Consider the following 130,464-nt stretch of genomic DNA (forward strand, 5'->3'; position numbering starts at 1 on the left):
TCTGTGACTGAGAAAAGCCTCTGTCATTACATTCACGAGAATAAACGCAACCAGGCAGATCGATCCTCATGCTTCAGGGCATAAGCTGGTGTCAGGAAGAAATTTCACCTATGCTCCCCTATTGCTCAGTTGAGATGTGGAATTCCAATGCAACACGGTCAGACGTAGGTTATCAGACTGAGTGGCTCCTTGTGATGTCTCAGTGCGTAATTATACTGATTCTGCAAACAGTTCTCCTTTTAGGGTTCATCATGTTCTCTGCCCAGCTAACAGGGCACAGGGCATGAACCCAGGGGCTGGGCTAGACTCTCCCCAGGCTCAGAAGGCCAAGAGCAGGGCAAAGAGCTGGAGTGGATTTTGATCATTGCTGTGTGAATTAATGGAGAGCTGTGGAGGGATTTCTGCAGCAGCCTGCACTAAGCCCAGGGCAGGCTCAACGCAAGCTTCCCACTGGGGTGCCCTGTTGAATTCTGCCACACAGGATGTTCCAGGCTTTAAAGGTGCAGTAGTGCCCTGCAGTTTTTACTGCGCCATCTGTCGCCCTTACCTATCTGAATTCCTCCTGCAGGGCGAAGCTGTCACGGCGTGGGGAGACGTGACACTGAGTTATGCCACTGGTGTCTTCAGGGCAAGCGCGGTGTGTAATTGCAGCAGCTCTATGATGCTGGCCTGGGCACGTTTACATATGTGCTACAGCACCTCCTACTGGCTAGAATAAGTCAAGGGTTACAATTGCCTTCCACCCACTGAGCTATGAGGATTTGCAGTCCCTGGAGAGAGCCCTGTGTTTTCACTGCTAAAGGTTTGTGGTTTTTTACAGAGCTTGAGGTGTTTTGCTCTTGACTTGGTAAAGCCTATCTGAGCTCAAAAGTTCCCCATTGAGCAGGTAACCCCAGGCTCTTATGTCAGCAAGGGTACAATCCAACCCATCCGGATGGTAATGAATGCTACCTTTCACCCCCAAGGATCCCAAACTGCTTTACAAAACACCCATGTAAGAATCATTAGGCCCATCATGGGAATGCAGCCACCTCTGGGGTGGAAAGTGGCAGCTGTGAACAGCTACCCGTAATGCTGCGCAACAGTTAAGGACTGGACGTGAAGGGTGCGCATTCCAGCTGAGGCCACAGGGGAACCCAGGGAGACAGAATGTAATGACTTGCACGGAAATGCAGCTCCACGAACACCCCCACTCTGACCCAACGGCCTCAGGTGCTGTGACCCTCAGATTTACATTGCCCCAGCAAGAGACAAGTCCAGCACCACCACATCCCTAGCCCCATGCCGGGGCATAGTTCACCAGCCCCACCGTTTTCCCTACGGCTCTCCCATCCACACACCGACCAGCCTCATCTCTGCTCAGCCTGGGAAATCCGACCAGAGCCCAGACCAAGGCGGGGTGACACTGGTGAGGTTTGGCCCTGAGAATGTTTTCACAGTCCGATTAGAAAGCACATGAAATGGGGGCACCCGGAGCAGCCCTGAGCCGGGACGGGTCAGGGTGAGAGGCTCGCTTTCCTGGTGCGTAGGGAGGTGAGGACACCCTGGCTCTGCTAAAGAGAGATTAAAGTGCCATCTAGTGGGCAAAAGAAGCCCCTGCCCCTCCACAAAAAGCTCACTGCCTCATGTCAAGCGCCCGCTGTTCTTGTTCCTGGTATTTTTAAAAGCAGCGCGGGCCTAGCACCCACCACAGTGACAAAGACAAGTTACAAACAGAGAGAAAACAGGTGACGTCCCTGGCCCCTCGTCTGCAGACAGTCAGAAGAGATGGCAGCAAACACGAGAGCTTGCTTTTCCTACCTGAACAGCCCGGTGAAAGGGGCTGGCTAGACAGCGCTGGGGGCTTGAATCCCAGCGTGACAGGGGCTGTATAAAGAGAGACTCGTGCCGAGAAGGTAGTTCGGGTGCCTCTGCCTACCACACTACTCTGGCCCCCTTTCCCAGGGTACCCGAGCACCTCGCAGTCAGTGCCTCATACCCGCCTGCGAGGTCGGGGGCTCTCCCCACGCTACGGCGAGACGCCGGCCTTGTCTGTGCTGCTGGAAAAGGTGCCGTTTTACCCCAGGGAAACGCATGCCTGAGGTAAACACTCACAGGCGGCGGGCCCCGTTCGTTCGGCCGCGAGGTGAATGGGGCAAGGGCCGCGCTATTCGCCCACCAACGCTGCATTTGTCTTCCCCGTGGTTTTGCGCGCTCGCGTACGAAAGACGCAGCTGTTAGCCGTGAAGACAAGGCCTTTGTGACCTGCCCCAGCTCAGCCAGGAAGCCTGGGACAGAGCAAGGACTTGAACCCAATTCCTACTCTGGCGCTCTGATCACTAGGCCACCCTTCCTCGCTCTCATAATACAAGAAAAGGAGGCTAGAGCTGGAATCCTGCCCCCGTGACACTCACCCAGGCTACTTGTGCTCTCCGGGGTCACAACACGGAGGCTGTGTTGGTCATCCTGACGGAGGGCTGTGGATGGCGGTCGAATGGTCATGCGAGTATTGTTAGATCTGCCGGCCACCTTTGACGCTGTTCACGACGAGGCCCGTTCGGAATCCTGACCAGGACTTTGGACCCACCAGCGAAGCGACAGCACCCGAGGCGGTTTTGCAGTGAGCCCAGGATGTGCCGGGCCAGGGCTTTGGGAGTTTGATCAGTGCCGCGTGCAGGCAGGATCGGTGCTAGGGGGTCCCAGTGCCTCGGGAGTCACATTGGCTGGCTTCACTCCCTCCTCCAAGGGCTGTGACATGCAGAGGCCCCTCCCGAGCGCCGTCTTGCAGGGAGCTCCGGGCCGCGGCTGGGAGAGATCAAGAGCTCCGCTGGGCAATGCGCCGATGACCCTGCCCTGTGGCTCCGGGAGCACGGGTGGTGCTGTGTGAGTGCCAGGGGAAAGGGGCACCAGGGTGGAAAACATCAAGGTCAGGCTTAGTCCAGGAGGAGAAATGATGAGGTCAGCAGGCAGAGGGGAACTCACCCCACGCAGCCCAGGGCAGGCCATGCCCAAGGGTCCCGTTGAACTCTTCACTGCTCATAGACAAGCAGAGGGCATCCCTGGTCAGCAAGGCTTTCCCTCATCTCCAAGGCTGGGCAGCTGCACCCTCCCCTCTCCAATGCCACCTACCCATGGAGATCCACATGCTGGCCACCACCCGGATGGACAGCGGCAATCTGCTCCGCCTTGGTCTGACCCATGGGCCACCTGCTGGGTGAGAGCACATCACGCTAATATTCTGCATCAGCTGCCAAGCCCAGACAGGGCCAGCCCCTTCCTGGGGCCCAGGGGCATCCTGATTGGACTAGGGGTGCAAAGCAGGATCTCCTGGGTGTGGAGCCAGGCCCCGGAACAGCAGCGGGGCAGAGAGTGGCTCAGCTGGAACCCCCCACCCCTACTCCAGAACTTGGCAGCCCCCTCAGTGATATCAGCCCCCTGGTGACATGAAGCCACGCCCATATTCGCTGGACATACAGACCTCGACGAGTCTATTACGGAGCCCGCACCAATGCAGGGAAATGAGCAGCACTTGGGATTCGTGCGGGGGCTGGATAAGGAAAGTTTCGCACACTTCGGTTCCGTGGCCTCGTTAGGCCACAGCTCTCTACCTGCGCCACCAGGGGCCTCCTTGGCCAGGCCATTCCTTAGGAGAGCATCTGGGGCTGCCTGGCTACACCTTGCCCAGAACTCACCCAAAGTCAGGCTGCACCCTCATGGCATCTGCAGAGGGCCAGCCTCTCGGTTAGGAGCCTCCTCATGACCATAGGTGCTGCGCGTGGAGCAGCTGTGGTTGGTGGGTCAGGACGCAGGGGTGGCTGCAGAAGTCTGGAGGTCACCTTCCATCCTGGAGGGCAGGTGCAGCCATCGCTGAGCTGCGTCATGTTCAAATAAAAGCATGTCTCTGGTACAATACTCGTGCTCTTCTCTTCGTGCCGAGAACAGTGGTGCCTAACATTACCCTCTCCCCACCGGGTCTAAACAATCCGGGCATGTGACTCATTTTTCCCCTCTACACAATCAGAAGAACACTCACACTCTCCTTCCTGCCAGGGTGCAGCAGGGAACAGGCAGAGGGAAAGGGGCAGGGCCACAACTGGTGTCGGTTGAAGTCAGCTGAGGATCTGTCCTAAGGCTCTTCTTATTAGGAGGACCTTGTTCTCCTCTCGCAGCAGGTTTGCCCAGTGCCCACAGTGATGTTGCACCTAATTTACACCATTGTCAGGGAGGGAGAAATCAGGCCCCAGAAGTTAAAGAAACGCCTGTGAAGAACAGCTGGATTTACTCAACAGTTTGCACTCGGAGCTGCAAACTGCGGTGCCCTTTTAATGAATCGAGTACCACAGGCCGGAGTCATGGGGTAATGAGCTTTTAACTACACACAGGAGTGAGGCGTCATCCGGGCTTTTCTACAGTGGAACAGCTGAGTCAATTCAAAAGCTTGCATCCAGCTTGGAACTTTTTGCAGGCATGTGAGCTGCCGAAGGAATCTCAAGAGCAGCTTCTGCTCTCAGACATGTTGCTTAAACAGCAATTGGAAAAGGAGACCTGCAAAGGGATGGGGTGGTGGGAATTGGCCCTGTGCATTTTTGTTTTTCTTTACAGTGGGTGATGAAGGCCTGGGTGATTTAAAAACTATGTGTGGAGGCATCTACATGGTTCTTTACACGAGAAATGCACCTATCTTGTTTATTTGAGCAGACCCAAAGGAGGATTGGGAAACTAGTAGGATTATGATACGCCAGGAGCCCAGGAAGTGAAATAGGGTCTGATTGAGACAGGGAGTGATTTATATTCAGGCTGTTCCGAGTGCTCCTTTTCTATTACTGTCACTTAACTCAAATGTCCAATCAACACTTAGGAAAAAACTCTAGTAAAGAGTCATCCAGGCCATTAAGGGCTGAGACAGCTGCTAAAATACATCTGTGTCCTCCAGCAAGACAAGGCCAATAAGACTCCATATTTCTGGTATTTCTAAGATATTTAAGAAAAAATGGCCAAATTAGAAACAAGAATTGTCTGACTGGACCAGACCTGAGGTCCATCTATCTTAATATCCTGTTTCTGACAGGGCCCAGCACCAGATAATTCATAGGAATCATAGAAATGTAGGACTGGAAGGGGCAGGACTAAGTATTATTTAAACCATCCCTACCAGGCATTTGTCTAACCTGGTCTTAAAAACTTCCATTGACAGAGATTCCACAACCTCCTTAGGTCGTTTGTTCCAGTGCTTAACTACCCTTATAGTTAGAAAGTTTTTCTTAATGTCCAACCTAAATCTCCCTTGCTGCAATTTAAGCCCATTGCTTCTTTTCCTGTCCTCAGTGGCTAAGGAAAACAGTTTATCACCCTGCTCCTTGTAACAACCTTTTACATACATGAAGACTGTTACCCTGTCCCCCCTCAGTCTTGTGTTTGGCAGACTAAACAAACCCATTTTTTTCAATCTTTCCTCGTAAATCATGTTTTCTAGACCCCGTTAATCTTTTTTTTTTCTTGCTCTCCTCTGGACTTTCTCCAGTTTCTCCACATCTTTCCCATACTGGTCACAATACTCCAGCTGAGGCCTTATCCATGCTGAAGGTGCAAGAAAGCTCGCAGTAGGCAGACGTAGGATAATTTGCCCCTGACATTTGGTCTCATCCTAACCCCTAGCAGTTACAGATTGGCTTAAACCCTGAAACAGGGTTAATATCCCTGCCAAAATTTTTTTTTGGGTGCAGTGTTGTTGTAGCCATGTTGATCCCAGGAGATCAGAGACAAGGTGGGTGGAGTGTGGATCACACGCCTGTAAAAATCCTTGTACAAAATATGCCTGGGGAGGTGTCATTTGAAAACTACCAACACACTGCTCATAATATTGTCATGTAATGTATGTTCAAAAGGTGTATTAAGAGTTATGAACATAAGCTGAAATCATGACTGAAGTGTGTTTACCAGACAAGTCTGGGGAAAGAGGTAAACATACTTCTCAAAGACAAAGGACAAGTTGACACCTCTAGCCAGGTGTCATCAAAGTTGATTGGCAATCACCTGTCAATGGCCATTCTTTGGCAAGGAAGGGGGGCAGGAACAGATCGAGTTGCGTTTTAGCAAACAATATGGAACCTCTTTCACTATGAGACTCCGTGTCTCCTTCCTCACAGCTGGAATGAGCTTTATTTGAGGGAACCCTCAGGAAAATGCATTTCAAAGGATGACTGGACTATAAAAGTGAGGGGCAAAACACCCCAGTTCATCTCTCTTTCACCTAAGAAGACAAAGGTACTAGCCCTTTGACTTTGGGGGGAGATTCTGGCCTGAGAATGGGGCCAGCCATGTTGCTGGGAACTGGTGATAAGGATTTTACCTTGAACCAAGTATATAGCTTGTTAAGTTTTAGCTACTAAGAAGTGTTTCATCTTGATTTTTCTTGTAACCATTGCTGACATTAATATCTTGTACTTGTACTCACTTAAAACCTACCTCTTTGCAGTTCAATAAACTTGTTTTATTTTTAACCTAAACCAATCCAGTGCTGTGTTTAAGGAGAACTGTTTGGGAACTCCAGTTAGAGTAGCACCCGTTACAGAGGCAGCAGATCATGAATATCTGAATTGTCTAGGAAAGCAAAAAACACATGCTTTGGGGGAAATTCAGGAGTGGGAGTGTGTTGAGGTCACTCTGCAGGCAGTAACCAAGGCTGGTGGAAGGGAGAATGTGGCTGGCATGTTGCTGACAGGCTGCTGGGGTCAGAGTTGCTGGCTCCAGGCTGCAGCTATACACGGATACTCAGGGGGTGACCTGCCTGTTGGCAGGCTGTTGTGAGTGGCCCAGGTGGAAGCTACAGCAGCAAAGCATCATGAGGCACCCCAGGTTGAAGGGCAGGTGGTGACACAACCCCCACACTGGTCTGTATTGCAGCTCATAGTGAGGTCATATCTTTTATTGGACCAACTTCTGTTGGTGAGAGAGACAAGCTGGCAGGCTTCCACAGAGCTCCTTTTCAGGTCTGGGAAACGTACTCAGGGATAGGTCCACACTGCAGTTAGACACCGCTGACTTGGGCTCACGGGGCTCGGGCTAAGGGGCCCTGGCTCTAGGATCCGGCAAGATGGGAGGGTTTGGGTGGGTTTCTAAGTAAAGACAGAATCCTGGTGCTTGTGTCATGATGACCTGTTAAAACTTCCTAAATAAACAGGCATTAGGAGGTAAATAGCAGCAACAGCTCCTCCCTCAGAGCCCCCAGCCGGGTTTTTGTGGTTTTACAATAACATTTTCCTATTTTAAAAGAAACACACGTTATTTCTTCCCCTGTGGCTGAAGAGGAGTCCCACACAAACAACAGAGGGCAGCAGTGAAACTGACAGCATACCAACTGCTGACAGGAAACATGGACAAAAGCAGAGCGAAATAGTTTCCTTCTTTCATTTATAATGATCTTGGAGGTCTCAAGGAGTTATAGAAGATGAAGGCCTTTCCTCCAGAAGTACAGGTCTTAAATCAACAGGTCCCCTCTGATTGCAGAGCCTCAGCCCTGCATCAGAGAGTTGGTGAAGTCCTGGAAGGTTTTAGAAACATGCTGTTTAGAATAAGTTGTGCCAACATATCTTCATTTCCCTGCCTGGTTGCTTTCCTTGCCTGGGTGTGTGTTTAACATGCTGCGTATGTACCCAGGCCTGCCTCTGGGTGTCTGCAGGATTTACATTAACCGGATTAAGCAGACATCGGCAAATAGCTATTAAAATTTTACTCTGAAACTCTCAAAGAGCATCTTATCTGGCAGAGGAGTGGGTGCTCCCTTTGATTCCTGGCTGACGGTCCCCTTGTTTGCACCCCATATAGATTTTGTTCCCTGTATGTGTTACAGGCAAGTCACTCCTTTTGTTCAGAGAAAGGGGGAAATGAATCTATTTAGGGTAGGAAAGCATTCATGGTTTTAGCTGTTCCTTTTAGAGATGTGCCTGAATCAAAGGCCTGCATCCCTGAGCTTTAAGGGGCTCTAAATCCAGAACCAAACCCAGATCTGAATGTTGCTGTTAACCCCAGAATGACAATCCTGAACCCAACCCCTTCTGAGCTTTGCGGGGGTTGGAAACCTGGATCTGAGCCTAGATCTGACTGTCGTGATTAGAATCTTTCTCTGAAACCAGAGTGGAACCCCAAACTCTGAACTTTGGAGCTGTGGTGGGGAGAGGCTGAAATCTGGTCCCAAAAACCCATATCTGAATTCCAGCGCCCCGGCCCAAGTCTAATTTCAGTTATTTATGTTGGACAATTTTGTGTTTCATACATTCCCAGCTCATCTTGTGCTGGTGTCTTTGCAGCGCGCCCTGTTGAGAAGCAAATTTTAGCCATCTGGCACAGCAGCCTGGAAAAAAAACTTACAACACAAACACACACACACATACCCTTGCAGATTTAGAGACAAAAACCTAGCTGAGCCCTATGGCTTTTGTTGAAGTCCAGGAGACATCCCTGTGGAGTGAGAGGAGGGACTGTGAGAACAGCCTGGCTGAGTGGAGGACAGTTTCAGCACAGTCAGGTTTGTGTGTGTAGAACTGTAGCAGGCAGAGGAAGGCGTGACCTGCATGGAGAATGCCAGACAACTCCAGACACACACACACACACACACACAAATCTGTATTGAACAAAGATAAGGCAGACAGAGGAGCGTTTGGGACAAGACAGCCTATACCAAAAACACCCTCAGTGCAAGCAGATCAGAAAACACAAACAGCAGCAAAATGAGGTAAGTACCCATCTGGGAAACTGACAAGGGGATTCCCGTGCTATTTGGGCAGGGTTGGGGAGGGGATTTGCCTCTGGAAAATACTTTACTTTGACGATTGCTTTTTTTTTATTGCTTAGTCTGTGAGGCAAGCAACAAATAAAACATTGCCCGCATCTCGACTCCATGCCAGGGCTGGGATTGCGTGCCAGAGTCCCCAGGAATTCTAGCTTATGACTCGCCATGCAGGCTGGCTTTTTTGGGTTGCAAAGAAATCGCGTGATATCATTGCCGCTGAGTGCTGTATTTACACAGGGTTCGCTGGGATTCTGAAATGTGTGAGTTTCAGCAGAGGTGTTACATACTGTACGTGTTTCTGTTTCTCTGTTCACACCAAAGTCACTTTTCTCCCTTTCCTGAGGATAAGACTTTCCTGGCATGGCAGAGAAGTTTGATCTTATTTTTCCTCCTCTGTTACTGAGCAAGCAAAGCAAAGACATAACAGGCCAAATCTTGAGCTGGTGCAAAGTCGCATAGCTCCATCAAAGTCAAGGAGGCTTATACGGTTTACACCAGCTACAGATCTGCCCCCCCCCCAAATGTATTTCAACGAGAAGAGAAACAGATTTTTCCCTTCACACATTTTTGTGGTTTCGAAGAAGCCATCAAAAAGTTGTATGCTAAAACTCACTTGCGTTGAGAGAAAAATCAATCCAAAGGTCTCAGTTCTCGTTACCTTTCTCTGCGTCTCAGCAAAACCTGAGGAAAGTGCCTGTGGTACACAGAACCACGGCCCCGCTTTTAAAAGGGCTCCATCAGGCTAAAAAGAATTCGTAGATACCCTTTTAATTTCTTCACTGGCATAACTAACTCCGACGCTGATCTTGCAAACATTTGTCCAGGCTTTGTGGATAAATAGTTCTGCTGCCTTTAATGGCTTCCGAACGTCAAAACCTGAGTGTCTAGTTTTTAAAACTTATTTTTAATGGATTTGACTTTTGACACGGTCCCTTTACTGTTGCACTTTATCCACTTGGATAATGGAACTAAACTGCTTCGGTTCTGGTCAGCTTCAAGCCGAATGTCTCACGCCAAGCAGACCTCCTGTTTTCACGGGTTTTGTTAAAAAAAAATACTTAATTATATTAGATTTTTGTGCTGGAAAAACGCACAAGACTGGACATCAGGATGGCTGGATTATCAGCATTAATTTCCTGGGACCTGAGACAGGCGAAGAATCCAAACTCTGTTGTGACTTCGGGCAAGTCACCTAGGCCCAGAACCGGACAGAAAGCCTGAGACATGGGTGCTCACTTCCAGTGATTTCAGTAGAAATTAGGAGCCTACCTGCCTTTGAGGATCTGAGCCTTAACCTCTCTGGGCCTCAGTTTCCCCATCTGTAAAATGGGGATAATACCTACTCCCAAGAGAAAGAAAGAAAGAAGACTCACAAACAGAAAAGAGGGAAATGGATAAAAATTTAACTTTAGCCTCTCCCTACATAACATACACAATACGTCTATTGTAGTGCAGTTATGGAGATATAGACACTTGGAGAGTCAGCACTGGTCTACACTGGGAACTTACATTGGCCTAGCTACGTCTCTCAGGGGCATGAGAAATCCACACCTCTGAGCGACGTAGTTATGTCGATCTAACTCCTGGTGTAGACAGCACTAGGTCAATGGCAGAATCCTTTCATTGACCTAGTTAGTGTCTGCCTTTGGATTACCTACGCTGATGAGACAACCCATCCCGGCAGTGTAGATAGTGTCTACAAACCCTCAGTGATCCAAGTTTAGTGAGATGAGGGTAAGTAGCAATAATAAGACTTAGCTGTTATACCCCTGATTCTTTCATTAAGCCTATTTTAAAAGCTCCATTATTTTATTAAACTTTTGCATGTTTATTCTTCCATTAAATTAACATTTCCTGAACAACGCAGCATTAGTTAGCAGGATACTTTGCTGCCCCCTGTCTGTTCCTCAGAAAGTGTTAGATACCCTAGGTTTGTGAGGAGGCCGTGTGCAGAGATAGGAAATATTAAGCTGTAGATTGCACCTGTGTGCTATATCGTTCAAAGAGACTTGATTCCCTATTATATCCTTTGAGTCAGCACTAACATCCGCCCCCCAGCATGGGGACAGAGGACACTGTGATGCTTGGGCGCCCACCGGCTGAGTGAGATGAGGTCTCGACCACTTGTGTTCATTAACGATCCTAAACATTTCTCATCAGAGTCAGATTATTTGCCCCAGTATCTCACCAAATTCCCATTTGGAGTCATTACAATCTGCTTAAGGAAATCCCCCCATGGGGGAGCCATTCCTGGTTTCATAGAGTTCAAGGCCAGAAGGTACCACCAGGTCATCTTGTCTCACCTCCTGCCAAGCATAGACTGTTAAATCCCACCCGGCTACCCCTATCTTAAGCTCAAAGGGCGAGTCAACCTTTCCAGTGCCATGGGCTGGATGCTACTTGAGCAGGGCAGCGTCGTGGGCCACATGCAGAAATATGTGCTCTACAAAATGGCGGCCACCACTCCGGGATGCCATTTTCGTAGAGCAGGTCTGCTGAGGGGGCAGACACGTTCAGGGACTGGATGGAATCATTCCCTGGGCCAGATCTGGCCCACAGGCTGCCAGTTGGACTATCACAGGAGACTAAACTGCATGCCACCAGGAGGGAACATGAGAGACCGAGGTGTCACTAAGGCCCCTGACCTGGCAGGAAATTGTTAAGTGAGACATGCCCCGGTGATTTTGGCAAGTGGACCACATCCCATGCTGCAGAGGAAGGTGAAAAGAACCTCCTCACTTGCCATCCTGAAGCCATAGTGTACTGGTCCCAGGCACTTTTCAAAGTAGAACCACCCTGGAACGTGGGACAAACCAAGTAGATTGTGTCCTCGGTGGGTTTCAGCCTGGGGAAACATTAATTTGATCTTCATGTGTGTTTTGCAGGTACCTTTTGGCCTGGTCCCTTTGTGCCTTCCTATTTGGTAGTGCAGCTGCCATTGAGTTAACAGACATGTTTGGGGAGATCCAGTCCCCTAACTTCCCAGATTCCTACCCCAGTGACTCAGAAGTGACTTGGAATATTTCTGTGCCAGATGGATTTAGAATCAAGCTCTACTTCATGCATTTTGACCTGGAATCGTCCTACCTCTGTGAATATGACTACGTGAAGGTGAGATGCCCAAACGGCTCTGTGCCGTTGCTGTAGTGTGTCAGCCCAAGAGCCAGGAGGGCATGCAGCTTGGCCGTGTTGGAGAGCTTAGTGTAGCAGCAGCGTGGGCGAGGAGCTTTTTTCATTCACAGGGCACAAGCGTTGCCTTGCCAAGTAGGAAACTAAGAGGGAGCTGAGTTGGCGCTTATCAGCCAATGGCAAAAGGGACAAAGGCAGATCAGGTGATGTTCTTTATTGGATTAACGAATATGTTGTGAAGAGGGACAGGCAGGATGTTCAGATACAGGGCTTAGACCCAGAGTGTGAACCTGAACCCAAATGCCAGCACACCGTGATGCTCCCTAAGGAGAACGTGTGGTGGCAAATGTGCCAGGATCATGGCAGGTGACAAAGATAATAAAGGCATGATGCCAAGGCCAGGAGCATGCATAGAAGATGCCTTTAATTTGGAAAGGTTTTTTCATGTGCCATGCCTCACATCTTGAAAGCTAAATGATCCTTGCAGGCTCCGCCTTACCCTCTAGTGAAGAAGAGTCCTGTATCCGATTCAAACTGTATCCAGTTCAAGTCACTAGCTATGGGCTTGAGCCACTACATTTGGATCTGGTCCCAGACTCTCCCAAAGGTCGTCAGACCTAAAGGTTTGGTCTGGTCCATTACAGGAGCAGGGATTGGCTGTTAAAGTTTGGGTCCAGACTTCCAGGCTGTCTTTTACAGTCATCCACATGGTAGGTAGGACTTTCTGGTTGACATCCCTCTGTGGGAGCTGTAACAACCCTGAGCAATCCAAGATTTTGGGCTGACACCTCCTCTGAAAGATAGCATCTCCAGCCACACCGCATTTCCTTACTACCGTCCCGGGGCAAAGAGATCAGTGCTGCCACGGAGCGCCACCTACTGGAGCAGCCAGTACAGACAAGCAAAACATTGGTAGTTAGCTCCCACTTTCTGTGCTGACCCTGGCCTATAGGACTGGACATACGTTACCATTACCGAAGGTTGTCAGTAGAGACGAGTCCAGTTCCAAACCCCGCCGATCATTGAGATGGGAGGAGCATGGATCTGGAGCTGAATTTCACGCCTTAGCCCCCATCTCTTGTTTCCAGCTCATTTAGATTTCTGCTTTGAGAAAACAAAACAAAAACATTTGTATTTTATTTTTCCTGCTTTAGTTGTTTTTTGAACTGTGCAGGCCTGTTTCCCTTACTAACAGCGCTCGCTGCTATTTGATTAGTCCTTTCTGCTTTTCCTGGCTTTCCTCCAAGAACAAAGGTCACAGACACATACATATATATATAACTTTACAAAAAAGCAATGAGCTTGAAGATAGAATTCATTGGAACCTCCCCAGTTCCAAGCATTACCCTTCACTCCCTCCCCCAACCCTCATGTTCTCATCATAACAATCCCTTTTATTTGCACCTGGTGCCATTTGGCAGCAGAACTCCTCTTGCTCCTGGGTTTCCATAAGAGGCTGGTATTTTTTACAGGGCTTTAGATCTCAGCTGTATAAATTTGCTCCAGGCTGAAATTTATCCTGCAAAGCCTCAGCCAGGGAATTACATTCTTGCTGTGAAACGCTCAGAAACATCCATCTGGCTGTTTTGATGGTGACCTGAAAACTATCCGTATGTATTTAGATGAAATAATTACAAAGTTCTGAGCCAAAATTCTGAGGAGAGTGTCCAAGCGGCTGTGCGAATCTATGGAGATTTCCAGCCTTGGTTCATCTCCCCAGCTTTTGTTAATATCGGTGGATTTTATGAAGGGGGCATATGCTCTAAAGGCCCATCGAACTGAGCGGGAGACTCTCCATTGATTTTGATGGATTTTGGACCAGTCAATAAGGCACTCTTCAAGGCACTCTACAACATCACCACTGCACAAACACCTGGGCTAATCCATTGTGACCATCATTGTAACACAGAACAAAATCCTGGCTTGGGACAGGAAGAGGAAAGGTCAAGTGGTGCGTCAGCCATGTGCCTCTGTTTCCCAGAGGTCAACACAACTGAGGCCGAGAGTCATATTAGCCGACATGGGTCCTGATTGACAGCTGCTGAATTCAGGGCAAAGGATGAATCACCTCTGAGCCAATCAGAGAACATGTCCAAATCTCGGCTTCCTGACTGGCTCTTCAGAGGTGAATAATAATTTTTCCGGAGCTCTAAATCCATTCCGCATTTTAAAACAATAGTTGTAAAAACAATAAAGGAAGAACTTGCTCCCTCGCAAGGAATTGGCAAATTAGACTTGGGGACTGTGATGAGTCTAGTCAAGGGCACAAAGAATTCCTCCTACAAAGAGAGATTGAATAGATTGGGCTTGTTCACCTTAGAAAGGAGCCGTATCAGAGGGGCCAGGAGAAAAGTACAAGAAATTACACACATGCACAACAACATGACAGGAATGTTAAGGGAGCAATCTCGAGCCCTCAGAAGCTAGGAGATACCAGAATTAAAGTCTCCTATGCAATCTTCATTCAGCCCCCCCCCTTGTACATATGCATTATGAAACCATCTTTAATTGTATGAGCACGTACTATTCTTTCCAGAGGATCCCTGCCTTAATCAGTGCCCGGGATGGATGGTGCTCACTCTCTCTTTTCTTTTATCCTCATTGTTCAGTGGGTGGCCCCAGCCCTCACTTACTGCCCCCATCCAACTCTGCTCTGAAGACAGAATAATTCATTTCCTTGTGGGTTTTTCCATGGTGCTTATATCAAAGTGCTTCACAGACATTAATGGGTTTATTCTCCCAGCCTGCCTATGAGATAGGGCAGTGCTATTATCCTCATTTTACAAATGGGGAGCTGTGGTGCACAGGGACATTAAGGTCACAGGTCTTCACTAATTTGGGGTGGCCGATTTGAGCCCCCTAGGACCTGAGCTTTCAGAGTACTTAGCATTATACCACACTTTATATGGTCAGAGCATTGACTTCAGTTGTAGCTGTGAGTGCCCAGCGTTTCTATAAATCAGGCCCCAGCCTCTCAAGTCAGGCACCAAGAAAATGAGGAACCCACAGCTATGGCCACCTGTGAAAAGGCTGGTTTAAGTGACTTGCCCAGTATCACACAGGGACTCTATGGCAGAGGCAGGGACAGACTCTAATTCTCCAGCACAGCGTTCAGCATGAATCTGTCCCTTCTCTTCCAACTGGCCCCAGCCTCGTTCGCTGCACACCTTCCAGCTTCTGCAACGGCCGACAACAGCCTCTTGCCCTACAAAATCCTGATTCACCCCAGGTCTGTCCTGTCCCAAGCTCTCCCACCCCAGGTCTGCCTCTTTCCCCCCCTGCATTCGAGTCAGACAGCTTCCTCCACCACACTGGGACTATTCACAGAGTAAGGCCTAGTTTCAGAGTAGCAGCCGTGTTAGTCTGCGTCCACAAAAAGAACAGGAGTACTTTGTGGCACCTTACAGACTAAATCAATTTGTTAGTCTCTAAGGTGCCACAAGTACTCCTGTTCTTTTCTTTAGAGTAAGGCCTAGGTACTACTTAGTGGGAATGCGGTTATTGGATTGTGGTCCTCCTGGGAAAATCTGGCTCAGTTCCAGGCGAACCGGTGCCGATCAGGGGTGGTTTTGTGCACAGTTCCACCTGAGACTTAGGCCTTGTCTACACTACGGGGGGGGGGGGTCCATCTAAGTTACACAACTTCAGCTATGTGAATAATGTAGCTGAAGTCAATATACTTAGATCTACTTACCGCGGGGTCCACACTAGGCAACACTGACGGGAGACGCTGTCCCGTCCACTCCCCTTCCGCCTCTCCTTCAGGTGGAGTAAGTAAAGGAGTCGACGGGAGAGTGACCTGCGGTCGATTTAGCAGGTCAAGACCTGCTAAATCGACCTCCGATGCATCAATCACCGCACATTGATCCCTCAGTAAGTGTAGACAAGCCCTAAGCGAAATGCCTCAACTTCGGTGGAATTTCTCACCTCACTCAGACCCAGAAAATCAAAGTGGAGCTCCCAGGGATGTGACTCCGAAATAACAATAGGTTGGCATGATCTCCTGCAAATCAGACCAAGCAGCTTCACTCAGCTCAGGATAATAGACCTGGAGGCAGGGCAGCTTGAGATTCACTGGAACAAGAGTCAATGATATTCATTGTTTATGTCACCTCGAGGCTCTTTACAGGCAAATTGGGAAGAAACAGCCTCATCCCCAAGGAGCTTACTGTGCTGGGCTGAGGTTTTCAAATCTAACTCGGGGATCTAGACCCACAACTTCCATTCCTTTCGAGGGAGGGATTCTGCCAAAAGCCCGTACCTGGATTTGAAAATTTCAGCCTAAGGCCCCGTGTTCCTGCAGTTTTATGCCCTCAGCAGGGATCTCTGTCATAGGAGTCAGCCCAGCGGATTTAATAGCAGGATCAGGGCTGAGGTTAGACATTCCTGACATTGATTTTAATCTGGTAATTTCTTTATTATAATTAAAAGTGAACCCCTTGAATGAGTCGATTGCATCACACTCTGCACATCACGAGCCTCTGTAACCCACGTCCTCCTTCCCCAGTCTTTGCATCAGCACTGATTCAGGAAATCACTTAAGCTAGGACTTAAGGCCCATTGATATCAGTGAGATTTTAGCATGTGCTTAAATGCTTTCTGGAATTAGGGGCTCAGTTTGCAACCCCCACATGTTGCATCGTGTATAAATGTAGACAGGACAAGGAGAGTCTCGGAGGGCTTGTCTAGCTATTCTGGAATTGCTCCACATGTGAACACTCTATTCCAGAATAAAAATCACTCTGGATTGGGAATAATTTGTGCACTCACCAAATTTATTCTGCGAGAGCTATTCTGATCAATTTCCCCGTGTAGACAAACCCATACTGTGTGTTCATGCAGCACCCAACACAATGGAGCTCTGAACTTCTGGGTGGTGCTGTCACACTGACCGACAGAGGGGAGGGCGTGACTGTAAGGTAAAGTCAGGAGATTTTTCATTGTTGAGATCAGCCGTGTCTCGAGTGGCTGCAGATTTTGCATTCACAACTAGTTGCAGAGGCAGGAGAGGCTGATTAGCCAGGAAAGGCCAAGCCAAAGAAGGGAGCTTTTAGGAGCAGCTGAAGGAGAAAACAGAGGTGGTTAGTCACACTGGATCAGGGAAGCTGCTCAATAGGGGGCATCGTGAAAGAAGCCAGTATTTACATTGTGAAGAGAGTGGTCACTTTGGATGGGCTATTACCAGCAAGAGAGTGAGTTTGTGTGTGGGGGGGAGGGTGAGAAAACCTGGATTTGTGCTGGAAATGGCCCAACTTGATGATCACTTTAGATAAGCTATTACCAGCAGGAGAGTGAGTTTGTGTGTGTATGGGGGTGGCGGGGGGGGGTGAGAAAACCTGGATTTGTGCTGGAAATGGCCCACCTTGATTATCATGCACATTGTAGGGAGAGTGGTCACTTTGGATAAGCTATTACCAGCAGGAGAGTGAGTTTGTGTGTGTGGTTTTTGGAGGGGGGTGAGGGAGTGAGAGAACCTGGATTTGTGCTGGAAATGGCCCACCTTGATTATCATACACATTGTGAAGAGAGTGGTCACTTTGGATGGGCTATTACCAGCAGAAGAGTGAGTTTGTGTGTGGGGGGGCGGAGGGTGAGAAAACCTGGATTTGTGCTGGAAATGGCCCAACTTGATGATCACTTTAGATAAGCTATTACCAGCAGGACAGTGGGGTGGGAGGGGGTATTTTTTCATGGTCTCTGTGTGTGTATAATGTCTACTGCAGTTTCCACGGTATGCATCCGATGAAGTGAGCTGTAGCTCACGAAAGCTCATGCTCAAATAAATTGGTTAGTCTCTAAGGTGCCACAAGTCCTCCTTTTCTTTTTGCGAAGACAGACTAACACGGCTGTTACTCTGAAACCTGTCATTGTGTTGTGATACTGACGTGATCCCCCTGAGGACTGCAGCTGCATTCAGGGCGTGGGCTGCAAAGGGTCAGCCTCATGTTGTTTGAGGCGCTGTGCTCGTTTGCCATCCCTAGCCCATAAGAAGAGGAAGGAACTGGTGAAGACCCTGCTCTTGAGAGATATCTGCAGTGAAGTATATTGCAAGACCACAGGCCAGGCTGGACTGTGGAAAGGCCAAATGGTGCCCCAGTTGCATGGTTTTAGAAGTGTGTATAACACTGCAGAGTGGATACATCTTGTGCTACGCTCAAGCCACACGATGCCATCTTGAGAGCATCAGTGAGTGCCCCTGTCCTGTACACATTTCCATGGAACTGCAACTTGCTGCCATAAAAGGGTCCCTGCAGATTTGTCTTTATCAGTGGTTGTTTCCCCGGCCCTGCACTGTGCATGGCATTTGGAGAGTCCCATGTACGGATTCCTCCGCTCAGTGCTTGGACCACTGCAAAGGAACGTCTGGATATACTGGATATTGATGTAATCGACAACATTCCTAGAGAAGCTTCATCGCAATGTGTGGTCAGATTCATGACATTCAAAAAGGCCGTATTCCTGGTGTCACGGAGTCCCTGGGCGATGCTCTGGAACTGCTCCCCGTGAAGCCAGTCAGGACTCTGGGGTAGTCGCCTTTCTGTGAGCAGCCTGTCTTCAGGACACACAGCTCACACAGCTTCCACCTTCCTGGGTCTGACCTCGGAGCATTCAGCATCCTCTGCCCCTCCGTGCGCTTCCCCCCAGCGAGTCCACTCAGGTGGGGCTCCTGGGGAAGCCAGAGGGTCCTGCCCCCCAACTTCGCAGTCAGACGGGACTCTCAGCCAGCCAGTAAAACAGAAGGTTTATTAGACAACAGGAACATGGTCTAAAACAGAGCTTGCAGGTGCAGAGAACGGGACCCCTCAGCTGGGTCCATTTTGGGGGGCAGTGAGCCAGACAACCACGTCTGCACTTCACTCCATGTCCCAGCCAGCCCCAAACTGAAACTCCCTCCAGCCCTCCTCCTCTGGGCTTTGTTCCTTTCCCCGGGCCAGGTGGTCACCTGATTCCTTTGTTCTCCAACCCTTTAGCTCTCACCTCGCAGGGGGGAAGGGCCCAGGCCATCAGTTGCCAGGAAACAGGGTGTCGGCCATTCTCTGTGTCCAGACTCCTGCACACACCGGCCCTCTAGGGCTCTGCAATGATCATACACCCTTACCCCACCACCTAGATACTTAAGAACTGCCTAGAGGAAACTGAGGCACCCCCATACTATTCAGAGGAAACATTAAGAAGAGTCCCACTTCGTCACACCTGGCCAATCCAGATAGTGGAAATTCCCACAGCCTGGGAATATCCTCCAGTGACATACAGTCACTGTCCTGTGTCACTCACCCCTATTCACGTAGGTCACCAGCTTAAGTGTACAGTCAAGAGGATGGCCAGGACACCACTGCATCGGATTAATCCCTCCCTGCCAGAATGACCCCTTGAGACCCTTAGCAGCCAAGGTAAGACAGAGTTGCTCTGTCTTTATTACTGGCTCCAGCTTTGGAAATCTTTGCCCTCATCCCATTCTCCATTCCTGCCAGCCTGGGCTTGCAACGAGCGCAGATCAGCCAGTCCAGAGAACCTGGGTCTGTATATAGGGGGAGACCCAGAGTACTTTTTAACATTTCCTAAACTGGGCTAAATGACCTGCTGGTGACATGGAATTGTGTCCTTCCACATTAATGGTGGATTTGTCCCTAACTGCCTAATTTGTATGTGCACATTTGCAAGCTAAAGTGCCTCTAAGTACCGGCTTTGCACAATCCCACGCATATTTTCAAGGACAATTTAGAAAACGTGGCCCAGAAGATGTACATGAACCTAGAATCTTCATTCAACCCGCCTGCTGGGCTAGCAGAACAGCTGTGATCCCTGGCCAGCTCTCCAGGAAACTCCAGATTTCACAGCATGAGTGTCAAGAAAGAGACCTCGGAGTCATCAGGGAGAGTTCTCTGAACACCTCTACTCAACGTGCAGTGGCCGGTAAAAAAACAAACAGAATGTTTAGGAACCAACAGGAAAGGGACAGATAATAAGACAGAAAATATCATAATGCCTCTGTATAAATCCATGGTATGCCCACACCTTGAATACTGCATGCGGTTCTGGTCACCCCCTTTCAGAAAAGATATATTAGAATTGCACAACATACAGAGAAGGGCAACGACAATGTTTGGGGGTGTGGAACAGCTTCCATATGAGAGAGATTAATAAGACTGGGACTGGTCAGCTTGGAAAAGAGACGACTAAGGGGGTATATGACAGAGGTCTATAAAATAATGACTGGTGTGGAGAAAAGTGAACAGGGAAGTGTTATTTACCCCTTCACATAACACAGGAACTAGGAGTCACCCAATGAAATTAACAGGCAGCAGGTTTAAAATAAACATAAGGAAGTATTTCTTCACACAACCCACAGTTAATCTGTGGAACTCATTGCCAGGGGATGCTGTGAAGACCAAAAGCATAAGCGGGTTCAAAAAAGAATAGATGAGTTCATGGAAGATAGGTCCATCAATGGCCCTTAGCCAAGATGGCCAGGCACACAGCCCCAAGCTCTGGGTGTCCCTAAACCTCCAACTGCCAGAGTGGGAGTGGATGACAGGGGATGGATCACTTGATAGTTGCCCTGTTCTGTTCATTCCCTCTGAAACACCTGGCACCAGCCACTGTCAGAAGACAGGATACTGGGCTAGATGGACTATTGGTCTGATCCAATATGGCCGTTCTTATGTCAGTGATTGGGATGTGGGTGGGCATGCCCAGTGGCTAGAGCAGGAGTCAGAAGTCAGAGCCCAGGCTCAGAGCTGGAGTGAGAGGCCAGATGCGAGAGCCCAGGGTCAGGGCCAAAGTCAGGAATTGGAACTGAGGGTCAGCGTGGAGTCAGGCAAAGCAGGAGCAGGAGATATCACAACTGTGAGCAAGCGCTTTAAGCAGCAGCTAAACGCTTCCTAACTCTTAGGGTAGGTAAGTCCTGAAACAGGTGACCCAGGAAGGCTGTAGAATCCCCATCATTGGAGGTTTTCAGGAATGGGCTGGACAAACACCTGTCAGGGGTGGTCTAGGTATGCTTGGTCCTGCCTCAGTGCCCAGGACCAAACCAGATGACCTCTCGAGCTCCCTTCCAGCCCGACATTTCTAGGTTTTTATGGACAGAGACACAAACATCGAGCAAGAATCTGGAACCCTTCCGGGCGATGGCATTTTCCCACAGGACGAGTCCCACCTACTTAACGTGAGTAAGAGCTGCAGAGCCGGGCTCGCAGAAAAGACCAGCGTCCTTGCTGAAGGTATCTGCGACGCTTTATCTGCGATGGACTCCATCCCCTCCAGCACATGGCGCGGTGACAGGCCTCTGGCAGTAAAATAAACAGAAAGGTCACACTCCCTGGCTCATATTTGCTGCTGCTGCTGAGGACTGTATACTTTTTCGTAGATCATTTACATCCAGAGAGCTGGCTGGTAATTAAATCTCGGCTGTTTGTTTGGAGTCTCCCTGTCCGGGGTCATTATGTCAACATTTTCACTAGAGAAGATATGTCCCTTTGGGAAACATCAATTGCAGTGGAGAAATTCACTGCAAGAATACGCTGAACTTAATCCTGGTTTAAAAAACAGTAACATTCTCTCTACTGCATGTTAAATCCTCTTAAAAGTTGGACAACAAATGCCATTGGCCCCTTTACTATCTTTTCCAATTCAGTCAATCTCGCGTTCTTAGTTCAAAGCCATTTGCACCCAGATCAATCAGTAGGGTAATGATTTATGAGTCTACTCTGGCCTTTCTTCTTGGACAATTGCTGCGGGGTCCAAAAGAAATGAGGTCTCCTTGGGCACACACTGAATCAGGAGATGCAGCCCCTGCTCCCTCAGATTTCATATTCAAGGCCAGATCGTCCGCTGGTTTCAATCACCGTAGCTCCTTTGACTTAGCCAGAGCAACAACGGTTTTGTTGAGCACAGAGCCTGCCCTTCGTACGGCACCAGCGGAAGGATAACCAGGGCAATGACACCTTGCAGATCTGTTTTGAAATCCCCAAGTTAATGGAATTTTGTAAGCGCCAAATGGAATTTGTCTTTCCGCTCAGCACTGGAAATATCTGCAGCAGGAAAACAGCACAAAGCAGGCCGTCAAGAAATGCAGCCATCACTGCTTCCTTTGCCCTCCCAAGAATGCACTAATTGGACAGAGGAGAGCAAAACATACCACTTGTAATGTATCTAAACGGCTCATTAGGCAGAGCAATCCTAGGGCAGGGCTGAAGGCCCTCTGGGAACATGACAGCAGGAGGGGAGATCCCGACAGATTGGAAAGGGACACTCAGTAGTGTCTGCAGAGCTTCTTTGCTTTTACCGTATACAGCCTTCTGGAATGAAATAAGCCACACGTTCCGTGGGGTCCTCACAACATTACCAAAGATGATTCTTGTTATTAGAGATGAGGCCAAGCGGGGACATGAGACCCAAGCCCCCTCGGTCTCAGCAGAAAGTCAGATCTGAAGGATGTAGGACAGGTTCTCCACTGCATCAGGACCAGAACAGTGGATCTACACCTCTCAAAGCTTTGAAGATAGTTGGGGCTCAGAACCAATGGTGGAGACCTACCTTCAGTCACAGTTTAAATCTGGCAGTTGGGAGGGGAGGTGTTGAATTGACATTTCAGCTGGTGTTCTCATCTCCTTGTGGGAGGGAGTTCCCCAGTCTACGTCCAACTCCTGGGAAGGTTCCTGTCTCTGACGCTTGTGACCCTCCCACTACTGGCGGACGGATTCGTTGTTCCAGTCCAATGGAGCTGTGGTGGAAGATCACAGTTGCAGAGGGCGTGGTGTCTCTCCGATAGCTACGGTCAATCCCACAGAGGGCTCTGAGTACTGGGGCAGAGGCCTGGTGAGGCAGAGCAGAGAGCAAAGTGCCCAGCTGATGCCTTCGCAGTGACTTGTGTCCACAAGCAGATGGGCTGCTGCGTTTTGTACCAGCCGGAGCTTTTTCCAGGAGCTAGCATTCTCCATATGCTGCCTCTGCCTTGTAGGCACCATACAGGGAGCATACAGATGGCTTTCTGCTTTGTGCGGCCGGCCCTGTCTGCAGCTGGCGTTTGCACTGGATCCGTCGGACCCCAACGCCAGCGGAGAACTGCTCACCCGTAATGTGATATGATATGTGCCCTGGTGCTGTGAGCAGGGGGGTCTGTGCCTGGAGTCTGGGTTAAATCAAGCCAGGGTTGTAGATCGGCTCCGCCTTTACATATTTGTCCTTCATTTAATCCAAATTCTAAAACTGTTGTGGTCCAAATGCTGCCCCCTTTCTCTGGGGGCTCTGGCCCAACTGAACCCGTGCCACTGCATGGCAGAAAGGGTGGGCTGTACGTGGGGCCTACGTCCCCAGTGAGCCAAGAGACAGGCTGCCACAGGGGCTCCCTGCACCCCAGGATTTGGAGGGGAGGAGCTAGACATGGGCTCCAAGAAGTGAGGCTGGAGCCCAGGGAGCACCACAGTGAAATCCTCCAGCCCAGGAAGGGGGATCGCACATGTCCCCAGGGCTGCTGCTGCCTTGAGGCAACAGAAATGGCCAGGCAGAGCTGTCAGGGGAACGGATTCCAGGCCAAGCTCGCCACCCAGCCGCCACTGTGAGCCTGGCACCTCCCCCAGGTGCTGGGTTGCAGGCCTGGCACTAGGTGAGGAGGAAAGATTTTGCAGCTCTGCATGCTAGCGAGAGCTTTAGGAACACCTTGAAAGCTCCTGCCTGTCATGCTCACAGTTTCCACATGCACCCTCCTCACTCGTACAAACACAGCCCTGTCCAACTCACAACCCCCCACGTGCCCATTCCCCTGATGTCTGCAAATACACACACACACAATTGCCGCACACACTAATTCCCCTCCCTCGCACACACACACTCCTCACACACTCACTTGCCTTTCTCTCACACCTGTCACACTCCCAGACCCCTTCATTTTGTTGGTGCAGGCCCCTGTGTCACACCCACCCCATCCGTATCCCAACAGAAACAGGAGCTCAGTCACTTGGCCGCCCATCCTCACATTCCCAGGACAGTCCAGATCGTCCAAACCCACCAGCATGCAGAGCCCTCTCCTCTGTGGGACATGGGGAGCCAGCCGTTCCAAACCCCAAGACCAGAGAACCCTCCAGAGGGAGGGAGATGGGAAGATCAGGGCAGCCGCAGTGCTGATCCATCCTCTGGCAATGGGGGACGGCTTCTTTAGTCCTCCCCTTAATAGAATTCACTTGGCATGAAAAGGAGCAGGGCTGGCACAAGCTGGGAAAGCAACATTCCTCCACCACCCCCTCCCCCAGTGGGGGAAAGCAGGGGGGCTCTTCCTATTCAAATCTCCTCATAGGAACGCAGGCAAGGTGCTGCGAAAAGCAGCTGGAGGTTACAATGCCCAGGCCAGCATGGAGCTAGGAGCCGAGGGAGGGGACAAGCTGACAACACAACACCACAGCAACGGACCAAGATGGGCTGACTGCAGCGGCATTTATGTGGGGTCTCTCTCTGCTCTGTACAGCAGGCAATCTGTACCCACGCTGGTTTTCACTGAGGCAGCGTCATTCCCAGCATGGGTACGCGTACTCCCACCGGCCTGATGGAGCTAGCATGCTAAAAATAGCAGTGTCACTCTGATCTGCACGGGCAGCCACCCCAGCCAAGATCCCAGGGACGTACTCTGGGTGGCTAGCCCCTTCCCGCAGAGCTCACACGCGGATGTCTGCCCAAGATGGAAATTGTACCTCCAGTGCCAGTGAACTCCAGCAAAGGCGTATGAGACCTTATTCACATGCGGATCCCCGGGGTATTAAACAATACCAGCCTACTGACATCCTGAACTGACAATCATTTAAAATGACTCATTTGTCCCCCTTCCGTGGAGAGATCACAAAGGAAACATTTTCAAAAGCATCCAAAGTTCCATTTTCAAAAGTCACCTGCAGGACTTTCAGTGGGACTTGGGCATCTAAGCCTTTTGAAATTGGGAACCCAGGCTCCGAAGTCATTTCAGGTGCATTAGAAAACTTGACCCCAGTGCCTTTAGCAAACATAAATGAATTTAGCCTCCCCGTCCCACTGGGAGTCAGGAATTAGCTCCATTTTATGAGCAGGACGAAGAGGCACAGAGCGATTTACCCGAGATCAGAGGCAGAGCTAGAGCAGAACACAAGAGTCATCTCTCCTTTGCCACGACACCGACAACAAACCTCTCGGCGGTTAGGCAGCTGGTGGACTGAGATCACTCCCTCTGACATTGACCAGTATTGTTGCACTGTGGCCTTGGTCACCTCTCTCTGCCTGTATCCATCAGTATACTTAGGCTGTCAGCTCTGCGAGGCAGGGCGGGTCATTTCTGTTCTGTGTTTGTACCGCACCTTGCAGAGTGGGGTCCTGGTCAAGGACTGGGGTGCCTATGTGCTACCACACTATGAATAAATAATAACGGTAATAATCACTTATATATGAAATAGAGCTGGCTGAACATATTCAGCTAAATGAAATTTCACTGAAATAGGCTGTTTCATCAAAGCTGAAATGTTTTGGAGAGACATATGGGTTCCAATGATCTTTTCATTAGAATGGTTTTGAGGTCCAATGCTCTTGGTTTATTTCTGAGCAGAGAGGGAGGGGGCAAGTGCCATTCTGACCCAATTCCATTTCGCGAAAAATGTTCAAAGGATTTTGGTTTTGTTCTGATGCCTAATGAAAACAAATTTCGAAACCCCGGGAGTCGTTGTGAAATGGCATTGTCCTATTGCTGTCGGTTCTAATCATCTCTGTGCATACCACATAGGTCCCAGGAGTTTAGCATGCAAGAACACAGGCATGCTAATTCAGAGGAGAAAGACTGGAGACTGGGCTGGGGTGGTGGTGGGGTACTTGGTCCCATCTGATTATTTTAAAAATCTCCCTGCCCCTGTTCCTAATCTCTCTTTCAGATGTTCAAAGTGAATGCAATTCCACAGGCTCCTGATGCAGTTCAGTTACTTATCACACTTTGCTCAGCTGAGACATAAAACTAGGCTGGTCAGTTTCACTTCAGTTCCTAGTCAGTTTCACTTTCTGGATCTCCTTCATAGGACAAAACCAGTTGTGATTGGGTCTCCAGCACTGCCAGGGAAGGGACATCCCAACAATCCCCCAAACGCTTCTCAATTCCATTTTTAAAAATAAGCCTGTAGAAATGTTTGGGGTGGTTTGTTTTTTTTAACACAATCTAAATGCTGGGCCTCCCTCTCCTTGATGGCCTCCTCGAATTTGCTGATTGGAGTTCCCTTGTCGCCCTGTTACTCGGCCTGTTTACACGGTCACTGGCCATCTCCTGGGGTTCTGAAGAGGCTCCCAGAACTAAGTGCAGAGAAAGGTGAGGCTGGGGCTGTGGAGCTGGTCAGCATGGAGGCAGGAGATGGGCGGGGGGAACCTTCCAGAGGCAAACAGCTGTGAATAGAAATTGCACACCTGGGCTCTAAGTTAACCTTCACATTCTCTCCTCCACAGTCTGTCCTGATTCCCCACTCTCCCAAAGCAGACTCACCTCCCCTTTTCTCTGTTATGTGTAGCTGATATTACCAGGTCTTTTGGATGTCTCCTTCTGCCTGACCAGCTGGGTGAGGTAATATCTTTAGCGGGCCAACTGCTGTGGGTGAGAGAGACAAGCTTTCGCTCGGAAGACACGGAAATAACCCCCTTGATTTCTGTCCAGGAATAGAACACACAGCAGTGTCCCTGACCCTGCATGTGTATGTCAAGCTGATGTCGCGTTATGTCGCTTCGATGTTGCGTCTTAGGGACAGAGGAATTACCACATTGCATCAGATCAATGGCCCAGCTAATGCTGTCCGTGAGAGTGGCCAGTACCAGCTGAGGTTTCAAACATCCGTAAGGGACACTTATAGAACAACCTCGCATAGAGGAATCTTCTTCTTAACCCCAAGCAGCTGGCTTTTGCTGCAACGATATCATGAAAGATGCATGGCCATGATCTCTATGGGTGGGACAGCGAATGGGGGAAGTCTGCAGCATCCTTGCCAGCACAGGGCCTGGTAGGTGGTTAAGCAGAAGACTTCAGTCTTTAGGGATGTAAATCTGGCACCTTTCAATCTGGTGGCTCTTTGGCAACCATCGAGAAGGGAGTGTTGGTTTTTCTGTCTGCTTCTAAGTGAGTAGGTGCCTCCAGCATAAATGTGTAAGTGGCATCCGGATGTCAGGCTCCGCAGAGAGGTTAGAATCAAATGGCTCGTGGGGAGTGGGCTCTCTCTCCGTTCTCTGGTACACTAGCAGGGTTGGGGGTGAATGGAAGTTCATCCAAACGCTGTGCAGCTAAAGAGGAAGCTTCAGTCTTCAGCAGCGTCGATCTGACATTTCTCGCTAGCTCTTTATCAGCTAAAATGCAGATATATCTTTTTAAATAAAAATCATAACCCTCTGGAAACTATTTTTTTCATAACTCATGAGAGAGTCATTCCTCAGCTGTTCCTAAGCACTGGTAATTAAGACAACCTGCTGAACCATTTCAAGTGGTCACATGATAGATGGCCCTTGACTCGCAGCCTAAGCTGCAGCAAACAGAATGTAAGTAAGTTAAATAGTTATGTAGCTGCAAGATGGGCCTGGGCAGTGGGGAAGCTACCAAGAGCTGTTGCAAAGATGCCAGCGTTGAAGTGCTTCCAAGCTCATCTGGTCTTCATCACTTGGAGATGCCTTACTCAATGTTCAACTGCACGTTACTGGGTTCAGCGGTGTTTACTTACCCAGCCGGGGAGAAAAATTGTCTTCACTACAGAAATTACTGGGTGAAGTCCTGTGGCTTGTGCTGTGTAGGGGGCATCTCACTGGCTGATCATGGTGGGACCTTTGGGTCTTAGTGTCTATTAAATGAGTGGTTTAGGAAGAAATCTAACTTGACATGATACAGGATTGGCTAGAGACCTCACTGGAAGCTCTTCCACACCAAGTCAGTCTCCTCGTTGATGCCTTTGGTGCCCTGAGCCCTTTCCTATGAGCAGAGTGCCAATTGTGAATACCGTGCACCACGCTGGCTGAGCAGCTGAGCAGACTGGTGCGTCTCCAGCCATGCCTTGTGTTAACGGAGTCTTTCTTTGGCTTTTAATAGGTTGAGGCTGAAGACCAAGTCTTGGCAACTTTCTGTGGCAGGGAGACGACAGACACAGAGCAGGCCCCCGGGCAGCAGGTGGTCTTGTCTCCAAGTTCTTACATGGGCCTCACGTTCAGATCCGACTTCTCCAATGAGGAGCGCTTCACTGGCTTTGACGCCCATTACACAGCAGTGGGTAAGTAGCTCCTTTGCAGTGAAGTAGCAGGTACACTATGATACTGCTACAAACCTATAGCCCCTTAGGACTCCAAGGCTCTGAGGATGATGCAGAACTTCATGGCTCGAGAGGGGTAGAGTTCAGATCCTTCCGCTCCAAACGCACAGGCCCCTGCTTCTTGAACAAAGAGAATTTCCATCAGCTGTTAGCAGTGCGGGGCCTATGGTCACTGTGGAAAGTGCTGAGTATTAGCAGAGCCGGGGGTGACTTCCACTGAAGCTCAAGCAATCCCAAAGGAGTGCTTGGCAAATTGAGACATTTTCAGGGGGGTGCAGAAGGATGTGTGATGCCCACTGCCATGACATGTTGGCACACAGCAGAGGCTGCCCAAACTGCAGTCTGCAGGGCACTTGCTGGTGGCATGTGGAGAGTTGGCTGGGCACATGGTGCTGGTTTCTCTTCCCTGTTCCCAGCCACTGAATTGCATCAAAGACCATTAAAGACACTCACATTTTTCCTAGTGTTGCTTTCAATGAGAACACTTTCTGTAGAGATGTTACGGCATTGTGAATGGCAGGTGAAGTGGTCTGGGAGTTTGCCAATGAGAGGAGAGGTGTCCAGGAGACAATCTCTGTATTAAGATGTGGTGCGCACTATGAACAAGCTTGAGATCCCCTGCTGGACAGCATGCCAGTCCTCTCTCCTCCCACCCTGGCTTTCCATCATTCTCTTTTATTTATCCTCTTCTGATTTAGTCTTGACCCCTGCAGTGGCAAAGTCTGTTGCGTGCACCATGGGCTGGGTAATAACATGAGAGGACTTCATGTTTCTAAACCTAAACTGGCTCTTTATTAGGAGAACTATTTACAGAGATGCTCCAACTGCAGCTAGCATTCCAGCCATGTGCACACAGACTGACTTGCTGGTGTCTCTTTCTAACTCTTCCCCCACTGCAACCTCTACTCCTCCCTCCAAGTTCCAGGCAGGTTGCCACAGAGTAACTGCAGATTGTCAGGTCAGTGTCTGTCACTCCCCAAAGTGCCCCCAGATTCTGGGAATCGGGGCTTCAGGCTGATATACCAGCCCAGCTCCTACACTCCAAGACTGGCCCAGCATCACCTTTCACTCTCATACTCAAAGGAATCCCCAGTGAGATTATCCTGCCCTCAGCCCTCAATTTTGGGGACCAGGCTTCAGACCCCTTAATCTACCCTTGCATCTCAGCTGCCATTTTGGTGAGGTGGAGAGGACTTTTAAGGGAAACCGTTCCATCTACCATTTATTGCTGCTTTGAGGGATTCTTACACCAGGGTGACATCATGCAGTTACTCCAGAATGATGCCAGTGTAGCTGAGAGCAGAATCTGGCCCTAAGTGTTTAGAAGGCAACACAAAGTGATCTGAGCACTGGGAGACGGAGGGAACAGACTAAGCATGACCCTTGTAACGCACAGAAAACACAGCCCTAGGGCCCCGGTCCCAGCAGTAGAATTCCTGCCCTGCGGGGGCACTCCATTGATAGACAGTGAGTTGCTATTGCAAACAAAACCCTCGCTTGCTGCTGGACAGTTGGGTGTGTCAGGCTGTAGGATCATAACTCTACGCCCCCCACCCCCTACAAGGTGGGGCAGGTGTACCGATTGCCATGGCAGGCCAGCTCCTCCTTTTCTCACACCAGTCAGCCCCGTGTTAACCCATCATGGGATGGTCAGATGTGAGCTTTTGCTTCAGCCCATTACGGATGAGCCATGAAATATGGACCAAAACTTCGTCGCCATTTGGTCCGAGTGCATCCTAGCTCCTCCTTGTTGCCTGTGTCTAAACGCCCCCTCGGGAGCAGTGCCGGGAGGAGTGGGGGGTGCTCCTGTCTTGATGCCTGTCTTTCTAAGGCTCTGCTCAACTCTTGCTCCCCTGCAGATGTGGACGAGTGCCTGGAAAAGAGCGATGAGGAGCTGGCCTGCGACCACAACTGCCACAATTACATCGGGGGGTACTACTGCTCCTGCCGATTTGGCTACATCCTGCACTCTGACAACAGGACCTGCAAAGGTACGGCCCAGCTCCGGGCTCTGCCAGAGACATCAGGCAGCTGGGACAGATCATGCCGCGCTCTCTGCCACACTTGGATCCTTAGGGCAAATCTGCCCTCCCTGGCCTGTGTCTGCTTTCCCTGCCCACCCCCCAGCTGGGGCTTGGGGAGCACGCTGGCCATGCACTCTCTGCTCAGAGTGCCCAAGTGGGTGCGGTCAGCCAGTGTGGCCGGTTCACCTCTGCTCTTGGCTTGTGCGACACCAAAATAAAGACTGACCTTGGCCCAAAGAATGCATTAGGACTGGCCGGTGCAGATTCCTGCACTGGAAGGTCTCAGCATGCTTGTTCTGAGCACATCTGTAAGGGGGCTCCCTGCACCCGAGCAGCCTGTGGGGGGCTATGGCAGGGAAGGGCCAGTGGATCCACAATGACACAGATCCACCAGCCAATCCCCCCGGGCATGGGTGAGGGTCGGAGCAGCGATGGGGGCTGTAACAGCTGAGCAGCCTGGGGATGGAGATGTCCTTCCCCGGATCCCAGTGGATCTCCCCTGCGGCCAGCACTTGTCCTCTCAGCAGCGTTGGGCCCGATTCCCCTCTGGCTCATACCAGCATAACTTCACTGGCATCGGTGGCCCCACTCCTGGTGGGTGCGGGTGTGCGTGAGATCAGGATCCGGTCCAGAGGTTCCCTGTCAGCTCAGTCAGGTGGAGGTGTTCTGAGGGGAGATTGCCCAGGGCTAGGAATAGAAGACAACGCTGGGACAGCAGGCCAGATTTTAACCCTGGGCTCCTTCCGGGACCCAGGGTCTAGCCCGGAGAGGCCGGTTGCTCAGGGTTCCCGTGTGCCTTTCAGTGGAGTGCAGCAGCAACCTCTTCACCCAGAGAAGTGGGGTGATCACCAGCGCCGACTTCCCCAGCCCCTATCCCAAGAGCTCCGACTGCCTGTACCGCATCGAGTTGGAGGAAGGCTTCCTCATCAGCCTGCAGTTCGAAGACAGCTTCGACATTGAGGACCACCCGGAGGTGTCCTGCCCCTACGATTACATCAAGGTGAGCTGGCTGGGCTGGCCCCAGCTCTGGGAGATCTCTGGGCATGACTCCCCCCACGTTACCTCAACTCCTAGCTCATCAGACCACCCGCGACCCAGGCCCAAGTGAGTACAGCCAGTGGGAGCAGAGCCTGCTTACAGCAGGGCTGAATATTTACCGCAGCTCCGCTCCGGACAGCTCCAGCTGAATTTAAGCCCTGCCTGCAAAACTAAAAGCCCACCACTGAAGATTTGCTCAGGTTTTACTCAGGCAAACTTCCTCATGCCATTCCGAGTACGAACAGAGCCCCAGCTCACCCCCGATTTGCAGCACCCCCTGCTAGTCCAGCACTGGTGCCCTCCTCGCACCCCTTGCTTTGCCAGTGCACCCCATTCCTGAGCTATCACGTAGCACCATGGCTGGGTCAGTCCTGAGCATCTCATGGCGATCCCAGCTTGTGTGTGACCTTGAGAAGCCTTTGAGATTTGGGCAAACATTCATTGGAGACCAGTGAGAGGTGCCCCTCCTTGTCCCACTCCCCCAAAGCCTTTCACAGAGGGTCTAAGACATATTTATATTGGCAAGGCCTCAGGGCATAGAGAGACCCACGCGCCAGCCTCAGGGTGTAGTGATACCCACGCACCAGCCTCAGTGCGTAGTGAGCCCCCAGTGGATCCTAACTCTCTGCACCATCTCCTCTTGTTGCTCTGGCAGATTAAAGCTGGTCGGAAGGAGTTTGGCCCTTTCTGTGGGGAAAAATCCCCAGGACGTCTTGAAACCCAAAGCAATAGCGTTCAGATCCTGTTCCACAGCGACAGCTCAGGAGAGAACCAAGGGTGGAAGTTATCCTACACAGCAATCGGTAACTGCTCTGGCTTCTTCCCTTCACCGTGCACAGGGGGCTGGACCCTGCACATAGACACCAAGGCTCCACCTGGTCTAGAATCCTGTCTCTGACGATGGCCAAGGCCAGAGACTTCAGGCAAGAGATGGGATAGATCTTGCATAAGTAATTTAACTGAGCAATCCTGTTCTTTGGACGGGGACTTCTTCCTGAGCATGGCTGTGCCCTCAAACATGGGGACAGGGATCTCCCATGATCCTCACTAGTCAAGGTCACTGCACATGCTACTGCTATTCAGACAAGCATCACCCCCTCTTTTTTGGACCTTACCAAGCTCTTTATTTACCTCACTAACATCCTGCGGCAGCGAGTTCCACAGGTTAACGCTGCAGGCTAAATGGGCTGCCTTTTTAGTTTCACAGCGTGCCCTCCCTTAATAATGCTGCTCTGTGCCATTGCCACAGCGGTCCTGAGCCAGGCCTGGGTAACAGTTTGAAGCCTGTGTGCAGCCTGCCCGGCAGCGCAGCCCGGACTGGCACGCAGGAGCCTGCTGGCCTGTAGGTGTAACCCGTCCACATTCCGCGCAGCACTCTGTCCCCCAGGCCCGCAGAAACAGGTGGCGGCAGCCTGGGCTAATACAGCTAGGTAGTGGTCTGAGCTTAGGAGAGGCTTATGCTTTTGGATCCAGAGGTTCCCAGGGTCAGTTTCTGCTACTGGCACCCCACCCAGGGGCGCAGCCTTGCACGGGGTGGCCCCCTGGGGGACCTGACCTTGGGTGTGTCTCTGAGGGGTTGTAAAGGCAGCAGCTCTGCTAGGCTAGTGGCGGGGAAGTGTTTGCTGGGCAGCGCCAAAGCCTGTCTTGCTGCACAGCTCCCGCTGGGGAATTCCCTGCTCCCTCCACTCCGGGACTCAGGCTTTCTCCAACACCAGCTCTTCCCCAGCCTTCACCCCCAACCCTAACCCTCCTCTTCTGCACGGTGCTGCCCAGGAGAGGTCACTGAGACCATCCTAATCAGTGCTTGTGTCACGCCACCCCACAGCTGGGTTCCTTGCTTCCCCCATTGGCTTGCCCTGACCTCCCAGCTGGATGGATCAGTCACAGCCTGGTGCCCGGTGGGCCAGTCACATTGCCGGCACAGCACAGCACGCCAGCTCACCCCGGGCATCAGCTTAGCTACAGGGGCGACCTCACTGACCGACCGACCTCGCTATCAAATATTTTTGCCACTTGGAAACCACCTTGATGTACCTGCCACTCACAGCAGCAGTGCCAGGCCTGGGGCCACTGGGAGGAACAGGATGTCTATGCTAAGTGTGCAGTCATCAGTCCTCATTTCATCCAAAATACACAGCTATGTTCGAAAATAGCCAGGCCAGTAAGCAGGCAAGACACCTCGGGGGGGATTCCAAAGGCAACCCCATAGGAAGCAACAGTCTCTGTGCCCCCCGTGACATGCCCCTCTGCCTGCATGTCTGGCCCAGTGAGAATTGGTGGGAACTATTGCCCTAATAAACAGCTGTGGGCCCTGGAATTCGGAGCAGCCTCCATTGGTTGGGGCGCCACCCTCACACACCCTCGCCAGTCGGTCAGCATGGTCTTTCTTTGTTCCCCTCTCCCCCCTCAAAGGGAACCCGTGCCCACTGGTGCAGCCGCCAATCAACGGGAAAATCGAGCCCTCGCAGGCCAAGTACACTTTTAAGGACCAGGTGGTCATCAGCTGCAACACCGGCTACAACGTGCTAAAGGTACCAGAGCCACTGGCTTTGATGTGAGCGTTCGGGGCGCTGGGCCAGATTCTCTCCTCTCCTCCACCAGAGGAAACCTGGGGCCACTGGGGGGCACTCCACCTGTCTGGCATTCGAGCCAGAGGCATGTCCGTATTTAAGGACGCCTACAATGTTCTATGGTAATGAGCCGAAGCACAGGAGGTCAGGCTAGATGATCGGATGGTCCCTTCAGCCCTAAACGCTCTGAAACTATCCCGGGATGGGCGTCGCTGCCAAAGGAGGCTGCAGCCGTGCTCTGGAGAAATTAATCAAACAAAAGCCCATCCAACTCTCCCGGAGCAAGAACTATCCACAAGGGCCCGATACACTTAGAGCCACAAACTAGCCACTAAAGAAGTGGGAGGAGAGAGAATACAGCATGTCCCCCAACCACCAGCTAAACCTCTCGCCCACGCCAGCAAACTAACTACTTGCAAATAAGCCAGACGCGAGGCTTGGCGTCTCCCCAAGAGACGGAGGCACCTGGGGTGCTGCTCTGTCTGTGATTTCCTGCTACGCTCTCCCAAGCCAAGCAGGGCTGGTCCTTTGGTAGGTGACCTTCACGGAGTAGCTGGTAACTGAAGAAAATGCTGATGAATCAGTAGGTGGAACTCTTACCTCTGAATCAGTACTGAGCCATCCTCGGCTCTACCTACCCCATCCCTGAGGCTTCATAAAATGACCTCTCTCTTTATATAATCCATCTCTAGCATCACTCCTATGTCCCAGTACACTAATACCCTATGATAGGCTGCTCCATCCTCCTGGCTAGGTTCTAATACTGCGCCCACTGCCGTCATATTTGGAAAGAAACACATTTGTTTTCTAATTTTCTTTCAAACTCAATAAACGGAGGGGTTCTCTCCGAAACTCTCTTTGTTACTGGCTTGCCCAGTGAGCAACGTCTCTTTACGGTGGATAGCTGGCCCGGTCAGGCCATTGGGAAGATGAGTCTTTGCAGTGGGAGGGGGAGGTCCTTTGGCTGCATGGATAATGGTTTTCGCTTGTCCCTTCTGCCCAGGATAACGTGGAGAGTGACTCCTTCCAGATCGAGTGTCTGAAGGACGGAACATGGAGCAACAAGATCCCCATCTGCAAAAGTAAGAAACCCTCCCCCCGACCACTGAACGCTATATAGAACTACTATGCCAGGCTCACAGAGTGCAATCCGCTGCTCAGAGGCACCTCACCAGCCAGGGTGGCTATTAATTATACCTCTGCAAAACCAGGTTGGCTCTTTCTCCTAAACGGAACAGGGTTTGTGCCCAATGCCACAGGTTGGCTGTTTATTTTTTTCCTTGAGTGACTTACTAATGTAATTGGATTTCCAAGCTGTTTGACCTTCTCACGTCTCAGACAGCCAAGCAAGCCCTAGCCTGGCTCATCTGAGAAAATCTTCAGCCAGTCATTAAGGGCCTGATCCAATGCCCGTTGACATCTGTGGGAAGGCTCCAGTTAACTTTGCTGGGAGCTGGATCAAGCCCAAAAGCTATTAGCAATGGGTGGGGGGGATATGGAAAGGTTCAGGTACCGATTAAGACCTTCTCAGAACTTCTTTCATCCACAAAATCTGGGTCAAGCTCTCAGCAGACAGTCTTTATTGTGATCATTCCGCTCCTTCACTTCTACTCACAGCTGCAGGGAGCCAGCTGCCGAGTTCTGGTGTGAATCTGGACTTGTCCAAGTTTGGGGGATGTCTGGAGCTGGGCGGATGGATGTGGTTACTCTGCCCATTATAGACATAAGGACCGTTTGTAAAATCTGAATACAGATCTGAATTTCTTGCCAGTTTTGGGGGTGTCCAAAACCAGGGCTTTGGGGTGGTCCTGTCTCTACCCAGAACGAGACAATGCAGAGACAAATCAAACAAATTAGAAAAGTTGGCCAAATATTTTTTGCAAACCTCAAAAAGAAAAAGTTCCCTTTGAAAGAATGCGTGAAGACTCAGACCACGTCTATGCTACAGACTTTGGTCGACACAAGTTGCGTCGGTGTACAGTGCCGAAGTTAGTACATCGCCTGTGCACATGCATCCTGGCTGCTTGCACACAAGGGAGAGCTGGTAAGGTGCTCACCAAGCTGGGGTCAGCGCCGTTCAAGGAAGTAGTTTTACTTCATCACCATCGTGAGGCGCTTATGTCAGCCAGAGACAAATTTGAGTGGAGACTCTTGCACAAATAGGTCTGCGCAAGGCGACTTATGTCAACCTAACTTTGCAGTGTAGACCAGGCCTCAGATCACTTCTGTGTCTTCTGACCCAGTTCCCCTGTCTCTGAAATCAAGCTAATGAAATGCACTATTTACACCTTCATCACAATCCATTTTTTCCTGCAAACCACTGACTTCTTTTCTCCAGCATGCACGGCTATGGCTCTCATCACTAATGTCTGCCTTTTGAATTAGCTTCCTGGTGTCCATGTCAGGAACGTATAGATTGCTTAAACCCAAATGTCCCTGCTCTCATGTCATCCACAGTTGGATCTTACAGAACAGGAATAGCTGCATCCCAGGGTTTGAGAATGCTGGGTGGTACCAGGCTGGCAGTCCAGGCTCACTCTTGTGCTGCAGTTGAAGCTAGAAAGGAACGGTAACGTTCCTCCGAATGATCAGCTGTGTGAAATGTTCAAGATTAAAATATTAATGCCAGGGTAAGGAGCCTTTGACCTCAAGGTCATCGGTTCTGATCCAGCCCAGGTCAGAAGTAACCGAAAGGCATTATCATCTGACAGTGGCCAGTGTTAAATGAACTGGCAGAGTCCACCCCAGTGGCATACAGTGACACATTTAGGCAGGCGCGCAGTTCTACACTTGTATGCAAAATGGTGTCCTCCATGCAGCACGACCTTGCACCTACGGCGCACGCGAGGTTATGCTGTGCGGAGAACGCCATTTTCTTCTAGCATCCTCTGTGCACACTTGGGGAGCAGACAGGAGTGCACAGCCAGTCCTGGGGCATGCGTTGCACAGGCAGAGGGCACACCACTGGTCCACCCAGTTCCTAGCAGAGAAGTGTGTGCATTAAGAAAAACACCACCCCAATAGGCAGTAGCTAGCACCCTAATGTTGGCAGTGTCAGCGTGGAGAGTGAACTCCCCTCTGTCCCCTCTAGGTGGTCTGTCAGGGGCCTGGTCCCCCTGCAGCTCCCCTTTGGGGTGCACCAGGGTCACGTCCTCTCTTGGGCTCTCATCGTCCAGGTCGTGGATGTTAACATCACCGGCCCAAAGACGGAAACCCAGCCCTCCGGCTGAGCTCCTCTGGAGTTCACCCCCACCGAGGTTACAGGCAGAGAGAAAAAATGAAACAAACAAGTCCCAGACGAGCCCCCAGCCTCTCTTCCTTCAGGCAGTCTTGGGCTAGCCATAGTCTATCTCAATGTCCTCTGCGCGGCCACCAGAAAGGGTCTTGAGGTGATTGTTTATAGCCTGGCTCTCCTCTCATGGGGCCTGGATAGTCTGTGGTTATGGGAGCAGCCCCTGCCTTCCATCAGGCCTCTCCTTGGGAGCTGGAGACTTGAGGTCTGTCCTCGCCCCAGAGTAGCCTCCTGCTGAGCTCTCACACCACTCCTGACAGGCCATGCAGGTATGGCCGGGCAGGGCGGGGTGAGCCCATAACCACTTCACCATCCCTTCCAGTCTGATACAGGGTTTGCACACCCCATCACACCGGCCTGGTCAGCGTGGAGGCACATGGGGCAGTGTGAGGGAAGCATGCACCAAGCTGGAGTTGATCTGTGACAAAGGGAGGACTTCAGCCTCCAGGGCAGTACATTCAGAACCGTCCAGTTTAACGCCTCTACGAAAACGAAGTACCGGTCCTCAAACACTGACAGTTTCCTGTATGCTCCAATGCATTGAACTTGCTGCCACCTATCCCAGAGCAGAGCAGAGGGAAGGGTGGGGGAAGTCAGCCGGTCTCCCTCACTTGGCAACGACCACCCAGGACGTCTCGAAGAGTTCTGTAAAAGGAGATAAGGGGTTACTTTTCCTGCCATTGCACAATGTTCTACTCACACTGAGAGCAATGGCAGCCTGGCCTGAAAACCTTGTGGGACTCTTTGAACCTTGACCCTTAGCCCCTATCACCATCTATCGACCAAGCACACACTTGAGGAGAGAACATAAGAATGGCCACACTGGGTCAGACCAAAGGTCCATCTAGCCCAGTATCCTGTCTGCCGACATTGGCCAGTGCCAGGTGCCCCAGAGGCAATGAACTGAACAGGGAATCATCAAGTGATCCATCCCCTGTCGTCCATTTCCAGCTTCTGGCGAACAGAGGCTAGGGACACCATCCCTGCCCATCCTGGCTAATAGCCATTGATGGACGTATCATCCATGAATTTATCTAGTTCTTTTTTGAACCCTGTTATAGTCTTGGCCTTCAAAACATCCTCTGGCAAAGAGTTCCACAGGTTGACTGTGCATTGTGTGAAGAAACACTCTGGTGGCTGACCAGAGGACCGAGGTAGGTTTTGTTGGTTATGGATGGAGGAGCTTCAGAAGGCTCTGGGAAGTTGTGCAGCTCAAAGAAGGCCCCTGCATTTTGAAGGTTGACCTGAGCTTTTTTGCTTCAAAATCACAGTTGCAATCTCGTGGGTGTGGACTCTGTCCTAAGCTTTCCAGTACATCCAGCCTGTGACTAGGCTGGGCGTGCTGGGATGATTTAGTTGGGGATTGGTCCTGCTTTGAGCAGGGGGTTGGACTAGATGACCTCCTGAGGTCCCTTCCAACCCTGATATTCTATGATTCTATGATTTCCACTTCTGATCCCATACAAGCCCAGGAAGCTCATTCCCAGCCTTTGAACTTTGGTGGACCTCGGACCTGGATCCCGATTCAATCTTTGGAGTCTTGGGACCCATTCAGCTGATAAATCCAAACACCCATGTGAAATAATGGATCCAAATCCTGTGGCTTGGACCCTTCTGTAGCCGTGAGGAAACATTGCCTGTCCCCCATCTACTCTCTCTCCACACACCCTAGACTATCAGGGCTGGAAGGGACCTCAGGAGGTCATCTAGTCCAACCTCCTGCTCAAAGCAGGACCAATCCCCAATTTTTGCCCCAGATCCCTAAATGGCCCCCTCAAGGACTGGACTCACAACCCTGAGTTTAGCAGGCCAAAGCTCAAACCACTGAGCTACCCCTCCCCCTAATACTTCAGGCACCTACAGAACCCGCTGCACAGTGGTGTTTGTAAGGGTACATTATGGTTTGCAAATCTCGCTGAGGATGGAAAGCGTGACGCTGCTAGAATTGCTAAATAGTATCATATCTCACTACATTGCCTTTGAAGCACGTGGCACAATTATTACAATTATTACTGGAAAATACAGAGGAATCCTCCTAATTCAATCAAACCTTGAGGTTCCAATTGCCCCGTTCTTAGACCTGTCTCCCACAGATTTCACTGGAGTTCTGCTTGCACGGAGACTGAATAAAAACTAGAACTGGTTGGGGGGTTTTCCTCACAGACTGTTTTCCCCACCAGCTTTTGGACCAAAGAGAAATTGTCATCCAAATCTCGTTGAGGTTTCGTTGAAAAATTGAACCCCCCCCCCGCCCCCAACTGACAGTTTTGGCTGTCAAAAAATGGGGGGAGGGGCTGTTGTCAATTAAAATCCCTCCAAAGAAATAATCGATGAAAAAGTTGCACAAAAATGAAACTCCCCCCCCCCAGAACATTTGGCGGTAAATACATATATTTTGGAACGAGCGCTAATAAACATTGATGGGGGAGCTGACTTGGGCCTGGTGAGGCAAGTTTCATTGGACCAGGAGCCAGCCACGCTGGTGCGGGCTGCATCCCACTGGGGAATTGAGCACAGTGAGGCCAAGGAGGACGCGTGAAATGAGAAAGCCCACTGAAGCAACAGAGGACAGTTACTCCGCTAAGGCAGGTTTCCCTTTAAGCGGGTTCCATTGCACTGCAGTGCCTATCGACCTTTAATAGAGATGGATCCCTGTGCAGCGCCCAGTCAGTGTGTATAACCCAAGCTGCCTTTCACGCTTGCTGAATTGCTACCGTGTAGCATTAACTATTTCTGGTGTTATTGGGCTGTGTTTCCTGCATGAACTTTCTCTGCTCGGCCACTGATTCTGCTTTCTCTCTCTCTGCTTTCCTCTTCCCCCCTTTCTCCTCTGCTTTCGGTGCAGCTGCAGAAACAACCGACCACAGGCCAGAGAGAGGAGCTGAGCTGGACCAAGCGACAGCATGAGCCTGGGTGCCATCAAGCCGCACCCCTTAGAGTGGCCAGTGTCTCTGAGACGTGTCAGGGAGTCATTAGGGCTCCAGCGGGGCATCCCCACCCCCGTCACCCTTCCTGATCTGTATGGGACACAATGGAATCCATCGCCGCTGTAGGTATGGTGCCGTGCTCTGTTAACCCTTCCTGCCCGGCACATGCTTAACTCCCACTGGGTCTCCGGACAGGGAAAGAAAAACAAAACTGAAACGAATTCAAACGCTCAGGCCCCCGCCGGAAAAACAAATAACCCTCTAGGCTGCTGAGAGACATAACACAGGCCAGGGAGCTTGCATCCTGGCAGTCTTCATGGACAGGGCCTCTCCTTCCACTCCATCCCAGCCCTGCGCCCCACCACAATGAAAGTCGTTCTGCACAGGTTGGCAGCCTCGTCTGTGCTTGTTTTGTTCAGTTGGTTTAATTTAACTCTGCTGCCTGGTCTCTCTGGGTAAATCTGGGGATCTGTTCCAGTGTGATGAATAAGAAACATTCTTCCCTCTAGCTAAATAGCATGGGGCAAAAAAAGCCAGGCTAGGCTAGCATGTTCCAGTGCACTTCAACCCCCCACCCCCAGCTCTTTGGGACTAAAAGGTGCTTTCAAGATAAATCCACAAGGAAGCAATCTGTGATCACAAGTCTCTTTAAGCTGCTTTTGCCTGCCCAAAGCCCTGACACGACTGGATGCCTCATGGCCCCATGTTGAGGGCTCCATCTCCTTGCCACCCATCCCAGATCTAGCAGAGACCTCCAGGGCCAGAGAGCACCGGCTGGAAGGAATTGTGGCAAGGGCTGCTATCATGCTCTTGGGGACAGAAAGGGGAAAAAAAACAGAGCAAGCCAGGGAAAGGAGCAGAGTGGGGGAAGGGCTAGGTGGTCGTGACAGTGCATGGGCAGGGGAAGTGATGGGCTGCGGTGGGAATGAGTGGAGAGAGTGGATGAAGATGGGCTCTTGAGAGCTATGGGACCACATACACAGAGCCAGCCAAAGTCCATTGAAGTTGCTGGAAATCTTGGCTCAGGCCCATAGAGAGCAGGGCTTAGGGAGGAGGAACGCCGGGCTCGGGCAGGAGCCAGACCTTGCATAAGGAGAGAGATCAGAGTGGGGGCTCCCAGGGCTGGACGCTGAAACAGTCTGAGAGTCAGCAGCACCCAAAAAGCAGCAGAGGGGAGGAGCTCGCAGCTGACGCAGAGAGGGGGAAAGAAAGAGAGGGGCCGGCGAGGAGAAGGCCAGGCCTGGCAGGGGGTGGGCAGCTGCAAATGGGGACTGGAGGCGTCGAGCACAGTGCAGCAGGGCCCTGAAATAAAACGTGGGCGAAGAGAAGGGCCGGCCTGAGGCAGAGAGGGGCCGGGCAGTGGAGAGAGGAGTGGGGCTAGCAGCCACGAGGGAGATACTGAGCGTGAGGCTGTGGAGGCAGAGAGGGAGGAGCTGACCCAGAACAGGAAGAGAGGATCTAGCAGTGTGGAGATGCTGGTACCCAGGACGAGCGAACGCTGGGGACCCAAGAGCAGGGAGTGGCTGCAGCACCAGGCCCAGCTGAGAGCGGGGGCCAGGGGCCAGTGTCAGAAAATGGGGCCTGAGGAGGGACCTCCGTCACCAGGGGACACAGTCCTGTGTCCCATCCAGACCCAGGCAAGGCACCGGAGAGTGGGGCTCCTCCCTCCAGTCCCAGCAGGGTGAATCACGTGGTAGCTTAAATGCAAACGGACACGGGTTTGTGGTTCATTCTCTGAGCAGCTTGGACTGAATCCGTTCATAAAGCCCTGGAGGGCAGGGGACACGTGCCGGACGGCCCTGAGGTCTCCCAGAGCATGACATCATCTGCTCCTCAGCGTAGGCCTGCACTGCAGCTGGGAGGGCGCGCCCCAGCGCACGGAGACGGGCCACGCTAGCTCTGCTCCAGCTTGTGCGCTTAAAAAGAGGCGTGTAGCCGGGGGTAGCGCTGGCCATGCCTACGACTAGCTGCCTCAGTACAAACCCGCCCAGTGCATGAGCTCCAGCAGCCGGGGGTGCAGCCTGGGCTGGATGGAAGGAATTACAGGCAGAGATCAGCTACAGGTGGGCTGTTTGCAGTCAGTGGCTAACCCACATCCCCAAGCACTGTGTGTCTTCTCCCCAGCTCGGAGCATGGCCGGGAGAAAACAAGGATCTGGAGTGGGGGCGGGAGAAGTGAAAGGAGGGCAAACGGACGGAAGGACTCGCAGTCCGGGTCTGGGTGGGACAAGGTACCCACACAATGCAGGGCCACTGTGGCAGGCACTGACTGGCCCCCGTGCCTTCAATCTCAGCAAAGAGGCCAAAGTTTGGATGGGCCGTGGGGGTATAAACTTAAGGTGGTCCCTTCGGGGCAGGGTCCAAGGACACTGGTGGGGTAACAGGGGGAAGCCAGCCCTCTCGTTGCCCATGCTGGACCTGTCCAGTCTCCAGGGCTGTCTCTCTGGTGCCTGCCAGTACTAGACTTGATTTTTTCATCACCAACACCAGCTGCTGCTGTAAAGACTGTGTCCCACCCCGAAAGCACGGAGCAGGGGAAGGTATTGCTCAAACTATTTGTACGTTCCCTGGAAGGAGCTGGGTGACCATTAGAAAGATGCCGTTTGGCAGGATAAAGCATAACATTTTAACAGTGAGAGTAACTAACCCCTGGAACCATTTGCCAAGAGTCGTGGGGGGATTCTCCATCACTGGCCATTTTTAAATCACATCTGGGTGTTTTTTCTAAAAGCTCTGCTCTAGGAATTACGCTGGGGCAGTTCTCTGGCCTGTGTCAGACAGGAGGTTGGACTAGAGGGAAGATCACAACTGTCCCTTCTGCTTTGGAATCTGTGAATCTATGATAGGACAAGCGTCTGGTGCATCAGCGATGCTGGCGTGAGCGCAGTCCCTGGGAAGCAGTAGGAGCATGTTCACCCCAGTCTTCCCAGTGCACACTTTTCCTGACGGCACATCAATCCTTGCTGGTCCTCCTGTCCTCTCAAGAACATGCAGCTGGCAGAAGACACTCAAACATAAATTAGCACCGATGAACGCTGGCAAATTTTGGCTTGATCAGCAATTTTATCAGGCGACTCCTCCTGAAGTTTTGCAAATGTTTCCATCTCTCTGGTGTCATGGGCCATGCCATGGCCTTCCTGCCCTCTACTGTAGCTTCCCTTCATCTGCCCCACATGGGAGGACCAGCAGATCCATCTTCTCTTCCCTGCTGTGGGGACCAGCAGCAGTAGACCCCCATGGAAAGAAAGCTACAGAATTCATAACTACCTTTGCCCCAGGCCACATTCACTGTCCTGGTCAAATCTATCTGTGAGAGCCCCACATACCTGGACATACCTGCTGTGGCCCCATCCCCTTTGCTCTGTTCCCAGGACTCTGCATCTGCTAGGTTGCTGAAAGAATGTTGGGAACCATTAGGAAAGAGATCGATAATAGGACAGAAAATATCATAATGCTACTGTATAAACCCATGGAACATCCACACCTTAAATACTGCGTGCAGTTCTGGTCAACCCAATCTCAAAAGAGATATAGTAGAATTAGAAAAAGTACAGTGAAGGGAAACACAAATGATTAAGGGTATGGAACAGCTTCTGTATGAGGAGAGATTAAAGAGACTGGGACTGTTTAGCTAAGAAAAGAGACGACTAAGGGGATATGATAGAGGTCTATAAAAGCATGACTGGTGTGGAGAAATTGAATAAGGAAGTGTTACTTACCCCTTCACATAACTTAAGAACCAAGGGTCACCTAATGAAATTAACAAGCAGCAGGTTTAAAACAAGCATAAGGAAGTATCCTTCACACAATGTCCAGTCAGCCTGTGGAACTCATTGCCAGGGGATGTTGTGGCCAAAAGTATTAGTGGGTTCAAAAAAGAATTGATAAGCTCATGGAGGATAGGTCCATTAATGGCTATTAGTCAAGACAGTCAGGGATGGAACCTTATGCTCCGAGTGTCCCTAAAGCTCTGACTGCCAGAAGGTGGGATTGGACAGCCGGGGATGGCTCACTCAATAAATTGTTCTGTTCTGCTCATTTCCTCTGAAGCACCTGGCACTGGACACTGTCAGAAGACAGGATACTGGGCTAGATGGACCTTTGGTCTGACCAGCATGGTTGTTCTTAGGTTCCTGGGGGCTACACTGTGACATAAACCTCAGTAATATTTAAGGCCTGGAATCAGCATTACTGTGAAGCCTCAGAGAGCTCCCCAAAGGGGTAGTGCCAGGCGAGTAAAAAGGGGTCTTTGCATGACTGAGAATCAGGACCCTGGAGTTTAACTTCACTCCATATCGCCCCAACACCACCTCCCTGCAAAGACAGGCCTGAGGCAAACCCTCTCTGTACAAGTCACAAGGCGCGACATTTTCCATCCATAATCCAGTGCAAATTCTCTTCATAACACAGGCACCTTGGAAGGCCAGGAATCAGGTCAGGTCATCCTTATGAAGAGTAGAAACGGCCACTGGGTCACAGGTTGTACCGACGCTCTCAACCAGTGGCAGCAGGGGGTGGGAGCGGGCATTGTGAGGGGTGAGCAGAGGAGAAGTAGATCCTGCCTGTAGAGACTGCAGGTTTCAACGCCCTGAGAAGGCCACATCCTCAGCCCATTGCTGCCAGCACCACTACGCACCGCCCATCATTCACGAGGAAGGCCTGTGACCCGGCCCGTCTCTGGCAGCTTAAAGACCTTGCTAACTGGAGGCCTTTTCCCCACAGCGGGCAGCATGAGACTGAAAGGCGGAGGAAGATCATGATGATGGAGCAGAAGAAGCTGCCGCCACCTCTGGAAGACCATTGTCTCTCCATTCCTGACCCTCCCCTTTTGCTGTCCATCTCAAGAGACCACAGTCTCTCTCCAACTGCAAACCCACCCTCAACGATTCATAACCAAGTCTGCTTGGGTGCCACTCAACTCTTGTGCAGTGTTTTGAAGCAAAGGCTCAGAGATTGGTGCATCTGAGTGTGCACAGGCCTGGAAGTACCGGCAGTCGAAGGCAGAGGCCCTGGAAATGGCATGACAGCATTACCGTCATGCCCAGTGCTAATAACTTGTGGAGGGCATTGATTGATACACGCTGGTAACTCCATAATGTTGTGCATACAGACACCTGCATGGCCAGGGCTGTCTGGGTTAGGGCTTTAGGGCTTTCCAGTCACAAAGAGCATAATCTGTAGTCTCAGCCCAGATGGCTTTGACATCCAGCAGTGCCCCAAGCAAAGGCAGAGCGGAGGAAGAAGGCAGAGTGTGTGTCTGTCTGGAGAGGGATGTTCGGACAATACCATCCTACCCCTCTTTGTCTGGTAATTCTTTTCCAAGAGGCTCATTGCTCACCTGTAACTCAGAGCCTCTACCGAAAATCAATCGTGTGGAAGACTGAGCCAGTGCTCATTTCTGCCTGGGCCCTCAGCTCCCCCAGACAGGTACCCGAGGCTCACCAGATAAAAGAGCTCTGATCTTAGTGACCTCACCACGGTTCTCGTAGCCAGTTTGGCAGTAGCCTGTGAAAGTTCTGATCTGTGCAGCTTAGTAACTACAGGCTGTTCTCTGCGTGTACAGGGCCTAGTGCAATAAGAACATAAGAACGGCCAGACTGGGTCAGACCAAAAGGTCCACCCAGCCCAGTATCCTGTCTACCGACAGTGGCCAGTGCCAGGTGCCCCAGAGGGAGTGAACCTAACAGGTAATGATCAAGTGATCTCTCTCCTGCCATCCATCTCCACCCTCTGACAAACAGAGGCTAGGGACACCATTCCTTACTTATCCTGGCTAATAGCCATTAATGGACTTAACCTCCATGAATTTATCCAGTTCTCTTTTAAACCCTGTTATAGTCCTAGCCTTCACAACCTCCTCAGGCAAGGAGTTCCACAGGTTGACTGTGCGCTGAGTGAAAAAGAACTTCCTTTTATTTGTTTTAAACCTGCTGCCCATTAATTTCATTTGGTGGCCCCAAGTTCTTATGAGAACAAGTAAATAACTTTTCCTTATTCACTTTCTCCACAGCACTCATGATTTTATATACCTCTATCCTATCCCCCCTTAGGCTCCTCTTTTCCAAGCTGAAAAGTCCTAGCCTCTTTAATCTCTCCTCATATGGGACCCGTTCCAAACCCCTAATCATTTTAGTTGCCCTTTTCTGAACCTTTTCTAATGCCAGTATATCTTTTTTGAGATGATGCGGCCCTGGTTCGTTCCCAGGTGATACCGTAATACACATAATAATAATTAACAACAACAGCATACGTTTCCCATGGGCTTTCTTATAACACCCCGGAGTTACTGCTTCTGGTCAGCAGGTCACCACAGACGTTGATTAGCCCCAGAGTCATGACAGCAACCTCCATTTCCAATCCAAATGTGTTGCCACTTTAAAACATGACAAAGCCCCAGCCAGGAAGCTGCAAGAAAATAAAACGGCAGGGGAGGAAGTTTTGAAGTGATGCAGGGTTTGTCCAGTTTTACCATGAAGATCCATTTTTCCCCATGACGTCAGTTGCGTGACTCAGCACTCCCGACGTCAAAAATGTAGCCCGTCGGCTGATTATTATTTATACAGTGCCAACAATGCGCTATGCAGCTCAGAGACAAATATGATGTCCTTGTCCGGAAGAACAGGCAGTCTTCTCAATTTGTAGAAGAATTTGCAGGGCTTGTCTTAACCTGCGTGTTAGCTCAAGGTATAACTTGAGTGTTGCCGCTACCCTGACTCCATCCACACACACAAATCTCTAGCTTAAGTTAAGTGGGGCTTTAAACCAGAGCTAGCTGACACATTTCAGGGGTGGTGGGAGCTCAAATCTTACTGCTGCTCCATCTAATGATGCAGTAGGCATGGGACTACAGCCGGTGTTAACACAACTCCTCAGCGGCTGACCCAATAGCGCTGTGTCGCTCCAGTGTTCTTTTGCAGCGTGGCCGCTCTCACTCACCCTAAGCTAGCTCATAACTTCAGTGTGGTAACCGGCGCTAATGGTTGCAATGGAGACAAAACCTAAGTCTCTGATCCTTCAAACACTTCCTAGCTGGTGTGGTGCTTGCTAGGGGAGTAGCTCTGTTGGTTTCCGGTAGCGTTTGCAGGGCTGAGCTCTAGACAAAGTGAGGGATGGGGAACAACAAAAGCCCACGTTTAAGCAAAAGCATCAATCCAAGCAGCCATGTGAGTCAATGGACAGAGCACTGGGCTGGGATCCAGGACACGTGGGTTCTCTTCCTGTCTCTGACCCGACTTACTGAATGGCTTTGTACCAGGTGTTTCCTGCCTCTCTTCACCTCCCCCCGAGTCTGTCCGTCTTCTATTCAGATTGTAAGCTCATCGGGGCAGGCAGCGTCTCTCACCCTGTGCTTGTACAGTGCCAAGCACAATGCAGGCTAAGGTGGCAGTAGGTGCTGCTGAAATAATAAATAGCCCATTGAGAGGATCTGAATTCACAGCACACCCTGCTTACTGCACCAAGTTGCCAGAGAATCTTTAAAGATCAAGTGGCCTTTTTCACAGGCTGTCTGTCCTATGAAAAAGGCAGTTGTAGGGGTTAGTATGAGCAGGGCCTGCCCTTTGAATGCCTCACCCTTGTGTTTATATCATTAGTTTGCTCTTGTGCTGGCTGTTACGTTCCTGGGGCTGCATTGCGCCTTCTAGTGATTAATTTGCTGCCTGACAATTCTAGGTATTTGTCTATCAGCAACTGTGTAGCCGGATAAAGCTACGGACATGTTTATCATGGGATCCCCCCTTGTCTGGGCCCGGCTGGTCATGATTACACCAATGCCTGCCTTTCCCAGGCTCTGATGGGAATGAACACTCACCAGGAAGCAAGGCAAAGTGTAACAACTGAGTGTCTAAAAGCTGGTCAAATCTTTTGAGAACCCAACCCCAGCCCAGGTTCCAGGTTCCCCATACAGTACTCAGTCCAGCAATGGCATGAACCCTTCGCACTCCATTCCCAGAGTTCCCGTGAAGCCATCAGAACCACTTTGACATGCGTATCTGACAGGATAGCTCCTACTCACCTGTGCAGTATTCATTCCCTAATCAATAATATCGAGGGATTTTATGGTAACAAATCCATAGCTGCCTAGTGATTTTGGTTACAATGCACACCACAATGGCTCAGACTTTCACAGCAACAGCAGGGCTAGAACTCACATTCTCCTCAACCCAAAGGCCAGGCCCTACCACTGGAGCCAAAAGAGAATCTCCCTTAGCTATTAGCAGTATAATGCCTATGACACACAGCTGAGCAATCCTGGTTCCGTTCAGTGCAACACAAGGCTGAACATACACACTGGCTGGTTCATTGCATCAGTGACCTGGACTGGATTTGGTAAGACAGAGTCATCTCTGCTCACAGACTGACTGGAGTTAGGGTTTATCACAGGAAACCATTGTCCTGCATAGGGATGGAGTAGGCAGACTCACAAAGGGAAGGGTTGGTTTGGGGCATAGTGCAAGGCATTGCGTGGTGAGGCTAAAGCGTGAAATCACGGCCTGTTGAAATCAATGCCAAAACTCCCGTTGACTTCGACAGGGCCAGGACTTCAATGGGGAAGGAAGGAGCGAGTCCAATGGGAAAGGGCTGAGAGGGCCCGCTGGAAGGAAAGAGAAAGACGAGGAACTAAAGACAGATATACTTCTCCTCAGTGCCTGAAGGGTTAAAACCATCTCACGCGCTAGCTCTGGGGGAGCTGGCAGGCCAGCTGATATACAAACCCCTTTCAAACTCCCCCAGCCCTAGAGCCATACCCGACAGAGGCAGCGGACAGAGCCTGCTACGGCGGGAGATGTACATATGCTACTAAAAATCTCCTTTCCTCGTGGACTTCTAGTTGCGGACTGCAAAGTGCCGGTGGAGCTGGAACACGGGTCCGTCACCTTCGCCACAAGGAACAATCTCACCACGTACCGGTCAGGGGTCCGGTACTCCTGCCAGCGACCCTACTATCAGCTGGCCCCAAATATCACCGGTGAGGCCATCCGCCGCTGGGGAAGGGGCTGTGGCCACGCAAGTCGGGGTGGGGCTCTGAACAGGGAGAGCGTGCGGCATGCCCATTGCTGGGCTAGTCGATGTGCAGTAGGCTAGTGTTAATAATAAGCATATATCTGCAAAGATTGTGCAAATAATAATCTAAGTATCTATTACATATATTGGGCATAAGCTTTCGTGAGTAAAAAACCCCACTTCATCAGATGCATGGAGTGAAAATTACAGATACAGGCATAAATATACTGACACGTGGAGAAGGGAGTTACCTCACAAGTGGGGAACCAGTGCTGACAAGGCCAATTCAGTCAGGGTGGATGTGGTCCCCTCCCAATAATTGATGAGGCGGTGTCAAGACCAAGAGAGGGAAAATTGCAGGGAAAACCTCCCTGGACATTCAACAACAGATTTAAAAGTAGCCATCCTCAACAAAAAAAACCTTCCAAAACAGACTTCAAAGAGAAACTGCAGAGCTACAATTCATTTGCAAACTTGACACCATTAATCTGGGCTTGAATAGGGACTGGGAGAGGCTGGCTCACTACAGAAGCAATTTTCCCTCTTTTGGTCTTGACACCTCCTCATCAATTATTCAGAGGGGACCACATCCACCCGGACGGAATTGGCCTTGTCAGCACTGGTTCTCCACTTGTGAGGCGACTCCCCTCTCTTCATGTGCCAGTATGTAGTTATGCCTGTATCTGTAATGTTCATTCCATGCATCTGAAGAAGTGGATTTTTTTTACCCACAAAAGCTTATGCCCAAATAAATCTGTTAGTCTTTAAGGTGCCAACGGACTCCTCGTTGTTTTTGTGGATACAGACTAACACGGCTGCCCCTCTGATATATTACGCAGATTGACTCTCTGCCATGGCAGGGTCGAACTGACCATGGTGCGCTGCGGAATCAGGGGCAGAAAGAGCAATTGAGATTTGATCTTGTTGCTAAAGGCAGAACAGGCAGTTAAAGTGCAGTTGTTCTCTGCAAAGTGCCCCCTTGTTATTCGGCAGCCCTGTCCCCTGGGTGTGGCTCCGTCAGAAATACAGCTTTACGCCTGTTCGCTCGTTAGCCCTGCAGGACTAGTGCAGTTCCAGGAGCTGGATTTTACGCGACACAAGTGTTCACTAAATTGCGATTGCACAGCCCAGTGGTGCCCTCAGTGGAAAACGGAGTCACACATCTGTATCCCAGAGCGGAGCGAGAAGGCAGCAGGGCTGCCAGGGTGTAGCAGAGGGAACATGAGGCTTGTCTGTGTGCAAAAGTTGCCCCAATTTCACTAAACCGGTGCAGAACCCTGGTGTATTTCAAATGCAGAGAGACTCCTACTGATTTAATGTCCGTCCATTGAGGCCAATCAGTATAAAGCACTGTGCTGCCAAACCCAGAGTGTGCATGTGAGAGGATCGCACCGATTGAACTAAACGGATTTCCAAACTGACGCAGTTAAATCAGGGCTGAAGCAGTGTGTGAACCAGCCCTCACTGGTGACTCAGGCCAGGCTGACCCCAGCCTGGCGCACGCATCTGCGGGGATGCTTGCCGGGGTAGCAGTTTGAAGAACTATGCTTTTCCTCACAACAGTGGATTGAAATGCTTTAGCCTAACTAAAGTTAGTGGGCTCAGTGTCAGGAGATCTGGGGGAAACGTAACGGCCTGTGATATGCAGGAGGGCCAGACTAGCTGCTCTCCTGGTCCTATGGATTTGATACAGGGCCTGATCTACAGAAGATCTGAGGAGCCAGTGCTCCAGATGAAGTCAATGGGAGCTGGGGGAGCCTAGCACCCCTCCAGGTCAGGCCCCTGGAATCACCTAGAGACAATAAAATTGTCACAGGGTCGGCTGCTTCCTGAGCTCCCCCTCATGGCCAGAGGTGGACCTGCGGCGTTCTGCCTCGGTTTCCTTTCTTCAGGGCCCTTTAAGAACTCCGCACACAAACGCATCTCTAGCTCAGCCAAACCCTTCCTTGAGCCTGGATTTCTTACATTAACAAAATAATTCCCCAAACAGAGTTCTCAAATCCCTGTGAAGGCTGTGCTCCCAGTCATCCCAGTGGGAGCTCCCAGGCCTTCCCTGCCTGGAGTCTGCTCACTCCCAGCAGCCACTCCCTGCCCTGGCAGGCCCCGGTCTCCCTCCAGCTTCACTCTGGCACCTCTTCCTACACAGCCCTACTCCTCAGCAGCTTCCAGCTCAGTGGTTTGAGCATTGGCCTGCTAAACCCAGGGCTGTGAGTTCAATCCTTGAGGGGGCCATTTAGGGATCTGGGGCAAAAATTGGGGATTGGTCCTGCTTTGAGCAGGGGGTTGGACTAGATGATCTCCTGAGGTCCCTTCCAACCCTGATATTCTATGATTCTATGATCCCTGCTTACATGTGCCTCCTGGGCTCCGAGGCCCCACAAGGGAGGGACCCAGAGCCCAGACTCCAGCCGGAGCCTGAACCTCTACACTGCAATCTGATAGCCCCACCGCCCCAGCCGGAGTCAGCTGCCGCGGGCTGGCCGCAGCTTCAGCCTTGGGTCTTTGATTGCAGTTTAGAAATAGCCTTACTGTACAGCGGACAGAGCTCTGCTTCCATCGACAGCCAGGTATCATCTCAGCTACTCTCCCCTCTCACGGGGAGCGGTCTGCAGTGACAACAGGTTTGTAGCAGATCGAGCACCCCCCCCGCATGTCCCTCCCAGACCCCGGTGCCCCTTACCATGGGGTTCTGCCCGCAGCAGCTGGGTCTCCCTTTCCAAGGGAACCCCTTCCCCCTAGGCCCACCTTGCCTGAGTGGCTACTGCCAGTCATCATCTAGCCCCCTTTCTCTGGGACAGACTGCAGTCTGTACTGGCCACTCAGCATTGGTGAGGGGGTTGGACCAGCTGCCTCTGCCTCTCCCCAGGCTGCACCTCTGCAGCCCCAGTACCTCCTGAGGCCTTCAACAAGGCCTCAGCCTGGGGAGTTGCCAGGCTGGAGCTCCCCAGCTCCTCTTGCCTTTCCCTAGCTCTGCTCTGCTCCAGGTATCCTGCTCCAAGGCAGCCAAATTCCACCTTCAGGGCACCTCCGAAAGCCCAGCATAGACTATGGCCCCTAGAATATATTTGTGGCAACACCCCATAGGCTGTCTGTCAACATGCGTGGCTAACCCACAGCCAACGGTACACGCACCGGCTGCATGTGCAAACCCTGCATTCGGATAAGCAACAGGCGCGTCTATGCTCCCAGCTAACGTTGTGCTTTCTTCCAGGCACGTACGTCTGTGATGCTAAGGGGGTGTGGAAGAGCGAGGAGCTGGGGACCAAGCTGCCGTCTTGTCGACCAGGTACCTAGAGAGCTCTGGCATGGTGCACCACCAAACGAGCTGCCGTCTCGTAGCAGAGTTGCTTATGCCACGAGTCAGCCAATCCGGCATTCGCTCTCCAAGGGGTAACAGAGCATGATGCGATGGGTACACGTTGGGGAAGGTGGGGGTCTGTTCAGCACAGATCCGCTGACGTCACTCCATGGCTGGGGCAGCCCAATGCCTTCACTATGCAGTGGTGCCCCAGGCTGTGATCCACAGGTACGTCACCTTAGGAACACCTCAGCAGCGGGCAGGGACAGGGCGTATCCGCAGCGCTATACACAGGGGATGAGGGGTCTTGTGGCTATAAAGGGCAGAGCAATGAGCAACAGCCGTGTGTCACCGAGATGGGGCTGGATTCTGAACGCTCCAAAGTCCACAGGAGTTGAGCTCCAGCGGGCTGGTTCAGGGCCACCTCTAATGCCAGGTGGCCAAATCCTGCCCTGGAGGCCACTAGAGATGTCAGCGCAATTGCACTGGTGGAATTTGGCCCAGGATGTGCGGCACCTTAGAACCTGCCTCCAGCAGCCACCCAAGAGCCCAGCAAAAATCAGAAACCCAGCAGGGGCGGATCTTTAAATAACGGCCCAACAGCGTCCCCTCTGGGGGGTGCTATACTGTGCCCACTGAGATCTACTCCGACAGCACGCAGTGCTCCACAGACATTTACTGATTGGTCCCCACTAGGCCCCGGGTGAGAACTAGCCCCACTTTAGAGCTGGGGACACTGAGGCTGAGCGGGTAAGGGACCGGCCCCAGGGGGCAGGGAGAGGCATTGTCAGAGGAGGGAATTAGGCTCAGCGGCTCCTAGGTACCGTGCCTGTAGTCAGACCGCCTCAGACAGTGGCTTAGGTGGCTGATTGCCTCGTGCCAGTGGCTGTTAATGCAGGTTCTCTCTGTGTATGCGCATCCAGGCTGCAGTATTTTAGGAACAATTAGAGCCTAGAGTCTGAGCCAGAGAGAGAGGAAGCAAAACCTCCGCTGGCTCATGGGTGAGGAAAGGCCCGTATCTGTTCCTCTCCCACCTTCACTCTTTCTCCAGCTCACTGGCCGGCTTTGTCTTTGAAAAAGAGAGAACCCCGACTCCTGCCCTCCCTCTGATCTGCACACACTGCTCGCTCGTCTCTGGCAAGCATACCGCTTGCTGCAGTTACACTCCAGCCAAACGTGCCCTGCCTTACATGCCCCCACTATGGTGCATGCTGCTATCTCCTGGGACCCCACAGGCCAGCAATGATACCTCTCAGTGGACATGAAAAAGGGAAACGTTCCCCTCTGCTCACAGCAGATGCAGCACTGGGCAGAGCGGTCTGCCCTTTAGAAACACCCTCCCCGCCTTTCCCTCTCCTCACAATGCACCTAGATCTGACCTGGAGCTGGGCAAATCCCAGCACATGGTTTCTGGGAATATTTGCTGGGACTCGTTCAAGAATCCCACACACCTTCAGCAGTCTTATCCCAAGAGCCTTTGTGGGGTCGGGATGCGCTGGCAGGAGTGTTTGTGGACAGCGAATTTCAAGGCCAAGTTATTCACAGTTATTCACTGAAACTGACCATTGCAGCCACATACCCCTGTTCAAAGTGTTTGCAACCTCCCCTTGTCGGGGAGGGCTCGACATAATACCATGGGACTTTGCTGGCAAACCACACCTAACCAAGAGAGTCCAGGTGTAGTACGTTTCAACGACACACCATACCCGGTCAATCCAGAGAGAGCGCCCAAGCTGCAAAGCGAGGTTTGGCATCTGGATTTGGAACCCACCATTGCCTGGGATGTTTGGATCCCTCAGATCCTGGAACGCAGCCAGATGGTGGTGACTTCACTTTGCCCACTACCAGCTGAGCCAGGGTCCGACCTGTGACCTAGAGGTGAAAATGGAGCCTGGTGTCCTATTGCCATTCCTCTCCCTGAGCTATGCTCCACAGTCTCCTGGCGAAACAAACACAACCGTGTTAATTTCAGCCCCATTCATAAAACTTATTTTCTTTTTACATTGTTAAATGGAAAAGGATAAAATTAGCCAGAACGTGTGCACCCCCCTACCCCCCCGAATGTTCAAGGGTTTCAGGGCCAATGGAGAGTGAAGAGGATTGATTACTCTGTGTGTGTGTGTGTGTGTGTGTGTGTTTTAAGTACAATTATGGACCCCAATCCTGCACTTGGATCTGCATGAACAGATCTCTGGAGGGGTGCATGGATTTGATTGCAGGGTTGGGGCCAAGCCAGAGAATAAATGATATTGTGGCTCCATATTTATTCTCTCTTAACCACGCCCGAGGACACGGGAATTGCCAGCCCTGTGGCCCATCTAGTCCAGTAAACTGTTTCTACCAGTGGCCATACCAGATGCTCCAAAGGATGGTGTGAGAACCCCCTAAGCTGTGACTATGGCAACCTCCTCTTTTCTGGCTGCTCCTTGCCCCCCTCCATTGTGCTCCGGCTCCAGATAACACGACTGGGAGCCTATGGTAACAAACATTTGGACTGGAGTCCTTGGTGCTTCTGTTGGGCTAGGGAATCAATACAGGCAGCCTTTGTGCGCCGCTTCCAGTGTTCCAGCTTCTGATCCCCGAGGGCAGCCAGCAGCGCACAGAGACTCGGGGGTAATGAAGCATGACAGCGGGGAGAAAGCTGTCCAAATATCTGCGGCAGTTCAGCTGTGGTTAGATTCCTCTCCCCCTTTGGCTCAAGCCAGTTGCCCACCACAACTAAACCCCATTCTCAGCCCCTGCTCTGCACCCCCTAACTGCCGATAGCAAGAGCACGTCCAGGGCTTTCCGTGTCTCTTACGTATTTTTATTAGAATCAATATTTGGCTAGAAGAGCTTCCTCTAAACGCATCCCATCGCCTTAGGAGGAAAGGCAGCTTCCCGGCAGCCTGACAGCTGGGATACAGGAAACGTTTGGCTAGGTGCGTTTTATATTCCTGACAGTATTTGACGTGGCAGGGAACCTAAACACACACAAGTAAATGTACACACGCGTGCACATGCTCGTACCATGCATACACACACACGTGCGTATACACGTACCCACACAAACACATGCATGTACACTTACACACACACATACATGTACACGCGTGCATATACATGTACCCGCACAAACACATGCATGGACAGATGTAGCTGTAGATACATACCTACACGTACATATTTCCGGGAGGTTTCATCTTTTCAAGTCAAGCTTTCCCCAGTGCTAGATTTCAGACACAACCGTGTCACGCTGGTGTAACAAAATCGGCAGCACAGAGGAATGAAGCTGTTCCCGTCCCTGCTCCGTATTATGGGGCTCAGCGTTATTGTGCTTCCTTAATTGCTGGGGCCCTCTCCCAAAGAGGCAGAGCAGTCTACTGGATTGAGCATGTGGCTGTGAGCCGTGAATCAACCTAATCATCTACTTATGTGGCCCCCCTCACTGAAGTCTGTGAGTGTCTGAATCTGTCACTGGCTTGCTCTGTGACCCACTTTCCCAGGCACCAGACAGAACCGCAGCGATCTGTCCTGTTGCTTTCCTTTATCTTCTCCACTCAGCCCCACTCCACGCCAGCCTCCCTCGGAATGCCTGGCTAGAAATCGAATTGCCAACTGTCTTCCTCTAGCGGGCATCTTTCCTTCCCAAACTGCGTGAAATAAACAGTTAAGGAGATAATTCACAGGCCTGTGAGTAGCCTATTAGGGCTCTTGGCAGACTGATTTGGGGCCTATTGACTACAGTGGGCTATGGATCAAGCTCTTAAAGCCAAGACTGTGCCGCTTGGCAGCCAAACCGATTTGCTTGCATGAGCCTGGCAAAGGGGAAGGTTGTTTGGTAGCCAAAAAAGTGGTGGGGGCTGGAGAGGAATAACTGCCAGGGGAGTCATTAAGGGAAGACAGCTGTGCTAGATGCATCAGAACACTGTGTACCTTCCAGACACCGTGCTCTGGAGAGAGCCGACCTAGCAGCCGGGTTTTCTTAAAGGACCCTTGTATCGAACAGACCTCGGGACAAGGAGCTGAGCCAGCGGTGAGAACATTTCCACCCGAAGTGGGTGCACTAAGAGAGAGCTAGAGTTCAGCTACGCTCCTGCAAGTCTACGGCTCCACCGGCTTCCCGGAGAGCAGGAAGTGGCTGGATGGGGGTGGCACATGAGCGAGGATGGAGTCGAAATTGCACAAGAACGTCAGGCTTCCGCAGAATCAGACATGTGATGCTGGAAGGGACCTCGAGAGGTCGGCTAGTCCAGAGACAGGACCGTGTAAACCTTCACCAACCCCAGCAGGTGTTGGTCCCACCTGTTCTTAAAATCCTCCACTGACGGGGATTCCACAACCTCCCTTAGAAGCCTGTTCCAGAGCTTCACTGCCCTTAGAGTTAGAAAGCTTTTCCTAATATCTCACCTACATCTCCCTTGCTGCAGATTAAGCCCAGTACTTCTGGTCTTGCCTTCAGTGGCCAGGGAGAACCATTGATCCCGTCCTCTTCAGACCAGCCCTTCGCTTATTTGGAGACTGTGATCAGGTCCCGCCTCAGTCTTTTCTCAACACTAAACATGCCCCATTTTTTTAACCTTCCCTCACAGGTCAGGGTTTCTAAACCCTTTCTCATATTTGTTGCTCTCCTCTGGACTCTCTCCAATTTGTCCACATCTTTTCTAAAGGGTGGCGCCCAGAACTGGACGCAGTCCTGCAATGGAGGCCTCACCAGTGCCGCATAGAGCGGGACAAATTACACTCCTGTTAATACCCCCCAGAATGACCTTAGCCCTTTTCGCGATTGCATCCCATTGGAGACTCCGTCCGTGTGTGATCCACTATAGTACCCCATATCCTTTTCCATAGTGCTACCACCTAGCCAGTTATTCCCTGTTTTGTAGTTGCGCCTTTGAGTTTTCCTTTCTAAGTGTAGCACTCTGCTTTACTGGATTTCATTTGGCTGGTTTTGGACCAATTCTCCAATTTGTCACGGTCATTTTAAAGTCTGATCCTGGCCTCCAAAGTGCTTGCAACCCCTCCCAAGCTTGGTGTCATCTGCAGATTTTAAAGTCACACTCTCCATTCCACTATCCAAGTCACTAATGAAAATATTGACCAACGCCAATTGACCAGACCCAGGACTGACCCCTGCAGGACTCCACTAGGTATGTCCTCCCAGTCTGAGGGTGAACCATTGGGCATGGTCTTTCAGCCACTTGGACATCCATCTAGACCACATCGCCCTAGTTTGCCTATGAGAATGTCATCTGGGACTGTGTCAAAAGCCTTACTATAGTTTCACTTAAGTCAAGATATATCATATCTATTATTTCCCCCCATCCATCCACTAGATCAGCAAACCTTGGGCCTCTTGTTGTTAATATTTATTATTTCTCTCTTTTATTTTGCTGGATCAGGTCTTTATTTAGCATCAGTTTGCACCTGTCTTGTTAATAGCATTGATTAAAGCATTGGTTTTGAATGGCCATTTAAATTGCGACCCAGTTTGTCACTGAAACACAAGGGTCAGCCCTGCAGATCTAGAACACGTAAGACATGTAACCCGGGCCTGGTATTTTGGGGCCTTAGCGTAAGTGGGATGACACCCACCTACATGGACCACTGATAAAGACTTGAGGCCTGATGCTGTTCTCAGTGACACAGGAGCAAGGCCTGATTCAAGTCAACGGACTCCTTGCACACTTAAGGTTACACACAGGCTTAGCTGGATCAGAGCCTAACTTCTTCAAAATCAGCTGAGTTACATCAGTGCAGAACTGGTGCCAGAGAGATAGGGCTCAGCTCCCGGTTTCTGAGGTGCTTCCAGCATCAGCCCAGTAATATACAAAGTGCATTAGGAAACCTAATGCTTTTCTTTTGAGAGCTGCAAGAAAAGCAGTGATGTCTCTTGCGGGGAGAGAAGATGGCCACAAGTCTATGATGGGGGCAGAAGAAAGGATACTGGGTATAAGGGAGTCCATCCCATTAACTGAACCATGGGTCTTGGGATCAATTCAACTTCATCTACACAGGCATTGAATTCCAGCTCGACTTGCACAGCACGCTGATGGAAAAATCAGGGGTGGGGTCAAGTTCCATGGATCCCTCCATCCCAGCTCCTGGGTGGGGTGTGGATGGTGCAACTTGTTTTTGTTCTGTTTCGTTGCCAGCCTAGGCTAGAACTGAAGATCTTCCAATTCTGGGCGAGGTGCACTGGCAGTGGGACCCTTGCAGCCTTGTTTCAGTGTGTGTGTTGGGGGGGGGGGGGACGGAGAGAGTTCAAACTCTCCCCCCCCCCCTTCCCCTTCCCCATGAAGGTATTCTGGGCTTCAAAAGATGCAATGATGGATGGTGCTAGGCAGCATGCATCATTGCTGGTAGATTATGCCATGGGCCTATCTTTTCTGCCTAAGTAATGCTGATAATATGGCACATTGTAGGAAGGATGTGCTGTAGAAAGGCAATGTGTGATCAGAAATCCAAGAGGAAACACATGCATTGGTAATTCATTTAATTAAATACATCAATGACACAGGACCGAGGTCACCAAGGGAAAGCAGGATGACCTAGAGGAAGGACATAGGCAGAAGACCTGGTTCTAATTCTGGCTCTGCCACCAATTCACTGTCTAAATAGTGAAGACAGAAAAATAGGGGGAGGTGAAACTGAGGCACAAAGCGACTTGCCCAGGAGATCAATGGTAGAGGTAGGACTAGAACCCAGGTCTCCTGAGGCACATTCCAGTGCCCTGTCTACTGGACTGCTCAGACCTAGTGATGGAAGTAATCTGGCCCTAACTCCAAAGCCCATTGAAATCAATGGGCAGACCCAGCGTCTTCAGCAGACTCTGGGGCAGCCCATATAGGCCCTGACTGACATTAACAGGAGCATAATAAGGCTAAGCAATTATGGTTATCACCACCACCCCTGCCACAACACTAGAGTAATGGATCATGGTACTCCATTAGGGGGTCCCTCCCAGCCCAAGCAATTCCACCAAGCTATGGAGCGAGTGACTATCTTTAGGGACTCAAAGAAGGTAGAAAAATGTATGTACCCATTTTCCAGACATAACAGAGAAGGCCCATTCAGGACATGGAATTGGGGTGCCCACGTCATTTAAAGATCAGCCTGCTCCATGCCCTGGTGTATATATTGTAGGAACCAAACCTGCAGAGGCAGACGGGGTTGGGTCTTTTCCAGCACAGATGTCCACGAGAACAAGGATTGGCCCCTGGGGACAGAAATAAGAGTATTTGGTTCTTAAGAGACCAATCCAAACTGGCATAATCTACTGGAGAATCGCCTTTCTGCTGTTTCCTGTGGAAGTGCTTGCCCCGTTAGATTAACTGTCCTGTCCTTTCTCTCACCAGTGTGTGGCCAGCCAGTTCGCCCTCTCCCTGGGATAATCAAGCGCATCATTGGAGGGCGGAACGCAGAGCCCGGCTTCTTCCCTTGGCAGGCCCTGATCGTAGTGGAGGACACGTCCAGGGTCCCCAACGACAAGTGGTTTGGCAGCGGGGCCCTCCTCTCTGACTCCTGGGTGCTAACGGCGGCTCACGTCCTCCGCTCCCAGCGCCGGGACAACACCATCATCCCAGTGTCCAAGGAACACGTCACAGTCTACCTGGGCCTACATGACGTGAGGAACAAGAAGGATGCCATCAACCGGACGGTGGAGGAGATCATCCTGCACGGGGGATTTGACATCCAGAACTACAACCATGACATCGCCCTGGTCAAGCTGAAGGAGAAGGTGACCATGGATGCCTATGTAATGCCAGTCTGCCTGCCCCAGTTTGAGCACGAGCTGGAAGGGCCTCACCCCAACACCTTGGGCCTGGTGGCTGGCTGGGGCATCTCCAACCCCAACATCACCGTGGACGAGATCATCAGCTCGGGGATGAGGACGCTGTCCGACATCCTGCAGTACGTCAAGCTGCCGGTGGTACTGCATGCCGAGTGCAAGACCAGCTACGAGTCCCGCTCGGGCAACTACAGCGTGACCGAGAATATGTTCTGTGCTGGCTATTATGAAGGGGGGAAGGACACCTGCCTGGGAGACAGCGGAGGAGCCTTCGTCATTCAGGACCCCAGGACCCAGAGGTGGGTGGCCCAAGGCCTGGTCTCGTGGGGTGGGCCAGAAGAGTGCGGAAGCAAGCAAGTGTACGGGGTGTACACCAAAGTGTCTAACTACGTGGACTGGGTGGGGGAGAAGATGGGATCCTCACACAGGTGGACATTCCTGGATCCTGAGCTGAAGAGATGAGCTCGCCCCAGCCAGCAGGCACGACTCTGGTCTTCTGCAACACTCAGTCCCCTACAGCCTTATTTCACGAGGTTTGCTTGGCATCACGTTCCTTCATGTGCGGTCGTAGGAAACGTCCGCTCAGCGGCTCATGGGATGTGAGCTGGTGGACCTCAGCCAGGTTCCTTAGCAGGACAGGCATCCACGTCACCCAGAAGATACCTCCGCGGCTACCTGGCCCCTGTGCCGGCATCTGCGCAGAGGGGCCAAGGATTGGGTGGGGCTGTGGAGACTGACCTGCACCCTCACGCTTGCTGAGGGATGGTTCCTTCAGGTCAGGGTTGACGTACCCTCACGGGGGAAGCCGTGCCCTGCCGCTGCCTGACCCGCACCCCGCACTGTGCAGAGAGGCCATCAGCACCCAGGGCTGTCAAGCCAGCACATTCCACCAGCACTACACCCACTTCTGAAATTCCCCCGGGGCGGGGAGAGGCAGGAAAGCCCAGCTGAAGTGACACAGGGCCCACAAAGCCCCTCACCCTGACTCCAGACACAGAGCTCACCTCCTTGATAGCGATAACAGGGGAGGGGAGGGGGTTCTTGCTGATCTCTTTATCCTGCTTTATCTTCAAACCAAGCTCCCTTCAGCACCAGGCGGTCAGTGGTGTCCTAACATCAGTCCAGAATAAAGGCCATGGTTCCACCAGGGCTTCTGGCTAGGTCAAGGCACCAGAATCTGCCCTTAACTGACATGCATTTGGGGGCGGGGGTCACTGACCAGAATTCAGAGTGAAACAAGATATCCCAGCTCTGTCCTCTGAGGCCAGATCCTGATATCGTTTACACTAGTGTAGATCCAGAGTCACTCCACTGACTTCAGCAACCCCCTGGATTGATGTTCACCATCAGCTCCAAATCGAGCCCACCCGGTGCATGCTTTCCCTGCTGTTTCCGCCTCCATCTTCTCTGCGCTGAGATGCCACAGCTGCTAAACTCGGAGCTGGCTTTTCAGTGTGGACGCACAGGAGCAAAGGGCGTGAAATCCATCCTGCTCCCTTCCATTGGTGCTCTAGGCTGGGGTCTGGGTGGAGGTTTCCTTGCTCCCTTTCCTAGGATAGCATCAGTTCTTTAGCGATGATGAGGCTATGCCCACTACACCTGTGGCATGAGAAGCCTATAAGCACAGCACACAGGTTCAGTGATTGAAAGACTTCTGCACTGCACTACACCCAGGCTTTTCCGTCTTCCCCCTACAAAGCGCAGACTGCCAAGCAATGGCCTGAGCTTCATCCCAGATGGGGAGAGTCCGGGTGCATTTCATGGCACTTACTACGCATGACCCTTTCCCTGTTCTAGAGTCCAGTGGGCCCCACTGTCCGCGCTGAGCGTGTGATGCTGTGACTTGCAGCGTGTGCGTTGGAGCTTAACACTATCAATGCCTGGTGAGAGGACGAATCCCTCTTGCTAGCAAACCCAGCTTGTTCTGAGAGCGAGATGGGCAGAGTATAAAGCAGAATAAAGCCAGGCAAAGGAGTTTCCATGCTAGACGCACGCGCACTGCAATAGAGTCTTCCCTCTCTTCCAGGGCTGTGTGGCTTGGCAGGCATTTGCAATCCTTTCCTTGCACTTCATTTCCAGTGGGGTATGCCCCATGTGAGTTCTGCGTTGAGTTGGAGGGTTCCCAAAGCCAAATCTCCCATGTTTCCCTTGGTTGCACATTGAAGCCACATAAAACTCCTGAGTTTGGATACCTTCAGCATGACTCCAAAAACTGACTCAGATTTGGGCAGAAGTCAACCCCAGGTTCACTGGAGACTTGTTTCTGGGTGTGGTGCATGTCACAGCTACTGGGCAAATGGCACTGCTGACCCCTCCTGGTCTCTGAGTGCCTCCCCCATCCTGAGCCTCAAGCCTCGAGTCGTCAGCTGGCGTAGGGTGGAATCACGCGATTCTCCCTCTCTCAAACTGGGTCGGGACTACAGTCCCATTACGTTCAGCTCCTGCAATGGAGCGTGACGGTGGTACCCAGTGACCAGATGCCTCCTTAAAGCAAAGTGTTTATTTACAGCAAAAGCATTTCAGCGAAAGCGGCTCTTACAAACCAAAAAAACCACACTCTGTGCATGTCTAGCTCTCCAGGTGTTTAAACTCTCTCCTCTGTGTACTTGTGAGCCCCCATGTACACTCACATAGCGATGCCGGTTAGTAAAACACGGAAGGGTAGCTGCTCTCTGATGGATACCTGCATATAGCTTCTGTTGGGCCGAACCTTACTATTCTGGCTTGTTTTTACTCAGACCTGGGGAGTTTTACCTGGGTATGGGGTGAGCAAACACTGAACTAGACCCTCAGGCTTTGACCCACAATCATTTAAGCAATGCAGATAGCAGCAAGAGGAGCGAGATCCTCCGGAGACCAAAGGAACATGTCTGTGGTACACACATGCTACAGCCTGTAATCCCGACTACGCCACGTAGTTAGAAGATATTATATTTTTTGTACTCTATTCTGTCAGCTGTCGAACGCTGCGTATGGACTGTCTGTATCATTCTTACCAGGAAGGAAATAAAGCCCTGGTATGAACAAAGCACGTGTCCTGGCAATCCACTGTTCTAACCAGGAGACTGCCGCCTGAGTGAAGTTCATGGGCCTGCAACCTGCATTCACCCTGCAGTGTTGTGCTCCTCCCACTTCCACAACCTCAGGGCTTCTTCTTGATGTGCATCCCCTCCCAATGCACTTGAGCCACGAGCTTTCTCCTCTTCTTAATCCAATCACAAAAATAATGCGCCAAAGCACAGGGAATAATGGGAAGGGTGAGGCTTACCAACGTCCAACCCCTGGGGCCACGGGCAACTAGCCATATGTGGATACACCTATTTGATCCCAGCAGACAATCCCTGCTCCCAAAGAGAAGCGAAACATCACTCCTGGGTCCTGCCAGCGTGCCCCTGGGTGGGGAATTCCTTCCTGACCCATGATCAGTTTAGCCCTGTGTGCATCAGTGGGATTCAACCTACCAATGACCAAGTGTCCTCTCCTTGCTGAGGACTGCAAAACAGGGAACGCGCTCCTCTGCATCGAGACCATCTTTGAGGTGTCTTCGGGCAGAGAGGAAGGAGCAGAGGAATGCATATGAAACAAGCAAATACCTTCATGCAAACATCCTTCTAATAAAGGAGAGAGAGGGACTATAGAGTATCAAACCTGGGGCTAACTAAAAGGCTGCTTTCAAAGTTTCTAAGTGGTCTGACAGCTTTTCATGCCACACCGACCCATCCCCAGCTGCTGGCATGCACCGTGCCAATCCACCACCCCAGTCCTAGCTCTTGGAGTGCTGGTCCATCTTCCAGCATGGCTCATTCTTTGAGTGCAGTTCACCCCTCCTGCCCCCCCAGTGCCAGGCTGTAGCAGATCGAGCACTCACCGCTACGGCGCCTCCTGCTGGTCAGTCCAGGAATTAGCTCTTTCCAGTCTCGGAGCGCCTCCTGCTGGCCAGTGTCTTGCCTGCCACTGGCTCCCCGTATCCCTCCCAGACCCTGGTGCCCGTTCCTAGGAGTGCTGCCCCACAGCAGCACCCCCACACTCTGGGTCTCCCCTCCCAGGGGAACCCCCTCCCCTTAGGCCCACCTTACCTCAGTGGCTACTGCCAGTCATCATCTAGCCCCCTTTCCCTGGGGCAGACTGCAGTCTGTAATGGTCACTCATCATTGGCAAGGGGGTTGGACCAGCTGCCTCTGCTTTTCCCCAGGCTGTATCTCTGCAGCCCCAGTACCTCCTTAGGCCTTTAACAAGGCCTCAGCCTGGGGAGTTGCCAGGCTGGAGCTCCCCAGCTCCTCTTGCCCTTCCCTAGCACTGGTCTGCTTCAGGTACCCTGTGCTCCCAGGCAGCCAGCTTCTTCTCACTCCAAAGCTAGAGAGAGACTAAGTGCCTTCTGGCCCTGCAGCTCTTTTATAGGGCCCGGCCTGGCCCTGATTGGCCACCTCTCAGCCTTTCCTTTTTGGCTTTCAGTCCCAGCCCGCTCCAAGGGCTGGCTTTTAACCCTTTCAGGGGCGGAGCGGGGTGACTACCCCACTACACAGGCCTTTGAGTCCCATCCCATCATTGCCAGTGAACAACACCTTCCTTTAGAAAGACTAACTTACATGCTTCAGAGTCATACCATGGGAGACCATGGATCATGCACATACAGGATTTATGATCAGTGCGACGCTGCATGGGCTAGGCTATAAGAACATAAGAACGGCCACACTGGGTCAGACAAAAGTCCATCCAACCCAGTGTCCTGTCTTCCTACAGTGGCCAGGGCCAGGTGCCCCAGAGGGAATGAACAGAACAGGTAATAAGCAAGTGATCCATCCCCTGTCGCCCATTCCCAGCCTCTGGCAAACAGAGGCTAGGGACACCATCCCTACCCAGCCTGGCGAACAGCCATTGATGGACCTATCCTCCATAAATTTATCTAATTATTTTTTGAACCCTGTTATGGTCTTGGCCTTCACAACATCTTCTGGCAAAGAGTTCCACAGGTTGACTGGGCATTGTGTGAAGAAATACTTCCTTTTGCTTGTTTTAAACCTGCTGCCTGTTAATTTCATTGGATGACCCCTAGTTCTTGTGTTATGAGAAGGAGTAAACAACACTTCCTTATTTACTTTCTCCACACCAGTCATGATTTTATAGACCTCTATCATATCCCCCCCTTATCATCTCTTTTCCAAGCTAAAAAGTCGCAGTCTTATTAATCTCGCCTCATACGGAAGCTTTTCCATACTCCTAATCATTGTTGTTGCCCTTTTCTGACCCTTTTCCAATTGCAATATACCTTTTTTGAGATGGGGCGGCCACATCTGCACGCAGTATTCAAGGTGTGGGCGTACCATGGATTTATCTAGAGGCAACATGATATTTTCTGTCTTATTACCTATCCCTTTCTTAATGATTCCCAGCATTCTGTTTGCTTTTTTGACGGCCGCTGCACACGGAGTGGATGTTTTCAGAGAACTCTCCACAGTGACTCCAAGACTTTCAAGAGCTACTCAAGAGCTTTTTTAAGAGGGCCAGATCCTAAAGTCCTGTCTCAGTTTTGCTCATTCGAGGGGGGATTTTCCAGAGTATCTAAACTGCGCACTAAGTCCTGCCTGGCCTCTGGTTTGAGCCCAAGCCGCTCCTCTGTCCACACTCAAATCAGCCTGATTCAGGTCAACGAGCACACAGGAGCGAGGCCCTAGATCCAGCTGCGGGGTGGGTCAGAACCCGAGTCATGCCATGACTCTGGTCCTCGGCTGGTCATGCTGCAGGGCGGACGTAGGCTGAGCTGCAGGCCTGAGGCAGAAGGTCTGCATGGTGCAATAGAGACACGTTAGCATGGCTGTGAGACCCAGGTACGGCCATTGTAAACCCAGGTCTCCAGTGCAGCATGGACACTCCGGCACAGTCTTGGAAACACCGAGACCACAAGCCCGGGTCCCACAGCCCCTGGTGTACAACATGTAAGACAAACTTTGAATGATTTACGAGTGTAAGTCCCCTTGACTTTCAGTGTTATTTGTGCTTCTAAGTCACTCGGTCACCTCTGGAACTCTCACCGCCTACTGCCATTGGCTTCCTTGGCAACGTGCCTGCATCAGAACCCAGCCAAGGGACTCAGGACTTGTCCCAAAGGGCAGCTACATTTTAAAAAAAACCCAAATCTATGGAATACGGGCTGCAAAGTGAGTTGCTCCATGAGCCTTTTCTCTCTGGAGGCCTGGGGTCCCCATTGGTTGCGTCTCAGGGATGCCAAGGGGCCTTATTTTGCTCTGTGATAATCCAGTAACTCTTAGGTAACTCCATCACACTTACGCTGGATATATTTAGAGAAATGACATCAGATGCGGGGGAGGTGAACTGAGGGGGAAGGGGTCTTGGGAACTGTTTAGAATTCAACAGGAGATGATTTCTTGTTGATGTCTTGTAGTAACATCTGACTAAGCCGAATCCTGGGGTCCTGACGCAATCTTTACTCCGGTTTTACTCAAATTCCCAATAAAACCAGTGTAAACAACTGATCTGGGGATTTGCTTCCATCTATGCTAGAAAACTCGGTTTCTCAGGTGGGGTTTCACATATGTCTCTCTTGCGTCTGACCTTACTCCTTGCGGTTTCAGTGTGTGGGAAGCCAAAGTTTTCCAGGAGTTTGCTGGCTCGGATTTCCAACGGACGCTATGCCCAGCGGGGAGTATCTCCGTGGATCGCCATGCTGTATAGGGGATCGCAGCCCTTCTGCGGAGGCTCTCTGCTAGGTAAGAATCTCTTTGGTACTCGGCGTCATCTGGGCTGATGACTGGAGCGATAACGCTCTGATTCAACAGCTCGAAGAATTCAGAGGAAAATGAGCAAGCCCTGGTTGACTGGCGATTCGTATGGCACAGAGTAGAATCACATCTGGTTTGACACAATGCTATCCAGAGACCCTGGAGTGCATTGCATGAGTTAGACACTGACTGCTCAGTGTCCGTGGAAGGCTATGAAGCCATCAATATGTGCAATAGACCCCATGCAGCCTTGAAGAGTGGAGTTTGTTTTACCAGGAGAAGAAAATTCAGCTCAGACACAAGGGTTCTCCCCTGATCTCTTCAAACACGACATAGACGCCGGCTTCCTCCAGGCCCCGGGGGGTGCTCAACCCCCCACTCCACCCCAGGCCCTGCTCCCACCCGACCCCTTCCCCCAAGCCCCCGCCCCCATCCCACCTCTTCCCTCCCCCGCTCCGCGCCAGACCACATCCCCACCCCATCCCTTCCCCCAGCCCCCATCCTGCCCCATCCCTTCCTGCCCTGCCCTGCCCCTGCCCCGCCTCTTTCCCACCCAGTTCCGCCCCCTCCCCCCGGGGTGCCCCATCCCCACTCCTCCCCCTCCCTCCCAGAGCCTCCAGCACGCCAGGAAACAGCTGATCACGCCGGACGATAGGTGCTGGGAGGCGGGGAGGCGTGGGGAGGTTCTGAGCGGTGTGGCAGCAAGTGGGCGGGAGGCGCTGGGAAGGCAAAAGGGGGAGCTGGCTGCCAGTGGGTGCTAAGCACCCACAAATTTTTTCCTGTGGGTGAAACACGACTTTAACTTCCAACCAGACAGCCAGCAGAAGGGACAATTTAATACCTTATTCCAAAAAGGCATCTCTGGGACCCCCTCGTGCTGCCCTGGATCAGAAACGGGGGTGGTTTGGAGTCCACACATAAGACATGAACCCACCAGTGACTGGCCCACTAGGCAAGAGTACTGTTAAGCGAGCCATGCCCCTGGTATCTGATCACACACACTGCTGGGGGAATTGGCTATAAAGGAGACATAAGAACATAAGAACGGCCATACTGGGTCAGACCAAAGGTCCATCTAGCCCAGTATCCTGTCCTCCGACAATGGCCAATGCCAGGTGCCCAAGCAAGACTGAACAGAACAGGGAATCATCAAGTGATCCATCCCCTGTCACCCATTCCCAGCCTCTGGCAAACAGAGGCTAGGGACACCATCCCTGCCCATTCTGGCCAATAGCCATTGATGGACCTATCCTCCATGAACTTACCAAGTTCTTTTTTGAACCCTGTTATAGTCTTGGCCTTCACAACATCCTCTGGCAAGGAGTTCCACAGGTTGACTGTGCGCTGTGTAAAAAAAATGCTACTTTTTAAGTAAAGATATGCTCTGCTTTAAACCTATGCTGCTGAGCCCAATCCTGCGTAGCACAATCACTCCTACCGCCTGAAAGTGGGGAGGCCTAGGAGGGGAATGAGCACCTCCGAGCCGCATTAGCATGCGGAGGCCCAAGTGTCGAACCACGTCCGCTATGTCTAGTCCCTGTGCAGACCTTGCGCTCTTGCATGCCAAGGCCTGCGCATGGAGGGGGACTGAGCCCCTCTGTGCAGAAATCTCGGCCTCCTGCTTACCCTGCCTGGAGCTCACGCGTGGGCTCTGTCCCCAGTGGTGGGGGAGCACAATGACATAGTGCTGCCAGCTGGTTTCCTTGCAAAGACTCAAGGAACTCACCATCCCCCTACGAAATACCGACAGGAGCGGGGTGGCTGGGTTTGGTGGGTACCGCGGTGGGGCACAGGAGAGAGCCTCCTGCTGGGCAACGATGACTCCTGGGTTGTATTGATGGATCAGTGGCTCTTTGGCCACCTTCTTGCCATCGGTTTCTTTTGACCAGCCAGTAGTGGGTCTCAGGGCTCCCCTCCTGAAAGGCCCTGAGAGCTGGGACTCCCCTTAGGGTCAGTGGGCTTTGGCGGCGTCTCTCTTGTGCTCAGCCCCGGGCCCCAGGACTGTGGAGCAGCCCCTCTGGACATGGGGTGAAATTCAGCACGAGGTCTACCTCCCACATGAGCCCCAGTTCAACCAAGAGTCCAGCACATGGTTTCTTGGTCCCATTTGGACGTAAGCGGTGCCTGGCCCTAGTGCAGACCCCACGTACAGGTGTGAATGACCACCCCCGCCCCAGTGGAAGGAGTTCAGACGCCATAACCGCCCAGCCCTGGGGACCAAGAAACCTTTTGAAAGCAGCCGATGGCCTGGAGGACATCCAGTGTTTTCTCAGCATGGTGCTCCCTATGGAGCAGAGGTGTTGAGAGATGTAACTGATCTGTGTAAAGGGCCTGCAGACCCTTAGATAAAAGGTGCCGTGTACATTATAAGCAGGGTTATTGTTAGAGAGGAGGTTGGGTGTTGTGAACGATCCCATGCGTGGGCACTGGGCTGGACGGGTGTGGTGAGCTATCCTGTGGGTGGGAACCGCTGTTCCCTCTAAGCTGTGCGTGTGGGCGCACACACAGATCCTAAACCCTGCATGCACGGCGAAACACCGCGTGCACAAAAATTTGCACAGAAGAAATTTTTTGCGCAGACGGCCTGTCATAAATAGAGGGAACACTGGTGGGAACTGGGCTGGGTGGGTGTTGTGAGCTATCCCGTGCATGGGGACTGGGCTGGGTGGGTGTTGTGAGCTATCCCGTGCGTGAGCACTGGGCTGGGTGGGTGTTGTGAGCTATCCCGTGCGTGGGGACTGGGCTGGGTGGGTGTTGTGAGCTATCCCGTGCATGGGGACTAGGCTGGGTGGGTGTTGTGAGCTATCCCGTGCGTGGGGACTGGGCTGGGTGGGTGTTGTGAGCTATCCCGTGCGTGAGCACTGGGCTGGGTGGGTGTTGTGAGCTATCCCGTGCGTGGGGACTGGGCTGGGTGGGTGTTGTGAGCTATCCCGTGCGTGGGGACTAGGCTGGGTGGGTGTTGTGAGCTATCCCGTGCGTGGGGACTAGGCTGGGTGGGTGTTGTGAGCTATCCCGTGCGTGGGGACTAGGCTGGGTGGGTGTTGTGAGCTATCCCGTGCATGGGGACTAGGCTGGGTGGGTGTTGTGAGCTATCCCGTGCGTGGGGACTGGGCTGGGTGGGTGTTGTGAGCTATTCCGTGCGTGGGGACTGGGCTGGGTGGGTGTTGTGAGCTATCCCGTGCGTGGGGACTGGGCTGGGTGGGTGTTGTGAGCTATCCCGTGCGTGGGCACTGGGCTGGGTGGGTGTTGTGAGCTATCCCGTGCATGGGGACTGGGCTGGGTGGGTGTTGTGAGCTATCCCGTGCATGAGGACTGGGCTGGGTGGGTGTTGTGAGCTATCCCGTGTGTGGGCACTGGGCTGGGTGGGTGTTGTGAGCTATCCCGTGCATGGGGACTGGGCTGGGTGGGTGTTGTGAGCTATCCCGTGCGTGAGGACTGGGCTGGGTGGGTGTTGTGAGCTATCCCATGTGTGGGCACTGGGCTGGGTGGGTGTTGTGAGCTATCCCGTGCATGGGGACTGGGCTGGGTGGGTGTTGTGAGCTATCTCGTGCGTGGGAACTGGGCTGGGTGGGTGTTGTGAGCTATCCCGTGTGTGGGCACTGGGCTGGGTGGGTGTTGTGAGCTATCCCGTGCGTGGGAACTGGGCTGGGTGGGTTTTGTGAGCTATTCCATGCATGGGGACTGGGCTGGGTGGGTGTTGTGAGCTATCCCGTGCGTGGGGACTGGGCTGGGTGGGTGTTGTGAGCTATCCCGTGCGTGGGGACTGGGCTGGGTGGGTGTTGTGAGCTATCCCATGCATGGGGACTGGGCTGGGTGGGTGTTGTGAGCTATCCCGTGTGTGGGCACTGGGCTGGGTGGGTGTTGTGAGCTATCCCGTGTGTGGGCACTGGGCTGGGTGGGTGTTGTGAGCTATCCCGTGCGTGGGAACTGGGCTGGGTGGGTTTTGTGAGCTATTCCATGCATGGGGACTGGGCTGGGTGGGTGTTGTGAGCTATCCCATGCTTGGGGACTGGGCTGGGTGGGTGTTGTGAGCTATCCCGTGCGTGGGCACTGGGCTGGGTGGGTGTTGTGAGCTATCCCGTGCGTGGGCACTGGGCTGGGTGGGTGTTGTGAGCTATCCCGTGTGTGGGCACTGGGCTGGGTGGGTGTTGTGAGCTATCCCGTGCGTGGGCACTGGGCTGGGTGGGTGTTGTGAGCTATCCCATGCTTGGGGACTGGGCTGGGTGGGTGTTGTGAGCTATCCCGTGCGTGGGCACTGGGCTGGGTGGGTGTTGTGAGCTATCCCGTGCGTGGGCACTGGGCTGGGTGGGTGTTGTGAGCTATCCCGTGCATGGGGACTGGGCTGGGTGGGTGTTGTGAGCTATCCCGTGCGTGGGGACTGGGCTGGGTGGGTGTTGTGAGCTATCCCGTGCGTGGGGACTGGGCTGGGTGGGTGTTGTGAGCTATCCCATGCTTGGGGACTGGGCTGGGTGGGTGTTGTGAGCTATCCCGTGCGTGGGCACTGGGCTGGGTGGGTGTTGTGAGCTATCCCGTGTGTGGGCACTGGGCTGGGTGGGTGTTGTGAGCTATCCCGTGCGTGGGAACTGGGCTGGGTGGGTTTTGTGAGCTATTCCATGCATGGGGACTGGGCTGGGTGGGTGTTGTGAGCTATCCCGTGCGTGGGGACTGGGCTGGGTGGGTGTTGTGAGCTATCCCGTGCGTGGGGACTGGGCTGGGTGGGTGTTGTGAGCTATCCCATGCTTGGGGACTGGGCTGGGTGGGTGTTGTGAGCTATCCCGTGCGTGGGCACTGGGCTGGGTGGGTGTTGTGAGCTATCCCGTGTGTGGGCACTGGGCTGGGTGGGTGTTGTGAGCTATCCCGTGCGTGGGCACTGGGCTGGGTGGGTGTTGTGAGCTATCCCGTGCGTGGGCACTGGGCTGGGTGGGTGTTGTGAGCTATCCCATGCTTGGGGACTGGGCTGGACAGATGTTCTGACTCTTTTATGTTCTAGGAACCAAATGGATTGTCACTGCTGCTCACTGCCTCCACCAGGAACTGGAACTGGAGAACCCAGTTTTCCGCAGCTCGGATGCTGTCAGCCCTTCATCATTCAGCATAATCCTGGGTGAGTGACCAGCAATCAGCACTGCACACTGTCTCAAGGGGTGGCGATGGGGCAGAGACAGATCACTGACTACAAGTCCCTCCAGGCGGGCAGAGGTATGGTGCTCTCCCAAGATCCCATGGCCTGGGTAATTAAAGGCAAAGTGGACTCAGGCCAGGACCCTTTATGCCATTCCCCTGTGAAATTGCTGTGTGTGTCCTTGGTTCACACACTGGCTCACCACTTCCTCCAGGAACCCTTCAATATACAGTCTCTGATGTTCTCTGCGGCTCCCTTCTGCCCCTTCCTGCTGGACTGGGTTCCCTGCCATGGGAGCCCCACAAGCTAGCTGTGTCATGATGATACATTATGTCTGCCAGGCACAAATTTGCTAGGACGTGTCCTGCTCTGAGCTATTTGCTTCTCCAAGCCCCCAAATGACTTTAATGGGAATTCACGCCCCTTTGGGAGGGTAGGGTGATGGCCTCTCATAACTGCACGTAGCCACCTCTCCCTGGCCCTTCTTTCTTCACAGGGAAACACCGGACTCTAAAGCAAGACGACACCGAGCAGCAGCTGCAGCCGAAGAACATCATCATCCACCCCTCCTACAGGGCGGCCACCTTTGAGTACGACATAGGCCTGGTGGAGCTGTCTGAGCAGGTGGTGCTGAATGACTACGTGATGCCGATTTGCTTTCCTGATGGTTCACACCACCAAGGCAAGAGCTGGCTCTTTCTCCTCGCCCACCCAGGGACAGTGCTGGGCCAGCTCCGAAACAGGCAACAAAACTTGCTACAGCTCTTGAGATTCAGGGACTGATCTTGCAGAGGTGCCAATCAGCTGGCAGCTCCCACTGCGAGCAGGCCATAAAGCCCAACTGCCGGGCTAAACACAGACCAAGGTGGATACGGTAACCAGAAGATATGTGCAAGACAGAGACCCCAAGGAGGGTGGAGAGGAAGTACTTATGATGCCTCAAGGGGCTATTAGTGGGAGGCCACTGGGCAAAACTGATCCAAAGGCTAGAAAGATTTTCACGACAGCCAGCCTAGCTGTGAGGAGTTTGTTATGGGATGATGGCATTATCTCCCCAAGGAAGGTTTGGATGGTCCTTCATGTCAGTCACTGGACAAAGTGCTAGCAAATATGTGATAGGGACAATCTTGACTTGGGATCAGCACGGACTAAATGACCTAGAGGTGCCCAGCTCTGACCCATGTGATTCTTTGATCCAACCCCCAGAGTTTTTTCTCTCTCTCTGGTTCTCCTGGCTGCTGTGTTCTTTATCCCCTAGGCAAAGGGGACAGAGGACTGGTCCAGCAGGCATCTCCTCTGCCTGAGACAGTCAGACACAGACTCTCTCAAGAACCGCTCGCCGTGTGTGTGAGCCTCACATCTCCCCAGGCAGCCTTCTCTCCCAAGACCTGCTTTGCTTGTGATCTTCACAGCACCTAGTTTCAGAAAAGGGGACTTACAAGCTAGGATCAGTGCCTCAGGCCAATATCAGAGCAGCTAAGTGGAAGGGCAATTACGGATGCAGCTGGCTGCATGAGAGGAATCTATACGCCTGCCCTGGACTCCTCTTGTACAACAAACCAGGCATATTGGGTACAAAATCTGCTTCAAGGGAGATAACAGTTGCCTGGAGACAGGCCACTTCTGGGGTAGTGAAGGAATGGCTTAGAAAGATGCTAACACATAGACCGGTTTCAGAGTAGCAGCCGTGTTAGTCTGTATCCACAAAAAGAACAGGAGGACTTAATTTGTTAGTCTCTAAGGTGCCACAAGTCCTCCTTTTCTTTTAACACGTAGACTGATTCACTGCCATGTTCAGCAGGGTCCAGTTAATAGCAGAATCCTCTTCCCACACCCGAGTATCTCTTTGCTAGCAAACTCTTCTTGATTTTGCTTTCAGATGCCATGGTCGTTGTCAGCGGATGGGGGAAGCAATTCTTGCAAAAACGCCCTGAAGCCTTGATGGAGGTGAGAACTATTAACCTGAGAATAGCAGGATCTAGGGGCCTGAGCACAGGGGTGGGGTCCAGCGTCCTGCCTCTGACACAGGCCTCCTCTGTGACCTTGGGCATGTCACTTCCCCTCTTTGTGCCTCAGCTACCGCAGCTGTAAAATGAGGATGCTGGCGCTGGCCTCCTTCTCGGTAGCCAAGTGAGAGTTCAGGTTTGCCCAGTGCTGGGAGCTGAGCAGCACCACAGACACAGCAGGAAAGCCAGCAAGGGCTGCTGGAATCCTGGTAGTGCCTTGCCTGGAAAACTCTGCAGAAAAATGCACCTGTCTAAAGCCAGAGTGGGTCCAAACTCCATGCCTGTTGTGTACATTGCTGCCATCAAACAGCCACCAGGGCCTTGAACATGAGTAAACATACCACTCGGGCCTAGCATCATTTCTCCAAAATCGCTGCATGCAGCCAGCGACCTGGGAGAAACCAACAGACACGTATGCAACCATTGAGCAATGAGCAAATAGGAGCGCTTTGCTCAACCGCTTCACTCGGCTACAAGGCATTGGGGGCTTTGATATATATCGATTGTGGACGAGGCTGCCAGCAGCAGAGTCCAAAGGAGAAGCAGGTCAAACCTTCAGCATCAACTGGAGACGTGTAATATCAGCTGTGCTAATGGAATCCAAATGGCTTGGCTTTCTCTCCCTTTACAACAGGCTGTCCATGAACGCTGCATCCAATGGGAACATGGTATATTCTGCTAACCCTAGCCCCACCAGACCTCACCAAGGTTTCACCTCTTGCTTCAGTGTGATGTTAGTTTGCAGGTCAGCCCAGATGGCTCGTCCTTTTCCCAGTTATCCTTTTCCCAGACAAACCCCAACAGGAGGTGCTGGGGGACCTACAGGCAGATCTCATGGTGCCAGTTTAGCCCCGGAGCATAATTATTATTTGTCTGGATGATGATAGTGCCCACAATGTGGTCAAGGGCTCACCACACACACAGGAACATGTGGTCCTTGCCTTGAAGAGCTTAAAATTTAACGGCATGTCTCCACTGCTGCCGGAGGTCTGAGTGCAGTCATTGATTCGATTTCAAGGCCTGAAGGAACCCCTGTCATCACTTAGTCAGACCTCCTGTGTAACACGGGCCCTCGGACATCCCACAGATAACTCCAGTTTGAATTCAGCAATGTGAGCCTGTCCCCAGGGTTTCTGGCATGCTCACACAGCCCACGCCGCTGCAGCTACACTGATATTCTTCACCAGGCTAGCAAGGGTAAAGCTAGCATGGGTCCGTCGACCTGATCTGGAGTCACACCTGGGATCGCAGTGTAGACATAACCTACAAAGTCAAGAAGAGCGCGGGAGACAATCAAGAATAGGTAGATTACACCTTTTGGCAAATACAGGGAGAGCCCATAATCATCCCCCTGGCATAGGAGCCCCATGTCCACCTCTTCACCCCACCACCTCTGCTTAGTAAGAGCAGCTGTGTCCTCGTGTCCCTTCCTGGTCCTAAGCTGTGTTTGCTCCCTGTTCCATCATGCTTTGGGCCAGACTCTGTCGTCAAACACACGAGTGTGAATGGGAACTGCACACACGTGTCTGAGGGCAGGATTAGACCCTTTGCATGAAGGCATTCGGCGTGAACGCCCACTCCTGCCCTCTTCAAGTAGGACACGATAAGGAAGCTTTCAGTATACACAAGGAGCTGGGTCTTCTCCATCTCCGATTTCTCTAGGTTAACTGCTACGGTTACAGGTGTATGCTCCACGCCGGCGTGTCGTGGTGGTCTGTCCCCCTCTGACAGCGGCTCGGCCACATAGCAGTTAAGAAACCTGCTGCAGTGTTGAGTACGGGGGGAAGGCTCCTTTGGCTCAAGCAACAGGCACTTTCACTTGGGGGTCCAGATGTCCCAGGTTCAATCCCTGTTTCCAACCCCCAGCCAAGGGTGTGCATAACATAAAGCAATAGGATACTGCTAGACTAAAGGCTGTTTGGGCTTATGTAGTTGTAGCTGTGTCAGTCCCAGCATATTAGAAAGAGAAGGCGGGCAAGGTGTTTGCAGAACTCAATTTTAATTTTTTTTATCATTTCAGTGGATAACATCGGTGTTTATTTATACGCTTTTTTTTTTCAATTTTTAGCCATTTAAATATTCACAGGTGTGAGAAATCATGGGGGCTGCAGGCAAAGGTGGAGATTAGAGGATTATTTCTCGCCAGTTGAGGCGGAGATTCAAAAAGTTAAAGCTTTATAAACCATTACGATGCAAACTGTGACTATCAGGTGTCAACATTTTAGCCTTGACTCAAACGCTCACAGCTTCTCAAGCAGCATTCTTCTGACTTGGGCAATGTGTGAATTTCAGTTGCTCTCGATGGAAATATTTTTCCGTTGGTTTGCGTGTGTGCGGTTTGTGTGCCTCTAGGGTGCGGTGTGTGACATTTAGTGACATTTACCACTACAAATTGGATCCTTCCAAGCCTGCGTAGATACAGCAGGGGCCCCCGCGAGCCAATGGGCACCTGGTAACGAAGTGTTTTTCCTGTCTTGCAGATTGAGATCCCGCTCACTGACCATGCGTTATGCCAGGAAGCCTATGCGAGGCTGCAGAAAAAGGTGACGGATGATATGATCTGCGCTGGAGAGAAAGAAGGTGCAGCTCCCTTCTACCCACAGCAGCTTTGGTGCAAGTGTGTCCTTCCATCCGCCCCAGTGGGCAGGTCTCACCCTCATGCTGTTAGACACCTCGCTAGGGGGTGAACATTAAAGGGGGACACAGGTCTTTACCAACTCCTCGTCCGAAGAGGGGGCAAGGGGCACGTCACCCTGTGGAGAGGCCAGCACGAGGCTTACGTGCCGCCCAGCAGAGCTTATGGTGGATTGAAGAGATGCACAGCCCTTGTGCTGACCCGCCGCGGGGTGTGACCCTTCAGCATGGCCCTGTCTGCTTCCCCCGAACAGGCTCTATCCATTAGGGGATGTGGATGGGGCTCTGTGCCCTGAGGCTGTGCTGAAGGGCTGGGGCCAGCAGGGGTCTCTGTCTGTCAGAGAAAGGGCAGTATTCCCAGGGTGCAGCCTGCAGCCCCCCACTCAGAGTCCGTGTCTGCCTCCCCAGAAGAGGAGGGAGACTGCAGCAGTGGGGGGAGGGAGCCAGATCCTGGCAGCCGAGACTGCCTCCACAGAGCCCCTCCTGCTTCCCATCCGGACAGATCCCGCTGCTGACTCTGGCCCTTCAGCTCAGCCGTGTCCAGTCCTTACACGCACCACAGGGTCATGCCCCACGCTTTGAAAATCTCTGACTAATGCAACCAAAAGTTATTGGGCTGTTGTCAGGAATCCCTGGGTGAGCTTCTCTGGCCTGCGTTGGATGAGACATCAAAACAGATGCTCACTGTCTGGCCTTACAGCCATGAACTCTGGGAAATTCTGCAGTGGGGATGGGCTTATGGACAGAGGTTCACGCCGCACAACTAGTGCAGGGGATTCAAAGGGGACGCAGCTTCCGGTTTGGTTCCGGACAGATAGATTCGCCCATACCATGCCAGGCCCGGTTTCCTGATAAGATGTGGTGACATCTTAACATCTGGTTTTCACATCTCCTTGAAACCAGTTTGAGAAGTTAACCCATCTTTTCTCCTGTGCTGGATGTCTTTGGATTGGGGTGACCAGATACCAAGTGTAAAAAATCGTGACGGTGGTGGGAAGTAATAAGTGTCTATATAAGACAAAGCCCCAAATATCGGGACTGTCCCTATAAATTCGGGACATCTGGTCACCCTGCTTTGCAGGAAACATCAAACCGAGGTCCTGGCCACATGTGGTCACTAAAGGATCTACACTGGGGGGAGGGATAGCTCAGTGGTTTGAGCATTGGCCTGCTAAACCCAGGGTTGTGAGTCCAATCCTTGAGGAGGCCGTTTAGGGATCTGGAGCAAAAATTGGGGATTGGTCCTGCTTTGGGCAGGGGGTTGGACTAGATGACCTCTTGAGGTCCCTTCCAACCCTGATATTCTATGATCACTTTCCAGGGTGTTAACTCTGGTGTCCTGGCCAAATTTTAGGTTGGGTCATTCTGCCTCCCTCTAGTTCTCCTTTAGTTTCAACTAGGTCCAGAATTCTTCCTCCCTTCCCACCTTAAATCGCTTCTCAGCCTTGCTGTGCACTGGTAAAGAGTTGCCACATTCTCCACTCAGAGGTGGCTGCATTTTAGTGGGGGCACGTGGCTAACCCTGTCCGTAAAGTTGGAGTAGCAATTTGCAAAGTCTGCGGCGCGTTTGGGTCCCTTGGGCGCCACGGAAATGACCACCCTTCTCTTCTACCCACAGGAGGAAAAGATGCTTGTAGCGGAGATTCAGGGGGGCCCATGGTCACCTTAACCAACCAGAATAACCACTGGCAGCTGATTGGCACAGTGTCCTGGGGAGATGGATGCGGGCAGAATGATCGGTATGGAGTGTATTCCAATGTGTCCAAGAGCTTGGCCTGGATTAAGCAGGTCACTGGGGTGGAATATTGAATTCTCTGGCCTGCTCACAACCCTGGCTAGGTGAGAACAGCTGGGAGGAGTACCAAGTTTGCCAGTTCTGCAGCAGACAATTAAGTCGATGACACATGAATGGGTCGTTCCAATTTCTGCCAAAAAAGCCACCTCAGGGAGATGCCTTGCCTGCCTCAGAGTGTAAATTCCCGCAGGATATAGTGGTAGGAAAGGCTTAGACTGGATTCCTGCACCCACCTGAACTGACCTGTGACCTGAGCCCATCTCTGCAGCCAATCCTGCAGGGATAAGCCAATTTCCCCTTGGTTTCCAGGCACCAAGAGCCACGGACGGACCACTCTGCAATTCCATTGTAACTTCATTGACCAGGAAAGCACAGGATAAACCTGATGCCATAATCAATACTGCTGATTTAGACTCGGGGGGCCCCGCCAGAGTTTGGGGTTTTACAAAACCCATGAGACTTTAAAAAAAAATGGGGTTTCACAAACCGTCTCTGTTATGAAACACGGCAAAGGAAACTTTGCTCCTTAAACCAAATCATTATTTTTTAGACCATTGAATGTTTGTAAAAGTGCTTCGAATTAATTGTAGCCTATGCTATGCAAACAAAGGGCCCAATGCTGCAAATACTTAAGTATTCTCGACTGTGATGCTAATGGGAGCATTCAAAGTACAACGCCCAGTAATATTTCCAGGATCAACTCTGAGAAAGATGTATCAGAGGGGCAGCCGTGTTAGTCTGTATCCACAAAAACAACGAGGAGTCTGGTGGCACCTTAAAGACTAACAGATTTATTTGGGCATAAGCTTTCGTGGGTAAAAAAAAACACTTCTTCAGATGCATGGAGTGAAAATTACAGATACAAGCCTGAGAAAGATACTCCTTCTCTGCCTCTGGGAATAGAGTGGTTGAAATTCACCCCTCTGTGTAAAGCCAGCACAAGATCTATGTCACATTTAAGTCATAAGTGGGACTTAGGTGGCATGTCCGGCTCTGCCCAGGGGTGAATTTCACCTAGGCAGAAGAATGTCTTTCAAAACATGCAGCCGCTCCGAATTCAGGATCTGCCAGACCAAAGGGTCCTGGACCTTTGGAAGTTTCAAGTTCTTCCCTCAGCGTACAACCAATGATCGCCATGTGACTTCTCCATTCCCTCTCCCAGTGTCTTTGTTGTCTCTAGTCGGCAGCTGCGTCTTAGTAACCCACAGGTTAAACAATGTTATTCTTTCAACACCCAGTATTCATACCAAAGGAAAGGTGAGGAGGGGTTTACAGCAAGCGGAACTTGGTCCAAATCTATGCCCTGATTCTGCCCCCCCCCCCCCCCGAAATCAGTAACAAAACTCCCCCTGAGCAGAGCAGCAGCCAGGTCAGACCCAGGCCTGCTGGAACACATAGGCCTGCTGGTGGCACCTAGCATTTGCACTTGAGGCGTTCCATGTCTGAGACTCTAATTAAAGCCTCTTAAAATAAGGTGAGGCTGAGACAACTGGTGCCCACAGGACTGACCCAAAGCCCACTGAACTCAAAAGACAGGCGCCCATTTCCGTGGGCTTTGAACAGGCCCTAGGTCACCATTGCTCCTGCTGGGGGACGCTCACCAGTCAGGTACCAAAAGGCTGCAATGGTGACGATGTGCATAATAAAGCTCGCCACTCTGTCAGCTCTGCCAGCTTCCACATCTGCTTTTCCTGGCTTCATTTGCGCGGTCTGAAAGATCCACCAGACCCAGGCGACTCAGTCCACAGCATGCAACCCAAACACTCAATGCTCCTTGCAAGATGCAACATGTAACGTGCAAAAAACCACATCATGCACACAGACGATGTATGCAACATAGAGGGAACACAGTGCCTTGTGCAGCACTCCCATGCAACCTGTGTAATACTTGGGCTCGTATTCTCTCTTGCCTTTGAGCTACCGCAAGGGCGGCCGTTTAGCTATTGCTCTTCTAGCATCGCTCAGGAAGGAAGATCGGAAGCAGGTCTCTACAATTGCACGTGAATAGGGTTTGTTAAAAATGACTCTGGCTTACGCCTTGCAGGTCGATTATTTAGAACCTTGAAACAGCCTTAAAGAAGCACTCGGCAGCCAGCCGGGAGGTATCTGCACGTAGGCTGCGAACAGAGAGAGTAACAGAAATTAACAATGTGGCTGGGCAAGTAGCAAGCAGCTACCATCCCAGAAAAGTACATTTCACATCAAACTAGCTGAAAACCAGTCAGTCCCTCTACTTTCCTGCTAAGTCTTGAGTTGAGGGGTCAGCTCTCTGCCATAGAATGGGGAGTGGGCTGGACATTGACCTCTGGGAGACCCTGGTGATACAACCTTTCTGGCTGTCTTTCTCCCCTGAAGAAGGCAGGATGGGGGAGATATCGGGGTGGGGGCTGGGGGGGAATTGCAGGTAGAAGGTTATTGGGTCACTTCCCAGAAAAGACAGTGGAAGGGAAGAATGGGGTGACCTGTTGTGGGGTGAGAGATCTCAGCTCAGCCAGGCAAAACCCCAAGCCAGATGAGACTCACCCCCCACCCGCCCCTTTACAACACTCCACTCGGGTCTGTGATGCAGGGAGAGATGCATCTGAGTCTGAGCTCTGAGACGGGCACCACATATCCCAGCCCTGACTCTGATCTCACTGGCACTGGCTTTCCCCTGGGGTGACCAAGAGCAGAATCAGGCCCCATATCTCCCCAAATCCCTGCAGCAAAGGCTCCTGAGGACCCTGAGGAGTGTTCAAAATCCAGATCTGCACCCAAACCTTGCCATATTTCAGGCTGGGTGGATTCGGCCTGCTGAGAGAGGTTCGAGCTGCAAAAACGGGATCCAAACACAGGCCTGGATCCAGGGGGCCAGATCTGGGGTGCTGATCCAAATTCATCTCTAGCAAAAGGAGTCCAGATTTTATTCAGAGGTACACACTGGTCCAGATCTGAAATAAACGCACTGACTTCAGTGGAGTCACTTCAGATTCACACCAGGGCAGAGGAGAGCCGGTGGCCTATAGCCCCATAGAGTGTATTTCACAGGCCTTTTTTTCTTAGGAAACTTTTTTTCTTAGGAAAGGGCGAAATGAAAGTCTGGCTCCTGTAGCATCAACCACTGGGCTCTAGGATCTGCACTTCGACAGCTCCAGGGCAGCTCTCACCCAGCCAGAGCTGATGAATTGCTGCTACAAGAAAGAAAAGGAGGACTTGTGGCACCTTAGAGAATAACCAATTTATTTGAGCATAAGCTTTCGTGAGCTACAGCTCACTTCATCGGATGCATACTGTGGAAAATACAGAAGATGTTCTTATACATACAAACCATGAAAAAATGGGTGTTTACCACTACGAAAGGTTTTCTCTCCCTCCACCCCACTCTCCTGCTGGTAATAGCTTATCTAAAGTGATCACTCTCTTTACAATGTGTATGATAATCAAGCTGGGCCATTTCCAGCACAAATCCATCCCGCCCCCACAAACCCACTCCTTTTCTTTTTGCAAATACAGACTAACACGGCTGTTACTCTGAAACCTGCTACAAGAAAGTTTCTTCCTCTCTCCTTTCATAGCTCTGCAGTTAATCACTGATGCTGGACACGGAGCCCATCTGGCCCACTTCCCTTTGTTCATTAAATGCACGGAGGTGCTGTCCTGGGCTTTGGTCCCTCTGTGCTCACCCAGCAGCTGATCATTGCAGGGCTAGAAAACAGGGCACAGAAGAGAAAAGGAAAAGCAGTGACAGACGCCACCTTTGCTGGCACCTCTTGACCTGTTGGCGGCACAAGACCTGTTCTGCAGCCAGAGGCCAGCTCATTCTGCGGAGAGCACTAGGCAGGCAGAGTCTGGCTGCTCCGTCCAGGGATGAGGACAAGGTCACTGGGATGGAGCATGTCCACTCGCTGACCCTGTGACCAACAAGGGTCAGGCACCCGCAGCTGTATACTCCTTACGCACGGTGCGTACCACGGGCCGGCCCCTGTGTTCTGCCCACTGGACTCACTCAGTGACAGCCTCCAGACCTGCTACAACAAGGACAAGGAAGGGAGAATGGGTCAGCTGTGCGTACCACGCAGAAACTGCCGGGGGGCACCCCTGCTTGCTAGAGAGATATTGGCCCAGAGAAGCTGGGATACAGGGCACTACGCTGGGCTACTCCAGACCTAGCCTCAGGAGGAGAACCTGAGTGTGCGCTTGCTATCCCACCCTGCCATGCTGCTGGCCTAGGGGGAATAGCCAGCTGATCCCCGGGGCAGTAACTGACCCTTGCGTGCGCACACACACACAAGCTGTAACTGTGTTCCTCGACCATAGCGGAGGAGCTGGTTAACGGCATGGCTCTGCTGCAAAATTCAGCTCTGGATCTCCACCTCTATTATCGTGTAAATTCAGTCAAGGAAGAAGAAAGGGAATGACTATGGGAGATTCTTGAGCAGGAGGGGATGAAAGCTTTACTTCAAAAGAAACCAAATTCCTTTCCTGGGACATTTGCCAAAGGGAGTTGAATTTTAAAAGGGGGAGTTGGAAGGACTTAGAGCCAGATTCTGATCTCATGGACACCAGGGTAAAACCAGAGTTACTCAGATGAAGTCAATGGCACAAAGATACTGCCCTAAAAATGCCTACAGACAGACCGATTAAATTAGACAGAAAACCACTGCAAGGGTTGATTAGGTTTCCGCTGTTGCCGCTGAGTTCAGAATTGAATCATCTGTATTCTAGTTTGTGCTGGGAACTGTCCAAACACGTAGCAAGAGCCAGGCCCTGTGCTGAAGAGCTTGCAGTCTAGACAAAGAGTGGGACAAAGCAACGATCTTCATCCTTTCCCCAGAGAGAGTAAGTGACATGCCAAGGTCACACCAGGAGTCTGTGGCAGAGAAGCTACAACAACAGGAGGTTTTTTAAAATCTCCTTTTTATCTGAAGAAACATTTTTTTAGCAAAGAAAATGAGGGTCGGTACGTTTTGATAGCACCCATCCCAGGAATGCCACTGGGCACGGTGTGATTAGACTCGAGGCTGGTGCACACTGGAAGCCAACAGTCGGGGTGTTTCTTTGGAACAGACAGGGCGTTCCAAGCGGAGACAAGGGGCATCACAACTAGCGCTAAGCAATGCTGTCATTACCAAACTGCCCCCCCCCCGCCCCCTCAGAAGGTGGGGACGGGATGCAGCACAAACCCCACGACATCGGAGCTGGAGCAAAACCCTGGGCGGTCTGCTTTGCCTGGGGACTGTGGACGTCCCTCTCCTATTGACTGGAATGGAGAATCTGAGGCACAGCACCCGGTATTGTTCTGGGCGAGGGGGCTGGCCGGGCCTAGCCCCCCGAGCCGTTTAGTCCCAGACATTGTTCCAGCAGCCAAACCTCTGGACTGGGGAGTGGGGCTTTCCTGGCCTTTCCCCGCCAGTGGGAATGAACACTGGAGCACAAGTGGTGGGGCGTTTGGTCACCCTCTGTGCCTGGTGCAGCAAAGGAGGGGATGGAAGGTGAGCGTGGCTGAAATCAGCATCTGCTCCAAGCCCCTTCTTCCACTGAGGAACTCCGGGGAGTCTCCTAAAGCCAGAGGGGCCTCAGGTGCCAGGGGCCTGCGTCAGAGCTCTTAGTGTGTCATTTCATTTCTGTCTCATCTGCACGTACATGAACAATCGGCCCATGTGCAAGAGAGAGTGTAGTGTCTGTGTGAGTGTGCATGTGTACCGGGACGGGCTCAGGAGACATCGATTCACACCCACAAACGCAACGGGAAACACGTTATTCATGGAAACAAGGAACACAGCTGCTCCTCCCCAACAAAAAACCTCAGAAAAGTCCCCACTGCCAACATGGAGCTGGCTTGTGCTCTTGGTTGCAGTGGAATAGCTGAAATCATTGGCGCCAGTGGCCTATCATCAGGGGTTACTTTCGCCCGTTATGTTTCAGTGGATGTGTATTTTTGACGCTCAATAGCTAAGAAACAGCGTCAACAAACACAGGAATCGTGGGAAGTCCCTGGCCACTTTTTAGCAGCCAAAAGGCCACTTTGGCTTGAAAGACAGAGTCACAGAAGAATTCAGCTTAGTTTGAATGCCCAACGGTGTGCACTGGGTTTAGTATAAAGCAAGCAGGATAATTAACTCTCAGTCACAGTAACTTTCTCACAGCTGAAAGAGTCCAGCAGAAATTTTCAAATACCTTGGCTGGCTAGTAGGTAAAATACAGAGGAGCACGGAGCTCGGGACTCTACCCTGGTTGCCCCGATGAGATTTCGGTAGCCTTTAAATTAGGCCAGCCATATGTTTGACTAACTGCAGACTCAGTTGCTTCAGGCTGGATTCTGTGCAAGGCCCGAGGAATATTTCTGAGGATCTAGCTATCTAATTGAGTTTTGTACTACTGCCCACCATCGCAACATGCGATCACTTTCCAAGTACCATCAATAGCAATAGCAAAGTCCATAGTGGATTTTATGGCACTTCTCCCTTTTCAGGGCAAAAACTCAGGGATAGGGTTAACATTTGTTTCGATTTTACTAATTTCTATTTGGCTTTGGTTGGTAGGGGTCAGTTAGGCAGAAGGGGCAAAACTGAGATGAGAGAAGTAACATTCATTGCCTTGCACTTCAACAGCACAGACCCCGGGTGGAGATTTAACTGAACCAGGCTTCTCTAGGTTAAGTCTCAGAGTAGCAGTCGTGTTAGTCTGTATCCGCAAAAAGAAAAGGAGGGCTTTTGGCACCTTAGAGACTAACCCATTTATTTGAGCATAAGTGAATGCATCCGATGAAGTGAGATGTAGCGCACGAAAGCTTATGCTCAAATCCATTTGTGAGTCTCTAAGGTGCCACAAGTCCTCCTGTTTTTAGGTTAAGTCTGTCCCTGAGTCAGTCGTAACCCAAAGGCAATGGGTGGTTTAAAGTGTTGTCTGGGAGGAATAAAATCTCAGGCTAAGGGTGCTGGGCGCCATCTGCAGGCACAGGCTCAGGGCAACACTTTGGTTGATAGGTTTCAGAGTGGCAGCCGTGTTAGTCTGTATAAGCAAAAAGCCAAGGAGTCCTTGTGGCACCTTAGAGACTAAGGCATAAGCTTTAGTTTTAAGGTTTGGCCCACGAAAGCTTATGCCCAAATAAATGTATTCGTCTCTAAGGTGCCACAAGGACTCCTCGTTTTTTTTTTACTTTGCTTGATGCCTCTCTCCTCTGGGTTCAGGACAGAGATTACCTTTCAGACCCAGCCTAACAGGGTGGGTGGGAGGGTGGGAATGGGGGCCTGCCAGGGGGAGGGCAGGAAACTCACCAGAAGAGCGCGTTGTGGGAGCGCCGCACAGTTGCACTAAGCAAGGCCATGCAGCAGCATCTCTGATTGCCTGTAGCAGGGAACGGTTACAAGCGAGGATTATCTATGCCCACCTCCTTGAGCCGAGTCAGCGCTGCACTTGGGATACAAGAGAGATGGCCAGAGCGGGAGCTTCAAAACATTGATTGCAACATCCTGAACTCCGGAAATGCCAGCGCTAAGGTCGCCTGTGCAGCTTTAATTCAGCTCCCTTGTGCCTATGAATTATGATAATGTAATTTACATGATCGGGCACTATATTTTCCCCAGGACCTCTGCTTCTTTCAGTGCACAAGACAGGTGGTTCTTGGAGAACGAAGCAGGCCTGAGAAGCGAATGAGGCTAGATAGCCCCTGCCTCATTTGGTAAAGAAGTTGGTGACGGGTGCGCCAATGCCCACCCCCCTCAGCCAAGAGAGTGGAACCACTGAACCCAGGCCACAAAAGAAGCCTTAGAACTGTGAGTAAATTGTCTAGTCAGTCGCTTCACCACCCTTTGGTTCATTATGAAATCTACTCAAGAGACTAAACCATCAATGTCACTCAGGTTTATTAAGATGGTCTAGAGAAAGGTTCTATATGATGCCAGTCTCCGCAGAGCAGCCCCGTGCCATGTGTGCGCCCCAAAGTGACATCCCTAAAGCCATCTTTTTATACCCTACTTATTTACCAGTGAAAGCTAGTATGTACATCACCTGAAACTGGATATCACTAATCAGCTTTTCACCTTGTTTGTTCCTGGTACCATAGTGTATCTTTTGTTCTTCTGACCACATGCATTCCAGGTATTAAGGGGCATGAGGACACCCTTTAGGCCTGTACCAGGATAAACAGGCTTGTCAGGGTAACTCCCTCTCGTTAGCTATGAGGCAATGCTCACATGTCCTGATCCCGACAGTTTGCACATCTTCTTAAGCCAGGGTTAATTTCAGCTAATGAGAGGTGTTATGGGACACTTAGCATAAGTGAACAGGATCATAGTAAAGTTACAGGCCAATCTGGGCTATATAACTGCTGTATTAATGCTTAATAATATATAGAAGCTTAAAGGCTTGGAACATGTATTGCGGGTGGTATTACCAGCATCTAATGTAAGTATGCTAGTCAGCATATATTAGTCAACAGGAACAACCTGTCTCAAGGGCAAACCGAAGAGTTGCTTCACTGTTAACCACAACATTACACATGTGGCTTTGTGACTACCCAACCTGCATTATGGCGTTTAAAGACACAGCAACGGAGCTTCCCATCACTTTGGCTTTTTCAGTTACTCACTTTTTTTGAAAGAGACACAAAATTATTGATGGAACAATTCATTTCCTGCACAAGAGGAAAGAAGGGTGAGCAACACAGAAGGTAATTGACTGCATCGCAGCGAAGCCGTCAGTGTTATGAGTTGCACTGGGGGTCCGTATCATCTTTGTAAAAGTTGCATCCACAATTTTGGGCATGTTTAGTCTAGAGAAGAGGAGGCTGAGGGCGGATGTGACAACTCTCTTTAACTATGTCAAAGGCAAGGGGACGGTGATCAGTTGTTCTCCATGTTCACCGAGGGTAGGACAACAAGTAATGGGTTTTGTTGGCAGCAATGGTGATTTAGGTTGGATATCAGGAAAAACTTTAGGGACAGCTGGGCACTGGAACAGGTTACCAAGTGAGGCTGTGGAATCTCCATCACTGAAGGGTTTTAAAAGTAGGGTAGACAAACATCTATCCAAGATGGTCTAGGTTTACTTTATCCTGCCTTAGCATGGAGGGCGTGGGGGTAGACTAGATGACCTCTTGACTTCCCCTCCAGCATGACATTGCTATGATTCTCTTTTGAATTAGCTCATCTCCTTTGGCCCATCTTTCCTCAAATAGTTCAGTTGCTAAATCCAGTCTCTCTCCTGTTGTTCAGTTTTCAACGTCAAATGCCTTAAAAAGCGGGAAGGTAACAGATAGAGCCAGCTGAACCAGTCGTCAAAAATCATGTTCATTATTAAAGTAGCTCCTTTCTGGGTTCATGGATCCAACGTTTTGGTTATTTGGATTTGCCAAAGAGTCCAGACAAATAATTTCAGTCTCTGGGGCTATTCACAAACTTCGTTTTAGCCATTTGTTACTCCTGGTGTGTGGTTGGTCACCTGAGTCAGGTGGTAGTGTTTCTGCTCCTTGATTAGCCAACTGGAAGTTTTCAAACCGGAGAACAATGACGAGAGGAAAGAGAGGGATGAATGATGTAGTTCTGGTTGGAATTTTCAGATGCAGAATCACTCCCACCAGAATTCAAGAAGTTTTTGGGGACTTTCAAAAATGTTCTTGAATACCCAGCAATTATTTACACACTCAGGTAAAATAAGTAATACAAATGCACCAATCAGAGCAAACCAAACTAGCTGACTATATTTGCAATTATTCATGAATCGGGGGGGGGGTTACCCCCACTATTTGACTAGCTGTGGTATCCAACTGCTCATATAAATAAAAATCAAAATGCAAATAGTACAGAAAACGCAGCAAATCGTGTCTTGGGGTAAATTGTGTGATGGGAGCTGAACTGGTGGCATTGTGTCTTTGGATGTCCCATGGTACACTGTGTCTTTGGGTCTTCCATAATACATTGAGCGTTTGGGCCTCTGATGTATTCCCAACCGACAAGCCTCACAATGGTCACTCTGATGTGGTCCATAGTGCTGTCCTATCACTGTAACCTCAGATAACTGGGTGTGGTCCACGTACTCTCCATAGCATTTCTCCCTAATGCTGATGACCAAGTTCTCCAAGACCCTCTGGACGCTTTCCTCCTTGAAATCTGGCTCTTCTAACTTACCCTTGGAGCACTCATAACATTCTTGTCTGAAGACTCTCATCTTCACGCAACTTTTTCTCCTGTGCAGGTCCCGGTACATGTGGAACAGAATAACCACTTGAACTGATGCCCAGAAATGCTGGCACCATGAGCACTGGAAGCTAAAAAGAGGAAAGAGATATATCATGCATAGCGTGACCAGATGTCCCACTATTATCGGGACCATCCTGATATTAGAGGGTTTGTCTTATATAGGCAACTATTACCTCCCCCACGCCCCAAAAAAGTGTCTCCATGATTGGCAGCTCCAGCAGCTGCCTGTAGGTGTGGTCGAGCTGCTTGCCTGCAGACAGGAGGGGGTCCACTCCCCACCCTGCCTAAGCTCAGTATGGGGTTTGTAGATCCCATTACAGCAACCAACCAGCAGTGCCTGCTGCCAAACTCAAGGCTAATCAAAGCCATGGGGCCAACTTCGGATCTGGTGTAAGCAAGTGTAATGCTCACCGGCTGTGTCCGCCACTGCTTTGCCTTATTTTTAACGCATTTCAGTGTAATTACAGATTCATAGATTCTCAGGCCAAAAGGGACCATTGTGATCATCTCGTCTGGCCTCCTGGGTAACTCAGGCCAGAGAACTGCCCTAAAATAATTCCTAGAGCAGAGCTTTTAGAAAAACATCCTGTCCTGATTTTAAAATGGCCACTGAGGAAGAATCCACCACGACCCTTGGTAAATTGTTCCAATGGTTAATTACTCCCAGTGTTAAAATTTTACACCTTATTTCTAGTCTGAATTTCTCTAGCTTCAACTTCTAGCCATTGAGTCCTCTTAGACCTTTCTCTTCTAGATTGAAAGCCCATTATTAAATATTTGTTCCCCATGTAGATAGTTATAGACTGTAATCAAGTCACCTCTTAGCCTTCTCTCTGTTAAGCTAAATAGATTCATAGATACTAAGGTCAGAAGGGACCATTATGATCATCTAGTCTGACCTCCTGCACAACGCAGGCCACAGAATTTCACCCACCCACTCCTGCGAAAAACCTCTCACCTATGTTTGAGCTACTGAAGTCCTCAAATCGTGGTTTAAAGACTTCAATGAGCAGAGAATCCTCCAGCAAGTGACCCGTGCCCCATGCTACAGAGGAAGGCGAAAAACCTCCAGGGCCTCTTCCAATCTGCCCTGGAGGAAAATTCCTTCCTGACCCCAAATATGGGGATCAGCTAAACCCTGAGCATATGGGCAAGATTCACCAGCCAGATACTACAGAAAATTCTTTCCTGGGTAATTCAGATCCCACCCCATCTAACATCACATCCCAGGCCATTAGGCATATTTACCACGAAGATTTAATTACCAAAACCATGTTATCCCATCATACCATCTCCTCCATAAACTTATCAAGTTTAATCTTAAAGCCAGATAGATCTTTTGCCCCCACTGCTTCCCTTGGAAGGCTATTCCAAAACTTCACTCCTCTGATGGTTAGAAACCTTCGTCTAATTTCAAGTCTAAACTTCCTGGTGGCCAGTTTATATCCATTTGTTCTTGTGTCCACATTGGTACTGAGCTTAAATAATTCCTCTCCCTCTCTGGTATTTATCCCTCTGATATATTTATAGAGAGCAATCATATCTCCCCTCAACCTTCTTTTAGTTAGGCTAAACAAGCCAAGCTCCTTGAGTCTCCTTTCATAAGACAAGTTTTCCATTCCTCGGATCATCCTAGTAGCCCTTCTCTGTACCTGTTCCAGTTTGAATTCATCCTTCTTAAACATGGGAGACCAGAACTGCACACAGTATTCCAGGTGAGGTCTCACCAGTGCCTTGTATAACGGTACTAAAACCTCCTTATCTCTACTGGAAATACCTCGCCTGATGCATCCCAAGACCACATTGCTCCCAAATCTTTCTACAATGAGGTAAAACCGAAGAAGCGCCTTGTATCAGGCACCATCGATGTCAGTCCAGCACCTTCCACCAGCACTAAGTGTACCAGAGGCTTTCACAACAATACATACCCTTGGGGCGGTACTGACCTGACTGCCAGCCAACTGGATATACAGTTATCCATATTCATACCATATCTACTTGATCAGCGAATCCTCAGCTGGTGGAAATTGACCTAGCTCCAGGACACCCAAAGGAGCCGAGGATCTGGTTTTTGTTTCACTATATATGACGAGAGAATTGCCCCCGGGTTCTATGAAATGTATTTGTCTTGGAGGCGTTTAAGCCATAACTTCAACATTGCACCAAGGGTTTGACAGTCAGTCAGTGCTGCCCATGGTGTCTAGCAGCGCTAAATGCTGCATAGGCAGGAATCAGACCTGACTGTGTTTGGAATTATTGATTTCTGTCTAAGGCAATGGTTTTCAAACCGCAGTGCCAGGACAGGCAAGAAGCCTGCCTTAGGCCGCTGCCCTGCTGACCAGGAGCCGCCCGAAGTAAGTCCGTGCCCCATCCTGTGCCCCAATCCCCTGCCCTAGCCCTGAGCCCCCCCCCAACCAGTAGCCCCTTCCTGCACCCCAAACCCGTCATCCCCGACCCCAGCCTGAAGCCTGCACCCCCATCCCAGAGCCCTGACCCCCTCCCACACCCCAACCCTCTGCCCCAGCCCTGAGCCCCCCCAAACCCAGAGCCCCCTCCTGCACCCCAAACCCCTCATCCCCGGCCCCAGCCTGAAGCCTGCACCCCCAGCCCAGAGCCCTGACCCCCTCCCGCAGCCCTGCCCCAGTCCTGAGCCCTCCCCAAACCCAGAGTCCCCTCCTGCACCCCAAACCCCTCATCCCCAGACCCATCCCGCAGCCCTCACCGCTGCATTCCAACCCTTTGCCCCAGCCCTGAGCCCTTCCACACCCCAAACCCCTCATCCCCAGCTCCGCTGGATCACAGGCATCAACAATTTTCTTCAACTGGGTAGCCAGAAAAAAAGTTTGAAAACCACTGGCCTAAGGTACTTATCTGGCTCTCGTCACCATAGTAACTGGGCACCTCACAAGCTTTAAAGCATTTACACTCACAAGACCCCCGTGAGGCAGGGCAATGCTCTCACCCCCATTTTACAGATGGGAAACTGAGGCAAAGAGTGACTAAGGCCCAGATCCTCAGACCTATTTAGCCAGGCAGGGGCTTGAACCCGGGTCCCCCAAACCTTTTGATACTGGAGCATTAGAAGGAGCGCCTCATCACTAGGCCCTGGGGACAGTCCTTAATTTGTGCCGGGCCCTGCTGCAGTTGAGCCCCAGCACTTCTAGGCTCGGCAATCCATAGCCCCTGCGCCGCGGGGCTCCCGGCCACACGCTCCAGCCACCCAGCTCCGAAGGCAGCCCCGTCGCCCGCAGCAGCACAGAAGTCTGGGTGGCAACACACCGTGCCAGGCCATCCTTGTTCTGCACTGCTGCTGGCGACACCGCTGCCTTCAGAGCTGGGGGCCTGGCCGGCAGCCTCCGCTCTCCAACCGCCCAGCCAGTGCTTAACCTGCGCTGCGGCTTGCCGAGGCCGGGCCCCAGCGCCTCTTTCATTGCAAATTAAGCCCTGCCGTGGGTTGCTGTCCTGGTGCTCTCTCTGTGTCCAGCAACTTTCAAGTAGCGTCAGAGAGAGAGACTGTAAAACCCAAACGAAAAACTACACGTCTAAAACAGGAGGAGTAGCAGCAGCTTTTGCAGAAACCGGGGGCGGGGGGAGGCAGGGGCGTGTGGTGGCTGAAACGGCAAACGCCTCTAAAAAAAGGAAACATTTTTGAAAGCGGGGGATGCATTTAAAGGCATAGTTCATTCCAAGGCATAATTAAAGCCATTACACGGATGCTACTACGCCCCCATACACACACTGCATCCCTCACAAAAAATAGATCATTTGTCAATGACTAAGGAGGCAGTTGTATCAGCTGCTGTATCGGCCCCTATCAGCTGCTGCTCCTCACCTGGCAAATGCACGTTCTTGCAGTGATTTTTTCCAGCCAGGTCCCAAGTCATTGTAATCAAGGTTCTGTTGCATCTTTAAGTCCCAGTTGTCTTGTGGCTTCACCTCCTCTATCTTCTCATAAAACATTTCTCTCCAGGAATCCATGTTCAGCTTCTTCATCTCTCCTGATGTTCGTGTGGGGACTGCGCTGAGTTACAAACGGAGTTGCAATGGTTTACTTCCCACTTCTATCTCATCACCTGCTGAGCGGCAGGGTGGGGATTTGAGTTCCTTCCCTGCTAGAGATACCGGATAACTTCTGTATGTGTGAGAAATGAAACTGAAAGGAGTTTTGTTTCCAAAGCCAATCTGGTTCTCCAGTTTCTGCCTGGGGTATACGATAAGGACTGTATTTCCGAGATGGGTGAATGCCTCCAAACGATGTGTGTGAATAGTCACACAACAATGCAACCGATGAAGTGAGCTGTAGCTCACGAAAGCTTATGCTCAAATAAATTGGTTAGTCTCTAAGGTGCCACAAGTCCTCCTTTTCTTTTTGCGAATACAGACTAACACGGCTGCTACTCTGAAACCTGTCAAATAAAAAGCTGGATTGGCTTTGTTTTCCACATTGGCATTCAGATTCAGCTGAGCTGCGGCCATGTGAATACTGAGACAGACAGAAATGAAAACGGGACACAGACGTCAACCCAGGGCCTAGGTTTTTCCCATGTCATTGTGTCAGCATGCAAATGTCATGACATCTGGATTAAAGGTGGGCTCCTTCACTGCCCATGGCTGCTGACATGGGACAGACATGGGACAGACCCATGGAAGCAGGACCAGTCAGCCAGTCCCTGGTCAAGAACTCCTCCCGGGAAGTCTTTCTCCAGCACTCAGCCCTGCAGGACTGGGCCATTCTGTCACTTAGTCCTCCGGTTCTGAGCTGCTGCTACTAACTTTGTTCTGTGGTTGTTCCTCAGCATCTTCTCTGGCGGTTCCAACTCCCTCAACTCAATAAGTTGCCTCCACTTACATCAGCTCTGCATCTGAATGCCCACGTGTTGTATCGAGCCCAGAGCACTATCTGGGCTGATATCTCTTACTCCATCAAACCAAGACACTCCTAGCTAACCTTGGAAGCATGGTGATCCCACCACCAGCCATCGTGGTCGCTATGTCAAGAACTTACGCCTGGTCAAATGTAATCAGGCGGTGAACGCATTGAGAATACAGCCCGAGGGGCAGACGCTGGGAATGACGGTTCCCTGTGCTGGTGGCGCGTGATGGGGCAGACACATGCTATGCACAGTGGGGAGCCTTCACTTGTTCTCCAGTAGCTGAGAGGTTAATAGACCTTAGCGTGCTGTTAAACGAATAGCTTTAGTTCCAGACTTTAGCCATTGCGGTGTAGATGTGCCACGGATCTGTGGAGTCCCCACACCCCAGATCAGCAGCCGTGCTGTGAAGGCCAACCCTGCCCCCGGAGCCGTGACTGGCTAAAGGACGGGCAAGCAGGAGAAGCATCTCCTGACACCCCCAGCCTTGGCTGGCTAGAGAGCTGCCAGGACATCCTTCCCCTACATCCCACTACCAGTTCTCCTCTGATTGGAGGGTGGGTGTGACAGTCGTCTGTCACAGTGGGTCTGCCATTCCAGGCTGCAGGACAGGGCGTCTGCTGGCTGGACAAACCCAGCCCAACCAGAGCTGGGAGGGATGGCGGGGCAAGCCCAGGGGGTGTGGCCCCGTCAGCCTGCCCTGCACCTCAGAATGTGCCCGAACCCGGGACTGAGGCGCTGAGGCTGGAGGGATTGTGGAGGCTTTGAGTGTTGGATGGACATAGAGCTTCCTCTCAGGCATCTGGGATTTCTGTTACACTCCCACTGAATGGCTACGGTTTGCAATGACCCTGGGGTGCTGCCCCTGCTAATGAAGGTAGCAGGATACTACCTACTAGATACTACTAGAAGGTACTAGGATAGATCTGTGCACCAGGGCAATTGCTGGGTGAACGCCTGCCTCCCCAAAGGGTGTAGGGGTCACTCCACACTTCAGCAGAGAGGGAAGCTCCCCTGCTTCCACTGATATTTCAATTTAAATGTGATGCTTTATTGAACTGATACAATCTGGACAAAATACCAAAGCTAAGTATTGGTCTATTAACATGGAAAATACAGGAAGCAGGAGGAGGAACTGCTCTATCCAGAACAGGCCCTTCTATTGCAGACGCACTAAAATTCAGCGGGGGCCGTATTTCAACAGCGACGCAGACGGAGTTGCCTTTTCCGTGTTACGTATAAACCAAGCCAAGAAACTCCTTCATCTTCAGGCCACGGCTCTGCCCAGGATTCTGTTCGAGAGAAGGAAAAGCACGCTGCAAAGCAGGATGGGACCAATGATTGATAAGCAACCCCTCGTTTCCTGCCATGCAAACACCCAGGTATGTAATGCCCAAGAGGGCTGTAATTAAGGATCTAAACTCGCTGTCCTGTGAACATGGTCCATGCTTCTGGCCTGCTTTAGTGCCAAGCTCCTCCACTGGGGACTCTACTCAAATCTAGGCCTACATCAGCCCCACTCCCATGGAAGGGGACAAGTTATCAGGGGATAGATTAACTCCTCGGGCCAGATGCTCAGCTGGTGAAATCAGCATAGCTTCACTGCAGCCAATGGAGCTACATGGCTCCTCTGGCTCCTGGCGTTTACCCCTCCCGCCACCCCAGAAGGGATCGGGGAGTGGCCCTCCAGTTCTGCAGATGATCCAGGATGCATCTTGCACACAAGAGCAGCTACTCTCAAGTCCAGCCTCCCCTGGGGCAGCAAAGCCCCCTCTGGGGTCCTACCCTTCCCCTCTCAGGGGGTACAAGGCATAGAGAGTATCTGACAGGGGCACAGGGCCCGATCTAATGCCCACTGGAGTCAGTGGGAGTCTTTCCATTCATTCCACTGGGCGCTGGATCAGACCCACAGAGGGGGGCACAGGTGTCAACAAGAGGGGGCATAATGTGCCCTCCTGCTTTTGAGGAGGCCAGTTTTTTTTACAGTCCCTGTTTATTACCCTGGTGCATTACAAATGGACATTATCAGTCTCGCTAGAGCATTTCATGGTAACATTAAGCATATGGTGATTTCCCAGGCAAACGGCTTGAGCCAGATTTTTTTTTCTCCGTGAAAAAGGGAAGGTGCATTAGCAACCCATGTGGATAATATTAGGGAACCATTCTGAGCACTGAATTTCCTACTTCCCACCAAAAAGCACAGCAAGGATGAGCAAAGCAACCAGAACTGGTAACATATAACACAAGAGCTTCCAGTCGCTCTCTGTGTCTGTTCCCCGCCAAGCCAGCTGGCCAGGCTGAGAAGTTGCAGGCAGAGAAGCAGGGATAACGAATCTGTAGGTAAACAGATAACAGATCCCCAGAGCACATGCCTCACAATGGGTCGTGTCATGTGGCCCTTCCACATCTTCTTCAACTATGGGGCCAGCTAAATCACGGTTTTTGATGAACTCTTGGTAGCATTTCTCACGGATCTTCAGCACCAAGTTGTCCAGGATCCTCTCAATGTTCTCCTGGCTGAATGTGGGTGTCTCAAACTTTGCTCCATGGCACTTCTTAACTTCTGCCCACAGACCCTCATCTTTACCTGGCCCTGGCCCTGGCTCCAGTCCAGGTGCATGTGGAAGAGAATGAGCACTTGAGCCGATGGCCAGTGATGGGCACAGCTTGAGCACTGAAACCTACAGGGGGAAAGGAAAGGACATTTAACCCGCCGTCCACGCCAGCCCCCAAACTTAATGCTGAGAAAGACTCATCCACTGACATTGGGCTTGATCCTGCAAGGTGCTGAGCACCCCCAAACCCTGTTGCTGTCCATGCAAGCACCTCCCAGCAGCGCTCAGCACTCTGCAGGATCAAGTCCCTGTATGGCATAGTCATAACAGCATTCACTCACATTCACCTGCCCCCCTGAAGGATCATGCAGCAAAGTGTTGGACAAATTCATAGCGTTGCCAGCTTGGTAATAGTTAATAACTGAACACTCCAGCAGACGTGCCAGAGCCTCCCCTGCCCCGCCTCTTCCCCCTGAGGCCCCACCCCTGCCCCACCTATTCCCCCCCAAAGCCCTGCCCCCATCCACTCCTCTTCCCCCCCCCGCCCCCCAGATCAGGAGGGACTCGCTTGTGGAGCCGGGGCTGGGAGCTGCAGCTGCCCGATGAAGGGAGGAGGTGGCACCAGCTGAGCCGGGGCTGGAGAGGGTGATGACCCAGCGCCTCCCCGCCTCCCCTGCTCGCAGCAACGGGATTTGGGGTGTCTGGTCAGTAGATCTGACCAGACACTGTCAGGTCCCCTTTTTGACCGGACTGTCCGGTCGAAAACCCTACAGATTCAACATATTGGGTTTCAAAGCCGGCTCCGGTTGGACTCAATGGGAGTTTTGCCCATAATATCCAGACCTTTCTACAAACATTGCCAACTCAAAGAACTTCCCCAGAGGAAAGCTCCAATGCAATTAAGTTTCCGCCCCTAGTTCTAGATGGGCAAAGACTCCACTTACTAAACAATCAGAGTAAAACCCAGCCCCCGTTCCGCCTCGGGTTTCGCTGGGGAGAATAGTCCCTTCCTCTACATGGGTTCAGCATGCCCGGGGGTCACATTTCATGCAGCACACCCCCTGCAGCTTTCCAACTGGTTTCTAATGAACCCTTCCGAGCAGGACTGAGCCTAGAACTGAGGCACCTTCCAATTTACAGCTGAAGTCTAGGCTCATTAAGGAGCAGCCTCCAATCAGAATTTGTTTGCATCTGTGGATCAGTCTCTCGCCCATAACGAGAGATGAGCAAAAAATTCATTTGGAATCATTTATTCCACAGTTTTCCTCTCTCCTTCTCTTCATAGCCAGCAAGCAGAGCACGGTTGTCTTGACCGCTGCCTATCACACTGACCAATACTGGTTAAATTTTTCCTGATGCTGTCTGTATCCATCTGTTGTCTCTTGTCTTATACTTAGACTGTAAACTCTTTGGGGCAAGGACTGTCTTTGTTCTGTGGTCAGTTATGAAATTGAAGGCGGCATATATCCTGCAACAGTAAATTCACTGCTTCTGCCAGCTTTCTGCTTGTTTGCTAAACTATGGATGGAAATTCAAGGGAATTTGTTTAAATACGCCGTCTTGCTCTAACCACGACATCATTTCCACTTGTGAGAGGGGGGAGTCACAATTTCCTGCTCTACAGACTTTGACAGTGGTGGAAAATGCTAATTAACAGGAGGCAAATATTTAGTGCCCTCACGGTGACTCATCAACACTAATAGCTAGGTGCCGTACAGCTAAATCCCTTTTACACGTGTGTGCAGCGAACACAAGGACTAGCCCAATCGATCGTTCAATCGCAGCTAGTCCCAAATCTCTCACCTGCCCTCCCTGCTTCGCTCCCCACTAAAACTAATGCCAGGAGAAATTCACCTTAGAGCATGGGCGGCTGGTATGATAGGCCGGGGGAGACGACCTTAACCCAGGCTGTGGCATCACCCACGCTCCACCCCAAGGCCCCGTCTTCACTCCCCATCTCCCCCAAAGCCAGCGGCGGCTCAGCTCGGGCCGGTGGCCAGGGCTCAGGATGGTTTGGCCGGGGCTCCTCCTGCCACAGTGGGCGGGGAGGGGGCTCATGGCTCTGGCAGGCAAGGGAGGAGAAAGGGACAGGAACGGGGGGCTAGCCTCCCCAAAGGCGGGGTTCCCGCGTCACCCATGCCTTTGCGCCTCATTCACGGCCCAGTTTGTCTGCTCCCCCTCACCTGGCAAATGCTTTTCTCTGCTAGTATAGGCGCCATCCGCGTTCTGGGTTTCGAGGACGGAGGTTATCCTCCACAGTGAGAGACCAGGTGTCGTCTGGCTTCTCCCATGCCATCTTCTGATCAAACATCCGCTGCCAGGCCTTCATCTTCTCACCTTCCCCTTTACAGCCTCTCTTGAGCAGCAGCATTTACTGTCTGAACCAGGAATATGACTTATTTAAGGGGGGATGGGGGGGCTCCCGGGTCTGCAACCTTCCCCTCCCGCTCTGAGGAACAGCCTCGCACAGGCGGGCTCCTTTGCCTCCTTGCTACAGACTCAGGACCCTGGGTGTGGAACCAAGCTCAGGGCTTGTGAGAAACGAAACTGAAAGGGGAGCTGACGTGCTGCCGGTCTGCAGGACTGCCCTGCCCACAGGGATCAACTCCAGATTCAGCCCGGGGACCACACATCCCTGCTGGAAGTCCGCAGCTTTCTCGCCCCCTCGTACACACACAGCCACCCCACGTGGACAGGGCTCCGCAGATTGGGACAGGGCTCCCCACGTGGACAGGGCTCTGCGTCCCGCTGTATCCCAGCTGGCTTTGCCGCACTGACTCCCTCCAGCAGGCATCTATCTCCCTTTCCATAGGGGGGTGCTGCCACGTTGCTGCCACCAGGGGGTGCTGCTTCAGGGAGAAAGGGGGGGACTTGCAGCCGGGGCAGATGGTCTCTGGATCAACGTTTGGTGGAGCGTGATGGGACAGACACATGCTATGCATGTGGGGTCTTGGGGTGCAGTGCAAGAGGAGCAGGCTGGGGCCCCTTCTGAGCATGGGCCCGGCTCCATGGAGCCACTGGAGCCATTGTAAACCCGGCACTGAGCAAAACTCTACAAACTGGGAGTCATCAGTGGAGAGGGAAAAGCCCAGCGGAGGGATCTGCTGTCAGGTCCCTAGAGGCCAGTTCTCAGGGGGGAACCCTGCATGCAGGCCTGGGACTCACCAGCTCCCCACACAGCCAGTCCTGCCCTTGCCCTGGCTGGCTCCAGACTGCCTCAAAAATGGCCTCTCCCCTTTCCTGAGCTCCCTGGGAAGGGCTTCTCACTCCCTATTGGTGCCAGGCAGACTCTGAGTCTGCCGTGGCTCCCCCTCCCTACCAGGGACAGTGCACCTCCCCCTGAGCTGCCAGCAGACCGAGCCCCAGGAATCTAGGTCATCTCCTTGGGGGTTACACTTGTAACACCGCCCTTTAAAGAAAAGGGTGCGGAGGAGAACTTGCCAGGGGGTTGCAGCAGACTTTCCAGCTGGCCCGTGGGACGGGGAGGTTTCCAGGACGTTTCATGGGAACGCATCAGACCCTCGTTGAATTGAAAGGGCTCAAGGCCGGGCCAAGCAGCCTGACAGACAAAAGGCCTGAAGTTGTGAAACAGCTCCCAAGTGCGGGTGGGAAACGTTGTGTCGACAGTCACTGAAGTTACAGGCACCACGGAGGGTACCTAGACTCCTCGCGACTCGATTGCAGCCACATATTTAACCTCAGGCAGCTTAGAAAATCATGCCCAAGGGGCAGGGGTTCCGCCGGCCCAAGAATCAATGAAGCCCTAAACGCTCCTTTGAACTCCTGAGGATCAGGTGAGCTAATTCAAAGGTCTTTTGCCTGACGTACCTCTTTCTGTTCTATTGCTCGGCTTCTCCAGGGCTGGATCCTGGGAAAGATTATGCGATAATTAAAGGGCAGTTCTACTCTGAAAAATGACCACGTAAAAAGGCCACTTAGAGGTCCTTAGCTACCATCCCTCAATGGCTCCTAGAGGAAATCTGCTCAGCTGGCCAATAAAAATATTTTTTCTAGCTCTCAGCCCAGTGCACGCATTCCGCCCTACATAGACAGGTACATTATCTATTATTACTAGGCTTGGCAGAATTTGATTATTTATATAATTTTGGCAGGAAATAGCCACGGTTATTTTTAAGCATTTTTTTTTATTTTATTTTTATCTCTGTAAATTTTCACAGCTGCAAAACATAATGGCTTAGGCTTTTTCCCCCCCAAACATTTATTGATTTAAATTTTCATAGTTGTGGGAAATTATGAGGCAGGCGGGGGGTGGGGGGTCAGACAATAATTACTTCATGATAGACAATGCTGCAATTCAAAAAATTAACGCTTTTTAACCGTTAAAGCGCAAACTGTCAACATTGCCTGTCAAAATATACCAAGTAAATATCCTGAAATCAAATGCTAACAAGGCCCCAAGCAACATTTGTCTTACTTTGCCGATCGGTAAATTTCAATTACTGATGGAAATATTTTTGTATTGGTTTATGTGTGTGTGGTGGAAATTGACATTCACTGACATTTACAGAAAAAAATGTAATCTTTCCAAGCCCAATTATTACTCAGGTTATTACAGTTCAGTTATATTAGGGACAAGTATGAGTGTCGAATTTCCACTAGATTTTGAGATAAAGCAGAACAAAAATGAGCACAGCCAAAAAAATGACCAAACAACAAATGTAGCAACAGCAGCGCCGCCCGTCACAGCTGCTCCCCATGTTGCGGCTGCTCCCCATCTCTGCTTCGCTCCATTCCTCATGGGCAGGAGAGCTGCGTGGAAAAAGAGAAACAGCCCTAAAGAAGGTGTTGGCTGGTGCTTGGTCTTCATATTTCGCATAACAGATGCCCAGCTGGCAGGCTTCACAGTGGGAGCTGTCATGTGGCCCCATTATCTGAGCTTCCACGATGTTCTTAGACAGGCTGTTGGGACTGATGGCTTCTCTGTAGCATTTCCCGCGAATCTTCAGCATCAGGTTCTCCAGGACTCTCTCGGTGTTCTCCTGGCTGAATTCAGGCAGTTCCAGTTTCGGCACGAGACACTTCTTGCACTCCTGTCTGAAGATTTTCATCTTCACCTGGCCCCGTCTCTGCTTCCGGTCCAGGTGCATGTGGAAGAGAATGTTCACCTGAGCTGAGTGCCACATATGCCAGCACTGTGAACACTGAAACCTAACAGGAGAAAGCAGGAGACAAAACTTAACCCAGATTCAAAGCCCTGAACCAGCTGCAGCTGCTAATCTGAGAACTCAGCCTCTGTCCCGCAGGAGGGATTCTGGAGCACTGTACACAGGAGGGGTCGATCGAGCGGTGTAGGAGCGCTATCTACTAGCACTGAGGATTGTACAGCACCGTTTATTAGTTAGTAGGTTCAATACAGCTGTCGTCGTTATGCCTTGCAGACGGTTTCCAGCATGAGTCCACTCTAAACAGGATGCTTCTGCTCCTCTGTACGATGGATATTGAGACCTGGTTTTGGCTACAGATGTTTGACGTTCAAATAGCTATGGGCTCTGGTGACCTCCAGGCCATCTCTCATGCTTCCCCGATTCCTAGAATTCCTTCCTGATCTGGAGCAGCAGCTATCGGATGCTGACGCAACACACAGCTTTTTGTAACGGTGACCCATGTGTGGTGACTAGGGCCAGGAAATAAAGAGCAGTCCGTTACCAGCCCCCCTGCATGTCATGCCCTCACTGCGTCTTAGACCACAGCTCCCCTTGGCCACCTTCACACCCCTCCTCCAAACCTACTGCTTCAAGAAGGCTTTGGAGCTGTAGCCCCTCAGAGGTTTAAAAATAATAATGGTGGTGGTCATAAAAATCCCCTTTAGCCCCATCTATTGAGAGTTTAAGCTTTCTAGGGGCAGAGATTCGTTGCTATATGGCTGAGAGTGCCTAGCCCAAGGGAGTGCAAGCTGACAGAGGCCTTTGGGTCCTATCACCATACAAATAACTGTACATCGCATGCGTTAGCGTCCTAAGTGACCACACGCTCATACTGTCCTCTCCCTCCTCTCTCCCTTTCCCGGCTCCTCCTTCTCCTCCTTAATTGAGATTGTAAGCTCTTTGGGGCAGGAATCTCACTTTCATTGTATTGTACAGCCCCATAGTGCTACCTAAGTAACATATAACTATCATCCAAGTGTTCAGTAGAACGAGGTATAGATTTAGCTGCTCCTGCATCCATATTTGCTCCCAGAATTCCTTCTGCAAGCCACTCCTTGGCGGCTGCCTGCCCACAGCAACCAGCCCCTGGCTCCAGCTGATCTTTCCATTGTTATATGGATCCAGGCTGACCCTTAGAATCTTCCTCTCCTTCTCAAGCCAGGATGGGCCCCGCTGCCTGGAAATGCAGGCAAGGAACACAGAGGTGACGCTAGAGAAGTAAAGCGCCAGCAGCAAAGCCGACCCAGTCTGGGCTTGGTGGCTCCATAGGCGCCTACGAGGAGAGCAAGCTCAGCATAATTCAGCAGCAATAAAGCTTCAGGCCTGAAGCCCTGGGGATGGGGAAATAAACACAGCGGATGAAAATCAGCAGAATGAGTGGGCGGCGGCACTGGGTCAGATTTTGAGATGACACTGATGATGTCTAGAAGAGTCGAGGTGGGTATAATTCACTGCTTCCTCCAGCCCCGTCCATGTGCATGACCCAGCCCTCCGCTGCCACCCCTGCATTGCCTGGCCTCACTCACCCACCCCCATTCTACCCCTCGGCCTTCTCATCTCCCTCCTTCCAGGCCAACCTCTTGGTCTCTCCCCACCCCCTCTTCCTCTGCCCCTTTTTAGCCCTCCCCTCTGTCACCTTCTCCCTCCCTGCTGGTACTTTCCAGCCGCTTCTCCCTCCCCGCCCATGGCTTTCTGTGGTCTGTGACGGGTCTAGCATGCTCCAGAGCACTAGATTATGATGATAAAAATCCAGCACCCAGATACTGCAATGATGGTCACACTGCAAATATTCAGGTAACTAGACATTGTTAGAACTGGTCAAATTATTCCTTAAGATTATTTGCAATGATTGAGCCCTATTTTCTGGTTAAAAGAAAAGGAGTACTTGTGGCACCTTAGAGACTAACCAATTTATTTGAGCATAAGCTTTCATGAGCTACATGAAGTGAGCTGTAGCTCACGAAAGCTTATGCTCAAATAAATTGGTTAGTCTCTAAGGTGCCACAAGTACTCCTTTTCTTTTTGCGAATACAGACTAACACGGCTGTTACTCTGAAACCTGTCATTTTCTGGTTAGTGAATCATTCATAAACTGATCCTGCATTTGTTCATGGGCTTGCTATTTGTAAGGATTCATCAAATGCTTTGGGCTAATAGCCTTCAGCTTCTTCCGTTGTTGCCAAGCTGGCTCTTTAACTGGTCACCTGAGCCACATGGTATTGCTTCTCCTCCCTGATTGGATGACAAGCTTTCTAAAGCGGAGGATAACAAACGATGGAGTTCAGGTGTGAATTTTCAGGCAATGAATCAATTCACTGCTGCTACATTTCGTGCAACTCCTGGGTTTCGCAAACATTTTGATAAATGCCCACTAGTTGTGCAGACATGGACAAATATAGAATAATATGATCTCACTTATCACAGGAAACGGAACTTGGAGCCTGTATTCACAAGAATATTAGTGAATAGAGCTTGCCGGAAAGTTCAAAAATGTCACCAAAAATAGTGCAAAAAATCCACAAAATTTGTCAGTAAACATCTCTTTGTTAGAGCCGATAAGTGATTCCTCCTGTCCTCCCTCCCCATGAAAAATTTTGAGGGAATGTCGAAAAACCAAAACATTTTCCATTTGGGGCTTTGGGGGAAAACCCCCAAAGTTTTTTGAAAAACCAGCTGTTTTTCATGAAAATTTCCATTTGATCCAAAAAGCCGTTTCCCTTTGAATAATCATTTAGGGGGAAGATTTGTCACCAGCCCAAGTCTTTGTGAATTAATTCTTCCTTTACTATTCAACCAGCTCTTAACAGCCTATGGTAGTGCTATAGAAGGAAGATGCAGCTGCTCACAAAGCCCTTTGCTAACCGTGTTCTCCTGCTACCTACCCCTCACCTGGCAAACGCATGTTGTTGCAGGAATTGCTTCCATCCAGGATACCGGTCGTTGAACTGAAGGTTATAATCCGCCTTCAGAGTCCATGTGTCTCCTGGTTTCATCTGCCCAATCTTCTGAGAAAATATTTGCTGCCATTTCTCCATGGTCCCAACTCATCTGCCTTTAGAGCTGGTTTTGTTTCTGGACTGTGACCGTGATCTGCTGAAGGGATCTGGACTGAAATTTAAGTCTCCTGGCTTGTGACTTCCACGGCTGTGGTGGGGGAAGAGACCTTTGCCGGTTGTTTTTCCTTTCCCCATGGCACAGAACCAAGTTTTGTGTTTGCAAAGGTGGACCTTTGCTTCCAGACAAAGTCCCTGTGCTGAGTCACACCCAGAATGACTTTGCTCACACTGCTGGCACTCCGTGGCACAATTTGGCCAGGGCACAATTTGGCCACAACACAATACGGAGCAGCTCTCCCAAAGGAGCCTGCTGTTTTTGCACCTGTAGGACGGTAAATTAGTGGTGGTGCACACTGGTGGCTCTCTCTGTCAGTGTCTCTGTGCATCTCCCATGCCAACCCAGCACTCCGGCAAGTCTGGGTGTGCTTAGGAAGTGTCCTAGGGAGTGTTATCATTTGGGGAGTTCAAATGATAATGATTAAGCTAGTATCAGGATGTTTCTAATATCAGGATGTTTCTAGCCGCCCCCCCCCCATACATACAAAGGAGCTGGCTGCCTCCCAAATATATAGCAAGGACAGTTCTCTGCTCCAAAGCGGTATAAATAGACAACACACAGGGGAGGATTCAGGAAACGCAATTCACCGCATTCCTTGCTATTTTCATTTTGCTTTAACCCAGTTCCTATGTATTTGTTCACCCCAAACTAGGGTTTATTGTGTGTGTCCATAGGCAAATACTAGCCATTTGGTCCATCTCTCACCACTTCCCCCTATGACCTCCGCTCCCTATATCCACAGTCTTCCTCCCACAGCTTCTTAGGATCTTGTCCCATGCCCGCCAAAAATGCATTGCAAAGTTTCTTATAAGAATGTTGTTTGCATCTCGTGTTCATTTCCCCAGCCCCTCTCCTCCCCATGCCACAGTTTTGATCTTGCCCATCTCCTAGCCAGCCAAGGCAGCTTAAAGCAAGGCAGTAAACAAAGCAATGCCTCATTTAGTTACAGAGGAGAGAATTGCCTTACCCCAGCTCAGTTATGGCCATCCTGAGCCAAATTGTTTCTTAGGTTGTAAACTCTTCATAGAATCCTAGAATCCTAGAATATCAGGGTTGGAAGGGACCTCAGGAGGTCATCTAGTCCCACCCCCTGCTCAAAGCAGGACCAACCCCAACTAAATCATCCCAGCCAGGGCTTTGTCAAGCCTAACCTTAAAAACCTCTAAGGAAGGAGATTCCACCACCTCCCTAGGTAACGGATTCCAGTGTTTCACCACCCTCCTAGTGAAAAAGTTTTTCCTAATATCCAACCTAAACCTCCCCCACTGCAACTTGTGACCAGCAGCGGATTTACCATGTAACAAACCGTGCAGTGGCATGGGTCCCCGAATGACAGGGGGGCCCCCAAAATGCAGGACAAATCTCATCTGACAACTTGCCCCTGAGTCCCGGCTGGCGGTGCAGCAGGGCTCCATGGCTGGTGGCCCCACGCTGCTCCCAGAAGCAGCCGGCTGCTGGAATGTCTCTGCGTACCCCTAGTGGCAGGGGAGGCAGCTCCATGCGCTGTCCCTGCCTCAGACAGCTTACGGAGACCCACTGTCCCCCTCCCCACAAGGGGCGCGCAGAGATGGGCCAGCAGCAGGACTAAGGCAGCTCCCTGCCCACGTTGCCTCCCTCCCTCCACACCGCTCCCGGAAGCAGCCGGCATGTTCCTGCAGCCTGGGGGGGGGGGGGGTGTATGTGTGTGTGTGTCTCCGTGTGTTGCCCCCTCCCCGACTCCGCAGCTCCCATTGGCCGGGAACTCCGCAGCTCCCATTGGCCGGGAACTCCCTCCCCATGAAAAATTTTGAGGGAATGTCGAAAAACCAAAACATTTTCCGTTTGGGGCTTTGGGGGAAAATCCCAAAGTTTTTTGAAAAACCAGCTGTTTTTCATGAAAATTTCCATTTGATCGAAAGAGCCGTTTCCCTTCGAATAATCATTTAGGGGGAAGATTTGCCACCAGCCCGTGTCTTTGTGAATTAATTCTTCCTTTATTATTCAACCAGCTCTTAACAGCCTATGGTGGTGCTATGGAAGGAAGATGCAGCTGCTCACAAAGCTAACCCTGTTCTGGAAACTGGCTGGGAACTGCAGCCAATGGGAGCTGCTGGGTGATGCCTGTGGGCAGCAGCGTGCAGAGACCCGTGTGTCCCCCCCACCCCACCTAGCCACTGCCAGAGGGGTGTGCCGGTCGCTTTGGGAGCTGTGCCCCCCAAGATAAATGCCAACCCCCTGCCCCAGCCCAAAGCTTGCACCCAGCACCCAAACTCCCTCCCAGAGCCTGACCCGCGCACTCCCTCCTGCACCCCAACCCCCTGCCCCAATCAAGGTACCTCACTTTATTGTCATTTACTTCCTATTACTTATAATATAGGAGGAGGATGAAGAAAAAAAGAATGAAAAATGGGTGGGGAGGGGAGATAAGAGAGAATGTTCTTTTTCTTGGCTGGGTCCCGGGGTGCGGGGGGCAAAAATGAAGCTGCGCACAGGGTCCCGCTAACTCTACATCTGCCACTGCTTGTGACTTCACATCTCAGCAGTGTTTTCCCCAGGGATTGAAATTAGCAGGGGTGTTCAAATTTACAGGGGGGGAGGTCAGGGCCAATGAGGGGTGAGACCGTGAGGGTGAAGGGGGGCTGTATGGCACCATAGTAAAACTGAAAAATGTTTCATGACTATTTTATTAGATTTAACTCATGTTTTAAAATCATCACACAAATTAAAGTTGGCGACTCAAGACTTCTATGAAGCACGAAGTCTACATCCTTCTTGGTTTCTTGTTATAATTTTGCACCCTCTGTTAATGAACTTCTTGACTGCAATGTGTTCATTTTTGGTGGCTTCTCATGTGTCCGGTACTTCCATTCCTTCCATTGTGTTAAGGAAAAGTTAGCACATGTGACTCCATTTTGGTTTGGGGCCCACCATTGTTTAAATGCCAGCACATCATACACCAGGAGGAGTGATCCTTAGATACTGAATCCCTGTGAAAATCCTCCTCCTTGTCTCCAACCTGCCTTGACTCCCAGTATCTGGTTTTTGTCAGTCTCTAACTCCCTGTCTCTTGGCCTTGATGTGAGCCCTCCCATCCTGATAATAAAGGTTACTGATGCATGGCTTTAGGACCATGCTGTGTAATTAACATACTGGTATAGCACGAGGAATGCACCAAGCAGGGATAGGTGGTAGATAAGAAAAGGGTTTGTTTATTGGCGAAGGTTTCCGATGCACGAGGGCAACATGCTTTGCTAAAAAGTATATAACCTTTGTATAATCTGTATTCAGGGGGGCACTACGCTCGAGCGTAATAAACTTAGTGTCTTTTGGGAACTCTGCAGTTGTGGACTTTGTTTATGTGCCTCAGCCTAGATTCGAACTGTGCGTGTCCTATCAGGTATAATTCGCAGCATTAGTGTGCGTGTCCTACCAGGTGTAATTCGTAGCAGTTGTGTGCGTGTCCTCTCAGGTGTAATTCGTAACAATTGATATGCTCATTAGTTCATTCACATGATCAGGCAGAAGGTGACTTCTTTCAGAGCACAAAATTCTATTCACACAGTGACAATACTTGATGCCCATTTGCATTGGTGCACTGATCAGCCATGTATACACATTTTTTGAATGTGGTGAGAGAGTTCTTCACTTTTTCAACTGTTGAGTCTTTCACTGTTACACCACATACTTCTAGCCAGTCAGTTGAGTTTCTTGCAGAAAGACAGTGAGCATTTGTTGGTCTTGTTCGGAACCAGTGTTCAACTTCAGAATGAACAAGTGACCATGCACTTAACATTGGCCTCCAGTTTGTAGCGTGCGGCATCTCTTGCTTAAATAGAAAGTAGGATGCCGCAGCCATGTTGGTTCTCATGAACTGTGTTGTGTCTCCAGCATTCTTAACAGCCTCATGAACACTCACCGGTGTTGTCCTTGGTCAGTGGAGACTCAGAGTTCAGAGGTGCTTTCACATGAGTTCATCTCCCAGGTGCGGGGCAAGAAGGCACCTTGCTCGTTCCTCCAGCTGATCACTGTTCGCTCTGGCCGCTGTTGTTCGTTGTGCCCCCGTTCACTCCATCGCCAATGGCCCTGCGCCGTCACCTTCGGCTGCCACCTGCCCCTGTGACCTCTGCGAGTGGGTCTCTTGAGGTTCCACCGGCTCTCCGTGATTTCAGCGGAGCTCTCAGTGGGGGAACCGCGCTGCTGGTGCAGACTGGGCCGTCTCTGCCACAGAAACACTGTCCCACAGCCGGTCTAAGCATTTAGTCCTGATTATCAGTGATTTCAGCTGTAGTAAGAACAGGAGGACTTGTGGCATCTTAGAGACTAACCAATTTATTTGAGCGTAAGCTTTCGTGAGCTACAGCTCACTTCATCGGATGCATGCAGTGGAAGATACAGGGGGGAGATTTTATATACAGAGAACATGAAACAATGGGTGTTACCGTACACTTTAACACTTTAACGAGAGTGATCAGGTAAGGTGAGCTATTACCAGCAGGAGAGAAAAAAAAACCTTTTGTAGTGATAATCAAGGGGGGCCATTTCCAGCAGTTGATAAGAATGTGTGAGGAACAGTGTGTGTGTGGGGGGGGGAATAAACATGGGGAAATAGTTTTACTTTGTGTAATGACACGTCCACTCCCAGTCTTTATTCAAGCCTAAGTTAATGGTGTCCAGTTTGCAAATTAATTCCAATTCAGCAGTCTCTCGCTGGAGTCTGTTTTTGAAGTTTTTTGTTGAAGAATTGCCACTTTTAGGTCTGTAATCGAGTGACCAGAGTGATTGACATGTTCTCCTACTGATTTTTGAATGTTATAATTCTTGACATCTGATTTGTGTCCATTTATTCTTTTACGTAGAGACTGTCTGGTTTGGCCAATGTACATAGCAGAGGGGCATTGCTGGCACATGATGGCATCTATCACATTGGTAGATGTGCAGGTGAACGAGCCTCTGATAATGTGGCTGATGTGATTAGGCTCTATGATGGTGTCCCCTGAATAGATGTGTGGACACAGTTGGCAATGGGCTTTGTTGCAAGGATAGAGAAGCTGGATATGAGTCAGCAGTGTGCCCTTGTTGCCAAGAAGGCCAATGGCATTTTGGGATGTATAAGTAGGGGCATAGCGAGCAGATCGAGGGACGTGATCGTTCCCCTCTATTCAACATTGGTGAGGCCTCATCTGGAGTACTGTGTCCAGTTTTGGGCCCCACACTACAAGAAGGATGTGGATAAATTGGAGAGAGTCCAGCGAAGGGCAACAAAAATGATTAGGGGTCTGGAACACATGACTTATGAGGAGAGGCTGAGGGAACTGGGATTGTTTAGTCTGCAGAAGAGAAGAATGAGGGGGGATTTGATAGCTGCTTTCAACTACCTGAGAGGTGGTTCCAGAGAGGATGGTTCTAGACTATTCTCAGTGGTAGAAGAGAACAGGACAAGGAGTAATGGTCTCAAGTTGCAGTGCGGGAGGTTTAGGTTGGATATTAGGAAAAACTTTTTCACTAGGAGAGTGGTGAAACACTGGAATACATTACCTAGGGAGGTGGTAGAATCTCCTTCCTTAGAAGTTTTTAAGGTCAGGCTTGACAAAGCCCTGGCTGGGATGATTTAATTGGGGATTGGTCCTGCTTTGAGCAGGGGGTTGGACTAGATGACCTCCTGAGGTCCCTTCCAACCCTGATATTCTATGATTCTATGATTCTATGATAGGTTCCTGGGTTAGTGGTTCTGTTGTGTGGTGTGTGGTTGCTGGTGAGTATTTGCTTCAGGTTGGGGGGCTGTTTGTAGGCAAGGACTGGCCTGTCTCCCAAGATCTGTGAGAGTGGTGGGTCGTCCTTCAGGATAGGTTGTAGATCCTTGATAACGCGTTGGAGAGGTTTTAGTTGGGGGCTGAAGGTGACGGCTAGTGGCGTTCTGTTATTTTATTTGTTGGGCCTGTCCTGTAGTAGGTGACTTCTGGGTACTCTTCTGGCTCTGTCAATCTGGTTCTTCACTTCAGCAGGTGGGTATTATAGTTGTAAGAACGCTTGATAGAGATCTTGTAGGTGTTTGTCTGAGGGGTTGGAGCAAATGCGGTTGTATCGTAGAGCTTGGCTGTAGACAATGGATCGTGTGGTGTGGTCTGGATGAAAGCTGGAAGCATGTAGGTAGGAATAGCGGTCAGTAGGTTTCCGGTATAGGGTGATGTTTATGTGACCATCGCTTATTAGCACTGTAGTGTCCAGGAAGTGGATTTCTTGTGTGGACTGGTCCAGGCTGAGGTTGATGGTGGGATGGAAATTGTTGAAATCATCGTGGAATTCCTCAAGGGCTTCTTTTCCATGGATCCAGATGATGAAGATGTCATCAATGTAGCGCAAGTAGAGTAGGGGCATTAGGGGACAAGAGCTAAGGAAGCGTTGTTCTAAGTCAGCCATAAAAATGTTGGCATACTGTGGGGCCATGTGGGTACCCATAGCAGTGCCACTGATTTGAAGGTATACATTGTCCCCAGTTTGAAATAGTTATGGGTGAGGACAAAGTCACAAAGTTCAGCCACCAGGTTTGCCGTGACATTATCAGGGATACTGTTCCTGACGGCTTGTAGTCCATCTTTTGTGTGGAATGTTGGTGTAGAGGGCTTCTACATCCATAGTGGCCAGGATGGTGTTTTCAGGAAGATCACCGATGGATTGTAGTTTCCTCAGGAAATCAGTGGTGTCTCGAAGATGGCTGGGAGTGCTGGTAACGTAGGGCCTGAGGAGGGAGTCTACATAGCCAGACAATCCTGCTGTCAGGGTGCCAATGCCTGAGATGATGGGGCGCCCAGGATTTCCAGGTTTATGGATCTTGGGTAGCAGATAGAATATTCCAGGTCAGGGTTCCAGGGGTGTGTCTGTGAGGATTTGTTCTTGTGCTTTTTCAGGGAGTTTCTTGAGCAGATGATGTAGTTTCTTTTGGTAACCCTCAGTGGGATCAGAGGGTAATGGCCTGTAGAATCTGGTGTTGGAGAGCTGCCGAGCAGCCTCTTGTTCACATTCCGACCTATTCATGATGACGACAGCACCTCCTTTGTCAGCCTTTTTGATTATGATGTCAGAGTTGTTTCTGAGGCTGTGGATGGCATTGCGTTCCGCATGGCTGAGGTTATGGGGCAAGTGATGCTGCTTTTCCACAATTTCAGCCCGTGCACGTCGGCGGAAGCACTCTATGTAGAAGTCCAGTCTGTTGTTTCGACCTTCAGGAGGAGTCCACCCAGAATCCTTCTTTTTGTAGTGTTGGTAGGAAGGTCTCTGTGGGTTAGTGTGCTGTTCAGAGGTGTGTTGGAAATATTCCTTGAGTTGGACATGTCGAAAATAGGATTCTAGATCACCACAGAACTGTATCATGTTCAGCTGTAGTGGTCACTGAACAGAACAAAAGGCTCTTTATGGAGACTAATCAGCTCTGTCTTTAAACAGTGGAGAGGGGCAGGTCAAATGGTACTTGTGACTCAGGCCAACCATCAAGCAAAACACCTGTCCCCTGCCTCTCTCTTGATACCCTCAGTCAGCACAGGTCGAGTACAGTTCTGCTGCCCTTTACTCAGACAATAAGAACAATAACATTTCATTCCCCCACCCTCCCACATTCAGGTAATTTGTAAACCAACCCCAGCCAAAATCTATCACTTGGGCAAGGCAGCTCTGTTTGCTGGATACCTAGGTAGATTAGGTGTGAATGTAAATACAGTCTGGTCGTGAAGCCTTTCCCCCCAGCCCCCAGCTCATCACTAGCTGTCAGGGAGAGCTCATTTAGATTTTGCTTACACATCATCATTTGAAATTATTAGGTTGGCCAACATCACCTAAATGAATGCACTGACATTGTCATAAAAAACAACAGCTGTATAAGGAAGCTAGTCTATGTTCATACTTTTCAAATCTATTATACTTTTTCAGATACACGTATTTTTTTCATACACTTTATATGCTTTTAAAGTGTGTTTATGTTTCAATTTCAATTCAAATTTCCAAACAATCACTAAATTGGCAACACTGCATGTAACTAGTTCACAAAACTGGGGAGGGTTGGGGAAATTCAGGGGGGTGCAGGGAAATCCCTGCATCTCGGTCAGACTCAGAACCATAGAGATCTAGGGACACAGGACTGGAAGAGACCCTCCTGTGTCATCGAGTCCAGCACCCGGCTACCACAGGCAGCCCTGTTATATAATCCCATTCATAAATGTACCAAGCTCCATCTTCAAACTAGCCAGGTGGTCCCCACCCCGCAGTGGGGGCTGGTCCCAATCCTCACTCTTCAGCTGGTTAGAAACTTTGTTCTCATTTCCAGTCTAAATTTACTCAGAGCTGGGAAGGGGGACGTGGGGCAAATGCTCCGCGGCGTCGAAGCTGGGAAGGGAACATTGGGGAACAGACTCTATTGGCGTATAGAGATAAGCCCGACTGGTGTGAAGGGCTTCGAAATATGCTTGCTTGGAAACTAACCCAAATAAACATTGCATTGTCTCCGCTTCAGACTTCTGGTCTTTTGCTGCTTGCTCTCTGTGTGACAAGAACCAGGGAAGCGGGAGGGTTGAGGAAAGCCCTCTAACACACAGGCCTTCTCTTTCAGCAGCTTCTCCTTCCATATCAGCTATTTTTTGCTTTTGTTCAAGTTCTAGCTGCTGGTTTCCCACAGTCCCACTGCAGGCATTTTCCCTGGGCCTGCTTCCTTATCACCGGCAATTAACAGATTTTTCAGTTCCTGCTCTGCAGTCTTTTGCTTAAAATACAACCCTCTCTGTAAGCACAATTCTTCCAGGCTTTTTCTGTCATGGGCCGCTCACTGTAACTGATTTTTAACCCTTAAACTCTCCAATATCAAAATTAAATTTTGACAAGTGTGTGGTTCTGATCCAAAAACCCAATTAACCTGTGATAATGTGTATCCAAACACAACAACGCCACTGTGACCGGCGTCCTAGTGGGGGCCAGCTATGGTCACTCAATTAGGGTGAACTGCAAAGAATGGGGCAGCCAAACCCCCAAAAGCTGGTGGATATTCCAATACTTAGATTCACCAAGCCAGCATAAAACAGCTTCTTTATTACCTTACTGGTTATTCAGACGTCCAAATAACACAGTTCCCTTAAAGTGATCCAGCCTCAGGCCTCCATCATATCCACGTCAAATATGATGAAAATTTTTGTAAATCTTATTTCATCATATAAAAGAAAAGGTTCTCCCAATCCCACATGATTGGACACGTTACCTCCCAGGTGAACAAATGTTTCAGATCTTACCCAAATACACGCTACAGCCAGTTCTTATTAACTAAACTAAAATTTATTAAAAAAACAAAAGAGAGTACGGTTAAAAGATCAATGTACATACAGACATGAGTTCAATTCATTGAGGTTCAGATTCACAGCAGAACTGGTGAGCTTTGTAGTTGCAAAGTGTTCCTTTAGAATTCAGTTCATAGGTTATAGTCCAATGTCCAAATCTCATATTCAAGGCCTACCAGCATAACTGGGACCTCAGTCTTCCGACTCAAACTTCCCCTGAGGAAGTCTAAGCAGATCTGAGATGACAGAATCAGGACCCAAGGATCTTTTATACAATTTCATGTCCTCTTTGACAAGTTGGGATTTGCTCAGGGAACAAAAGGTAATTAGGATGACTTTGAAGGAGGTCCATCGCCAGGGTACTTAGCTATACGAATTAACATAAGGCCATTTGCTTTTTCCTCCAGTACATTTCAAAGAGAGATGATGCTTTTTCCTCCACCATTCCCAGTACAGGTTTCAGTGTATTAGCTGTGTTAGTCTGTATTCGCAAAAAGAAAAGGAGTACTTGTGGCACCCTAGAGACTAACAAATTTATTTGAGCATAAGCTTTCGTGAGCTACAGCTCACTTCATCAGATGCATTCAGTGGAAAATATAGTGGGGAGATTTATATACATAGAGAAACCTTTTGTTGTGATAATCAAGGTGGGCCATTTCCCAGTACATTTCAAAGAGAGATGAATACCGAGATATCCCACATTTACAATTCATTTAAATGCTAGGATCTTCTTTTGACCCCTGAATTATCAGAATTGTCGACCCTACTCATACATATGTAGATACACAAAAACACAAACATTATCTGCCCATGTGTCTTTTAAGGGTTATTTATTTTGCAGGATGTGTAACCCTTTCTAGCCATGCATCACAACAACAAATAATATTTAACAATCCTCAGTGGAAAAACTGTAACCAGTAATTATTGACTCAAACTGGTGGAAGGAATTTGTCCAGTAAACTATCTGACCAATCCTGCCTAGTGCTCAGCTTTGGGATAGCTATAGCCACCTCCAATGAATGATACAGGGGCACCTACATCCCCTCCCCTCTCTGACTTTCTCTTGAGAGCTCCATGTTGGGAAATGCTGTTCTTGGGGGGAAAGAAAAGGAGGTTGGAGATTTTGTTTTGAGGGTTGGAGGCCTGGGAGAAGACTAAATTGCTGCATCTGGCAGCGTGGGAGCTGTTGTGGGACATAGAAGTAGGGCTTCTTTGGAGGATCTCCCAGGTGAAGGTGAGGGAAGCGGTACAAGACTGCTTCCTTCAGGGCATTTCCCAACTGCTATGGGGCAAAAGCTAACTACAGTAGGGATCAGTAACCAGCTCCACTTGTGCCTACCCCAGTCTCCCTCGCCCAGCGATCAGCCTAGCAATCTCCATAGCAGGGGCAGGGAGCTGCAGTGTTTTCTCTGCTCAGGGAGAGGCTGTTAACCCCTCGTGTGTCAATTACCTGCTGCTGCCAGCTCTCCATGCTCTGATTCATTTGCTACCAGAGCCTTTTCATGTGGTTACATCTAGTTCCTGAGCTGTTTTTGGAGGGAGCTGCACTGAAACAGACTTTCCATGTTTATAGCAGGGGCAGAGCCGTTTGTGGGCTGCTTTCTTTCTCCCTTTGTTTCCACTAAAGGCCAGACAAAACACACACACTCCTCCCTCCCCACCCCCGCTGCTCAGCCTGTTCCTTGAATTCACAATGACATAGGGTGACATTCCCATCTTCCACCCCACCCTGAGGCCCCCGCCGCAGTCTGGAGAGACTCCATGGATCACTCTGGAGTTATCGGGACATCCGTGTCACTGAGATGAGAACTTGGCCCAGACAGTGGAGTGTAAAATACCAGATGGGCGGGTGACAGGTCATTTTCACGAGCCCCCAGAGGACTCATCCATTGGAGCTCAGACCCCACTACCAAATGGTGAACAGGGTGCAAAGATGGGCTGTGTCTTCCTTAGTGAGCGCTTACCCACTGGATCCACGGCTGATAAGCAAAGCACCGTGACCTTTGCAGCCGAGCTGTGAGCTCTAGACAGACGCTTCTTCCTCCTACAGTGGAAACTGATGTTCTCTTGAAGTTAAAACTCCTTGTGTCTGGGTGAGAACTTTAGTCACCTCTCACTCTCAAGCTGCCTGAGCTTAGCCAGGCAATACCCAGGCCATAGTTTTAATGATGAGAACATGTCAGGGAAGCAGATATTGAATGGGCTTGCCTTTGCAGGTGGATGGGTTTATCTAGCTCAAAGGCATTTGGATGTGGGGTCTGGGGGTCCCAGGTTACAATAATAAGAATATTAATAGTAATTTGCATGAGGAGAAGGGAGAGTGCTGGCCGTTTATCCATGGTCTATGTGGAAGCCCCACACAGAGCCACTCTCCTAGGGAACAGAGCCTGCCTTCAGCTGTGCCCAGAGCAGAACCCACAACTCAGCAAGGGTCAAGCCCGGGACATGAATTTCCACCCCTGATCCCAGCAGCAGAATCATGGGCCAATGGTCTCCTCGTGAACCATGAAGCGATCCCATCATGGGGAATGAAAGCCCCGGCCCCATAAGGATGAGAAGAGAAAACTGGCAACATTAAAGCACCAGTCACCTGTTCCTTGAATTTCTCTCACTGATCAGTCACATACAGGATTTTAGACTGCCATAGATTAGCATTAGTATTTATTTATATAACGTGTATATGGTGCTGTATAGTGTGCTGGACACTGCTGAACAAAGACATAGTCCCTGCCCCAGAGTGCTTGCAGGCTAACTTTATACACGACATTATTTATTAATTATTATTCATTATTAATTATTATTGTTGTTGTTAATTAATATTATTATTGTTGTTATTATTATGTTAGCAGTGCACCTGGGAACCCCGATTATGGCTCGGGGCCCCATTGTGTCGGATGCAGATGTGAGTTGGTGTCATTAACGGGAGGGGAGGATGGATAAGGACATGGGGTCCAGCACTCAGAGCATGTGGTCACTTGGTTATGGTACCTGCCCATCTTCCTTCAGCGTTACTGGTTGAGATTTTCAGAGAAGGCTAGGGGATTTAGACACATACCTTCCATTTATTTTAATGGCAGATGTGCCCAAATCCTCTAGGATGGACTAAAAATCTCAGTCCAGTTTGAATGGTAGTAAAACATCTGTGAAGTTAGCCTGTCATGAGTGCATTGTAACTTTTCTTCCTTGTGCCCATACAAACCAGCCCCTTCAGCAGGAGCAATTGTGGTACAAGCAGAATAGCTTTTCCTCCTACCATCTGCTACAGCCATGGAGGAAGGAGCCCTGGTAATCAAGTCTATTATTTTCCCCCTCGGGTAGCTAGCTGGTCCCGAATGCCCTCTCATCTCCAAACCGATTATGAGAAACGTGCCTGTAGCAGATGTAAAGTAAACCAGCATCTTTTTCTAGCCCCTGCATGTGAAATGCGCCCCGCCTTAGAAAAACTGGTGTCATGGAAATCAGCCCTCACTGTATCACAGTAACAATACTCAGATCACAACTCCTCAAGTTCTGAGACTCCGGAGTCATCGCTGGGCTCTGCTCCCTTTATTAAAGTCTCTGATTTGCTATTACTAAAGGGGACTTTCCCATTACCTCCCCTGAGGCTGAAAGTGTGCTGACGTTCTAGTCCAATGCATACACACACCTACCAGCCCTGCCCGGGCACCCTGCCTCTTCCCGGCAGTCACTGTGGAAACAAAAGCGTGCTCTGCAGTACCAGCGCCTTGGTTGGTAGGATGCCACGCCAACACCTCCCTGATGGCGGCTCATCAGAATAAAGAGATTTTTAAGGCGGCAAACACCAGGCACAGCCCAGTGTGTAGCTCCCCTGCCTCATTCACACCCCCTGGAGCTGTTTGTGCTTAAACCAAGCGTCCACGTTAATCTAACCTCAGCTCTATTAATGAGGCAGCCTTCCTAGCTGACTGGGTGGAGCTGGGCCTCTCTTCTTCAGCTCACCCCACCATCTCTTCCTTCTCTCTTATCTGTCCTCCCCTTGGCTGCGGGGTAGAGCAGCCCACGACCTCCAACAATCTTCCCCTCTCCGGGTCACTGACCTCTCAGTGACCCGCCTCCTGCCGGGCAGCACCCAGTCATTCTCTGTTCCCTGTCCTAGACAAACAGATCACACCGCCCATCCTCTCGGGGGCTGCGGTATGAACTGTAGGCTCCCTGCATACACCCTCTGCCCCTGGCTACCCCTCACATCCAGTTTTCAAGGATCCCGCCTCTATGTCTCCATTTGAAGCGATGTCTACACTTATGGTGGGGAGGTAGAGAGCAGGCCGTATTCGTGTAGCTACATGCCACAGTGAAAGGCTCCGGTAGCGGGGAAAGGCTCCGGCAGAGGGGAGGCAACCACCGGAAAATACGCTGCTAAAAATAGCAGCGTAGACATGAGAAGCACGGCTTGGGCATGTAGAGAGCTGGGTAGGGTACATACCCTGGTGTTCAGGCAGATAGGGCACTCTATCCACTTATGCAGTGCCTCCCCGTCTACACTGCTATTTCCACCCACGCTGGCTGGGCGGGCAGTGTCTGTACTCTGCATGCTGCCCTAATCGTAGCTGTACTTGAGAGGAAGGCTGGTCGAGTGGTGATGGCACTGGGCTGGGGTGCAGGAGGCCTGGGCTCAATTCCCTGCTCTGCCACTGGTGCCTGTGTGACCTTGGGCAAGTCCCTTAGTCTCTCTGTGCCTTGGTTCCTGCCCCCTGCCTCCCAGGGGCATCAGGAGGGTGAGTATGTTAGTGACTGTGAAGAGCCCAGAGGAGGCCCATTAAGTAGCTAGATCTGCATCGTCCTTCAGTCCTCCTTGGTAAGGTACTGGGATGTAGACGCCAGAACAGGAACGCCGGCCTCATGTAACATAGGGCAGTGAACAGCTACCAGCTCACCCCCAAGCTAGGCTAAATTCATATTTGTGACCATGGAGGAAGGTTCTGCCAACCCTGTAAGCCATCCACTTCCCCCAAACTGTGTGGGATTTGAACTCTAAAGGAGGTAGGGGATGGGAATTAGGCCCAGACACTCACTGAACTGCAGAGATGAAATGTCAGCCCAGGGATCCTTGAGGTTTTAGAAGGGAAACAGAAGTGGGGGGAAAGGGGGAACTGACATAAAGGGGGGACAGAAAGCTGTGTATTGCTGGTATGGAAACCCTAAAAGCGATACCCACAAAGACAAACATTGGCGCCTCCTCTAGGAAAGTAGGGATCTGGCTGTTCCCTCAACGGCAGCACCCCAATGAGATGCTCCCTCCCTGGGGGACACCCCACTGAGACGTGCTTCCTTTCCAACCCCTGGAAGCTGGTGTATTTCCAGGACAGGATACTGCTGAGCCAGTTCAATCCAGCCACGTGCAGGGCTGATTCCTCAGTACTTAGGAAGGAAGGAAGGAAGCCACAGAACAACGAGATGCCAGAGCAAACTCAAAGCAAAACTAGAGAAAGCAAAACTAGTCAACAGGGAGGAAATGCAGACTGAATATAGCCCTGAAGCTTGCTCAGTGAAAGGCAGCCAAAGATCTCAAGTGGGGGAAAGATGGAGAAGACTTTCTGACAGAGGGAAATTTGAGAGAGAGAAACTGGTTAGGACAGGGGTCGGCAACCTTTCAGAAGCGGTGTGCCGAGTCTTCATTTATTCACTTTAATTTAAGGTTTTGCGTGCCAGTCATACATTTTAACATTTTTTAGAAGGTCTCTCTGTATAAGTCTATATATTATATAACTAAACTATTGTCATATGTAAAGTAAACAAGGTTTTCAAAATGTTTAAGAAGCTTCATTTAAAATTAAATTAAAATGTTGATCTTACGCTGCCGGCCCACTCAGCCCGCTGCCAGCCCGGGGTTCCGTTCACCTAAACTGGCAGCAGGCTGAGTGGGGCCTGCGGCCAGGACCCGGGCTGGCAAGGGGCCAGCAGCCAGAACCCCAGACCGGCCGTGGGCTGAGTGGGGCCAGTGGCCGGGACCCCGGCTGGCAAGGGGCTGGCAGCCAGAACCCCAGCTTGGTCGTGGGCTGAGCGGGGCCAGTGGCTGGGACCCTGGCTGGCAAGGGGCCGGCAGCCAGAACCCCAGACCGGCAGTGGGCTGAGCGGGGCCGGCAGCTGGGACCGCAGACCGGCAGTGGGCTGAGCAGCTCTCGGGTTCCATCCACCGGCTCCTGCCAGCCAGGGTCCCAGCTGCCGGCCCCACTCAGCCCGCTGCCGGTCTGGGATCCCGGCCCTGCCCACATAGAGTGGATACCTACCTTCTCCCTGGTTCTAGCCCATTCTCTTCCTCTCTCTGCACTGAGCTGAGGGTGGGAGAGCACTGAGCACAGGGCTGGGGGTGAAGGAGCAGGCTGGGGGTTGGGGTGTAGGGTCTGGCCAGGAGGTAGAATGAGGGAGGGGGCTCAGGGTTGGGGCAGGAGGTTTGGGTGTGGAGGGCTTACCTGGGCAGCTCCCATTTGGTGCGAGGGGTGCAGGCAGGAATGGGGGGGTGCAGAAGCTCCTGTTTGGTGCTCAGGGTGGGGGTGAGAATGTGGGGGGTGCAAGAGTCAGGGCAAGGGGTGTGGGGGGTGCTGGAGTCAAGGCTGGGGTTGTGGGGGAGTGCAGGGGTCAGGGCAGAGGGCTGGGGGTGTATGAGGGGGGTCCAGGAGTCAGGGCAGAGGGCTGGGGTGTGGGGGGGTGCAGAAGTCAGGGCATGAGAGCTGGGGGTGTGCGGGGGGGTCAGGGCAGAGGGCTGGGGGTGTGGGCTAGGGTCGTGGCAGTGCTCCCAGCCCCCTGCCCAGAGCGGCTCACGGCAGGGGGCTGGAGGGGATATGCCCTGATTCCCCCCTTCCCCACGGCCCCATTCCCACCTCTTCTCCGCCTCCCCCCCCAGAGCAGCGAGCTCGCTGTGGCTCCGCTTCTCCCCCTCCCTCGCCAGGGCCGTCAGCTGATGGGCGGCAGGGAGGGAGAGGAGGAGGGGCAGGAACAATATGGGCGGGAGGGGGGAACCTTGCTTGCCCTGCAGCAGCAGCCGGCAGGACCAAGCTTCTTCACCCTGCCCCCATGGGGGTGGGGGGGTGAAGAGGCAGAGAAGAGCGGGCCGGGGCGGGCAGGATTTTTAATGGCTCGCTGCTGCCTGCCGGGGTCCCGGCCTGGGTTCGGCAGCGGGCTGAGCGGGGCCGGCAGCTGGGACCCGGCAGGCAGAAGCGTGCCATTAAAAATCGGCTCGTGTGCCGTCTTTGGCACGCGTGCCATAGGTTGCTGACCCCTGGGTTAGGAGGTGCCAGCTGACAGCATGCAGGTGAACGTATCCATAGATCCACTGATTATTACTGCATAGGACCTTCCAGTTTACTGCTTGTCCAGATGCAGTGATGGGAGCCTTATTTCTCAACTCTAGGTCATCATCATAAGCCCCAGAGTGGCCATCAGCCATTATCCCAGTGAGAGCTTCCAGTCCATGGCTCATGCTTAGCCACCTAGGGACAGGCCCAGCTCCGGATCCCAATGGTCCCAGGATGCCTGCTTTGTCCTTCCGTAGCAGCACCTTCCATCCACGGATCTCAAAGCCCTTTAGAAACATTAATGAAGGCTCACAGTACCCACTTGAGCAGGGACGTCTGTTCACCAGCACACGGCAGCATATTCCCAATCAGGATGAAAGCAAATTTGGAAAACATGGAAACTTCTAAACGAACCAAAATCCCCTAGTGTCAGACACCTCTAATCAGGAGTAACTCCACTGAAGTCAGAGACGGGTCACACATCCAAACAAGAGCCAGAGGAGGGGAGCAGGCAATTTGGTCACCCCTGGAGGAGACCCCCTATGCTGGAGATGGGTGTGATGGCTCCTCCTGAGACCTACCAATGTAGGCAAAACTGAAGGTAGGGGAAATGTGGGGAGGAGACTGGGGTCATGTTGAGAAGGTTGGCGGCGAGGGGCGGGAGTCTCTTAACAAAGTCTCAGCTCATGTTTGGCCAAGGAGTAGAGGGAGGTTCAAGGCAGGGCTTTGGAGCTGTGCTCCGGCTCCGCTCCAGCTCCAGGCAAAAACCTGCCGCTCCACTGCTCCAGAGCTGCTCCATGCTTCAGCTCCAGGCTCTGCTCCAAAGCCCTGGTTCAAGGGGACTTCATTGCAGTGAACCAGTGAGCTCAGCCCTAGCTGGGGGAAAGTGTTTATCCCAGCTGGTGGGAGAATGACGCAGCAAGACTGAGTGTGCCTGGACCTGGCCCAGTTGTCAGAGCGGCGCCAGGTATTGGTGGTCGGAAGTGGTTGCTCTAACTGACAGCCCAAGGTACACAGGAAAAGGAGAGCTGCTCTGGAGACCACACTTACCACACTGATGCAAACCATTCACTTGTAGCAGGCCTGTTTGGCAATCAGCGAGAGGAAGACCCAAGCCTGTCATGGCCATATGTGGAGTACTGGGAGTAGCCACGGATAGCTCCAGTGGCCCGCTGTCCAGCACAGGGACACCAGCAGCTTTCTCTCCACTCAGTTTGTCTGTGAGAGTTTCAGAGAAGTGTGTGTGTGTGTGTGTGTGTGAGATCTACTGTGTTATTAGACTGTGCCATGGTCTCTCTTGGGAAGTGGTGGAATCCAACTGCTCCTCTGCCAAGCACTGGAGAACATACTGTCAGGAGCAGTGCTTAATTTGTAATGAAAGAGGTGCCAGGGCTCAAGCAATTGTTTCACTTTCATAACTGACACAGCGAGCCCAGAGGTGCCGGGGCTCTGAACTGCCAGGCCCAGAGGTGCTGGGGCTCAGCTCTGGCATGCCCTGGCACAAATTAAGCACTGGTCAGGCGCAATTTTGCTTAAACTACTGGCATAGCCTGGAGCGAATTCAGTGGGCCTGATTCCTCACTGATGTACCCAGTGCTTAATTTGTGCCAGGGCATTCCAGAGCTGAGCCCCAGCACCTCTGGGCCTGGCAGTTCATAGCCCCGGCACCTCTGGGCCTGGCAGTTCAGAGCCCCGGCACCTCTGGGCCCGGCAGTTCAGAGCCCCGGCACCTCTGGGCCTGGCAGCTCATAGCCCCGGCACCTCTGGGCCTGGCAGTTCAGAGCCCCGGCACCTCTGGGCCTGGCAGTTCATAGCCCTGGCACCTCTGGGCCTGGCAGTTCATAGCCCTGGCACCTCTGGGCCTGGCAGCTCATAGCCCCGGCACCTCTGGGCCTGGCAGTTTAGAGCCCCGGCACCTCTGGGCCTGGCAGTTCAGAGCCCCGGCACCTCTGGGCCTGGCAGCTCATAGCCCCGGCACCTCTGGGCCTGGCAGTTCAGAGCCCCGGCACCTCTGGGCCTGGCAGTTCATAGCCCCGGCACCTCTGGGCCTGGCAGTTCATAGCCCCGGCACCTCTGGGCCTGGCAGCTCATAGCCCCGGCACCTCTGGGCCTGGCAGTTCATAGCCCCGGCACCTCTGGGCCTGGCAGCTCATAGCCCCGGCACCTCTGGGCCTGGCAGTTCATAGCCCTGGCACCTCTGGGCCTGGCAGTTCATAGCCCTGGCACCTCTGGGCCTGGCAGCTCATAGCCCCGGCACCTCTGGGCCTGGCAGTTCAGAGCCCCGGCACCTCTGGGCCTGGCAGTTCAGAGCCCCGGCACCTCTGGGCCTGGCAGCTCATAGCCCCGGCACCTCTGGGCCTAGCAGTTCAGAGCCCCGGCACCTCTGGGCCTGGCAGTTCAGAGCCCCGGCACCTCTGGGCCTGGCAGTTCAGAGCCCCGGCACCTCTGGGCCTGGCAGTTCAGAGCCCCGGCACCTCTGGGCCTGGCAGTTCAGAGCCCCGGCACCTCTGGGCCTGGCAGTTCAGAGCCCCGGCACCTCTGGGCCTGGTAGTTCAGAGCCCCGGCACCTCTGGGCCTGGCAGTTCAGAGCCCTGGCACCTCTGGGCCTGGCAGTTCAGAGCCCCGGCACCTCTGGGCCTGGCAGTTAAAAGCCTCAAGCCCTCTGGGCCTGGCAGTTCAGAGCCCCAGCACCTCTGGGCCTGGCAGTTAAAAGCCTCAAGCCCTCTGGGCCTGGCAGTTCAGAGCCCCAGCACCTCTGGGCCTGGCAGTTAAAAGCCTCAAGCCCTCTGGGCCTGGCAGTTCAAAGCCCCGGCACCTCTGGGCCTGGCAGTTCAGAGCCCCGGCACCTGTGGGCCTGCAGTTCATAGCCCCGGCACCTCTGGGCCTGGCAGTTCAGAGTCCCGGCACCTCTGGGCCTGGCAGTTCATAGCCCCGGCACCTCTGGGCCTGGCAGTTCAGAGCCCTGGCACCTCTTGGCCTGGCAGTTCAGAGCCTCGGCACCTCTGGGCCTAGCAGTTCAAAGCCTCAAGCCCTCTGGACCTGGTAGTTCATAGCCCCGGCACCTCTGGGCCTGGCAGCTCATAGCCCCAGCACCTCTGGGCCTAGCAGTTCAGAGCCCCGGCACCTCTGGGCCTGGTAGTTCATAGCCCCGGCACCGCTGGGCCTGGCAGTTCAGAGCCCCGGCACCTCTGGGCCTGGCAGTTCAGAGCCCCGGCACCTCTGGGCCTGGCAGTTCAAAGCCTCAAGCCCTCTGGGCCTGGCAGTTCAGAGCCCCGGCACCTCTGGGCCTGGCAGTTCATAGCCCCGGCAACTCTGGGCCTGGCAGTTCAAAGCCTCAAGCCCTCTGGGCCTGGCAGTTCAGAGCCCCGGCACCTCTGGGCCTGGCAGTTCATAGCTCCGGCACCTCTGAGCCTGGCAGTTCAGAGCCCTGGCACCTCTTGGCCTGGCAGTTCAGAGCCCTGGCACCTCTTGGCCTGGCAGTTCAGAGCCCCGGCACCTCTGGGCCTGGCAGTTCAAAGCCTCAAGCCCTCTGGACCTGGCAGTTCATAGCCCCGGCACCTCTGGGCCTGGCAGTTCAGCGCCCCGGCACCTCTGGGCCCAGGAGTTCATAGCCCCAGCACCTCTGGGCTCGCCATGTCAGTTATGCAAGTAAAAAAATTGCTTGAGCCCTGACACCTCTTACATTACAAATTAAGCGCTGGATGTCCCCTGTCTGTAGACACTAGACTGTGCCAGGTATAAATGTTGACCCAAGGCACCAGTGGCAGCGGTTCTCAAACTGTGGGTCAGGACCTCAAAGTGGGTCACAACCCCATTTTAATGGGGTTGCCAGGGCTACTATTAGACTTGCTGGGGCCTGGCGCTGAAGCCCAACCCCCACCGCCCAGGGCCAAAGCTGAATCCTAGAATACCAGGGTTGGAAGGGACCTCAGGAGGTCATCTAGTCCAACCCCCTGCTCAAAGCAGGGCCAATCCCCAATTTTTGCCTCCAATCCCTAAATGGCCCCCTCAAGGATTGAACTCACAACTCTGGGTTTAGCAGGCCAATGCTCAAACCACTGAGCTATCCCTCCCCACCAAGAGCCCAAGAGCGTCAACTCTGGGTGGCGGGCTCAGGTTACAGGCCCCTTGCCAGGGGCCAAAGCCCTTAGGCTTCAGCTTTGGCCCCCCCTACCCGGGGCAGAGAGGCTCAAGCGTTGTCCTGGGCCCCCCTACCTGGGGCGGCAGGGCTTGGGTTGCCTCAGGCGCGCCGTGATTTTTGTTATCAGAAGCGGGTTGCGGAGCAATGAACTCTGAGAACTCTTACGCTAGCACAATGGATAGTCAAATCCACTGCGTTATCGCTCCCTGTCATTTAACGTCGGTGGGCCCGAGTCTCCTCTCACGGACAGCAGCGTGAACCGGGCGTAACTCCTCCGGAGGCAGTGCGGCGACACTGCAGTGAAGCCGTAGTGAGGCCAGCCTCAGGCCCGGCTCTAACGCCGCTGCAATCCGCACGGTGACACCTCACAGAGCTGGAGGGCGGTGCAGTGGTGACTCAGGTTAGTCATTCTAGATGCAAAACTCTTTCTCCACAGCCGAAACCTAATCCCACCAAAACCACAGAGCCCACCCTGTCTTATCTCTGTTCCTAGAAAGACCAACCAGCCAGTTTAGCAAAGTGAACGTTCCTGAAAGGCCAGCGGTCTCCCTGCTACCAAACTGCAGCCTGCTGGCATCTTCGACCTTTGCATGGCCTGGGGGTGGGGAGGTGACCTTGCAGCATTAACCTTTCCCCTCTGGAGGATCCACGACCAAGCTTGCCGTAGGATCATAAGTGAAAATGAGTTTGCTGGGGCTCAACTTAGTGCAGGGTGGACACTGCAACTCTTACCCGGCCATTCAATACTGTTGCCAGCCTGTCCCCTAAAGACCTGCAGAACTGGAGCAGCAGGGGGCGCTGCAGGTCAGGAGGGAGGGCGTCAGCAGAGCTGTGTGCAGGGGACCACAGGACTGCGATAGCACTGGGGGCTGCCCACCCATCGTGCCAGGGCAGAGCTGGAGAGGGCCAGGATTAGACCAGCAGGGGGTGCTGAGGAGCATCAGCAGAGTTCTGTGTGAGGGAGGCCGAGCTCCTTGTCTTTCGGGTGCCCCACCTGTGCAGCAGTTGCAGGCTCTCCAGAGAGATGTTTGGTGTGGAAGCTCCTGCTGAACGGCCAGCAGCTCTGCAGGCGAACGGCCCCTGGCCCTGGGGAGCCCGCGTGGAAAATGACAATGTGCCTGAACCTCCCGTACTGATTTTCTCGGTTTCGTGTGAAGTGGAACTGGAGCTGCCTGCACGAACATCCTCTCCATGATCTCCTGCTGGAGGGGGAGCCAACGAGGGGGCCTGCTCCTGTTCTGAGAACGAGCAAAGCCCCGTCCCCACAACCCCCTTCCACCCCCTCGGCCCTTCCTTCCCTTCCTCTTTCTCGTTTCCTTCACAGCCTCAACGCCCAACGGCAGTCGCAGCCCATGGCCTGGGAAGGAAGATTATTGCTAATTTAGAGAAGGACAGGGATACCCTACAGGAGGATCTGGATGACCTTGTAAACTGGAGTAATAGGAATAGGATGAAATTTAATAGTGAGAAGTGTAAGGTCATGCATTTAGGGATTAATAACAAGAATTTTAGTTATAAGCTAGGGACGCATCAACTAGAAGTAACGGAGGAGGAAAAGGACCTTGGAGTATTGGTTGATCATAGGATGACTATGAGCTGCCAATGTGATATGGCTGTGAAAAAAGCTAATGTCGTCTTGGGATGCATCAGGAGAGGTATTTCCAGTAGGGATAAGGAGGTTTTAGTACCGTTATATAAGGCACTGGTGAGACCTCACCTGGAATACTGTGTGCAGTTCTGGTCTCCCATGTTTAAGAAGGATGAATTCAAACTGGAACAGGTACAGAGAAGGGCTACTAGGATGATCCGAGGAATGGAAAACTTGTCTTATGAAAGGAGACTCAGGGAGCTTGGCTTGTTTAGCCTAACTAAAAGAAGGTTGAGGGGAGATATGATTGCTCTCTATAAATATATCAGAGGAATAAATACCAGAGAGGGAGAGGAATTATTTAAACTCAGTACCAATGTGGACACAAGAACAAATGGATATAAACTGGCCACTAGGAAATTTAGATTAGAAATTAGACGAAGGTTTCTAACCATCAGAGGAGTGAAGTTTTGGAATAGCCTTCCGAGGGAAGTAGTGGGGGCAAAAGATCTATCTTGCTTTAAGATTAAACTCGATAAGTTTATGGAGGAGATGGTATGATGGGATAACATGGTTTTGGTAATTAAATATTCATGGTAAATAGGCCCAATGGCCTGTGATGGGTTTTTAGATGGGGTAAGATCCAAGTTACCCGGGAAAGAATTTTCTGTAGTATCTGGCTGATGAATCTTGCCCATATGCTCAGGGTTTAGCTGATCGCCATATTTGGGGTCGGGAAGGAATTTTCCTCCAGGGCAGATTGGAAGGCCCTGGAGGTTTTTCGCCTTCCTCTGTAGCATGGGGCATGGGTCACTTGCTGGAGGATTCTCTGCTCCTTGAGGTCTTCAGACTACAATTTGAGGACTTCAATAGCACAGATATAGGTGTGAGGTCTTTTTTAGGAGTGGTGGGTGAAATTCTGTGGCCTGCATTGTGCAGGAGGTCAGACTAGATGATCATAATGGTCCCTTCTGACCTAAATATCTATGAATCTATGAATTATGAGCTCAACGCACGCCCGCGCTCAGCCTGAGCGGAGAGCAAGACTGGGTGAAAGAAGAGGGTCAGATTGTGGCCTGCATCGGGCGCAGAGCCGCACCGGCCCAGGGGAGCTCTAGGAGAGATTACCCCGCTGGTGTCCCTCCTGACATGCCATGAGCTCGCCCACCGACGCACCTTGAGGAGGACCCCACCTGCTCTCCACGGCACATCCTGTAGGCTCTGCTGGCTGGTGCGAATGGGAATGGCCCATGGTCTTGCCTCTTCCCTGCCCTTTCCTTAACGTTTTCCTATTTCTATGACTGTGGGGCTTCTGGGTGCCAGTTGGGATGAGAGGCCATGTTATGCCAGGTGCTGGACAGACCTGGCTCCTTCCCCCACTAAGAAGGACCATTCCCTGAGCTCAGGGCTGCAATTGTGCCTGGCTCTGGTATTGGGGCACAAGAGGGGAAGGTTCTTTGTGCCCTCCTCACGCACTGTCTGTCCCCTCCTCTCTGCTTCCCCTCTCTGTTCATTGCTTTGCAGCCTCACTGGGGGCTCCCTCCTCTCCACACCACACCCCGCTGGGCCTGGCACGCTGGGAGCTGTCTCAGAGGCATTGCTGGGACATGCATTGTTTGCTGACACCTGGCTCCCAATGCCGCTGCCTGCCATGCCCCCACCCCAGCTGCATCCGCCCTTCCTCAACAAGAAGGTGGTGCCCAGCTGATGGGCAAAATCCTGGCCAGCCTCCTACAGGTGTGATGGGGCAGAAATGGGGGGAAAGACCCTTCCCCATCCCTACCCAGGGCAACGGCAAAGGAGCAGGGACAACAAAGGACCCACGGGTTTAACCCCCATGCTCCCTGTGACGTCACTGGGAGTTATACCGTTGGCTTTGGGGGAGCAGAATCATGGGGTGGGGTGGGGTATCCGGCTATGCACCTCCCAATGCTCCATTTATCCATAGCCAGAAGGTGGGAGGCCAGAGCCAGACCTCCAGCAAAGATGCTGTTACCGGCAGCAGGTTCCGGAAAGGAGCGAACGCTGGTCTGAACGACAGCAAGGAGCAGTGCAGGACTTTACCTCCCTGGCTGTCCTATGACATCCTGCCCTGTGCAAGCAGGTTGGCTAAGGAATCCTCTGTTCAGCTACTGCTGAAAGCCACACTAGCCCAGTGTCTGTGTCCTGTCCCACGCTAGTGGCTTGTCTGTAAAGAGGATAAGAGCCTACTACTGCTATTACTAATGGAGTTTCTCCTTTAGCTGAAGTGGTTGAGACCTGTGCTTTTAGTGCCGGGGGAGCCATGATACTAGCACTTCATTCCGTGTGTCCAGAATATGTCTCAAACTTCCTTAAACTACCCTTGGCAAACACCCTTGTTTTCCAGGAGGCCATTTATTCCTGGCCCCTGCCCCCGCACACTACAGCCCCAAACTGTGTTTCCTTGGCTGGTGGAAAGCACAGGGAGAAGTAAACCAGCACCTGGCAGGGTCCATCCACAAACATGTGTGTGCGCTCAGCAGACCGCAGCACACGACTGCAATCGCGCGGCCAGCAACGCCCTAAAGTTCCGATTCCTCTCTCTGCTCTGGAGGCAGAGTGGAAAAAGTGAACCGGTCCCGGGGCTGCATCTAGAAAGTGTCAGGTCTTACGGGAAAGCGAAAAACAAAACTGCTGACTGAGTTAGCACTCCACCCCCGTGGCCTCCACGTCTTCTGTGCTTTCTGATGCACTCAGCAAATATAGCCTGGGCTCACTATTAAAAGCAAATGGCTGATGCTTATCAGAACTCTTTCAGTTTGGTGACTTGTCCCCAGCCCACTTGCTGTACAGTCTTCGGGTCTGAGGCAACAGAGCTTAGCTCATGCAAGAAGCCCTTCACGACTTGGCTCCAGGGAGGTTGTTCACACACACGCAGGGGTCCTCAGTCCGGTTTGAGACCAGACCGCACAATGTTGCAAGCACTTTGGAAGACAGGCTTAGGAGTCAAAATGATCTTGACAAATTAGAGAATTGGTCTGAATTCAACCAGATGGAATTCAGTGGAGACAAGTGCAAAGGACTGCACTTAGGAAGGAAAAAGCAAATGCACAGCTAAAAATGTGGAATAACTGGCTAGGTGATAGTGCAGAAGAGGATCTGGGGTTCTAGTGGATCATAGATTGGATATGAGTCAACAGTGTGATGCATTAATGAAAAAGGCTAATGTCATTCTGAGGTGTATTAACAGGAGTGTTGTATTTAAGACACAGGAAGTAATTGTCCTGCTCTACTCAGCACTGGGGAAGTCCCAGCTGGGGTACTGTTTCCATTTCTGGGTGCCCCACTTTCAGAAAGATGTGGATAAATTGGAGAGTCCAGAGAAGACCAAGAAAAACTATAAAAGATTTAGAAAAGCTGACCTATGAGGAAAGGTTAAGAAAACAGGGCATATTTAGTCTTGAGAAAAGAAGACTCATGGGGGACCTGGTAACAGTCTTCAAATATACTAAGGGCTGTTTTAAAGAGGACTGTGATCAATGGTTCTCCATGTCCACTGAAGGTCGGATAAGACATAATGGGCTTAATCTACATCAAGAGAGATGTAGGTTAGATATTAGGAAAAGCCTTCTAACCCTCAGGGTAGTTAAGCTCCGGAACAAGCTTCCAAGGGAAGTTGTGGAATCCCCATCGTTGGAGGCGTTTATGAACAGGTCGGACAAACACCTGTCAGGGATGGTCTAGGGTTACTTGGTCCTGCCTCGGCACAGGGAGCTGGATTTGATGACTTCTCGAGAGCCCTTCCAGCCAACATTTCTATGATTCGATGAATGTCCAAGTGGGCTCTGTGGCCCTAATCCTACCAGCTGACCAGTTCTGATAGACCTCACATCCACAGATACCCCGCACTGGTTGGATCCCAAAACCTGCCCTCCAGGGCCACTCATGTGAGCGAAGGATTTGTA

At 51.4% G+C, this 130,464-nt stretch overlaps 3 protein-coding genes across 8 annotated transcripts; 1 reads left to right on the top strand and 2 right to left on the bottom strand.

Moving 5' to 3' along the window:
• The first annotated feature begins 8,485 nt into the window (after positions 1–8,485).
• On the top strand, positions 8,486–79,011 carry MASP1 (MBL associated serine protease 1). Of its 6 annotated transcripts, XM_084638134.1 has the most exons (17): positions 8,487–8,710; positions 11,653–11,878; positions 27,951–28,128; positions 30,027–30,158; positions 30,995–31,191; positions 31,885–32,032; positions 33,642–33,760; positions 34,803–34,881; positions 48,848–48,985; positions 52,232–52,306; positions 59,656–60,183; positions 66,680–66,814; positions 71,817–71,930; positions 72,445–72,630; positions 73,828–73,895; positions 76,435–76,534; positions 78,207–79,011. In XM_084638134.1, exons 1-17 carry the CDS (start codon positions 8,706–8,708, stop codon positions 78,395–78,397), a joined length of 2,619 nt encoding a protein of 872 aa, XP_084494260.1. In that variant the 5' UTR covers positions 8,487–8,705; the 3' UTR covers positions 78,398–79,011. The 6 variants fall into 6 exon arrangements, with proteins under 6 accessions (XP_084494256.1, XP_084494260.1, XP_084494255.1 ...); XM_084638129.1 differs by lacking the exon at positions 59,656–60,183 and having other exon boundaries at positions 8,489–8,710; XM_084638131.1 differs by lacking the exons at positions 48,848–48,985; positions 59,656–60,183 and having other exon boundaries at positions 8,489–8,710.
• Positions 79,012–85,639: 6,628 nt separating this feature from the next.
• LOC311526706 (receptor-transporting protein 1-like) lies at positions 85,640–92,818 on the bottom strand. The gene is made up of 2 exons (XM_084640002.1): positions 92,394–92,818; positions 85,640–88,629 (listed from the first exon to the last, which is right to left on the bottom strand). Exons 1-2 carry the CDS (start codon positions 92,552–92,554, stop codon positions 88,104–88,106), a joined length of 687 nt encoding a protein of 228 aa, XP_084496128.1. The 5' UTR covers positions 92,555–92,818; the 3' UTR covers positions 85,640–88,103.
• Positions 92,819–100,133: 7,315 nt separating this feature from the next.
• On the bottom strand, positions 100,134–104,334 carry LOC311525855 (receptor-transporting protein 3-like). Its single transcript, XM_084638255.1, has 2 exons — positions 104,042–104,334; positions 100,134–101,156 (listed from the first exon to the last, which is right to left on the bottom strand). The coding sequence occupies exons 1-2, from the start codon at positions 104,185–104,187 to the stop codon at positions 100,604–100,606; spliced, it is 699 nt and encodes a 232-aa protein (XP_084494381.1). The 5' UTR covers positions 104,188–104,334; the 3' UTR covers positions 100,134–100,603.
• Positions 104,335–130,464: the final 26,130 nt, after the last annotated feature.

Source organism: Lepidochelys olivacea (assembly GCF_965140295.1).
Source record: "Lepidochelys olivacea isolate rLepOli2 genome assembly, chromosome: 9".
Taxonomy (NCBI): Eukaryota; Metazoa; Chordata; order Testudines; family Cheloniidae; genus Lepidochelys; species Lepidochelys olivacea.

What these genes read in the sequence shown, in the direction of transcription:
- LOC311525855 (XM_084638255.1), bottom strand. Translation starts at nt 104,187, where the DNA reads ATGGAGAAATGGCAGCAAATATTTTCTCAGAAGATTGGGCAGATGAAA. An exon ending in CAACAACATGCGTTTGCCAG is followed by an intron (nt 101,157 to 104,041) that starts GTGAGGGGTAGG and finishes TTCTCCTGTTAG; the next exon opens with GTTTCAGTGTTCACAGTGCT.
- LOC311526706 (XM_084640002.1), bottom strand. Translation starts at nt 92,554, where the DNA reads ATGAAGAAGCTGAACATGGATTCCTGGAGAGAAATGTTTTATGAGAAG. An exon ending in CAAGAACGTGCATTTGCCAG is followed by an intron (nt 88,630 to 92,393) that starts GTGAGGAGCAGC and finishes TCCTCTTTTTAG; the next exon opens with CTTCCAGTGCTCATGGTGCC.
- MASP1 (XM_084638134.1), top strand. An exon ending in ATCATTCAGCATAATCCTGG is followed by an intron (nt 71,931 to 72,444) that starts GTGAGTGACCAG and finishes CTTTCTTCACAG; the next exon opens with GGAAACACCGGACTCTAAAG. An exon ending in TGATGGTTCACACCACCAAG is followed by an intron (nt 72,631 to 73,827) that starts GCAAGAGCTGGC and finishes TTTTGCTTTCAG; the next exon opens with ATGCCATGGTCGTTGTCAGC.